General features: G+C 46.1%; 1 protein-coding gene across 3 annotated transcripts; it reads left to right on the forward strand.

Annotated features, from left to right (window-relative positions):
* The first annotated feature begins 2,841 nt into the window (after positions 1 to 2,841).
* LOC139273171 (ezrin-like) lies at positions 2,842 to 107,628 on the forward strand. Of its 3 annotated transcripts, none has more exons than XM_070889704.1 (14): positions 2,842 to 2,906; positions 6,868 to 6,956; positions 51,862 to 51,945; positions 55,760 to 55,855; positions 71,207 to 71,481; positions 73,653 to 73,736; positions 75,327 to 75,473; positions 79,621 to 79,717; positions 91,934 to 92,097; positions 93,433 to 93,563; positions 102,013 to 102,173; positions 102,822 to 102,914; positions 105,083 to 105,334; positions 106,136 to 107,628. In XM_070889704.1, exons 2-14 carry the CDS (start codon positions 6,945 to 6,947, stop codon positions 106,298 to 106,300), a joined length of 1,761 nt encoding a protein of 586 aa, XP_070745805.1. In that variant the 5' UTR covers positions 2,842 to 2,906; positions 6,868 to 6,944; the 3' UTR covers positions 106,301 to 107,628. The 3 variants fall into 3 exon arrangements, with proteins under 3 accessions (XP_070745805.1, XP_070745803.1, XP_070745804.1); XM_070889702.1 differs by having other exon boundaries at positions 2,861 to 2,998; XM_070889703.1 differs by lacking the exon at positions 2,842 to 2,906 and having other exon boundaries at positions 6,795 to 6,956.
* Positions 107,629 to 144,179: the final 36,551 nt, after the last annotated feature.

Here is a 144,179-nt window from a genome sequence, read left to right on the forward strand (position 1 = left end):
ATATATTGACCTTCATAGCTAGGGGATTTGAGTATAGGAGCAGGGAGATCTTACTGCAGTTGTATAGGGCCTTGGTAAGGCCTCACCTTGAATATTGTGTTCAGTTTTGATCTCCTAATCTGAGGAAGGACGTTCTTGCTATTGAGGGAGTGCAGTGAAGGTTCACCAGGCTGATACCCGGGATGGCAGGACTGACATATGTGGAGAGACTGGATCGACTGGGCCTGTATTCACTGGTGTTTAGAAGGATGAGGGGATCGCATAGAAACATATAAAATTCTGATGGGACTGGACAGATTAGATGCAGGAAAAATATTCCCGATGTTGGGGAAGTCCAGAACCAGAGGACACAGTCTAAGCATAATAGATAAGCCATTTAGGACTGAAATGAGGAGAAACTTCTTCACTCAGAGAGTTGTTAACCTGTGGAATTCCCTACCGCAGAGAGTCGTTAATGCCAGTTCATTGGCTATATTCAAGAGTGAGTTAGATATGGCACTTATGGCTAAAGGGATCAAGGGATATGGAGAGAAAGCAGGAAAGGGGTACTGAGGTGAATGATCAGCCATGATCTTATTGAATGGTGGTGCAGGCTCGAAGGGCCGAATGGCCTACTCCTGCACCTATTTTCTATGTTTCTATCATCACATAGGGATAGGAAGAAAGGTTTGGGGGCAGAGGTAGTAGATTGGGAGAAACCAAGGCTTCCATCTTCAATCATAACAGGCTGAACACCACAAAACAGGAGTAATGGAATAAATTAAGATAGAAATCTGTGAGCGATATCATGGTATTTCCACTACTGTGGTATAAGATTAATGGACTGTGCTCAATGCAACTTATTTCGTAGGAACATAGGAACAGGAGTAGGTGATTCAGACCCTCAAGCCTGCTCTATCATTCAGTTAGATCATGGCTGATCTGTATCTCAAATCCATTTACCCGTCACTGTTCTATATCCCATGTTACCCTTACCTAACAAAAATCTATCAATCTCAGTTTGGAAAGCTCCAACTATCCCAGCATCCACAGCCTTTTGGGGAGATAGCTACAGATTTCTACTATCCTTTGTGTGAAAAAGTGTGTCCTGATTTTGCTCCTGAATGGCTTGGCTCTAATTTCACGATCATGTCCCCAAGATCAAGATCAATAGTTTCTTCTTATAGACTCCATCAAACAATGTTAACATTTTAAACACCTTGATCAGATCCTGCCTCAATCTCCTACACAGGAGAATACAAGCCAGCTTTATGCAACCTGTCCTTTTAATTTAACTCTCTAAGCTCTGGTATAATTCTGGTGAATCTGCGCTGAACCTCGTCCTAGGCCAATATATCCTTCCTGAGGAGCAGTGCCCAAAAATGAATGCGGTACTCCAAATAGGGTCTGACCAAGGTGCTATACAACTGAAGCGTAACTTTGTATTCCAGCCTCCTTGAGATAAATGGCAACATTCCAGTCGCCTTTTTGATTGATTTTTGTACCTGTCTATTGGTGTTTAATGATTTATGTACTTGGACTCCCAAATCACTTTGTTCCTCTACAGTTCCTAGTTTTTCATCATTTAGAAAATACTCTGATTTATCTTTCTTGAGTCCAAAGTGGATGACTTCACACATTGAACTCCATCTGCCATAGTTTTGTCCTCTCACCTAATCTGTCTATGTCTCTGCAACTTCTTGCTCCCATGTGCAATACTTGCTGTCCCTCCTAACTTAGTGTCATCTGCAAATTTGGATATACAACTCTGTAGTCCTTCATCCAAATCATTAATAAATATGATGAAAAGTAGAGGCCCCAGAATGTATTTCTGGGGACATCACACCACTAGTAACATCTTGCCAATCCGAATACATCCTCGCTAACCTCACTCTGTCTCCTACCTCACAACCAATTTCCGACCCCAGTCAAAAGGCTGCCTCCAATTTTGCGCACTCATTTTTACTAATAATCTCTTTTAGCTTTTTGCTGCTAATCGGTCTAGATTATGAATGCGGCTTCACACACCAAGGTTCCAAAAGATCTCTGGCACATGTTCAAATACCACTTTTTTTACTTGAATTCTTTTCTTCTAGTTCAGATCTCAAAATTTTATGCATTTCTTTGTTGAATCTTTGGGGCAGAATTTCTGCAGAGATTCTCCCAATTTCCTGCTGTAACTTTGTCTGCACTGTTTCTCTGTGGGTGTCCCAGAGTTATGGTGGGAAATCAAAAGAACCACCTGTGGAAATTCTACCCCTTTTCTGTTCCATCACATTTAGGAATGTTGATGCTGCAGCAATGTAACACTTTTGCTCAGGCACCTAGCATCAACTATAGCAATGGGAAGAGTAGAGCGCCATTCTACCTTTGGACACACTGCACTACGAATACTTGGCTCAGGGATAGTACATCAGACAGGCCTCATTCCAGGCATTGAGTGCATGGTGACATTTTAGTCATCATCATAGGCAGTCCCTCGGGATCGAGGAAGACTTGCTTCCACTCTTAGTGTGAATTCTTAGGTGGCTGTACAGTCCAATACGAGAACCACAGTTTTTGTCACAGGTGGAACAGATAGTTGTTGAGGGTAAGGGAGGGTGGGACTGGTTTGCCGCACGCTCTTTCCGCTGCCTGCGCTTGATTTCTGCATGCTCTCGGCGATGAGACTCAAGGAGCTCAGTGCAGTAGTGAGGGAATACTGCAATGTCAGAGGTGTTCCTTTTTTCGATGAGACATTAAACGTCTGCCCTCTCAGCTGAACATAAAGACCCTAAAGGTGCTATATAAATGCAAGTTGGTTGTTACTTATTGCTGCAGTACTGTGGGCGGGTGGAAGGCAGCGCCACTGAGAGGTGAACGGCAGCTTTAAATGGGAGTGGCTGAAAAGAGAGGCAGGTAGGGACGGATCGAACCGGGGGAAGCAGGTAAGACAGGAACAGCCATATTGGAGAGGGCCGAGAGCGGGTAATCTGAGTGCAAGTGGAGAGCCGGGCCGGGGAGACACACTATTCAACAGGTAGGGAAGGCAGCGGCTCACTGAGTATTGGCGGAGCGGCGCTCTGCGCCGGGGAGACTCGCCTCGCAGTGCGGACTGTGATTGATGCGAGCCCGCTGTCCCTGCGGGCCGGGCCGGGCCGGGCCGGGCTCCCCTGGGACAGCGCGGCGTCTTTAAGCCGCTTTGCAGGGCGACTTCGGCGGCGGTGGAAAATGATGGGCATAACTTTCTGTTAACGATTATTTTTTTTCTTGATCGATTTTATTTAAATGTTTAAAAACGCATCTAAAATTAAAAAGTGTTCTACTTGCAGTTTAAAAATAACTTGAATTTAATTTTGAGCCAAGTATCTGAGTTAGTGGGACAAAGAGCCAGGGAAATCTACCTGAATAGAGCGACCGTAGTGGGAGCCGTGGCTGTAGTCGGGAGCTTCAGCGGGGTAGTTAGCCCTGAGCTCCAGGGTCTCACTTCACACCTTCCAGCACTGACCTCTGGCTGAGGTGTTAATGTCCCCACACTCTTTACTCCCTTCCCCTCCCTTGTGTCTCTTCCCCCACCTCCCGTGTGTGTGTCTCTTTCTTCCCCCCCCCCTCCTCCCGTGTGTGTGTCTCTTTACCCTCCCGTGTGTGTGGGGGTGTGTCTCTTCCCCCACCCCCTCCCCCCCCTCCTCCCCCCCCTCCTCCCGGGAGTGGGTGTGTCTCCTTCCCCCCCCCTTTGGTGTGTCTCCCCCCCCCCCCCCCTTTGGTGTGTCTCTCTCCCTCTCCCCCCCCCCCCCCCCCTCACCACCCTCCTTTGGTGTGTCTCCCTCCCCTGGTGTTGCCCACCCCCCTCTCCTCCCTTGGGGTGTGTGCCTTCCCCCCTGCCTCTCCTCCCTTGGGGTGTGTGCCTTCCCCCCTGCCTCTCCTCCCTTGGGGTGTGTGTCTTCTCCCCCCGCCTCTCCTCCCTTGGGGTGTGTGTCTTCTCCCCCCACCCCTTCCTCCCTTGGGGTGTGTGTCTTCTCTCCTCCCTTGGGGTGTGTGTCTTCTCTCCCCCCACTCCTCCCTTGGGGTGTGTGTCTTCTCTTCCCCCCCCCCCCCCACCCCTTCCTCCCTTGGGGTGTGTGTCTTCTCTCCCCCCCCCCCTCCCTTGGGGTGTGTCTTTGTCTTCTCCCCCCCACCCCCTCCTCCTCCCTTGGGGTGTGTGTCTTCTCTCCCCCCCCCCCCTCCTCCTCCTCCCTTGGGGTGTGTGTCTTCTCTTCCCCCCCCCCCTCCTCCTCCTCCCTTGGGGTGTGTGTCTTCTCCCCCCCCCCCCCCTCCTCCCTTGGGGTGTGTATCTTCCTCCCCCCCCCCCCTCCTCCTCCCTTGGGGTGTGTATCTTCCTCCCCCCCCCCTCCTCCTCCCTTGGGGTGTGTATCTTCCCCCCTCCTCCTCCTCCCTTGGGGTGTGTATCTTCCCCCCCTCCTCCTCCCTTGGGGTGTGTATCTTCCCCCCCCCCCCTCCTCCTCCCTTGGGGTGTGTATCTTCCCCCCCCCCCTCCTCCTCCCTTGGGGTGTGTATCTTTCCCCCCCCCCCCCCCCTCCTCCTCCCTTGGGGTGTGTATCTTCCCCCCCCCCCCCCTCCTCCTCCCTTGGGGTGTGTATCTTCCCCCCCCCCCCCTCCTCCTCCCTTGGGGTGTGTATCTTCCCCCCCCCCCCTCCCTCCTCCTCCCTTGGGGTGTGTATCTTCCCCCCCCCCCCCCCCTCCTCCTCCCTTGGGGTGTGTATCTTCCCCCCCCCCCCCTCCTCCTCCCTTGGGGTGTGTATCTTCCCCCCCCCCCCCCCCTCCTCCTCCCTTGGGGTGTGTATCTTCCCCCCCCCCCTCCTCCTCCCTTGGGGTGTGTATCTTCCCCCCCCCCCCCTCCTCCTCCCTTGGGGTGTGTATCTTCCCCCCCCCCCCTCCTCCTCCCTTGGGGTGTGTATCTTCCCCCCCCCCCTCCTCCTCCTCCCTTGGGGTGTGTATCTTCCCCCCCCCTCCTCCTCCCTTGGGGTGTGTATCTTCCCCCCCCCCCCCCCCTCCTCCCTTGGGGTGTGTATCTTCCCCCCCCCCCCCTCCTCCTCCCTTGGGGTGTGTATCTTCCCCCCCCCCCCTCCTCCTCCCTTGGGGTGTGTATCTTCCCCCCCCCCCCTCCTCCTCCCTTGGGGTGTGTATCTTCCGCCCCCCCCTCCTCCTCCCTTGGGGTGTGTATCTTCCGCCCCCCCCTCCTCCTCCCTTGGGGTGTGTATCTTCCGCCCCCCCCTCCTCCTCCCTTGGGGTGTGTATCTTCTCCCCCCCTCCTCCTCCTCCCTTGGGGTGTGTATCTTCTCCCCCCCTCCTCCTCCTCCCTTGGGGTGTGTATCTTCCCCCCCCCCCCTCCTCCTCCCTTGGGGTGTGTATCTTCCCCCCCCCCCCTCCTCCTCCCTTGGGGTGTGTATCTTCCCCCCCCCCCCTCCTCCTCCCTTGGGGTGTGTATCTTCCCCCCCCCCCCCTCCTCCTCCCTTGGGGTGTGTATCTTCCCCCCCCCCCCCTCCTCCCTTGGGGTGTGTATCTTCCCCCCCCCCCCCCCCCCTCCTCCCTTGGGGTGTGTATCTTCCCCCCCCCCCCTCCTCCCTTGGGGTGTGTATCTTCCCCCCCCCCCCCCCCCTCCTCCTCCCTTGGGGTGTGTATCTTCCCCCCCCCCCCCTCCTCCTCCCTTGGGGTGTGTATCTTCCCCCCCCCCCCCCCCCCCCCATCCTCCCTTGGGGTGTGTGTCTTCCCCCCCCCCCCCCCCATCCTCCCTTGGGGTGTGTGTCTTCCCCCCCCCCCCCCCTCCTCCCTTGGGGTGTGTGTCTTCCCCCCCCCCCCCCTCCTCCCTTGGGGTGTGTGTCTTCCCCCCCACCCCTCCTCCCTTGGGGTGTGTGTCTTCCCCCCCCCCCCCCCCCCTCCTCCCTTGGGGTGTGTGTCTTCCCCCCCACCCCTCCTCCCTTGGGGTGTGTGTCTTCCCCCCCCCCCCCCCCTCCTCCTCCCTTGGGGTGTGTATCTTCCCCCCCCCTCCTCCTCCCTTGGGGTGTGTATCTTCCCCCCCCCCCCCTCCTCCCTTGGGGTGTGTATCTTCCCCCCCCCCCCCCCTCCTCCCTTGGGGTGTGTATCTTCCCCCCCCCCCTCCTCCCTTGGGGTGTGTATCTTCCCCCCCCCCTCCTCCCTTGGGGTGTGTGTCTTCCCCCCCCCCCCCCCCCCCCATCCTCCCTTGGGGTGTGTGTCTTCCCCCCCCCCCCATCCTCCCTTGGGGTGTGTATCTTCCCCCCCCCCCCTCCTCCCTTGGGGTGTGTGTCTTCCCCCCCCCCTCCTCCCTTGGGGTGTGTGTCTTCCCCTCCCCTCCCCTCCCCTGGGGTGTGTGTCTCCCCCCCCCCCCATCTCCCCTCCCTTGGGGTGTGTGTCTCCCCCATCTCCCCTCCCTTGGGGTGTGTGTCTCCCCCCCTCCCCTCCCTTGGGGTGTGTGTCTCCCCCCCTCCCCTCCCTTGGGGTGTGTGTCTTTCTCTCCCCTTCCCCCCCCCCCCATCTCTCCTCTTCCCCCCCCCCCCCATCTCTCCCCCCCCCCCCATCCCTCCCTCCCTCCTCCCCCCCCCCCCCCAATCTCCCCTCCCTTGGGGTGTGTGTCTCCCCTTCCCCCCTCCCCTCCCTTGGGGTGTGTGTCTCTCTTTTTTCTCTTTCCCCCCCCCCCCCCCCCCGGTGTGTCTCCCTCCCCCTCCCTGTAGGTGTTTGCCGAGTGGGCGGCACTGGCTGCCCTTCAGCCGATTCAGTGGCTGCGCCCTGTTTCCCAGCCGCGATATCTGGCCGTGGATCAGGCCGAGTTGCAGCAGTGTGCAGCGGGAGAGGGAGGCACAGACCCAGCTTCTCACCCTGCCTTCACTTTGCCAGGTGACTGGACTTTACACCTCGGGCTCTGGGCGCTTCATCACTCCAGGGAGAGGCAGACGTTTGGAAAAGGACCGAAAATGCCGAAACCGGTAAGTAGTTAAATAGTTTTTTTAAAAAAACAAAGCGTTATAACACGTTTAGTAACTTGAGACGGCGCCTTGCGAAAGGTTCATTTCTCCTACCTGTAGAACTTGTTTTGACGCAGAGATCATTATGCAGCCGCGTCTGTTCCTGTCGCAGTGAACATTTCAAACCTTGTTAACGGCCGAGTAGGGAATGATCTACCATTCATTTGGATTTTTAAAATGTATATAATTTTGACTGGTGCAGCAGTTTTCAAAGTGTAGTGAGTGTTGGTATAGCTGAAATCTGATGTTGGCTTTGCAGTTTGTTCCAGCCGATGATCCATAGTTGGGCCTGGCATTGGGCTGTACTGTTGTCTTGAGTCTGGATTTGATCACTCCCCAGTTAGTTTTAAGCCATTGCCCTTCCACTTTTCAGAGGGGGCTCTGTTCGGTGAACAAAGCCCAGACTTGTAGCAGAGTTACGTTCTTCCAAAGTTTTGGAGCAGTCACTATGGAAACACTAGAGGGTACTATTTGGTTGGTGCAGCAAGTCCACTGAGTGAAAAAAGCAGGCTAGCTTTGCATTTGTGCAGGAATGTGGCGGCCACCGGCTTTGCTGGGTGTTCCTCATTCTTCAACCATGTAAATGTTACCATGCCATTTCTCAAAGCAGGGATCATTTATTTATCTGACTACATGAAAACTTCTAGTGATGCTTTTGGACTGATCAATTAGGTCACAGATTCTGTTCAAGGATAAGCTGAAATCATTGTTCCTATTGATAAATATTGTGCTCATATTTCAAAATCATGAGTACTTTGATTTTGGGTGAATACAATTGCTTTTCTTAACTGTCATCAGAGCTATAACTTGTTTTGTCAATTCTGGATTATATCCTATTTTGGCCATAAATAAAATAATTTGTGTGCAGTTTGATGGTTCAGTAAAAAAACATTGACCAGTAGTGACAAAGCTGAATTAGTTATATCTGGTTGGTCACAGAAGAATATCTGGCAAGACAGCTTCACCTCTTTATCTCAATAAGAAGGCTGGGGAGAAGGAGTCAGTACCTTTTTTTTGTCAGATTATGGATGGGGGAAAAAAAATGGCTTGGCATGTGGCCTCATTCCCATGACCCAAATTGTTGGCTAGTCATTGGAACAGTTTTTAGATTTTTCAAAAGTAATGATTAACATGTCATGAACTCTTGCATCTTGTACACTTTTTTTTTTGGGAATATATAACTTTGTTTTAGTCATCTGCAAGTCATCACTTAACTGAGCCACAATAATGGATTAAGGTTGCACGGATGTTCATTGAATGTGAAATGAAAGTAGTGTAGAGGGCATTAGTGTAATATTGAGACTGGGCAGGAGGTTGAATTGAACAAAGGTTCTCTAATATGGCTAAGATGGCTTTATATAAAATGTGGCATTCACTTTTTATTGTAACAAAGTTCCCTTTTTAAAAAAAAATTTATTAAAACATTAAGTATAATTTCACTAATGTTGCAATGTAATTAATGTAAGCAATTTAGTAAGGCCACAGTTGGAGTGCCGTGTGCAGTTTTGGGATCCACACTGTAGGAAGAATATTGAGGAAATAGTGCAGATTCACTAGGACCTGATGTCCAGACACACAAATACAAATTGTAAAATTGGGAATGTTTTCATTAGAACAGAAGAGATTTATAAGATGCTTGGAAAGAGATGCTTAAAATTATGAAGGAGTGAGGATGGATAGAAACAGTTTTCAGTTGACAGGACATTACAAGGTATAAATCTGCTTTAAAATTAAGACCAGGGCACTGCAGGGGAAAATTCTTTACATAGGATTGTGACTTTGGAATGCACTACCAGAGTTGGTAATTGATGTAGAAACCATGGCAACATTTAAGAATAGGTTAGATAGCTGTTTGAAGGATATGAGAATGGGCAGGTAAATGAGATTAGGACTAGCGCTGATGTGGAGCAAAGAAATATCAGTAGGGGTTAGCTGGGCTGAACAGTCTGTTTTGTCGCCTGTTACAGCAAGCTAAATGTGCAAGGGAAGGCTAGTCGTGTTTCTGCGATCTGATCTGCACAAAACAGTTGAGTCTTCATATCTCGCATTCGAGCCCAGCTGGCCTGCAATTATAAATGTGGCTGAGTGGGACATAGGCTGCTCGCCTGAGATGGGAACAACATTATGGCAAAGCAAAAACCTATGTCATACCCAATGCAAAAATATTTAAATTATTACCCTTGTGTTTGATTTTAATGTACCAACGTCTGATTTGTACATCTTAAATTGGTAGTAATGCTGGCCTTTAGGTTTGAGTCTGAATTATTTTGACTTGTAAAATACTTTCTTTTTATGTAGCACATTATGCAGGCAATTGTCAGTGTTTTTTTACCACCAACTTGCCACATACAGAATGACCAGTGAATCTGTTTTTCAGGTGTCATTCTTGGCTCAGTTGTTGGTACACTTGCCTCAGATGGCTTCAGGCCTCATGACAACAACTTGAGCACATAATCTAGACTGACACACCAATGCAGTACAGAGGGTGTGCTATGCTGTCTGGTGTGTTCTTTCAGAGATGAGATCTTAAAATGAGCCAGTTGGGTGGATGTAAAATATTTCATGACATTACTCAAAGAAGAGCAGGGGAATTTTGCCATAGCCAACATTTGTGCCTTAACCAATATCACAAACATATCTATTATCATTTACCGAGGGAACAGTAGCATAGTGGTAACGTTACTGGACTAGTAGTCCAGAGGCCTGGACTAATCTAGAGACATGGCAGCTGGGGAATTTAAATTAATTTAAATTAAATAAATCTGTAATTAAAAAGCTAGCATCAGTAATGATGGACCATGAAACTACTGATTTTTGTGGCTTTTAAAAACCCATCTGGTTCAGTAATATCATTTAGGGAAGGAATTCTGCCATCCTTATCTGGTCTGGCCTTTAAGTGACTCCAGACTCTCAACAATGTGGTTGACTCTTAACTGCCCTCTGAAATGGATAGCAAGTCACTCAAGGGCAACTAGGCAGTAAATGCTGGCCTTGCCAGCAACGCCCACATCCCGTGAATGAATTAAAAAAAAATATATTGCATTTGTGGGACCAATTGGCTGCTACGTTTTGCCATATTACTTGTGCTGTAAAGCACTTTTGGACGTCTTGGAAATACAAATCATTTCTTTCCTTTTGCTGGTGTTAGTAATGTTAGACAGGACACTGCAGGAGAAATCCCTGCTCTTTGAATGGGGTCTTGGATCATCCTTATGGACCATGAGAGCAGCCAAATGGGTCTGGTTTAATGTCCCCTCTAGAAGGCCTCAGTTTAACATCTCCTCTGAAAGACAGGCAATGCAACACTGCCTCAGTACTGCACAGTATCAGCCTGAATTATTACTGGAGTGAAGATGCAACACGAACTCTGACTTTGATGTGAGTGCTACCAACTGAACTAAACTGATCATAAATTCATGAGACTCCGAGTCTGTTTGAATTCTTCCTAGTTAAGGGTGTGACACTATTCAGATCGCTGTTCACTTAATATCAATTTAGTTGTTCAAGGTATCTGTTCAGTTGCGAGTTTGTCTTTAGAATATTTTAGAAAGGTGATCTCTTAAATTTCTGCTAAATTGCAAAAGGAAGTTGTGTTTCGTTGCAATTGCATTAGTTTCGAGGACTTGAAAGGAGTGCCTTGTTTAAATAAAATATAGAACACCAGTTAGATCTTGATTTGTGACTCATACATTGGGTGGGTTCCAGCAAGTTAATCACTGCCTTTCATCTCTTTTTTTTTAAAAAAAAAAAAATTTTTTTTTTAAAGTCTCATTTCATAAATCATAATGGATGAGAGATTGCTGTATATTTGAGAACACTGGAGCAAAGGCTACTTGACTCTTCAGTGGCCAAACACTCTCTCTAAAATGTCATCAGACAGCTTGAATTTGGTATCCATGAAGTCCTGTCCATGCCCTGTATTAAACCACTACAAGTCAATTAATGAAGTGAGGGCTCTGAGTTAGAAGTTGTAACATGAAACCAAATTGAAGCTCATTTGAATCCTGTTGGATTTCTCCAGTGAAGATTATAAATCAGATGCACAATCTTGAATGCTGTTTTGGCTGAATTATTCCTGTGAATGAGTACCTAGCTGACTGAGTCCCATTCTAAAATAACTGTTTTGTGGTGAGAAAGAAAAGAGACTTTATTTATATAATGCCTTTCAGGTTGTCCCATAGCGCATTATAGCCAATTAAGTACTTTTTTGGCGTGTAGTCACTGTGTAATGTAGGAAATGCAGCAGCCAATTCATGCACAGCAAGCTCCCTCAAACAGCAATGTGAACATGATCAAATAATCTGTTTGTGATGTTGATTTGAGGGAAGAATGTTGGCCAGGACACGAGGGATAACTCCCATGCTCTTCGAGATTGTGCCATTGGATCTTTTGTGTCCACTTGAGCTCAGACAGGGCCTCATCTGAAATACAGCACCTGAGTGCGACACTCCCTCAAATTTTGCCCTGGAGTATCGGCTTGGATTTTTGTGTACCAGTCTCTAGAATGCGGTTTGAAACCGCAACCTTCTGACTCGGGCGAGAGTGCTACCAACTGAGCCACGGTTGACACTGATCAATGAGTGAGATGATTGATTTGTCAGAGTATTTTTAACACCCCATAAAGCTGGTACAGCTTTGTCACGTGTATCAAATCATAACATGACTTTTTGATTTGAAATTCAAATTGGGAATAATGTTTGCTTTCACTTATCTTCTGCACCCTCTTCACTTAAACATCCATATTCTTGAGCATTGTTGAGTTTTTGGCACCTGTGCTTCCTCATCTCTCAAGTTTTTTTTTCCTGTGTTTAAAGCTGCTAAGCTGAAGGTTCTTTGATCTAAGCAATTTTTTCCAAGTTGTAATCGTGTAGTATTTTTGAGATTAAAGATGAAAGTATTTGGGGAGGGGATTGGTCAGCTCCTTGGGGTTGGTTTCACTTCATAGGCTAGGTGTTTTAAAGGGCTCAATTTTGGCCAGGAGTTGCTCTTTTTTTTTTTGGAGCAACTTGTTTTTTCTGGCATAACTTTAAAAATCCCCATTTTGCACATTCAATTTGCACCAGTGTAAGTGAGCTGGTTACAAATTTTTTTTCCTCAAAGGGGTTGTTACCAGCCACCTATGCCAGTTCTGCTCATTTAGGCCACTTTGGCCAGCTAATAGTTACTTAGGCCAGCGTATGTGGCCACTTCAGAAAACCCTTGGAGAGTTAAGAAATCAGTGCAGGTCGGTACATCGGAGGCCATTCGGCCTGGGATAGGGGCGGGAAGGGAAGTGGAGAGGACCTGCACCTAAACAATCAAGACTTACAAAGCACTAAACCTTGGAAACAAAAAGTAATCATTCGATAACAAACAAAAAATTGAAGTATGTCCTACATTATCCAATTTAATTAAAGGCTCCTTTTTTCAAGTTCGCTCTAATGGGGAAATCCAGGGAGGCATGTGTACACAATAATCCACACTGGCCAAAGACCGTTAGAAAGGACCTGGTGAAAGTAGAGGCTGATGGCATATGGCAAGTGGACAAGACCTAGTGGGCACTTTGGAAGCACTTGCGGTGGACTATGGAGGGCCTAGACTCCTCATATTCTTAAACTCAACCTGGGAAGGCAGCGGGCCATCCGGTGCAGGAGGCCACTCGTCCAGTGCTAGGGGTGAGCAGGCAGGAGAATTGATGGGTATCACCCAGGCAGGAGCACTTTCTATAAGTTCTCCTGCCTGCTCACCCCAGCACTGGACGAGTGGCCTCCCAGTGTGATTTTCTAAGATTAAAGTGATTGAAGCTTCAAATCAACTACCCCTACTCAAACAACATTTGGCCGGCATTGGGTCCCACATGGTGGCTGCAGCAAGACACAGAGGCTGGGAGCGAGGAGCTACTGCGTATGCACGGACATCACCAGCGGACTCCACTGCACATGTGCAGATGTCCCGGCATTGTTTTCTGCGCAGAACGCTGGCTCTACTCCCGACTCGACTGGCCACGCTGCGCGACCACATGGAGGAGGCCGGACAGCGGCCAAAGTAGGAAGGAAATTTTTCGCTGCACATCTTAACGGAGAAAAATAACGCATCTCCGGTAAGTGCGGTGAAAAACTGGCTGGGCCAAAATTGAGCCCATTGAGATGTTCTTTCTCACTGAAGCTGATGTTGCACATTGGGGTGTGTATGACTAGTGGCCATTTTGTTTTGTATACATTTTTAGTTTCAATAGACCGCCTGTCTACAGACTTGATCATTTACAGTCTTCTGCTGAGAAGAAGCCCAGTCTTGATTTAAATAGTGATATACTGGGGCGCTTGTACAATAAAAGGACACTTGCGACTATATAAATCATGTGCTTCCTGTTGTGACTGGTCATTTTCCATGTCAACATTTAATATTCAGACTGGATTTTGTAAGCCTTTAAAATGGAAATTCTACTTGCCAAGTGCTACCTGTCACAGGGAGGTTGTTGGCTAGTTGCTAGTAATTGATGCAGTGGACTGATTTTCTGACTTGAGTCCCTTTAATATGGAATTGGGGGGGGAAGAAAGTGGATGAGTCCTGGAGCCTTCCTGTTAGGATAGACCCACCCTAATAAAACCCATGTTTCAAGTTGCAAAATAACCTCCTGCCAGCTGCTGTTTTGAAGATGTATATTCAACTGACATTTGTGCATTTATAGCTCATTGTGTCATGGGATTTCCCAATATTCTTAACTGACAATGAATTACCTTGGAATGTAGGCAAATGCACAATTTACATACAACAGTGTTCTGCAAAGAGCAATGAGATGAATGACTGGTTAATCTATTTTAGTAGTGCTAATTGAATGAAAAATAATGGCCAGCATACTGGAGTTGTTTACCCAACTTTGCTCCATATCCTTAACTAGCAAAAATCTAACTTTATAATTATGCTCCCTTATTCTGTATTTCCCCCACCAGAGGAAATAGTTTCTGTTTCTACCTATCTAATCCCTTCTATCATTTTAAATACATCAATTAGATCACCCTTTAATTTTCAAAACTCTCGGGAATTTAAACCAAGTTTATGCAAATTGTCCTTATAATTTAATCTTTTAAGCCCCTGTATTATTGTGGTGAATCTGGGCTGTACCCTTTTCATGTGGTTCAGCATCCAAGACTGAATGCAGTACTCCAGATCTCATATATTTTTAAATAAGCAGATCGTGACTTCAATTGGCATGCAGTGCCTGATTTGATACCACGATTGCTAATTTGGATGTTTCCGCTCTCCATAATGCCATGTTCTGAAAATGTACGGAAGTATGCGTGAAGCAACCCTGCAGAGACACTGTTGGTGCTTCTTAAAATGGACACACATCTTTCAGGTAAGTTTGAATTTCAGCTTTTAGACTTTTACAAATATTTTATTGAAGTAATGGCTTGGTGCAATACAGTTTGAAAAGTTTAGTGTGCAGGGAGTCCTGCTGGATGCTTGCAAGGCTTTGGATGATGCAGAAGACCTCTGAGAAGACAACATGCTAGAAATTGTTTACAATATACATAGATGACCTGGAAGAGGGGACAGAGTGTAGTGTAACAAAATTTGCAGGTGACACAAAGATTAGTGGGAAAGCGGGTTGTGTAGAGGACACAGAGCTGCAAAGAGATTTGGATAGGTTAAGCGAATGGGCTAAGGTTTGGCAGATGGAATACAATGTCGCAAAGTGTGAGGTCATCCACCTTGGGGGGGGGGGGGGGGGGGGGGAAAACAGTAAAAGGGAATATTATTTGAATGGGGAGAAATTACAACATGCTGCGGTGCAGAGGGACCTGGGGGTCCTTGTGCATGAAACTCTTGAGTTTACCTGAAAATAACCATAAACATTAAACAGTGCCACCCGCCTGGGTGACACAGCAGACATTTTCAAGGCCCCTTTTTTTTGGGGCGCTAAAATCAAATTTTTTCCAGTGCCCCCTATAAAAGGGGAGGGGGACACTAAAAGCACCAGCAATTAAAACAAATTAAACTTTAAAACGTAAAATCAAATTAAAATTTGGTTGCCGGGCGTGATGATGCACTCCAGTCCCTCCGGTGCCCACCTCTCGCGGAAGGCTGCGAGCGTCCTTGTGCATGAAACTCTTTTGAGTTTACCTGCAAAACATAAAAACATTAAACGGTGCCACCCGACCTGGGTGACACTCCAGACATTTACAAGGCCTCCTTGTGCATGAATCCCAAAAAAAAGTTAGTTTGCAGGTGCAGCATGTAATCAAGAAGGCAAATGGAACGTTGGCCTTCATTGCGAGAGGGATGGAGTACAAAAGCAGGGAGGTCCTTCTGCAACTGTATAGGGTATTGGTGAGGCCGCACCTGGAGTACTGCGTGCAGTTTTGGTCACCTTGCTTTGGAGGGGGTACAGAGACGATTCAAGAGGCTGATTCTGGAGATGAGGGGGTTACCTTATGATGATGGATTGAGTAGACTGGGTCTTTGCTCGTTGGAGTTCAGAAGGATGAGGGGTGATCTTATAGAAACATTTAAAATAATGAAAGGGATAGACAAGATGGAGGCAGAGCGGTTGTTTCCACTGGTCGGGGAGACTAGAACTAGGGGGCACAACCTCAAAATACGGGGGAGCCAATTTAAAACCGAGCTGAGAAGAAATTTCTTCTCCCAGAGGGTTGTGAATCTGTGGAATTAACTGCCCAAGGAAGCAGTTGAGGCTAGCTCATTGAATGTATTCAAGTCACCAGATAGATTTTTAACCAATAAGGGAATTAAGGGTTATGGGGAGCTGGCGGGTAAGTGGAGCTGAGTCCACGGCCAGATCAGCCATGATCTTGTTGAATGGCAGAGCAGGCTCTAGGGGCTAGATGGCCTACTCCTGTTCCTAATTGTTATGTTCTTGTGTTCTTATAAATACTCTGGATCAGACAGCATTCATGGCAAGAGAAACATGATGTCTATGGTTGAGGTGCTGCCTGACCTAAAAATTGGCCAGAATGCTGAAATAAAAGCCGCCACAAAGCAAACTTTTCAATCCAACTTTATCCATATATGTATCTAATATGACATCGAGATCCAACTAATCACCCTTGTGCATTCCCTTCGTGACTGACTTGTGTGTGCCTTTGCCTATCCTACTGATATCACGCAGTGCTACCCCAGTGGCTGCAGCATGGCTGGTGGAAGGCTGTTGACTTTCAATGGGGGAGGCTGCAGGTTGCCTTGCAGGACAACCTCTGAGCTAGTGGCTGGGAGTGTCAAATTGAGTGATTCATCTTCACTTGCTTCTCCCTCTTGTCCAACCATTGGCTGGGCAGGCTGGAATTCTTGGGTGTCTGAAATGAGGCAGGCACAAGGGTCGGGTTGTGGTGAGAGGAGGGGGGAAGCAAGAGGTGAATGCTTACACCATGTGCAGCTTATAAATCCGAAGAGATTGTGGGATGAGGGGAAGTGGCATGTGAGAAGGATAATATACCAGCATCTTATTGGACCTCTCTTGTAGTGTTGACCCCCTGCACAAAGCTGGAGTGCCGTGTGCAAGAGCTTAGGTAACCTTTCTTTGGCTTGTTAAGCCATTTGTGTTACAGCTGAAACAATTTAACCATTTTTTTAATGTGCAGAAGAGGAGCTGAAGACTGCCATTTTGGAATTCTTAAAAAAAAAATTCAGAAGGCAGTTGAGCTCTAAGGGCTAAAGATTGCATGTTTTTAAATGATAGTTTTTTCATTTTAGAAGGCAGTGCCCCTTTGAGGGCTCAAGACTGCTTTCTAAAATGACAGGCTAGCTTTAAGGCAATGTTGCCTTGCTCCAGGGATGCTATGGCCATGCTGGCTTGGGCCTCCTGCTGAGTGTACTGCCTGAAACAGTGTGTTGTACTGTAGGTTCTGCACTCCAGTCATTCAAATCAGCAGGCAGTACCAAAATAACGGTGCTGACTGCACTCTTTTTGTGGTGGGAGTTAACCTCATCTCATAGCACCGGCTAGTTTTTGTTATCGGATTTTTAGGCCTAAATAGACACACCACCATGGCAGTAACCTGTTGAAAAAAATTCAACTTAATCCATCAGAAATCATGTATCCATCACATCCATGCTGACTTTGATCAGCTTATACTTGTTGTAGGTGCTCAGTGACTCTGGTGGATTCTAGTAACTATCCCACAACTTTAGTTGAAAATTTACGGGCAGTATATCATGTGGTTTTTGCTTAAGTTGCCTTGGGCAGAAGTTGGAACAGTTAATCCGTTACCACTTTTTTTGTTAAAGGCTAAAATACAAATTATATTTGGTCCTAAAGTTTCCATGGGCATTTTTTCATTCTCAGTAATTTTTCATTTGGAGGGATCTGAGCTTCAAACTGCATTCTCTGAATGCCAGCCTTGCCATTGATCATTGGTTGTAGGCACAGGTGCATGCTTGAAGGTGTGGTCTTCTGGCTTGAAAGTCTTAAGCCAACAATGAGTCTGGGAACCTGCATAGAATTCTCAGACACAGGCCTCCAATGTAAAACATTGTTGCTACCTTTTTCAAATGCAGAAGATTCTGATTGTATAGGTAACCTTTCTTTATCTGCATTATGTTGCAAGTCTTATTTTCAGCAGCAAGTGTTCAGGTTATAAAGAACCCAAGATAGCAGCCAAAAGACTTTAAAGGAATCTCTAGTGATTGGTGTTTTCGCCCCCTCCTTTGTCTTGGTAGATTTTGCTGTCTGCTGGGGTTTGTTTTTATGTACACTTGGGTGAACTTCCAGTGAACTACTATCTGCTTTCATTTTTTTTGATTTGTAAATATCCTAATTCTTTGATTAATTTCTTAAGTCAACTACAAGAAAGATGTATCTGATGGACAGATTGTACCATGTGCGTTATTTGTATGTGTACATACAGCAGTAATTCTAACCAAGGACAAGATACTTTTACCTTGCAGATTCATTCTATTCTCGGGATGGAAGAAAATCTTATGCTCTCCCAACTTATTGGCCATCTTGAGTTTAAGAGGGGAGTGTTGCATCAGATTGAAAGAATAAAAAAAATCATATCCATTTTTCTTGAGCAAATGAAACAAACCTGTTAGATTAAAGAAACAATGTTCAACAAACCAATCTGATCTAAATCAAAGGCAGTATTATGAATGTTGACGTCAAGGAGCCAAACAATTCAGACTGTCACAAGATTCTGTCAGCCTCTCGCACGTTCTGTACTACCCGACTGTGTGGAACTTGTGTTCCAGACTGTCGCAGTGAGATGCCTGACTGCTCTACTTCAAAAACAAGTGCTTTTCTTCTGATTTGTCCTAAAGTCCTCTGTTCAAATCAGAATTGGTCATGACTTGGAATTAATGATGGAACAGTTACAGAATTTAATACAACCTGAATGCATGCAGCATTTGTAACAAGGTAAACAAGTTGATAGCTCAAATAGAAATAAATGGGTATGATCTGATAACCATTAGAGATGTGATTGCAAGGTGACCAAGGCTGGGAACTGAATATTCAGGGGTATTTTACATTTCAGAAGGATAGGCAGAAAAGAAAGAGGGGTAGCTCTAATTAATAAAGGATGAGATCAGTGCAGTAGTGAGAAAAGATATTGGCTCAAGATGTAGAATCAGTTTGGGTGGAGATAAGAAATGAGGGACAGAAGTCACTAGTGGGAGTGGTCTACAGGCCCCCAAACAGTAGCTACACTGTAGGACGGAGTATAAATCAAGAAATAATGGAGACTTGCAAGAAAGGTGTGGCAATAATCATGGGTGATTTTTAATCTTCTTATAGATTAGACAAATCAAATTGGCCAAGGTAGCCTTGAGGGTGAATTCAGAGTGTATTTGGGATGGTTTCTTGGAACAATATGTTGTGGAACCAACCAATCAGCAGGCTATCTTGGATACTGTGTAATGAGACTGGATTAATCGTAGTAAAGGATCCTCTTGGGAAGAGTGATCATCACATGGTAGAATTTCAAATTCAGTTTGAGGGTGAGAAAGTTGTATTTCAAACCAGTGTCCTGAACCTAAATAAAGGCAATTACAAAGGTATGAAGGCAGAGTTGGCTAAAGTGGACTGAGAAAATAGATTAAAGGGTAAGACGGTTGATAAGCAGTGGCAGACATTTAAGGAGATATTTCATAACGCTCAGCAAAGATGAATTCCAGTTAGAAGGGAAGACTCTTGAGAAGGGAGAACCATCTGTGGCGAACGAAGTAAATGAAGCAAATTGAAAACCAAGGGATACAATGTTGTGAAGATTAGCAGAAAGAAACATATAAGCAAACAGTAAGAGCTTCTATAGTTATATAAAAAGGAAGAGTAGCTAAAGGGAATGTTTATCACTTAGGATGAAACTGGGGAATTAATAATGGGAAATGGCAGATACTTTGAACAAATATTTTGTATCTGTCTTCATGGTAGACACTAAAAGCATCCCAATAATAATCAAGGGGCTATTGGAGGGGGGAACTTAAAACTATCACTAGAGGAAAAAGTACTAGACAAACTAATGGGATGAAAGGTGGACACGTCCCCTGGACCTGAGAGCCTGCATCCTAAGGTCTTAAGAAGTGGATGATTGGTTGCAATTAACCAAAATTTCCTGGATTCTGGAGAGGTCCCAGTGGATTGGAAAACTGCAAATGTAATGCCCCTATTTAAGAAAGAAAGGAAGGAGATAGAAAGCAGGAATCTATAGACTAGTTGTTGGGGGAAAATGCTGGAGTCCATTATTGAGGAAATAGCAGGACATTTAGAAAATCATAATAGTCAAGCAGAGTCAGCATGGTTTTATGAACGGAAAATCTGTTTGACAAATTTGCTGGCGTTCTTTGATGTAATTAGCAGGGTGGATAAAGGGGAACCAGTAGATATATAGTGTATTTGGATTTCCAGAAGCCATTTGATAAGGTGCCACATAAAAGGTTACTGCACAAGATGAGAGCTCACAGGGTTGGGGGTAATATATTAGCGTGGATAGAGGATTGGTTAACTAACGAGTTTGGATAAATGGGTCATTTTTAGGTTGGTAAACTATAACTAGTGGGGTGCCACAGGGATCCGTGCTCGGGCCTCAACTATTTACAATTTATATTAATGACTTGGATGATGGGACCAAGTGTAATGTAGCCAAGTTTGCTGATACAAAGCGAAAGCAAGTTGTGCAGAGGACACACACAATCTGCAAAGGGATATAGCAAGGCTAAGTGAGTGGGCAAATATTTGGCAGATGGAGTATAATGTGGGAAAATGAGGTTATCCACTTTAGTAGGAAAAATAAAAAAGCAAATTATTTTAACTGGAGATTACAAAATGCTGCGGTACGGGGGGGGGGGGGGGCGGAAATCGTACATGAAACACAATTAGCATGCAGGTACAGCAATTAATTAGGCAGGCTAATGAAATGTTGGCCTTTATTACAAGGGGAATGGAGTATAAAAGTAGGGCAGTCCTACAACTACAGGATATTGATGAAGCTACATCTAGAGTACTGTATACTGTTTTAGTCTCCTTTATTTAAGGAGGGATATAATTGCATTGGAGGCAGTTCAGAGAAGGTTAACTTGGTTGATTCCTGAGATGAAGGGGTTGTCATCTGAAGAAAGGTTGGGCCTATAGTCATTGGAGTTTAGAAGACTGAGAGGTGACCTTATTAAAACCTATAAGGTTCTGATGGGGCTCGACCAGGTAGATGTAGAGGATATTTCCCGTCATGGGGGAATCAAGAACTAGAGGGCATTGTTTCAGAATAAGGGGTCTCATTTAAAACAGATGAGGAATTTCTTAAGATTGTGAATCTGTGGCATTCTCTACCTCCCCCAGAGAGCTGTGGAGGCTGGGTCATTGAAAATGTTTACGATGGAGACAGACAGATAAGGAAGTCGAGGGATATGGGGAGTGGTCAGGGAAGTGGAGTTGAGGCCAAGATCAGATCAGCCATGATCTTGCTGAATGGTAGAGCAGGCTCGAGGGGCCAATTGGCCTACTCCTGCTATTATGTTGTGCTCTGATGTGTTTAACCAAACCTCCTCTCCATCTGTCCTGAAAGTACTGATTTGTGGCAGGCTGCAGTTGATCTGGCCCTGGCAACTCTTCAGTTCTTTGTACATCGCCTTCAAACAGTGGCAACAAGTTGCTGATAATTGAAGCATCACAGCTGGGCCGAATCTTGTCCACCCTGCTGCTTCCAGAAGGGGGTTACTGACCAGCAATCGGGAGTGGAAAATCTGTGACTGCACTTGGAGTCTGAATCCCTGCTAGCCTGGCCAAGATACTGGGCTCTACAGACTGAGAATTAATCCTCGAACTTTCTGGAATGACTCTGCCATTACTGAGGCGAGATAACTGGTAAATGTGCTATCTGGGAGGTCTTGTTTCAACTACATGGAGTGCACCAACCATGCAAGTGCCCAAAGATCTCTACAGCTTTTTGTTTTGCAATAGTATAATTCTTGTCAGGTGATTTATCAGCGAAGCTATGCAGTGTGTCATCTGACACACCCATCTCCGATAAGGTTGCTGCCACGTCACCCCTGTATTCGAGTTAACATGAATTAATTTACTAGAACAAGTAAAATCAGTTTTCTTCTCAACTCCGTCTGAAATGTTGGCTAACTCTCTTTCTTTTGAATATTTGACCAGTTGTGTAATTTTTGAATTGCCATGGCTTGGTTTTACCCTCTTTTTGCCTTAATGTGTCCTTCAAAAACATTTTGGTTGAGAAATTGACACCTCTATCCTCTCCACTCAATTTTTTTCCTGTTGTATGATTCTCTATGTCCTGGGAGCCTGTCAGCTCCCAGGACATGAAGAGTAAGTGACCATGCTTCATGTGTGAGCCAAGAAGAGTTGCTGCACACAGCAGGAATTGTGCTAAAATTGTGCATGGCTGTGCTTCAGTAGGAGTCAATCGACCAGATAATGTTTTTGAGCAAGGGTCTCTCTTTTCCCCCCTCTTTCAGAAGGAGACCCCCCTCAAAAATGTCACTATCTTTTTTACCTTTTGCAGACTGGCCGTTTCCAACATGTTGCAACTAATGGGATTAGTGCATACCATTTCTGCAAAAGGAGCACTCCTTTTAGTACAGGAATGTGATGCATACTTTCAGGAAAAACTTATTTCCTGCTATAGCAGAGACCAGGAAGCAGGATACCTGTCCAGCATAGCAAAAAGGTGAGTAATGGGGGCAGCAGATGCAAAAGGAAATTCTGGACATTCTTCCTTTTTTGCATCCTCACAATCTTGAGGCTGGTGCATAAAATGCATGCCCCTGCCACACCCCCTCCATTCATGCCACCAGTCACTGGCTGAACTTGATTGATTTTAGCATAAAGCAGGCAACAAACTGGCCACCTTTTTGGTCTATATATGACTGGCTCAGCACTACACCCTATGAACTTTGTAACTTGATTCTGGGACTCTGTTCCTGCCATTGACTGCTTCAATCAGTTTACTGGCAGCAGATTATTGGGTCTAAATCTATCGCTGGGCTGCAGAAAAATGATTCAGATGCCAATCTCTTGGTTTCGGCGGGGGGCTTAAACTAGCTTGGCAGGGGGATGGGAACCTGAGAATAGATTTCAGTAGGGAAGGGAGTAAAGCTGGAATTGGAAAGTGAAAATGTAGGAAGTGAATTTGAAGGACTGAGAAAACGAGGGTTAGGAGGTCTGGCTGTACTAAATGGGATATACTTCAATGCAAGGAGTATAACAAATAAGGCAAATGAGCTGAGAGCACAGACACTTGGGAGTATGATAAAGCTATTACAGGGACGTGGCTAAAAGAGGGGCCGATATGGCAGCTCAACATTCCTGGTTCCAGGATCTTCAGACTGGATAGGGAGGGGAGGGTCACGGAATTGATTAAAGAAACTATTACAGCTGTGAGGAGGGATGATCTACTGGAAGGATCGTCAAATGAGGCCATAAGCATTGAATTGGAAGAACAAAAAACAGGCGATCGCACTACTGGGCTAGTATTATAGACCCCCATATGGTGAGGGAGAGATAGAAGAGCAAATATGTAAGCAAATTTCTGAAGTGCAAAAACTATAGGGCAGTAATAGGGGATTTCAACTATCATCATAATAACTGGGACACAATTGGTGTGAAGGGTATAGAGGGTGCGGAATTCCTAAAATGCATTCGAGAACTTTTTTAGCCAATATGTAGCAAGCCCAACACTGGAGGGGACAGTTCTGGATTTAATTTTAGGGCATGAAGCTGGGCAGGTGGAAAGGCATTTAGGTGTTAGTGATCATAATTCAGTTAGATTTAAGGTAGCTATGGAAAAGAACAAGGTTAGAGCAGGAACAAAAATTCTCAATTGGGGGGGGGGGGGAGGAGGAAAGGGAAAAGCCAACTTTGCTAAGCTGAGGTGATTTGGCCATTGTGAACTGGAAACTGCTACTTGAAGGTAACTCAGTGCTGGAGCAGTGGGAGGCATTCAAAGAGGCGATCCGCAGGGTTTGGGCCAAATATGTATCGTTAAAGAAAACGGATGGGACTAACACATCTAGAGCCCCCTGGGTGTCAAGGGACCTACAGGGTAGGATATAGGGGGAAAAAAGGGAGGCTCACGACAAGATACTGAGGGCTCAATACTGCAGAAACTCGGTGTATAGAAAGTGCAGGAATGCAATTAAAAAGGATATTGGGGAAAGCAAAGAGCATGAAAACTTCTTGTCAAGAAATACTGAGTACAGTTGGTTTCCATAATTACAAAAGGATATACTTGCTTTGGAGGCAGTTCAGAAAAGGTTCACTAGGTTGATTCCAGAGATGAGGGGGTTGACTTATGAGGAAAGGATGAGTAGGTTGGGCCTCTACCCATTGGAATTCAGAAGATTAAGTGATCTTATTGAAATGTATAAGATTATGAGGAGGCTTGACAAGGTGGATGCAGAGAAAATGTTTCCACTGATGGAGACTAGAACTAGGGGACATAATAGTTTTAAATGGGAGGACCTTTATTCTGAGACGAGGAGAAATGTCTTTTCTCAGTGTTGTAAATCTATGGAATTTGATGCCTCAGAGCTGTGGAAACTGGGACATTGAATAAATTTAAGACAGAAATAGACAGTTTCTTAAACGATAAAACGTTATGGGGAATGGGCAGGGAAGTGGACCTGAATCCATGATCGGATCAGCCAAGATCATATAAAATGGCGAGCAGGCTCAAGGGGCCATATGGCCTACTGCTCCTATTATTATGTTGTGTAAAATCAAGGAAAACCCAAAGATGTTAAATATATTAAGAGCAAGAGGATAACTATAAATAAAGGGCAGGGCCTATTGGAGACCATGAGGGTAATGTGTGTGGAGGCGGAAGATGTGGGCCTGGTTCTTAATGAATACTTTGTGTCTTTTTCCACAAAGGAAAAGGGCAATGCAGGCACTACGATCAAGAAGTGCGAAATATTAGATCAAATCAATGTCGTGAGATGGGAGGTATTAAGGGGTCTAAGAGCTTTCAAAGTGAGTAGGTCCTCTGACCTGGATGAAACACATCCCAGGCTGTTAAGTGAAGCAAAGAAGGAAATAGTCAAAGCCTCTGCTATCATTTTACAATCCTCTCTGGCTTCAGGTATGGTGCCAGAGGATTGGAGGACTGCTAATGTGGTACCTTTGTTTAAAAAGGGAGAAGTGGATAGACTAAGTAATTATAGGCCAGTCACCCTAACCTCAGTGGTGGGAAAATTATTGGAAAAAGATCCTGAAGGACAGGATAAATCTTCACCTTGGAAAGACACGGATTAATCAAGGACAATCAGCATGGATTTGTTAAAGGAAGGTAGTGTCTGATTAACTTGATTGAATTTTTTGAGATCAACAAGAGGGTCGATGAGGGCAGTGCGTATGATGTAGTGTATATGAATTTTAGCAAAGCTTTTGATAAGGTTCCACATGGCAGACTGGTCACAAAAGTAAAAGCCCATGGGATCCAGGGCAAAGTGGCAAGTTGGAGACAAAATTGGCTGCGGAGGGTAATGGTTGATGGGTGTTTTTGCGACTGGAAGGATGTTTCTAGTGGGATTCTGCAGGGTTCAGTACTAGGTCCCTTGCTTTTTGTGATATACATCAATGATCTAGACTTGTATGAAGGGGGTAAAAACCCATGACCTAAAGAATAGATGGTGGGTGGAGACAGCACAGGAGATTCAGCAGCTGGCTGACAGCCATGATGTGTGAGGATTCTTTACTGCAGTCAAGACCACCTACGGCCCAAGGCCCCACCCCACTGCTGGCCAAGAACTGGGAGACACTCATCAAGGACACCGAGGCAGTCAGGACCCGCTAGAAGGAGCACTTCAAAGATCTCCTTAACTGAGACTCTGCCTTTGACTCGAGTGTCCTCCACTCCATCCTGCAGCATTCTACCCGCCACCACCTCAGCAAAACCCCAGCCTGCACGAGTAGAAAAGGTCGCCCATCAGCTCAAGAACAACAAGGCAATGAGAGCGGATGGAATCCCCGCTGAGGCACTAAGTATGGCGGAGGGGGACTACTGGCACAAATGCAGGACCTCGTCTCTCATCTGGAAGGAGGAGAGCATACCAGGATATCTGAGATGCAACAATTGTGTTCTTTTTTTAAAAAAAAAGGGGGACCAGTCCGACTGCGACAATTACAGAAGAATCTCCATAATCAGCCACTGGGAAAGTCATCGCTAGAATCCTCCTCAACCATCTTCTCCCTGTGGCTGAGGAGCTCCTCCTGGAGTCAGTGTGGATTTCGTCCACTACAGGGTACAACGGACATAACCTTCACAGCGCGACAGCTGCAAGAAAAATGCAGGGAACAGCACCAACCCTTATGGCCGCCTTTGACCTTACAAAGACCTTTGACACTGTTAACCGCAAGGAACTATGGAGCGTCCTCTTCCGTTTCGGCTGTCCCCCAAAAGTTTGTCACCTTGCTCTGCCTACTCCACGATGACATGCAAGTCATGATCCTGACCAATGGATCCATTACAGACCCAATCCACGTCCAAACCGGAGTCGAGCAGGGTTGCGTCATCGCGCCAGCCCTCTTCCCTTCTCTTCCTCGCTGCAATGCTCCACCTAACACACAAGTTCTCCACTGGAGTGGAACTAAACTACAGAACCAGTGGGAACCTGTTCAACCTACGATGTCTCCAGGCCACCCCAACCTCTGTCATCGAGCTACAATACGTGGGCGATGCTTGCATCTGTGCACCTTCAGAAACTGAACTTCAAGTCATAGTCGACATCTTCACCCTGAGGCAGACAAAAGCACGGGCCTTACACTAAACATCTAAGATAAAGATCCTCCACTATCCTGACCCCGCCACACAGCACTACCCTCTTTCCACCCACCCCCCCCCCCAACCCCCAAAAGTCAAGATCCACGGCTCCGCCCTGGACAATGTGGACCATTTCCCGTACCTCGGGAGCCTATTATCAGCAAGGGCAGACATTGACGACGAGGTTCAACATCACCTCCTGTGTGCCAGTGCAGCCTTCAGTTGCCTGAGAGAGAGTGTTTGAAGATCAGGCCTTCAAATCTGCCACCAAGCTCATGGTCTACAGGGCTGTAGTAATACCTGCCCTCCTGTGTGGCTCAGAAACATGAACTATGTACAGTAGACACCTCAAATTGCTGGAGAAATACCACCAACTATGTCTCCACAAGATCCTGCAAATCCTCTGCGGACAGACGCACCAAAGTTAGTGTCAATCAAGCCAGCATCGAAGCACTGACCACACTCTTCCAGTTCGGTTAGACGGGCCACATTGTTCGCATGCCTAACACAAGACTCCCAAAGCAAGCGCTCTACGCGGAACTCCTACACGGCAAGCAAGCCCAAGGTGGGCAGAGGAAATGTTTCAAGGACACCCTCAGCCTCCTTGATAAAATGCAACATCCCCACCAACACCTGGGAGTCCCTGGCCAAAGAACGCCCGAAGTGGAGGAGGTGCATCCAGGAGGGCATTGAACACCTTGTGTCTCATTGCTGAGAGCATGCAGAAAACTGGCACGGGCAGCGGAAGGAGCGTGTAGCAAACCAGTCCCACCCACCCTTTCCCTCAACGACTGTCCCACCTGTGACAGGGACTGAGGTGACTGAACAGTCTAATACAGGAACAAAAGAACTTTCGTTTAGAGTGCAAGCAAGTCTTTCTCTATTTCGAGGGACTGCCTATGAGCTAGACTTGAATGTAGGGGGTATGATTAAGAAGTTTGCAGATGATACTAAAATCGGCTGTGTGGTTGATGAAGAAAGCAGCTGCGGACTGCAGGAAGATATGTCAACTGATCAGGTGAGCAGAACAGTGGCAAATGGAATTTAATCTAGACAAGTGTGAGGTAATTCATTTGGGGAGGGCTAACAAGGAAAGGGAATGCACATTAAATGGTAGGATACTGAGGTATAAAGGAACAAAAGGACCTTTGAGTGCATGTCCACAGATCCCTGAAAGTAGCAGGCCAGGTAGATAAGGTGGTTAAGAAGGCATACAGAATGCTTGCCTTTATTAGCCGCAGCATAGAATACAAGAGCGGGGGGTGGGGTTGTTAAGCTTGAACTGTATAAAACACTGGTTAGGCCACAGCTGGAGTACTGCGTGCAGTTCTGGTGGTCACATTACAGGAAGGGTGTGATTGCACTGGAGAAGGTACAGAGGAGATTTTGAGTATGTTGCTGGGAATGGAGAATCTTCAGCTGAGGACTGATTTTAGATAGGCTGGATTTGTTTTCTTTGGAACAGAGGAGGCTGAGAGATCTTCTTGAGGTGTATAAAATTGAGGGGCCTAGATATAGTGGATAGAAAGGGCCTATTTCCCTTCGAGAGGGGTCAACAACGAGGGGGCATCCATTTAAAGCAATTGGTACAAGGTTTGGATGGGATTTGAGGGCAACTTTCTCCACACCGAGGGTGGTGACAGTCTGGTACTCGCTGCCTGAAAGGGTGGTAGAGGCAGAAACCCTCTCCACATTTAACCTGCTGGGTTACAGACCTAGAGCTGGCAAGTGGGATTAGGCTGGATAGCCTCTTGTTGGCCGGCATGGAAACGATGGGCTGATATCGTTGGATATATTCAAGAGGGAGTTAGATGTGGCCCTTGTAGCTAAAGGGATCAAGGGGTATGGTGAGAAAGCAGGAAAGGGATACTGAGGTGAATGATCGGCCATGATCATCTTGAATGGTGGTGTGGGCTCGAATGGCCTACTCCTGCACCTATTTTCTATGTTTCTATAGCCCCTTTCCGTGCTGTAAATTTCTATTCTATGATTTTTTTTTTAAGTAGCTGTGTTCCTTTCTAGAAATGCAATGTCTACAACAGCCTCATCAAATAGAGTTTGCATCTTGGACTCTATCAAATCAGTTTAAAATTTCCTTTTACTATGAGTTTAAAGCAGCTAGAGAGGAGGTTTTCATTTTTTTTTTTCAATGCTGTGATCCAAGTTTAGTGTGTGTCTCAACTTTGCTAAGGAATTTTGTCCTAAGATTTAATGAAATGACTGTTCATTGATTCCTATATTAGATGCAATCTCATACCATCAGCAAGTTTATTTCTGCCCCACGTTGGAAGTGTGACTTTTACTGAGCAATACCCCTTTTAAAATGAGAATGTTTCAGTCATCTCCAGAACATTGTCACAAGTTCACATGTCCAGGACACACACTTTCCTACTTATTTGGTTCTTTGCTGCATGGGTTTACTGTTGCTGTTGTCCATTACATCAAGGACGGCCAGTGGAAAAGTAAGTGGGGTTTTCAGGAAAATGCTGGTGATTTGCAGGCCATGTTCTCAGTACCTGTCTGTCTTTGATTTAAAAGCCCCAGCATGCTAGTAAATGTTCAACTACCACAGCGGAGGGGTGAGTAGTATTCCACTCCCCCTTCTGAGCGTTGAATTGTGTTCATGATACTTCTGCAGTTCTTGATCTGTTCAACCATTATTGCGTGTCTGCCTTTGATACCCTTGTCCCCAATAAAACCTTTTTTTACTCTGTTCCATCCTGGTGGTTATTCTGACACAGGCCTCATCTTTCTTCCCCACCCCCCCCAAGTTTAAGGGGTGCCGACTTGAACATATTTGACACACAGCTGGTTAGCCATCCATCACCAGATTTGGCTGGACCACAACAAGAACTATTGATTCCTGCTGTCCTCTGCTTGTAGAAAAAGAGAACCCCTGTCTGCTTAAACCCCTCTCTTCTGCCCCCTCTACTTTTGGCTCCAACAAGTATGAGGAACTACTGGATGACTTTATCACTCCAAGATTGAGGCTATCTGTTCAGTTGCCTCTGCTGATTTCATCCACCCATTTCCTTGCCCACTAAACCAAGGCTCTCACTTGACACAGCATTGTTCCCACATCTTTCTTTAGTTTCTCTCCTATTTTCCATATACCATTTTTAAGCTCTTGTCAATGAGACCGAATTTCTGGCTGTTGAATAATAAGCCGAATAGCCTCCTTCTATGCTATGACTCGTAACACAGTAAATGTGTTCCCCCTCCTCGGGTACTGTTTCTCCCTCCCTTTCAAACCTGCCATCTCCAAAAAACACACCACCAACCCCTGTCTTTTGAAAACTACCTCCTTTTTCCTCAAGTCCTCCTTGTTCTCGCCTCCTAAATCTGTGCTCACCTTTTCCCACAACTGCATGTTTTGAATCACTCCACCTCCAGTGAGACGACCTTCACGTGGTTTCATTCTTGTCTGTCTATTCTTAACCAGAGCATCTTCAGCAATGGGTTTGCTTCCTGCTTCAGCATCACCTCGCGTCCCCACAGAATCTACCCTTTGGCCTCTTCCTCATCTACTGCTACTTGGTGATAGCAGCTGCATACATGGGGTCAGATTCCGAGCATACATTAACTACATCCAGCTCTACCTCCAGCGCCTCTCGACACCTCTACTGCTTCTGTTGTCAAACTGCTTATCCAATGACTGCAATTTCCTCCAATTAAACATTGGGAAGACTAAGGCCATTATCTTCAGCCCCTGCCACAAACACTCTCCTCCTTGGCACTGTCTCCAGTTCAACCAGGCTGTTTGCAACACCTCTCGACCAATTCAACGTTGCGTTGAGCAATTAGTCCTACATCCTCCATCTCAAAAACTGCTTAGTTCTATCTCTGTCCATCTCGTGAAACCTCCATCCATATCACCTCCTGACCTGACTGTTCAATATGTCCTTGGCTGGCTGCCCATCCTCTAAACTTCAGCTTATCAAAATCTCTGCTGCCTGTATCTTTTCCTGCTCAATAACCACTTGCATTTATATAGCGTCTTTAACATAGTAAAACATCCCAAGGCACTTCACAGTAGTGTGATCAGACAAGTTGACACCAAGCTACATGACTCTCTCCTTTTTAAAATCTATCTTTGATCTGCCTTAAGAGGAGAGGGAGGGAGTTTGAGCTTGGGCCTAGGCAGCGGACAGCACGGCCACCAATGGGGGTGAAGGGAATAGAGGGTGGACTAGAGGCCAGAATTGGAGGAACATGTTCAGAGTTCGAAGGCTGGAGGAGGTTGGAGATCTCCTCAGATTGGGAAGGGTGAAGCCAAAGAGGGATTAGAATTAAAATTTTGAGATGTTACTGGACCGGGAGTCAATGTACATCAGCAAGCACGGGTAGTGGGTGAATGGGACTTGATCTGATTTAGGATATGGGTAGCAGAGTTTTGGATGAGCTCCAGTTTAGAGGATGCAAGGTGGGATGCCAGCCAGGAGAGCATTGGAATAGACGAGTCTAGAGGTAACAAGAATGGATGAGGGTTACAGCAACATTTGGGTTGAGGCAGGGGTGGAGATGGGCGATACCGCGGACGTGGATGTCGAGTGTCTTGGTAATGGAATGAATTATGGGGCCGCGAGCTCATTCTGTCAAATAGGGTGCCAGTGTTTTGAATAGCCTGGTTCAGCCTCTGAGGCCAGATAGAAGAATGGAATCGGTGGCTAGGGAACAGAGTTTGTGGCAGGCTGAAAACTACGGCTTTGTTCTCCAATATTTAAGTGGAGGAAACATCCGCTCATCCAATATTGGATGTCAGACTGGCAGTGTGACACATCCGAGGCAGTGGAAGCCTCGGTTTAACATCTCATCCGAAAGGAGGCACCTCCAACACTGCAGCGCTCCCTCAGCACTGCACTGGAGTGTCGGCCTAGATTTTTATAATTATTTTTTTGTGCTCAAGTCCCTGGAATGGGATTTGAATTCTCAACCTTCTGACTGAGGTGAAAGTGCTACCCACTCAGCTACAGCTGACATTGTGGCTCAGTGAATCAGGCCGAGAGCAAGATGTGGGTCTCCTGGACAAAATGAGCTCTGAGAAGGCATGATGGGAGAAAAACTAGAGCAAGATGTCTGAAACTCACTGAAAGGGTGGCAGTAGAGGCAGAAACCCTCAACGCATTTAAAAAGTACTTGAAGTGCCGTAACTTGCAATGCTTGGTGGGTGGGGGGGGGGGGGATCGTTCCGATATCCGGAAATACCCAAAACTGGGCTCGGGTGTTTCCGGATTCATGACTTCATAAAAATGATCAAAAACCTTGAACGTTCCAGACTCTGGTCATCAGTGGTAGGGTCGTCTGGAATCCGTAAAATGTTCCAGATTCCGGATCTGCCGTCCGTCTTGAAGGTTCTGGATTCTCGATGCTGCAACTGTGTAGCTTTTTTTTAAGACCCGATGGACCAAATGGCCTCATTCTGTGCTGTAAATTTCTGATTCTTTTGTGGGGGGGGGGGGGGCGAGCGAGAGAGTTGGGCATGGTGGGCTAGGGGAAGGGAGGGAAATGGCAGCTGAACAAATGGTTTTGATCTTGCTGACAAAGTCCATTAGCTCCCTATACTTGTTGGAAGGTGAAGTGGGCAGGTTAGACAGGTTTAAGATGATGGGAAATAGTGGAGGAGAAGCCAGGGTTACCTTTGCATTCTGGGATGATCCTGGAGTAGAGAGCAGTTTTGGCAGCGGGTGCAGGACCTTGTGGTGCATTGTGGTCTGGCCAGATCTGGCGATGAATGGCTAAACCAATTGTCCTCCATAAATGTTCCAGTCTGTGTACTTTGGACTTGAGAGTGTAGAGATGGGGGCCATACCAGGGGGAATAACCAGGGTGGGGGAGAGTAATGTGTTTTCTGGGGGCGAGGGTCTCAAATTTGGAAGTGAGGTTATAATTGAGCAGCTGCTGAAATACTGGAAGTGAATGGAGGGTAAAAGGCAAGACAGTTGGGAATTTGTAAGTGACTTGAGCTTTTTTTTTCCAGGGGCAGGCACAGACGGAGGTGGGGTTGGAAGGGTGATGTGTCGTGACGGATACAAGAAGTGATCAAAGATGCTATGTGAGCTGGCATGATCAAGGGGGTGGCTGAATATATCTAGGCAAGTTTATAGGTAGGGCAAGGTTCAGAGATGTCAGTGAACTCTGGAGAGAGGGCAAGGCACTTTTGTGATGAAGATTGAAAGCACTGAGGATAAGAAGTCACGGTGCAAAGGCTGAGGGAGGAAAGCAGTGAGGATATTTCGGTGAGAAACTTAAACAGCAGAGAATGAGGATTTAAAAGGAGACTAGGGATGGAACAAGATGAGTTGTTCAATAGAGGAGAATGTGCCAGAGGATGAAGGTGAGATTTAGTGATGAGGACCACACTGCCACAGCAGAGCCATGGGCGGGGCAGGTGGTGAAGGGTATAGTTGGGTGGGGAGCTTTCAGTAAGAGGCAGTGTCATCTGTGAGCCAAGTTTTGGTTAAGACTATGATGATGCAATCATCCACAATAAAGTCATGGATGACAAGCGCCTTGTTGACAAGTGAGTTGACATTCTGGGGAGAGATGGTTGATTTGCTGGCAGTCCAGTAGTTGGAGATGTAAATGGGAAGAGAAGGAATTTGGCAATATTAGCCCCCAGCAGGTGTACAGGGCATGTAGGATGGGGCAATTAGGGTTGCTGCTTGTAAGGAGGAAACTGAATTTTATTCCTAAGGCGGCAGTGACCACCGCCTTGATGGTGCTGAAAGAGGCATCGAGGTAAGCTATGGGCTCTCCCATTTCTCCTGTCCTTGCTGACCTACATTGGTTCCTGGTCCCCACTTGCCTCAAGTTTAAAATTCTCATGTTTAAATTCCTTTTGTTTTACCCTTGCCTAACTCTAACCTCTTCCAGTGCTACAGTCGGTCCTCTGACTCTGACCACTTGTGCCTTTCCCCCAGCATTCAACCCAGCATTGTTGGCCATGTCTTCTGCTGCCTCGGTCCCATTCTGAAATCCCCTCCCTAAAACCGATATGCCTCTCCACCTCCTTCTCTTCCTTTTAAGACCCTCTTTGATCAAGCTCCTCGTCACCCATCTTGTGTCTCCTTTGTCTGATTTCACCTGTGCAGCACCTTTGGATGCTTTCTACATTAAAGGTGCTATATAAAAGGCAAGTTTTTGTTGACGTTACTGATACTTGTGGTACAGGTAACAATTTATAAATGGATTTTCTGCCCTTGTAACAGAAGTGCTCGTTTTGCTCCTGCACTTGCAAGGAGACCAATTCTCTTTCAGAAGAGAGACTATGATTGGCTAGTTATTGGGCTTCATTAGCATCCGATAATTCTGCTTTTGAGACAATGTTGATGTGGAATGTAGTATATGTCCTAAATCGCGTATAGCTGCAGTTGAGTGGTGGCATTGAACAGGGTCTCCACATACACCTGGTGTGCTGCACTTACTTAACTTGTTGAGTTTCAACCAAAGCTGAAGTATGGAGTGGGAGGTGGCACATTGAAATATCAATTGTCTTGTTGACAATCTACTGAGTGGGGTTTAGACTTGTGCCCATGACCAGCTCCAGTGTAGTGTCAACTCCCGCAATTGTATTGGAACTGATACAACGGCCCAGACATTGTGATCGGAGGCTTCCTTCTGGCGGACGCCTCCAACCGAAATGTTTTAACTAAAGTACCTGGTGCTGGAGGACCTGCAGTCCGAGGCCTCCATTCGCTGTTCAGCGTAGGGGCTCACTTATTTCAGGAGCCTATGTGCAGCCTTGGATCACGTGGGCCAGACCAACCATTAAATTGGAGTACCCCCTTCACAGTAATGGTGAATTCCGTTTGTACAGTGATCACCATTACTGTGAATGGGGATATCCCCAAAATCACACACTTTTTAAATAAGAAAAACACATTTAAAATTAATTGAATTTAATGTTTTAGACTTTAACTGTATTAATGGGAGTAAAAATATACTTGCCTTAATGGACAGGGTTTTTAATAGAAAAATTATTTTATTTTTCTATCTTTTAGAACTTTTGCGCTGGTGAAAGCAGGCCATACTCCTGCTTTTACTAGGCGTAAGAGTTTGAAGGACATTCGCTGGGCAGGAGTTGGGCAAATAGCCCAAATTTGTGTCCGTGAATGTCCTTCCCTGGGGATGTGTTGGAACAGTCAAAGAAATGGGTATGCCGAGAACGGGCCTCTTGGGCGAGGCTGCAATTTACGGCCCAATGTAAAACTCTGCTCTGACAGTTTTACCAGAGGCTGTTTTATATGCATTGTTAAATTTGTAATTCTATCTTGTATGTCTAACTTTCTAAAGATTGTGGCCCTGAAATTCCGGTCGGAGGCTTTCCACAGGCAATTGCTTCCAACCGGTGAATTTTTCCGAAAGTATCTGCTGGTCCCAGAGGCACCTTTGATTCCATTGGGGAAGCCTTCTCTTCCCGTGCTGTGAAGCGCGCTCCCGTCCTCAAGCATCCCACACAGAAGTTGCAGTGACGTATGACTGTTCAACCAATCGGGTACAATATTCTCAATTAATAGCAATGGGAACTCTGTGTATCTACGAGTTCTCATTGCTATTAATTGAGGAAAAAAAACAAACCCAATAACACCAATTTAAAAAAAATAAACACTTTTTAACTTTAATTTAAATTGATTATTGGAAAAAATGTTGAGTTTTTACAAAGTTTTTTAAATTATGGTTTAAAATTAATTTAACGTAGTGGGAAAAGGTTTTAAAAAATAAAATGTGTTTTTATTATGGTTTAAGACTCTTACGCCTGTAAAAGTAGGCTATGCACCTGCTTTTATCAGGCGCAAGAGTTTTGAGGACATTTGCTGGGCAAGATATGGGTAAATACAGCAACCTTGCCCTTGCAAATGTCCTCGCTCCCGATATGCGGACGATCTGTCAAGCTGAAACTTGACAGATTGGAAAAGCCGGTTTTCAGCTCGTGCGCTGAAAACTGGCTTTTCCGATGCCTTCCTGGGTCCATAGACACTCTACAGACCTGGGGAGGCTGGAATTTCTGAGCCTATAATTTGGAATGGTATCTACAATGGCTGTTCGACCATTACTGATCTCCCGCTACCATAATGGGCAGTTTTGCTTGCCTCCTCCCCTTTGGCATTATCAGTACCAGCTAACTAATTTTAATTAAAATTAAACAGGCATTGTTCTTATTGGAAGCCACTAGGAATAGGTAATATCAAAATACTGTGGATGCTGGAAATACTCAGCAGACCAGGCAGCATCCATGGTGAGAGAAACTGTTGGCGTTTCAGGTCGGAGACCTTGCGTCTCTCTCCACAGATGCTGCCTGTCCTGCTTAGTGTTTCCAGGAATAGGTAAGTACTGGGAATACAATGCACACTTGTTTTTAAAACCTTATATCCAGGCAGAGCTGTTTATCCAGTAGACTATAAGCAAGATGTCTGTGCTTTTAGCCTGTGAAGTGTTTTCCGAGCTGAGGGCTAGTGGAAACTGGATTCCTCTTGCACAAAGCAATTTGTCGTATTGCTTTCATGAATGCAGAGAGATGAGTTGAAGACATCTTTAGAAACACTGCTGCCATGCATGCTAATGACCCCCCCTTTGTGTATTGATTTTCACTGATTCTCCTTGCCCACCTTTCCCATAATGTGACATGGCAAGTCCAGGGCAAAGTGTGCAAATCTGCACCGGGCAGCAATGTGACACTCCAGAACACTCTTGGGTCTGGAAGCTAATTCCTACCATCACTTCTAGCTGGGGGTGGTTTCAACGCTTAATCTTTATGGATGAATATGTTCTATGGAGCTTTGCGATCAGAGGTTAAATCCATAATCCCAGATCTTTGGTGTTCTGATTATGGGTTATCCAGACTATAAAATTCAAACAGGAGCCTATGAGTGAGATATCAAAGTTGAAGTAGAGCTGTATTGTTGGAACTCTGGCCTGCAGTTGGAGAAGGTCCTTTACACTCCTCCACCAATAACCTTTTTATAAACTTTTCCTCTTCAGTTTTTTGTATTTCCAATTCTTGTGTGATTAGTGAACAGATGCTTATTCTCATCTTTTTACATATGTAAACTTCTCAAATGGTGAACATTGTCTGAGCCCACAAGACCATGCCCCCTTTTTTTTTTTTAAGTCTCCTGTGAGAACATAACTAAACATCTGTCCAAACAGATTTGCATATAGGCATGGAGGCACAATCTCCTCTGTTCCTGCTTCTAATGGGCCCAAATTTCCCCATGAGTTGCATTGTTTTTTTGGTGTAACTTGATTTTTCTGGTATCTTTTTAGGTACAAAAATGGGCATTTAATTTGCGCCAGTGTAAGTGAGTTAAGTTTTTTTTTTGGTTAGGTCAATTTGTTTTCAAAAGGGGGTGTTCCCAGCCACTTATACCATTTATGTCAATACTAAACTAACTTAGGGCAGTGTATGTGTCCACTTTTGTCCATACAGAAGGACCTTACTTACAGTTAAGGAATCAGCACAAGTAACTACATTTTAAAGCACCAAACAAAGCACAAAGTAATGAGCAATTAATTAACAAATAAAATGGAAGGAACCCTGCACCAAAATCAATCAGCAAATAACAAATTTGAAAAAAAACCTACCTTGGGGAACGCAGCAGGCCGCCGATGAGAGCGCCCATTCGGCCAGGGCTAGGGACAGCGTACTTCAGCCCCTCCCACACAGCCTGCAGCGTGCGTTTGCAGAAACAGCCTGCTAGGAGTTGCTGCTCATGGGCGCAGACTCTAGCACACATGTGCTGAGGTCCCGATACTGTTTTCAGTGCCGGGACCGAGCTCCGTCCCTCTTTGTTCTGTGCCATGCCAGCTCCACAGACGGCCCAAGAATCAGCCATGATCAAGTGTTTTTTTGGCGCTGCTTCTGAACTAAAATGTCCGGGGGGGGGGAGGTGCGTTGAAAAAAAACCAGAGGGCCAAATTTGAGCCCATACTCCCTACCTATATGTCCCCTCAAGCTTAATATTTAAGGATTATAATTTTTCCACTCTTGTAATCACAATGTTGATTGGCTAACTTTTCTTATTGAGGGGTTTAAAGTAACAACTACAAATGCACTCTATTTTAAGAAAATGTCTGAGGTAGGCACCAAGCAGGAAGATATTGGCAAAGTTATGATTTTTCTGCATGGCTTGTGAAAGCAAAGTATATTTGGAGCAGAGTTTGAGAGCAGCAATGTAATGCTTGAAGGATAGGGAGGGCTCGGGGGGGGGGGGGGGGGGGGGGGGAGGAGGAGGGACAAGAAGTAATGTGCAGCCTGAGTAAAGGACCAATCCAGGCGCGCACACTTTCTCAAATGAGGGTGGAGTGAAGACATCTTGGGCTTAAAACAGGATTCCTGTGAATCTGACTCTACTGCTCACCATTTGGAGCAGGGGTGTTTTTCTACCTCTTCCCACGTTTAATTCATTCTCGCTGCTACGTGTTACAGTCTAGGGCTGATTTAAGTCAAGCGACCTGCATGGATCACGACAAAGTGGATTTTGATTTCCTGTTGGTGTATACAGTAGAAATACTACACTAAATATTGGAGCGATTTAATGTAATGTCCCAGTTCCTATATTTTGACATTGATTGCATTTCAATTATCATTCTGGCATCAAAGGTTTGTATTCTAATTCTTCATGAATTAAATGTCAGCAACATTGTCTGTTAATTATGAATTTCTTTTGAAAAGAAAGAACAGTGAATTTTGAAGTTGCAGTATAGGGAAACACAGCAGTTAATTTTCACACTGCAAGGTCTCAAATGCAATTTGATCAAGGACCAGTAAATCTTTAGTGAAGTTTGTTGAGGGATAAATGTTGACCAGGACACTGGGAGAACTTCTCTGCACCTCTTCAAATAGTAGCCCTAGGACAGATCAGACCTCGGTTTAATGACGGCACTTCCGACTCGCGCGCTCTTTGCCCCCCCGCCCCTGTTAAGACAAATTGGACTCGTATTAAGGTGGTTTGTGATTTTTTTTTTAAAGCAGGAGCATTAAGTTTTTATTTTAACTTGGTTGAAGAGGGTTTTGTTTCAGAAGAATGAAAGGAAATAACTTGAGGTTTTAATATAGAGGAACATTTCCGCCTGTAACAGAACTCCGCACTCTGATAGCATTCAGATAGGGGCTGCTATGTACCTAGTGCATTTGCCATGGCCCAACACACACTGCATGAAAACTCAGTCACACCAGCATTAGCCCTTCCCTTTTTTAAGGGAGTGAAGGAGCCTGTACAAATGGCAGCGCTGCACCTGAGCATTGCTCAGTGTTCTGCTGATACCACTCCCGCCCCCACCTCACTCCCTTTAGCGCTCTACGGGAAATTGTAGTGCTTGATTTTGCGTTCCACTTCCCTCTGGGAGCACTAAAGCGGAAGCTCCCATCAGCTGCAAATTCTTTTCGCCCGGCAATACTTTTATGCTCCCTGAAAAGTTATCGCCCCAAGTGGGGCGCTATGCAATTTCTAGCTCTATCTTTCAAATGAGCTGTTGAACCTGAAGCCCTGTCTGGTGGATATTAAAATCTCAGCGCTATGTGAAGAGTGGTGGGGAGCTCTCCCAATACTTTGGTCAATATTCTTCCTCCAAACAATAGCATGAAAACAAACAGATTGCCTAACTGGTCCTTCACCACATATACTTGTTTCCTCACCTGTACGTGGTTTTTAAGTAGCTGATTAACCGACTGAGTTCCTGAATTGTTCCCAACTGCTGAGCTGGAACAAGCAATAAGTTGAACTCTCCCACAGCTGTTGGACTTGGTTGTGAATTATTCTGCAGGGTGAAAGGTAGTTGGTCACAAGGCCTCTGAAATTGTTAAAGTTGCAAAGCTCAATTTTTTTTTTTTGATGCAGTCGGAAATTTCTTTCTGATCTCCACCCAACATGCATGATCGAGTGGTCAGAACACAGCTGTTTAGAGCACAGGAGGAGGCCATTTGGTGGTTCTTGTTTGTGCTGGCAGTTCGCTAGAGCAATCCAAACTAATCTTGCTCGCTCTCTCTCTCGCTCCTTGTGTTTTACTCTGCTTCAAAATATTTATCAAATCTTTCAAAAGATTCTACTTCAAGTATTTTGTGCTGCAACAACTGTGCAAAAGTCACTTATTGTCTTTCTCTTCCACCCCGCCCGAACCTTTCTTACTGACGGTTCTAAATTGCTGATCCCTTGTCACTTACTCCCAACTGGAGGACGACGAAATCGATTATACTTTTCATGCAGTGTCTTCTCCACTCTGAGCACAGGAGCCATTTTCTGCTTTGGTAACCTTACTGGCCATCAGTTGTTGAGCTTTTTCAGACTGAAAATGCATGAATGAAAATGTAGGTCCTTGTTTCATTCTCCCTCTCCCTGGACTATATGGGAGGGGGGTCAATTAACTAGAGCAGCCCCCCCCCCCCCCCCCGAATCTTTGGTATGTTTTGGATATGGAATATTCTGAATGCAATGCTTCATAACCAAATAATACAAGAATATTTGCAGACTATCACCATTTTGAGGCAGAAGCAGTTGAGTCCAAGTTGCCTCTTAAAGCAGTAAAATATATCCATTTGTTTTTACTTTTTAGAAACTTTTATAATGGCCTAGTGGGTAAATGTACCATCTGATATGGTTCTAAGCCATGAACAAGATAGATTGTAAGTTCTTCTCCTGGACAAGGGCTGAGTTAGTTGCATTATAGTTTCTGTTCCCTGGGCTGAGGAAATTGGGGGAGGGGGGGTGGGGGAAGGAAGAAGAATAGAGAGAGAGAGGGCAAACAAGGCAGTGTTCCTGATTCTGACTGCTATCTTTGCTAGAAAGTCTAGCCACCAGTCGAAGATTGGATCGACCATGACTCTTGCGACTAAATAGCCTGCCAACATTTGCTGTCGAGTCACTTGTAGAATGGCTCCTTGGGAATGTAGCACCTGAGACTAGCTGGCACTGTAAACCCAATCCCAGCAATAGGTGACACCTTCAAGGGAGATGGGTTGGAACACTGCTCTCTACTTAAAGTAGAATCCAAGCTTGTCTGCAGTCGAATGCTGCTCTTCTGTATTGTCAGGATTTAGTTAGCAATTTGAAGTCTGTGTACACAGACTAATTTGTTGCCCTTACCACCTTCCTGAGTAGGTATATTATTCACCCTTATTTATACCCTCTACTAATTTGTGTCATTTCCACCTGACTTGTTTTACCCAGCTCACTTGTCAATTGCAGCAGAAATGTCACATTAGTCTTTTGTGGGCTGTCTGGGTGTTTATCATGGGTCCTCTAGGGACTGCATGTGGAGCTCAAATTCATAAAGGGCTTGGATCTGTGTGTTGGCTGATTTCTGGTCTTCCACAGATGCTGCCCAACCTAATGAGTATTTCCAGCTTTTTTTTTAGTTTTTGCTTAAAGATAGAACTTGCATTCGATGTTCTCGTGGCATCCAATAGTGCAATTTGTTGTTTTTGAAGTGTGGTTGCTGTTGTTTGTAGGCAAATGTTCTTGTTTGTATAATATCTCAAAATACTGATGAAATTTAGATGACTTGAAGTTCATCCATCGATACCAGTGCCACGTGCTAGTCAGAGTAGGAATGGCAGGATAGCTCCGATGAATACGTGGCTTGAGGAGTGGTGTAGCAGGGAGGGATTCAAATTCCTGGGACATTGGAACTGGTTCTGGGGGAGGTGGGACCAGTACAAACTGGACGGTCTGCACCTGGATAGGACTGGAACCAATGTCCTGGGGGGAGTGTTTGCTAGTGCTGTTGGGAAGGGGTTAAACTAATATGGCAGGAGGATGGGAACCTATGCAGGGAGACAGAGGGAAGTAAAATGGGGGCAAAAGTAAAAGTGGAGGGCAGAGAAACCCAAGGCAAAAATCAAAGGGCCACATTACAGCAAAATTCTAAAAGGACAATGTGTTCAAAAGACAAGACTGAAGGCTCTGCCTCAATGTGAGGAGTATTCGGCATAAGGTGGACGAATTAACTGCGCAGATAGCTGTTAACAGATATGATGTAATTGGGATTACGGAGACGTGGCTCCAGGGTGATCAAGGCTGGGAACTCAACATCCAGGGGTATTCAACACTCAGGAAGGATAGACAGAAAGGAAAAGGAGGTTGGGTGGCATTGCTGGTTAAAGAGGAAATTAATGCAATAGTAATGAAGGACATTAGCTTGGATGATATGGAATCTGTGGGTAGAGCTGCGGAATACCAAAGGGCAGAAAACGCTAGTGGGAGTTGTGTACAGACCACCAAACAGTAGTAGTGAGGTTGGGGACAGCATCAAACAAGAAATTGGGGATACATGCAATAAAGGTACAGCAGTTATCATGGGTGACTTTAATCTACATATAGATTGAGCTAACCAAACTGGTAGCAATATGGTGGAGGAGGATTTCCTGGAGTGTATTAGGAATGGTTTTCTAGACCAAATGTCGAGGAACCAATTAGAGGGCTGACCATCCTAGACTAGGTGATGTGTAATGAGAAAGGACTGATTAGCAATCTTGTTGTGCGAGGCCCCTTGGGGAAGAGTGACCATAATATGGTAGAATTCTTTATTAAGATGGAGTGTGACACAGTTAATTCAGAGACTAGGGTCCTGAAATTAAGGAAAGGTAACTTTGATGTTGAGATGTGAATTGGCTAAAGTAAGTATCACTTGCCAGTCTAAAGGGTTGACGGTGGATAGGCAATGGCAAACCTTTAAAGATCACATGGATGAACTTCAACAATTGAACATTCCTGTCTGGGGTAAAAATCAAATGGGGAAGGTGGCTCAACCGTGGCTGACAAGGGAAATTAGGGAGAGTGTTAAATCCAAGGGAGAGACATATAAATTGGCCAGAAAAAGCAGCAAACCTGAGGACTGGGAGAAATTTAAAATTCAGCAGAGGAGGACAAAGGGTTTAATTAGGAGGGGGAAAATAGAGTATGAGAGGAAGCTTGCTGGGAACATAAAAACTGACTGCAAAAGCTTCTATAGATATGTGAAGAGAAAAAGATTAGTGAAAACAAACTTGGGTCCCTTGCAGTCTGAAATCAGGTGAATTTATAATGGGGCACAAAGAAATAGCAAACCAATTGAACAAATACTTTGGTTCTGCCTTCACGAAGGGAAACACATATAACCTTCTGGAAATACTAGAGGACCGAGGGTCTAACAAAGAGGAGGAACTGAAGGAAATCCTTATTGATCAGGAAATTGTGTTAGGGAAATTGAAGGCCGATAGTCTGCACCCCAGAGTACTTAAGGAAGTTGCCCTAGAAATAGTGGATGCATTGGTGATCATTTTCCAACAGTCTATCGACTCTGGATCAGTTCCTGTGGACTGGAGGGTAACTAATGTAACTCCCCTTTTTAAGAAAGGAGGGAGAGAAAACTAGTAATTATAGACTGGTTAGCCTGCTGTCAGGAGTGAGGCAAATGTTGGAATCAATTATTAAAGATGAAAGAGCAGCGCATTTAGAAAGCAGTGACAGGATTGGTGCAAGTCAGCATGGATTTAGGAAGGGGAAATCATGCTTGACAAATCTTCTAGAATTTTTTGAGGATGTAACTAGTAGAGTAGACAAGGGAGAACCAGTGGATGTGGTGTATTTGGACTTTCAAAAGGCTTTTGACAAGATCCCTCAAGAGATTGGTGTGCAAATTAAAGCACATGGTATTGGGGGTAATGTATTGGCGTGGGTCGAGAACTGGTTGGCAGACAGGAAACAGAGTAAGGATAAACGGGTCCTTCTCAGAATGGCAGGCCGTGACTAGTTGGGTGCCGCAGGGCTCAGTGCTGGGACCCCAGCTATTTACAATATACATCAATGATTTTAGATGAAGGAAGTGAGTGTAATATCTCCAAGTTTGCAGATGACACTAAGCTGGGAGGCGGTGAGGGGTGGATGCTTAGAAACTGCAGCATGCCTTGGACAGGTTAGGTGAGTTGGCAAATGCATGGCAGATGCAGTATAATGTGGATAAATGTGAGTTTATCCATTTTGGGGGCAAAAACATGAAGGCAGAATATTATCTGAATGGCAGCAGATTAGGAAAAGGGGAGGTGCTATGAGACCTGGGTGTCATGGTACATCAGTCATTGAAAGTTGGCATGCAGGTACAGCAGGTGGTGAAGGCAAATGGCATGCTGGCCTTCATAGTTAGGGGATTTGAGTATAGCAGCAGGGAATGTCCTAATGCACTTGTACTGTGCCTTGGTGAGGCCTCACCTGGAATATTCAGTTTTGGTCTCCTAATCTGAAGGACATTCTTGCTTTTGAGGGCGTGCAGTGAAGGTTCACCAGACTGATTCCTGGGATGGCAGGACTGACATGAGGAGAGACTGGATCGACTGGGCCTGTATTCACTGGAGTTTAGAAGAATGAGAGGGGATCTCATAGAAACACAATTCTGATACGACTAGACAGGTTAGATGCAGGTAGAATGTTCCTGATACTGGGGAAGTCCAGAACCAGGGGTCAGTCTAAGGATAAGGGGTAAGCCATTTAGGACCGAGATGAAAAACAACTTCACTCAGTTGTTAACCTGTGGCATTCTCTACCGCAGAGTGTTGTTGATGCCAGTTCGTTAGATATATTCAAGAGGGAGTTAGATGTGGCCCTGACTGCCAAAGGGATCAAGGGGTATGGAGAGAAAGCAGGAAAAGGGTACTGAGGTGAATGATCAGCCATGATCTTATTGAATGGAGGTGCAGGCTCGCATGGCTTACTCCTGCACCTATTTTCTATGTTTCTATGATAACTAATCATTCTTGAGGCTATTGTGCTAGGAACAGGCCTCTCCACATTTCCATGCCCACAAAATTCAAACTAACTAGTGCACTAAGTGCTGACTTGTCTGAGCTTCATGACTGGACAGCCCCTTATTCTATAGAATCATGAACACCTTTGGTCACTGGTCCCTTGGTGATTCTGACTCCACATCTGAATGATCTCTTAATCCCATTTCCTTACTTTCTACATTCTCTTATATTTTTCTTCTTGTTTCAATTCATTGTTAAATGTAATTATTGATGACTTCAGCCAATTGTCTATCAACCTCCTGAAAATGTTTCTGGCCTCTCCCATTACACTTCAAAATACCACTCCTTTTTGTTTCTGCTCCATTGTTCATTTTCACTGACCAGTGGAAATAATCTTTCACTCCTGCATTACATCTTCCCCCTTCCCCCATCTCCAGTCTGTCTTTGGTTTTATCCAGGCTATTTTATATGAATCTAGAAAACAATCAGCAGGCTTTGGCTGAACCTGTGTTTTTCTTTGTTTGGCTCCCAATCATTTCTTTATAAAATTCTAGGCACTCTTCTTCTTGTTGTAAGTGTTGCTAGGTTCAAGGATTATCCTAAAAATTACGCAAGCTATATTCCATGGACTTCTCTCAACATTCAGCTGGGGGGGCCAAGTCCACACACTTGTTGCCTTTAGCTCTGTTTCCAAAATCTTTATTTTATAACCACTAGTTTTTGTATGTGTGATCCATGTGATCTCCTGGACTGGCATCAATTGCCTGAAGGGGTCTAAAGAATTTCCAAATTATTTTTTACCCTTTATTGGCCCTAGGTTTTTCTCTTGATTTGTTGCCCCTCTTGTGGGTTTATGCGGCTGCGAGGGGTGGGGGACTGGTGGTAGTAACAATGTTCCCCATAAAGTACGCGGCCGCACACCAATCGTGAGGTCCCGTGCAGGCTGCCCATCAGCGCTGCCACTGGAAGAGATGCTGTGCATGCGCAGCAAGTTGAACGGGCCCGTGCAGGGGAAGGACAAATTAGAGGGAGCATTGGGTCATAAGTGTCTGGGCATGATGGTCGAGCCATTGAGAGTGGAGCAGGCTTGATGGACCAGTTGGTCTTTTCCTGCCTGCCATTTTTCTATCTTTGTCTGTAACAATATAGCTTTGTTCTCTAACTCCATCTTGGTTGCCCAACCCCCAAGTGCAATGCCAGCACAAGATTTCATCAGCAACCTTTTCTGTTGTGGAATCGGCCCCGCTCCCCACCAGAGAAAATTGGGGATAAAATTATTTTTGTGAAAGACAAAAGAATGCCTGTGGTTTTTCTTCCATAATTCATCAATCTCCAATTAAACAGTGGGATTAATCAGCTTTCAAATATGCAATATCTGAACATGAAACTTTGAGTTATTTTTTTTTTGGAGAACAAACTGCAATTTCCTGTTTGTTTTATTGAAGCGATTCACCCCAACAACTCGAGCAAAGAATAGTCAAATCAATGCGTTGGTAGTCAGAATAAAAACTGATAACTCTGGCAGGGTGGAATGAGACGCTTCACTTTTTGTACTGTGTCTTCATGTGCATCTTGGTGCATACAATGACTTGTATTGGAAAACCAATTGGATTAAGACTGTGACTGAACATTGTGGCAGCCATGAGACTTTTCCAGGAATGTTTTAATAGATCAGATAAGTGCTCCTCTAACTCATCAAAAGTATTTTGGGATGTTGAAAAGGGTAGAATGTGGCTCACTGCTTGAAGAGGAAATGTTTAAGAAACTTCATATTTGCTAAAGAAGTTTGAAGGAGTGAAAATTATGAAGGGAAGAGTTTTGATGGGAGCAGATTCATGAATTTCTCAATGAGGAGAGAAGAACAGATCATGTGGCAGTAGATTCATTGACATTCTATTCTGGATGAGCCACATTTCCCTCTATTGGGGGCATTGTCTGCAGCCCAAGTCTCAAACTTTGTACCTTCACCACCAATTCCATCCCCTTCCCCAACCACCATCTGTCTAGAACAAATTGCAGTCTCTTGTCAAATTGACCTTGAGCTGAGCTTCCACCCACATCTCATCTCCTCTCCCATCACAAAGACCACATATTTCCACTCCAATAACATTGCCCATCTCTGCCCCTACCTGAACCCATTTGCTGCCAAAACCCATCTATGCCTTTGTCAATTCCAGACTCGACTATTCCAATGTTCTCCTGGCTGGTGTTTCATCCTCCACCCTCCCATTAACTTAAGCTCATCCAAAAATGTTCTGCTCACTCATCACCCTTGTGCTCAATGACTTACATTGGCTCCCGGTCATCCAGAGCCACAAGTTTAAAATTCTCATCTGGGTGTTTATAACCCTTCATAACATCGGCCTTCCCTTCCCTATGTGTCTAGCCCTACAATCATCCGAACTCTGCTTTCCTGTACATACCGCACTCTCTCTTCGCCCCATCAATAGTGGGTGTTTCTTCATCTGTTCAGCCCTACTCTTGCATCCTCTCCTTAAACCTTTCCACCACCCCCTCTAAGTTCTTCCTTTAAAATCCTTCTTTTGATCCAGCTTTTAGTTGGCCTCCTAATATATCTGTCCTTGTGTCAACGTTGATTTTTGTCTGATTACACATCTGTGAAGCGCCTTGGGATTATTTTCTACATTAAAGGTGTTTTATAAATGGTTTTTTGCCATCTCCATCCACAAGCTGGGAAGGGAATGGGTCAGGTAGGAGTGGATTCATGGACTAACCCCATGAGATGGGAAAGGATTTCTCCACCCTTTAGAACTCTGTCTTCAAGTGCAGTCAAATGCAGTATTTTAGTTCAAGAAACTATTTGGACTGGAAGTTGGTCATAGAGATGTATAGGCCTGGAGCAAGATTGAGATCATCTGCAAACATTCACTCTCTGAATTTATACTGGAAACTGATTTCTCTCAACGATTGCACAATTCAAATTGTTAAAATGAGCCTTTGTTCAGACCCCGCATAGTGGAAAAAGCAAGGACTGAGCCTTAAGCAATGCAATAATCTGTTTTAATGCCATTTGAAAGTGTCTACTGCTCTATTTAAAACTTTTTATTTTCAAAAAAGCCAAACCTGGCTGACTTTGTAGCATAAAACATATCCAACCTCCATCAGACTGGCACCAAAGTGCTGCATGGTAACCAACTTGGTTCTGTCAATGTCAACATAATTCTTTTTATAGGAAATGGAAAGAGTAGCAAGCCATTTGGCCTGTCGAACCATTCAATAAGATCATGGCTGATCTGGTCTTGGGCTCAGCTCCCATATCTTTCAAAAATCTGTTTACCTCCACCTTTGAATATATTCAATGACCCAGCTCTCTGGGGCAGAGAATTCCACAGATTTACAACCCTCAGGAAATTCCTCTTCATCTCAGTTCTAAATGGGTGACCCCTTGTCCTTAAACTTTGCCCCCAAGTTCTAGATTCCCCCATGAGGGGAAACACCCTCCCTGCATCTACCTTGTCGAGCCCCCTCAGTATCTTGTGTTTCAATAAGATCCCCTCCTGAGTATATAGGTCCAACCTACTCAACCTTTCTTCATAAGTCACCCACCTCATCTCAGGAATCAACCTAGTGGTTCATATGTAACCTCCAGGGCTGCTGACTGAGGGCCATGTGGCTCTTTGTTGGCCAGTGAAGACACACTGGGCCGAAATGGCGGCCTCCTGCGCTATAGATTTCTATGTTTCTATGAACCTTCTCTGACCTATAAGTATATCCCTCCTTAAATGAGACCAAAACTGTATGCTGTACTCCAGGTGTGGTCTCACCAATACCCTGTACAGTTGTAGCAGGACTTTCCTGCTTTTATACTTCCCCCCCCCCCCCCCCCCTTTGCAATAGCCAACATTCCATTTGCCTTCCTGATTACTTGCAGTACTGTACCTGCTTACTCATATTTTGTGTTTCATGCACAAGGACCCCCAGGTCCCTCTGTACCTCAGCATTTTGTAATCTCTCTCCACTTAAATAATTTTGTGCTTTTTTATTTTTCCTGCCAAAGTGGATAACCTCATACATTCCCACATTTATACTCCATCTGCCAAATGTTTGCCCACTCACTTAGCCTATCTATATCCATTTGTAGATTCTTTGTGTCCACGCAACTTGCTTTCCCCACCCATCTTTATCAGCAAACTTGGTTACATTTCACTCGGTCCCTTCATCCAAGTCATTAATATAGACTGTAAATAGTTGAGGCACCAGCACCAATCCCTATGGCACCCCACTAGTTACTGTTTGCCAACTGAAAAATGATCCATTTATCGCGACTCTGTTTTCTATTAGTTAGCCAATCCTCTCTCCATGCTAATATTACTCCCAACCCCGTGAGCTCTTCTCTTGTGCAGTAACCTTTTATTTGGCAGCTTATCAAATGCCTTCAGGAAATCCAAATGGACCACATCCACTGGTTTCCCCTTATCCACTCTGCTCGTTACATCTTCAAAGAACTCCAGCAAATTTGTCAAACATGATTTCCCTTTCATACAATCAAGCAGTGTCAGCATGGTTTTATCATGCTTTTCCAAATGTCCCGCTACTGCTTCCTTAATAATGGACTCCAACACTTTCCCGACAACAGATGTTCAACTAACTGGTCTATAATTTCCTGCTTTCTGTCTGCCTCCTTTTTTAAATAGTGTTACATTTGCAGTTTTCTAATCTGCTGGAACCTCCAGAATCCAGTGGACTTGTCCACCTTTAGTCCCATTATTTTACTGAGTACTTTTTCTTTAGTGATCGTGATCCCTATAGACTCTTGATTATCCATTATTGGATGTTTTAGTGTCTTCTACCATGAAGACTGATAAATATTCAAAGTCTCATCCATTTTCATGTTCCCCATTATTAATGCCCCAGTCTCATCCTCTAAGGGACCAATGTTTACTTTTTTTTTATATACCTGTAGAAGCACTTACTATCTTATGTCTTGCTAGTTTACTCTCATCTATCTTTTTTTTTTGGTCATCCTTTGCTAGTTTTCTTAAAATGTCCCAATCCTCTGGCTTCTCACTAATCTTGGCTACTTTGTATGCCATTGTTTTCAGTTTGATACCATCCTTTGCTTCTTTAGCCACTGATGGTATTCTGTTCTTAGTCTTTCCTTCTCACTGGAATATATTAAGTTATGAAATATCTCAAATGTCTGCCACTGCTTATCAACCATCTTACACTTTTTAATCTATTTTTCCGGTCCACTTTAGCCAACTCTGCCTTCATACCTTTTGTAATCACCTTTTTTTTTTAAATTTAAGATCAGGACACTGGTTTGAGATCCGACTTTCTCACCCTCCAACTGAATTTCTCCTCCTTCCCCTGATCACCCCCATGATTGAAAAGTTGTAAATGGATTTGGATTATTTTGCATATATTGAGAAACCTTGCCCTATTGGACCAGTATAGTTCAGCAAGGTTTGAACAGTGGATTGACTGTCATAAGAATGTAGAAGAGGTCTGTTGAAACACCTAGAATTGATGTGAAGAGATTGAAGTTTAGCCCTGGATTGCTGCTCACATTTGAGTGGAATAGGTTGTGTAAGCACACATACATGGACTGCTTCAGTAAGTTACATTAGTTGCCACTTAAGACACTATGGGCCCAAGTTTCCACATGATTTGCGCCTGATTTTTAGGAGCAACTGGTGGAGAACGGACTATCTTAGAAATCGCAATTCTCCATTTTTTTTTTTTTTTCTGCAGTTCTAGTCAGGTAGAACAGTTCTAGTTTGGAACAGAATTTTTTTCTTCAAAAGGGGGCGTGTCCGGCCACTGACGCCTGATTTGAAAGTTTCCACAGTGAAAATGTACTCCAAATTAAAGTAGAATGGAGCAAGTGAAGATTTTTGTAGAACTGAAAAAACCTGTTCTACACTAAAAAATCAGGCGTCCAGAACGAGGTGGGGGGGAGGGGAAGTCATTAAATTCTACAATAAATCCTTATTTATACTTATACAATTATTATACAAGTAAATCCAACCTGAATAAACATTTATAAGCAAAGAAAAGATTAAATAAACCATCTTCCTACCTGTGCGAAAGTGCTTCAGCCAGGAAGAATGCTGCAGCAAGCGTCACAAAACGAGGCAGCCGTTACCGAACGCGGGCGGGAGGGAGGGGAGGAGGGAGCCGACCGAACGCGGGAGGGAGAGAGTCGACCAACCGCGGGGGGGGGGGGGGAGCCGACCGGGGGTGGGAGGGAAGGAGCCGACCGAACACGGGGGGGGGGGGGGGGGGGGGAAGAAAAGAGAGAAGGCTGCAGGAAGCCTCAAAAATTGAAGAGCCATTTCCCGTCGGGAAACGGCTGGCTCAACTTTGAGGCTTCCTGCACCCTCTCTCTGCTACAAGAAGCCTCAGTGCTGATGGCAATGTACTTTTATAAAAAAATGTTCAAAAACTAAACAGCTACAAAGAACTACAAAAATGGCCGAGTGCCAATGTTTTTTTCTCACTGCGCGAACGCTCCAACGCGCACGCGCAGCGTTGTCGGCAGGAAAAAACTAATTTAAATAGTACCCGCCCCCTCCCACTTACAAAATCGGCGCGAGTGTAGGCTCCGCCCCCGGCAGACAAGGAGCTGCAAAGCGCTCGAGAATCGAGTTTTTTTTCGTGTGGAAACTTGGGCCCTTTTTGGGGGAAAAATTCAGTTGTGCATCAGTTGGGGCGGTAAACAAGGCAGTGATAATTTTAGCGTATTGAAAAAGTTTAACCCTCTGCACAGAAATTCATCAATCAGTTGAAGAGCTGACGGGTGCTAAATCAATCGTTTGTGTGTGTGTGTGTGACACGAATGTTTGGTCAGTAAATTTGATGGACCCATTGCACATACACCGAACTCCAAATCAGATCCCAAGAACAGCCGACTCTTAGAGGTGCAGGCGAACTAGTACTGTCCCCATTAAAGTTTTAGAAATAAGTTTCTCGAGTTCAACTGGTATGTCTGTGCCGCTGCAAACTGAGGCTCGCCACTGTGCTGTGTGTAAATGTTGCACTGACTGACCTCCGAGGGAAGCATTTCCTCATCCCTTTAGGTAGCCACCAGTCAACGACTCTGCAAGCCTGTACCGACTTTTTTTTCCAGACGTTCTTGGCGGTTGCTAAATGAGGCAGCCGCACCTAATTTACCGACCGAGGCGCATGCATGGTCGTTGCACCAGGACTGACGTCAGGATCACACTAATCGCCAGGCGTCCCCGGTGAACCTCTAATGAATTTTCATTCGGGGAACTAAAGGCTGGGCTTCTGGTCAGTAACCTCTTGCGTTCCAATTAACGCCCCCTCTGGGTGCTAACTGAGGCATTGGACGACCAAAAATCCAGCCCTTTATGTAGGTGTGAAAAGTGAATGTTCTGCTGAATTAAATTCTAAATCATTGTTGATGGCCGAGGAGTCTCGGTTAAAGTCGTGTTAAATATGCTGTGACTCAAAGGGAAAATGATATAGAAACTGAAAACTTGATTGGGTTTCCCTGAACGTTTTGACTTTGGACTGATGCCTGTTTTTACTGGAATAATTGAAGGTTAAGACATTTAACAGTGGCAAGTGAGAAATGCAGAGCAATATTGCCAGGGAAACAGTTTTAACTGAAAAGTACAACAGCTGTATTACGTTCAAGTGCACACCATCCTGCTATCACATTTTTCCTGACCAGTAACATGGGATGTTGATGTGTTTCAGAGCTAATTATGCCAGAAAGTGGGCTTTGCTTAAAAAATCCCCAGTAGGAGTTCTACCTCTTGTAAAACTGTACAAACCTTGCTCCATTCTACTGTACTCAACCCAGTATCTACATATTATGACTTAAAGGTCAAATAAAACACGTACTATGTGTTTCAATGCAAAGGAGAAACCTTGCACTTGGTAATGTAAAATTATTGTAGCTGTTGCTTTCCACCCCCAACAATTTTTTTTTTCCTGTTTTTTTTTTCAGATCAATGTCCGTGTTACCACCATGGATGCTGAGCTGGAGTTTGCCATCCAGCCCAGCACCACCGGCAAGCAGCTCTTCGACCAGGTAGGTCTACAGCTTTCTATTGCACGCATGATATTGTATGTCCATAATCTGCACCACACATGTCCAGAAATTACAATCTTGTACAGTGGTAAGTGACAACTACTGCAGGTCATGGGTTGTGAGGAGATCGAAGCTGCACTTTAGTTCAAATTTAGATCAAATAAATTGGGTGGGAGAGGGGAGGAGGTGAACATTTTTCATCAGATGATGGTGGGGCCAACAAAAAATTGGGGCAGGAAGCCAAGTAACTAATGAGGGAAAGTGAGTGGGCGTCTATGGAAAGAATGTGGAGTCAAACTGTATATTGTGTGTATACGATACTCGCTGTTCCACTGTAGTATCTTCTATTCTTCCACGTGATCAGTTTCAGTTCTAGAAACAAGCAGGATTAAAATGAGTCTAAAGCCGGTCTGTTAGGTGGGAAAATAAACCTGAGGAGCACACGCAGAGGCTGCAAAGGGATATAGACAGGCGAACTGAGTGGGCAAGAACATGGTAGATGGAATATAGTGTGGATAAATGTGAAGTTATCCACTTGTAGGAAAAATAGAAAAGCAGAATTTTTTTTAAATGGTGAAAGATTGGGAAATGGTGGTATTCAGAGGAACCTGGGTGTCCTTGCACATGAATCTCAAAGTTAACCTGCAGGTACATTAAACTATTAGGAAGGCAAATGGTATGTTGGCCTTTGTTAAAAGGGATTGGAGTATGAGTAAAGAAGTCTTATTACTATTTATATAGGGCCTTGTTGAGACCACATCTGGAGTACTGTGTATAGTTTTGATGATCTTGCCCAAGAAGGATATACTTGCCTTAGAGGGAGTGCAACAAAGGCTCACTAGATTGATTCCTGGGGTGACTGGATTGCCCTATGAGGAGAGATTGAGTAGACTAAGCCTATATTCCCTAGAGTTTAGAAGAATGCGAGGTGATCTTCTTGAAACATATAAAATTCTTAAGTGGCTTTACAGGGTAGATGCTGGGAGGATGTTTCTAATGGTTGGGGAGTATAGAACTAGGGGTCACAGTCTCGGAATAAGTGGCCGGCCATTTAGGACTGCGAGGAGGAGAAATGTCTTCACCCAAAGGGTTGTGAATCTATGGAATTGTTTACCCCAGAGAGCTCCTGGGTGCTCAGTCGAGTATATTCAAGACAGTGATCGATAGATTTTTGGATGCTACGGGAATCGAGGGATATGGAGAGAGTGCGGTAAGTTGGAATTGAGTTAGAAGATTAACTTATTGAATGGTGGCACAGGCTCGAAGGCCTGAAAGGCCCCTCGTGTCAATTTTTTTTCATTGAAGATAATGCAACATCTGTAACAATTAAAATATAAAGATCAAATGAAGAATATAGTGATCTGAAGGAGCTGAGTTGGGTTTCTGCAATAGTGGTAGTGTACACTCAAACTCATGCCAAGTGATTGGCAAATGTTACAAGTTCTAATTCATTCTGTCTGTCATCGCTTGTACAGCCATATGCAAGCCCAATTGTTGTCTTGTGAAGCTGTAGTGCATTCACACACGTGTGGGATATTTTTGGATTTAATTGGACCTGGGAATGAAATTTGTGAAACCCATTACTGTTTTGGGGTTTGTACTTCTGATTTTGTTCAGTTTCTACAATGATGAGACCCTCTAGTTCAGTGCTCCCAGATTATAGATACAACTGGTGGAAAAGGCATTGACTGAAGCAGTTTTAATCATGTATGGTAGCCAAATCCTGATTTATCTTGTAAAAGACTGGCTGGAGAATCCCAGAACAAAGCAAGCGGTTCCCTCCTCTCCCTTTACCACCCCTGCCCCCCTCCCCCATTTAGAAGACGGTAATATGAGATGGGTAGGAGCAAGCTTTCTTGTAAAATGTATTCCCCAATGTATACAAATTCAACTTTAAACGGTGTACACACTGCAGTTTTAAAGTTGGTTGTTACATTTTTCTGATGAGGGTAGAGGAGATTTTTACCCTCCCATTTGTGGTTTTCTACCTTTTTTGTTAATTTTAAAATGCGATGTCTTGTGATCTGCACTATTTTTTGTTTCATTCCATGCTCCTTTTACTTAAGAAAATCTACTAGAAGGAGGGGGGAGTTTACAAAGTATATGGCTTCCAGCAAAAGATAGGTTAAATCCAAGCTTAGGTGGCTGCATTTAAGAATGCAGCAAGTTTAATTAGAACCTGAATATCAAAGGCGACAAAATTGGAGGGTTTTCTTCCTGCAATTTTAAAATTGCCCCAGTGCACATTTATTCCACTTGTAAATTATGCTGGTTCCATTTTGAATGTTTAATCAATGAGCTGCATCTCTAGGGAATCCCAAATGGGTGGATCAGTACTTAAGTTTTCCTTGTGTTCATTTTTAATAATCTTGGTGCCTCTGTCTGAGGACCTTGATCTGGGAAAACCCTTTTTTTAACAAAGGATCTATCCTGATTTAGTGGTCTATGGTCAAAGTCCTTTTTGATACTTGTATGGTTGACCTATGGGTGGGACGGTATAAATAGACCTTATCACCTAGGTTTATTCTATTGCTCCTTGTCAGTTTAAAGAATGTAGCTATAAAATTGTTGAATGGCAACACTTGTCACACAATCGGATTATTTATTTTACTTAACGAAGGCACTTTATGAATTCTAGTTGATTTCCCAACTGATTTTAGATATCCATAGTGATCTGATTTTCTTTGCATCTTGGGATGGTGGGGGGGCCGGGTCAGGAGAAAGAGGTGAATTCAAATCCCCCCCGCCCCCATAGAAATAGTGGATGTTACAATTGCAGTGTTTTATTGCAAAGTATGACTATTAGAGTGGCTCATTGTGGATGTGAATTTGCAACTGTGTCCAAAGTAACCAGATGTAATGAATGTTTTTCTTTTTATAGTGCTTGTGATAAACTGAATTATACAACCTGCAGGAAACTGGCTCGACACCCTCTGTATTTAAGCATAACTAGATATAGACCATTAAACCCAAGAGCAAAACTTGTATATGTATTATATGTCTGTAGCCACGTACACAGACCTTTTTAACATTTAAAACCGTATACTTCTACCATTTTTGTGCCACGAGCTTGTGATTTTTTTAAAAAACTTGCCCTCCACAATCTATCCCATTTTTTGATATTTGCATCGTCCAAGTACCCTGTGGAAAGGCCCTTTGTCCCAGCTGGCAATCATTTCATTCATTAGATTTTAACTTGTCTTATGAGTTGTGCGATCTGCCTCCCTTTTGCAGACCAGTCGATGTTCTCATTTTTAACTTGTTTAGGCCCCTTATAATAATGCAAGGTTGAATGAAAAGGAACAGGATTTAAAATATTTCCTGCAGCAGTACAGCCTTTGCTAACCACTCCAGTGTTCTTACTGGGAACAGTCACTGCCAAACCGGTTAGTTCATTGACCTGTTTCTCAGTTACTGATTGAATGCTTCCAATTCCCCTACTCAAACCAATGTAACATTGATGTTTACTAAAATAAAGGAACCTTTAGTAAATGCTGTTGCTACTCCATTACATAGTTGTGATTTTTTTTTTTTTCTCTAGAAACAGCAGTGTTTTGGTGTTCTTAGTCAGTAAACTTGTTCATTTGTTTCGGAATTGGCTAATTTCAGTTTGTAAAGCTTCAGTGTCAACTCTTGCACACCATTTGGTGAGTTTTCCCCACACTGGCCGATGGAAAGGTCAAATCTCAAGACAAGTTTCCCCCCCCCCCCCCCCAAACACAGACGGCCATTATTTGCACATCAGGAGGAATCCTATTGGTGGCTGAAATAGTTTGCTGATTTTAAAGTGAGAATTTATACACTTTTTCCACAGGTGGTCAAAACAGTTGGCCTACGAGAAGTTTGGTATTTTGGACTCCAATATATTGACACCAAGGCATATCCAAACTGGCTGAAGCTGGATAAAAAGGTAAATGCACTTTGATACCTGATTACAATCAGACCCAATTGCTTCATATTTTTCTCCTCCTTTACTCAAAGCTCCACATTTTGTGTTTCTTTTGAAGTTAAAGTAGTTACATTGTCTGGATTTTCTAGATTCCACTTTGGTGATATTCCAATGAAACATGGTTGCTGATTGAGAGGTAGAGCCATGAAAACTTACAGCACAGGAGGTCGTCATTTGGGCCATCCTGTGTGTTGGCTCTTTGCTAGAGCAATCCAAAACGAAACCCACTGCCCTGTTCTCTGCCTATCTCTGTATCACCTGCTGTTTCAAATAGTTATCCAATGGTTTCTGCCACAGATACTCCGTGGCAATGTTTTGCATACTCCAGTAACCCTCTACTACTTTTCATAGAATTTTCCAGCATACAAGGAGGTTATTCAGCACACCGTGGCCCTTTGGTAGCTGTCCAATTAGTCCCACTCTCCTGCTTCCAACACTTTCAGGTAGTGCATTCCAGATCACAACTCATTGTTTAAAAAATGTTACCTCGTGTCACCTCTGGTTCTTTTGCCAGTCACCTTCAATCTGTCCTTTGGTTACCAACCCTTCTATCACTGGAAACAGTTTTTTTTTCTTCATTACTCTATCAAACCAAACCATTTGAGATTTTGAACACCTATCAAGTCTCCTCTTGACCTTCTCTGCTCCTAAAGAAGGTGGTTGAATATCTTCCAACAGTGGATAGTGAGGGGGGAGGGGAATTATTGCAATCACTAAGGAGGTGGACTAAAGGCGGATCAATCCCCTGGACCTGATGGCTTGCATCCTAGGGTCTTAAAAGAAGTAGCGGCAGGGATAGTGGATGCATTGGTTGTAATTTACCAACATTCCTTTGATTCTGGGGAGGTCCCAGCAGATTGGAAAACTGCAAAAGTAATGCCCTTTTATTTTTTTAAAAAAGGAAGCTGGAAATTATAGACCAGTTAGCCTAACATCTGTGGTTGGAAAAATGTTGGCGTCCATTTATTAAAGAAGCAGTTGCAGGACATTTTGGGGGGGCGGGGGGGAAAGCATAATTCAGGCAGAGTCAGCATGGATTTATGAAGGAGAAGTAATGTTTGACAAATTTGCTGGAATTCTTTGAGAATGTAACGAACAGGATGGATAAAGGAACCAGTGGATGTGGTGTATTTGGACTTCCAGAAGGCATTTGACAAGGTGCCACAAGTTTACTGCACACGATAAAAGTTCATGGGGTTGGGGTCAATATATTAGCATGGTTAGAGGATTGGCTAACGAACAGAAAACAGAGTCTGAATAAATGGGTCATTCTCGGGTTGGCAATCAGTAACTAGTGGGGTGCTGCAGGGATCAGTGCTGGGACCCCAACTATTTACAATCTATATATTAACGACTTGGAAGAAGGGACTGTGTAATGTAGCCAACTTTGCTGACAATACAAAGATGGGTGGAAAAACAATGTGAGGAGGGCACACAACCTGCAAAAGGACATGGGCTAAGTGAGTGGGCAAAAATTTGGCAGATGGCATATGTTGGAAAGTGAGGTTGTGCACTTTGGCTGAAAAAAATCAAAATTATTATTTAAATGGAGAAAAATTGCAAAGTGCTGCAGTACAGTGGGACCTTGGGTACTTGTGCATGAAACACAAAAGGTTAGTATGCAGGATCAAGAAGGACAATGAAATCTTCCCCTTTATTGCAAAGGGGATGGAGTATAAAAGCAGGGAAGTCTTGCTACTGTTGTACTGGGTATTGGTGAGGCCACACCTGAATACTGCATGCAGTTTTGGTTTCCATATTTAAGATATACTTTCTTTGAGGCAGTTCAGAGAAGTTTGCTAGGTTGATTCTGGAGATTAGGGGGTTGATTTATGAGGAAAGGTTGAGTAGGTTGGGCCTCTACTCATTGGAATTCAACAGAATGAAAGGTGATCTTATCAAAATGTATAAGATTGAGAATGCTTGACAAGGTGGATGCAGAAAGGATGTTTGCACTGATGGGGGAGACTAGAACTAGGGAGCATAATCTTAGAATAAGGGACCACCCATTTAAAACAGATGAGGAGGAATTTCTTCTGAGGGTTGTAAATCTCTGGAATTTGCTGCCTCAGAGCTGTGGAAGCTGAGTCATTGAATAAATTTAAGACAGATATAGTTTCTTAACCGACAAGGGAATAAGAGGTTATGGATAGTGGGCAGGGAAGTGGAGCAGAGTCCATAATCGGATCAGCCATGATCGTATTAAATGGCAGAGCAGGCTCGAGGGGCCGTATGGCCTACTCCTATTATGTTAAGAACAACACCAACTTCTTCAGTGTCTCCATGTAACTGAAGTCCCTCGTCCCTGGTATAATTCTAGTAAATCTCTTCTGCATCCTCCCTACAGCCTTGACATCCTTCCTAAAGTGAGGTACCCAGAATTGAACACATTACTCCAGCTGGGGCCTAACCAATGTTTTTTGAACGTTTAGCACAATGTCCTTTTTGTACACTGCCTCTACTATAAAGCCCAGGAAGCCATGTGCTTTTTTTTAAACTGCTACCTCAACTTGTCCTGCCACCTTTTTAAAGAATTGTGTACCTACACCCCCAGGTCTCTTACTGCTCCCTTTAAAATTGTACCATTTTAGTTCATATTGCCTCCTTTCTTGCTACCAAAATGCATCACTTCACACTTCTGTGTTAAATTTTATCTACCATGTACCTGCCCATTTCAAAAATCTGTGTCCTCCAGTCTGTTGCTATCTTCCTCACTGTTTACTTCATTTGAGTTTTGTCTCATCCTAGAATTCTAAACCTGCAGCACCGAAGGAGGCCATTCGGCCCATCATGCCACAGCTGGGTTTTAGAAAGAACACACTTGCTTAATCCCACATCCCTGCTTTTTGTCTAACCCTGTAAGTTCCTTATCTCAATTACATGCCCAACTCTTTTAATTATTTATGGAATCCGCTTCCACCTCCTTTTTTGAGATCGAACGTTCCAGTTTCCAGCAACTAGAGTTTAAAAAAAGTCATCTCCCCTCTATCTTTTGCCAATGATAAATCTTTAACTCTAGTTATTGACCCACTCGCCAAAGGGAATAATTTTGTGCTTTCTACTTTATCAAAACCTTTCATTGTCTTGAAAACCTCAAGTCACCTCTTAACCTTCTCGGTTCCAAGGACAAGTCCAAACTTTACAAATGTCTCCTCTTAACTGAAGTCCCTCATCCCTGGTAACATCCTGGCAAACCTCCTCTCTACCCCTTCTAAAGCCTTCCTGAAATGTGGTGCCCAGAATTGTCCATACTACTCTAGCTGAGGCCTAACCAATTATTTATAAAATTCTCGTTATCTCTTTGCTTTTATATTTCATGTCTCTCTATAAACCCAAGTAGCCCATATGCTTTTTTTTAACTACCTTATCAACTTGCTGTGCCACCTTTTTAAAGATTTGTGTATATGGACACCAGGGTCTCTGCTCAACCACACTTCAGAATCGTGCCATTTATAGTATACTGCCCTTCCATATTGCACCTCCCAAAGTGCATCACTTCACACTTCTCCACATTGAACTCCATCTGCCATGCTTCTGCCCACTTCACCATCCTGTGGTATTACTATCTACTACTTTGCCAAGTTTTGTATCGTCTGGAAACTTTAATGCTGCTCCCTACACCCGGGTCTAAGTCATTTATAAAAATTGAAGAGTAATCAACCCAAAACTGACCGTTGGGGAACACCATTTGCAGTCACCTCCCAATCTGGAAAAACATTCATCCACTACCACACTTCCTCCTGTCACTGAGCCAATTTCCTGTCCATACCACACTTTCCCCTTTCATTCTATGACTGTTGAATTCCTTAACACCACTACATTTCTACACTTTGAGCCCACCTGGATAGTAATTTGTCCCATATTCCTGTGGATGTGCTGTAGGCTGCAATCTGAGGATTCCTGCACTGCCTGCGTCTTCCTACCCTGCTGGATGGCCACCCACTTGCTGTTCTCCTGATCTCTAGTTGCGGGGTGATCTGTCCTAGAATGTGCGCTCCAGGTAATTCTCATCTCCCTGTAAGCCCTGCAGTGACTCCAGCTGCTGAGCTAGAGCAAATGTCCCTTCTGCACACATGGTTATCCAATACACAAAGTGACCTGGCGTTTCAACATGGCACAGGAATTGCAGACAACAGGTATACACTAAATCACTGGGACTAGTCTTGGTTTAATCAGCTCTTAATCCAAAATTGTTAATAAATGAGGATTTGGTGGGTACTAGTCAATTTTTCTAAAGCAAATCTTCCATCTCAGCAACATCACTTGGATGTATGATATAAAATTGCAAATTCTTCCTCATTGGTTCCCCTTCTGTTTAAAGTTTATAATCATGGAGTTGAAAGTTGGGAAAAATACTTGTTTTATATAGCATCTTTGACATCCTCCGGATGTTGCAAGTGCTTCAGAGCCAATGAATCACCTTTTTTTTGAAGTGTAGACACTATTGTGGAGGCAAACATGCCAGCTAATTTGCACAAGGCATGGTCAGACACACAGCAAATGAGAAAAGACCAGTTAATCTGTTTTTTATGGCTTTGGTTGAAGGATGAATGTTGACAACAACACAGCAAGAAGTCATTCCTGCCCCAAAGCAATAGTTGGGCTCCTGAACTTCTGACACTACTAGGAATGCTGCTGAATAAGATGCAAGATGCTATTGCCCTTTCATTGAGCACAGAAGGCTCTTTGCAGATGAAGCTTCATTGCATACCTGACATCATATGCAGGTTCTATTGGTGCACTTTGAACGATTCCTGGTCTCTGTCTGTTCCACAGGGAAATGGGCGTGCCTAATCCCAGCAGTGATTTGAAGACTGAAATTTGGCAAAAGAACTCTATTTGAGGATGAGTAGTCTCTCCAGCAAATGCATTGAGCAACCTGTTGCAAACCTTTGTATACGTAAGGTTTTGTTCGAGGTTTGTTCCGTACTACACACCCCTGGGACGATTGTCTTTGTTCTCTCAGGAAGTCCAGTGGAGACAAATGGAACACATCCATGAGGCTTTTTTGGAGTGAAAACATAGATTGTCCTTCAGTAGGACAGAGCATCTATGAAGTGGAGTCAAAGTGCAAATGGATGTCCGTGCAGCAGAGCTGGTCTCCAGTTGTCTTGGTTAATCCTTGCCACTGGGCCAAGACCTAGCTCTGTCAAACCCATGTGGTGGCTGGTGTGCAACGGCCACCATAAGTTTTTTTTTTTTTAATTCATGCACTGGCATTTTCCACCCTTCAAGATGTAGTTTGGGATCTGGAATATTAGGTCCTTAATTGAAACACCTGTGAACTCATCCCTTTTTTGACATGGAGGCAAGTCATCTTCGATTTGAGATGATGATGGATGTTCTACTCTGAACTCCTAAACTGCAAGCGAGCCCCAGGTGGGCAGAGGAAACGTTTCGAGGACACCCTCAAAGCCTCCTTGGAAAAAGTGCAACATCCCCACTGGTATCTTGGAATCCCTGGCCCAAGACCGCCCAAAGTTGAGGAAGAGCATCTGGGAGGGCGCTGAGCACCTCGAGTCTCATCACCGAGAGCTTGCAGAAAACAAGCACAGGCAGCGGAAGGAGCGTATGGCAAACCAGTCCCACCCACCCTTCCTTCAACCACTGTCTGTCCCACCTGTTGGGGACTGTAATTCCCGCATTGGACTGTACAGCCACCGGAGAACTCGGTGGCAGTAAGCCTTCCTCGATTTCGAGGGACGGCCTATGATGATGGATGTGCCCAATTGTCAACCTGAAATGACAACTTGTCTACTGACTGAAGCAGATCTAACTCGAGAGACTAACCATTCCCTGTCAGACTTGGGTAAATATACACTTTAAAAGGGTTCACTGACACCCCATGTATTTGGCATTATTACTAGTGCCATTTATTTAATTGCCCAATAATGTAAACTGACCCTAGCAAATTCATTCTGCAGTATTTTTCCTGAACTTGATTATTAATTGTGTGCATCTTGTAAGTACTTGGCACAGGTATCCTTCTTAGGCAGTCCCTCTGAGTCAAAGATGACTTGTTTCCACACTGAATTCTCAGGTGACTGAGTCCAATGTGGTACCTACAGTCTCTGTCACAGGTAGGGCAGACAGTGGTTAAAAGGACGGGTGGGTGAGGTGCTTGGGTTGTCGTGAGCTCCTTCCGCTGTTTACGCTTGGCTTCTGCTTGCACCCATCAGAGACTGTGTTCGGCGCCTTCCCGGATGCTTCTCCACTTTGAGCGGTCTTGGGTCAGGGATTCCCAGGTGTCGGTGGGGATGTTGTACTTTTTCAAGAAGGCTTTGAGGGTGTCGTTGAAGCCTTTCCTCTGCCCACCTGGGATTCACTTGCCGTGTTGGAGCTCTGAGTAGAGAACTTGTTTTGGGAGTCTCGTATCGGGCATGCAGACGATGTGGCCTGTTCATCTGACCACGCTTGATCAGCTTTATGTTTCAATGCTGGGGATGTTGGCCTGAGCAAGAACACTGACGTTCCGGTCGATGGATTTGCAGGATCTGGAAGACACAGCGTTAGTGATACTTATCCAGTGCTTTGTACAGCAGGCACCTCATAGTCACAGGTATCCACAGGCGAGCAAGAGGGAATTTCTGGGCGATTCCATCTGAATTCTGCAAAGTATATATTCTTTGCACATGCCACCTATAATTCTCCATTGTCGAAAAGATCAAGTGATCTATTTTTTTTGGCTGAGATGCAGGACATTGGTTGATTTAGTAAGGTTCCCATCCCTGCCACCCTCCCAATTCTGGCAATGGGTCACTTCGAAGAGCTGCCCTTGTGACCTCTTGATTGCCAATCCTGTTCTGAATTCAGAACTGGTTGCCCCATTGCCCAGCCACAAGTAGACATGGAGTCCCAAGACAAGGTAAGATGCACAAGCATTTGGACAGTTTCCATGATTTAATGAGTTTTGAACATGGCATTGGCATTCCCCAGTTCCCTGCTTTTAAGCCACTGCTAGATTTGATAATGGAAAAATAACCTGTTGCATCAGAATTATGGCATGTGTGTATAATCAACATTCTTGCGTAACAATAGATTGCACTGTAGAATTTGATAACCCCTAGTACAATCTCTTCAATGATGCATTGTTACTAGTCACTGATCTCCATGAGCCAGACATCATCTATGATCGATGGCAAGTTTCTCCCAGGCTTCTGCCAATGCTTTTCTAATCTCGCTACTCTTGTGCATTGCAAAATAGCCTGACAGAGGTGGGGAGTGGGTTGGTGGCTCTTGCGGGGGGGGGGGGGGACGTGCACGTGCCTGCCCTTTATCTCTACAACAACAGCTGAGATGGGAGCATGGAACAATGTTCCTGCTGAGGTGCATGGCTGTGCACTAATCTCAAAGCTCCCATGCAGGCCGCTCACCAGCTGTTGCATTGTAAATACCGTGCATGCGCAGAAAGGGACCGTGCATTAAAAGAAATAGGCCCCACACAACAAAGCACCGCTTACAGGGGACATTGGCATGGAGTGGTGTTTGTTTTTTGTTCTTTGGTGGTGGCAAGACTGTTGCCCATCCACAAGGGCATTAAGAGTCAACCATGTAATATGGGACTGATGTTGTACGTAGGCCAGATTAAGGAAATTAGTAAACCAGTTATGTTTTTACAACAATCCAGCAGCTTTTCAAGGTCGTGTTTCTGATGCCAGCCCACATGTGACCAGATTTATTGAATTCCATTTCACAATTTGCTATAGGGAGTTTGTACTCTGCTTCTATGTAGTCCCGTACCATAAACACCAGCCTACTATATTCATATCCCAGTAGTGTGTGGTGTTGTGCATTGCTACTGCTTATGCTGCCTAACTTGTGGTGCTTTGTATGCCTTGTCTTGCAGTTCAAGCACAAGCTCACTCATTAACAACTTGATCCATTCCATAGTCCATTCAATTCAGATATGTGCAAATCGATATAACTTGCCAACACAAACTTTTTCTTGGGCTGTTTTCATTGCAACAAAGCAGATGAAGTGGTGATTTGATAGGTGTTTTAAAATAGTGAATCGATGGGACAGATAGAAACAGACTGATTACAGTAGTCTAGAATGAAGGGACTTGGGCATAAAATGCAAGATGTTTGGGACAGAGCTGGAGAAACTATCTTACACAGGGTTGTGGAATGTTTTACCAGAGTTGGTGATTGAAGCAGAGACTGTCAACATTTAGATGGTTGAAGGAAAGGAGAATGAAGGGATATGGGAAGAGGGTGAGAGCACTACTGCTCATAAGAACATAAGTAATAGGAATAGGAGTAGGCCATACGGCCCCTCGAGCCTGCTCTGCGATTCAGTAAGATCATGGCTGTTCTGATCATGGACTCCGCTCCACTTCCCCACCCGCTCCCCATAACCCCCTATCCCCTTGTCGCTTAAGAAACTGTCTATTTCTGTCTTAAATTTATTCAATGTCCCAGCTCTCCGAGGCAGCAAATTCCGCAGACTTACAACCCTCTGAGAAGAAAAGCGCCCTCGTCTGTTTTAAATGGGCGGCCCCATTATTGTAAGATCATGCTCTCTCGTTCTAGTCTTCCCCCATCAGTGGAAACATCCTCTCTGCATCCACCTTATCAAGCTCTCTCATAATCTTATACATTTCGATAAGATCACCTCTCATTCATCTGAATTCCAGTGAGTAGAGGCCCAACCTACTCAACCTTTCCTCATAACTCAACCCCCTCATTCCCCTAATCAACCTAGTGAACCTTTGCTGAACTGCCTCAAGAAAGTATATCCTTTCGTGAGTATTGGAAACCAAAACTACATGCAGTATTCCAGGTGTGGCCTTACCAATACCTTGCAGCTGTAGCAAGACTTCCCTGCTTTTATACTCCATCCCCTTTGCAATAAAGGCCAAGATACCACTGGCCTTCCTGATCACTTGCTGTACCTGCATACTAACCTTTTGTGTTTCATTCACAAGTACCCCCAGGTTTTGCTGTACTGTGGCACTTTGCATTAAATAATAACTTGCTCTTTGATTTTTTTTTTCTGCCAAAGTGCATGACCTCACACTTTCCAACATTATACTCCATCTGCCAAATTTTTGCCCACTCACTTAGCCTGTCTGTCCTTTTGCAGATTTTTTTGTGTACTCCTCACACATTGCTTTTCTTCCCATCTTTGTATCATCAGCGAACTTGGCTACGTTACTCAGTCCCTTCCAAGTCGTTAATATAGATTGTCAATAGTTGGGGTCCCAGCAGCACCCAACTAGTTACTGGTTGCCAACCTGAGAATGAACCATTTATCCCGACTCTCTGTTCGGTTAGCCAATCCTCTCTCCATGCTGATATATTATCCCCAACCCTGTGAACTTTTATCTTGTGCAGTAACCTTTTATGTGACACCTTGTCAAATGCCTTCTAGAAGTCCAAATACACTATCCACTGGTTCCCCTTTATCCACCCTGTTTGATACATCCTCAGAGCTCCAGCAAATTTGTCAAACATGACTTGCCCTTCATAAATCCATGCTGACTTTGCCTGACTGAATTTGGCTTATCCAAATGTCCTGCTACTGCTTCTTTAATAATGGACTCCCAATATTTTGCCAACCACAGATATTAGGCTAACTGGTCTATAGTTTCCTGCTTTTTGTCTGCCTCCCTTTTTTAAATAGAGATGTTACATTTTCAGTTTTCCAATCTGCTGGGACCTCTGCAGAATCTAGGGAATGTTGGTAAATTACAACCAATGCATCCACAATCCCTGCTGCTACTTCTCATGACCCTAGGATGCAAGCCATCAGGTCCAGGGGATTTATCTGCCTTTAGTCCCATTTATCTTACGGAGTACCACCTCCATTGTGATTGTGTTAAGTTCCTCGTGCCTCCTCCCCCCCCTCACTATAGCCCCTTGACTATCCACTGTTGGAATATTGTTAGTGTCCTCCACCGTAAAGACTGATACAAAATATTTGTTCAGAGTTTCTGCCATCTCCATGTTTCCCCATTACTAGTGCCTCGTCCTGAGGGGCCAGCATTTACTTCAGCCACTTTTTTCCCCTCTTTTTATAAACCTGTAGAAACTCTTGCTATCTGTTATATTTCGTGCTATTTTGCTTTCAGTCTATCTTCCCTTAATCCATTTTTTTTTTTTTAGTCATTCTTTGACTTTTAAAAGCTTCCCAGTCTTCCGTGTAATGTAGATAAATGAGAGGTTATCCACTTTGGTGGCAAAAACAGGGAGGCAGAATATTATCTGGTCATTATTAAAGAAGCAGTAGCAGGACATTTGGGAAAAGCAAAATTTGGTCAGGCAGTCAGCATGGATTTATGAAGGGCAAGTCAAGTTTGACAAATTTGCTAGAATTCTTTTTGAGGATGTAAAGAACAGGGTGGATAAAGGAGAACCAGTGGATGTGGTGTATTTGGACTTCCAGAAGGCATTCGACAAAGTGCCACATAAGATTACTGCCCAAGATAAAAGTTCACGGGGTTGGGGGTAATATATTACCATGGCTAGAGGATTGGCTAACTAACAGGAAACAGATAAATGGTTAATTCTTGGGTTGGCAATCAGTAACCAGTGGGGTGCCACAACCCCGACTATTTACGATCTATATTACACTTGGTCCCTTCCTCCAAGTTGTTAACATAGCCAAGTTTGCCGACGATACAAAAATAAGAGGAAAAGCAATGTGAGGAGGGGAGACAAAATCTGCAAAAGGACATACAGACTAAGTGAGTAGGCAAAAATTTGGCAGATGGAGTATAATGTTGGAAAGTGTGAGGTCATGCAGTTTGGCAGAAAAAAATCAAAGAGCAAGTTATTTAAATGGAGAACGATTGCAAAGTGCTGCAGTACAGCAGGACCAGGGGGTACTTGTGCATGAAACAAAAGGTTAGTATGCAGGTACAGCGAGTGATCAGGAAGGCCAATGGAATCTTGGCTTTTTTGCAAAGGGCGTGGAGTATAAAAGCAGGGAAGTTTTGCTACAGTTGTACAGGATATTGGAGAGGCCAAACCTGGAATACTGCATGCAGTTTTGGTTTCCATATTTACGAAAGGATATACTTGGATTGGAGGCAGTTCAGAGAAGGTTCACCAAGTTGATTTCAGAGATGAGGGGGTTGACTTAAGGATAGGTTGGGCCTCTACTCATTGGAATTCAGAAGAATGAGAGATGATCTTTATCAAAGTATAAGATTGAGGGGGCTTGACCAGGTGGATGCAGAGAGGATGTTTCCACTGTTGGAGACTAGAACTAGAGGGCAAAATCTTAGAATAATCTGAGGGTTGTGGATCTGTGGAATTTGCTGCCTCAAAGAGCTGTGGAAGCCGGGACATTGAATAAATTTAAGACAGAAATACAGTTTCTTAAACGATAAGGGAATAAAGGGTTATAGGGAGCGGGCAGAGAAGTGGACCTGATCGTTTTAAATGGCGGAGCAGGCCTACTCCTGCTCCTATTTCTTATGATCTTAAAACCCTTCATGATTTTGAACACTTATCAAATCTCCCCATGACTTTCTCTAAGAACAACACCAGTTTCTCTAGTTCTTCCACGTAACTGAAGCCTTTAGCTCTGTTACCATTCTAGTAAATCTCCTCTGCACCCTCTCCAAGGCCTTAACATCCTTCCTAACGTGTGGTGCCCAGAATTGAACAGGATACTCCAGCCGAGGCCTAACCAGTGTTTTATATAGGTTTAGCATAACATTCTTGCGTTCGTAATCTCTGCCTCGAAAGGGTTCCAAATGCATTTTCAAGCAGCCTTCTCAGCTTGTTCTGCCATCTTTGAAGACTTGTGTACGTACACCTCCAGATGTCTTTTTTTTTTCCTGCACCCCCTTTAAAATTGTAGCGTTTAGTTTTTATAAACCACTCTCTTCATTCTTCCTACCAAAATGTATCACTTCACATTTCACTGCGTTAAAGTTTATCTGCCATGTGTCTACTCATTTCAGTATTCTGTTGCGATCCTCCACACTTTATTACATTGGAGTTTTGTGTAATCTACAGACTTTGAAATTATACCCAAGTCCAGGTCATTAATATATATCAAAGAGCAGTGGTGCCAACACTGACCCCTGGAGGGACACCACTGTACACTTCACTCCAGGCTGAAAACCAACTGTTCACCACTACTTTGTCATTTAGCCAATTTCATATCCATGTAGCCACTGCCACTTTAATCCTATGTGCTCCAATTTTGCTAACATGTTTGAGTATCTGGTATTTTTCAAATGCCTTTTCAAAGTCAATATACACATCAACCGCACTATTCTCAACCCTCTCCCAAAGAACTCAATCAAGTTGGTCCAATGCGAGTAGCTTTAACACATCTGTTCTGGTTTTGATTTGTTAACCCATATTTTTGCAAGTGCCAAATTATTTTGTCCTTGGATATTATCTCTAAAACACAGGTTCCCAAACTTTACTTATTGCGTACCCTCTTCCAGATCTGTCAGCTACCATCATACAGGTTTACTATTTTTTAATCCCTTTAATGCCAAAGCAGTGTACAAAATATACAAATTATAATACATATATACAACTTAAAATCCACCATGAGACAATTTCTCCTGCGTGCCCCCTGGAGATATCTCGAGTACCCCAGTTTGGAAACCCCTGCTCTAAACGTTTCCCCACCACCGAAGTTGGGCTGATTGGTGTGTAATTGTTAAGTTGATGGAAGGCTGCTGACTTTCTGTGGGGGAGACTGCAGATGACCTCAAGCAGCTCTTGACCCAGAAGCCTGGCCAGAGACTTCACCACTTCAGCATGCCCAACAACTGTCTGGGCTGGCTGACCAGCAGCAGCAAGGGCACTAGTGGAGCGGCAGTCAGAATGCTGTCCTCCTGAGAACAGCAAGTTCTTGCTCCACGGAGCTACTGCCGCTCCCCTGGGGACGGCACCTCAGCAATCCTAACCATCTGCTGGGGGACCGATTGCTTGGCTGCTGTGAGGCTCTTCAAGCCCCTTTCCACATTTGTAAACTCCGCCATGATGGCATCAGTCTGCGTTTGTGTGACAGCAAGCTGAGACTGCAGGAGAGCAGTCTGAGCTTCCGCTGCAGCACTCTGACGTTGGGCCGCTTCCGCCTGTGCTGCAGTGGAAGCTGCGACATCTATGGGCCCACAAGGTCTTGTAGAGATTTCCATCCTGGAAATGATGGGTTCCGAGCTCCATACAGAACCCCGTCTAACGTCCGAGCTGGACTCCTCCATGCTCCTTGACCCTGACTAGGCTCTCTCTGGCAGGCTTGCTGTGGCACCTAGCATTTCTGTGTGCATGCCCATCATCTTTCTGAAGGCCACCCCATCAAGGTCATCATCGGAGTCCTGTGGAGCAGAACTCGTACTCAAACATTCCCTCCAGGGAGCTGGCCCCCGAACTACCCTATTCCCCCTGGCCTGGTTGCAGCCCACTCATGCCTGGTGACTCACTACATGCAGATACCGCCTCTACTACCCTCTGACGTCCATGCAGTGCCATTTTCTGAGCTGGTGCCTGGGAGTGTCAGATTGAGTGATGTGCCTCTTCTCCATTTGGCGACCGGCTAGGCTGGAATTCTTTGGTATCTGAAGGGAGAAAGACACAGGGTTGGGTTGTGGTGGGAGGATGAGATGGGGCATACACCACCATCAGCTTGTAACTGCAAGATTGTCGATGAGGGGAAAGTGGGATGTGAGAAGGAGGATTGGGTATGAACATACTGTCATCAGCAATGCTTTCAACTTCACCATTTGCCACAGACTTTCGGCCTCTGCATTCATCTCCAGCACTGATTCCCTCCGGCTCTGAGGTTCTGCAATCGGGCTTCCCCTCCGGCCGTCTGCTGCTGCTCTCTGCGGTTACGTGCCACCTTTGCCTGCAAGAGAAAGGGAACTGTCAGTGAATGTGGTGCAATGTGTTTGGGTGATGTGACTGTCATGGTTGAATAGCTGAGTGTGAGAAAGGTGAGAGTCTTGAAGCAGTGGTAAGTGTGTGAGGGTGAGGTGAAGCTGGGAGTGTGGTGCATTGTGCAGTGCGTGAGGCTAGGAGTGCAGATGGTGGGATATGGCATTTGAAGATGCAATGTACTCGGTGACCATTTATCCAGTTTCTCAGCCATGCACTCTGACGTTCTTTACCCTGACATAAGGGAGGTAACACACCATGTGAAACTCACGTCAATGGTTGCAGAAACACCTGACCATCTCTCTGACTATCGAATCCCTGATGACCACTGCATTTCGACACTCTGCTCTGCTCCCCTGTGCAGTCATTTGCGCCTCCATGCTGTGGATGTTCTCTAGAATGCTGTTCTTTCTCTTTCCTTCCCCTCCCCCCCCCCCCCCCCTCCCTAAGGTGGCCTTGTCCTCATCAGTATTCAGCACTGAAAACTAGGTTGAGTGCCTGCTCCCAGATGATTCCTGCACTGCCTGCCTCTTTCTTCCCTGTCAGAAGGACCTCCATTGACTATCCTCCTGAACTCTACTTGTGGGATGACCACCTCCTGGAATGTGCACTCTAAGAAATTCTCAGCCTCCGATATGCCATGCAGTCCCTTCCTCCGTCTCTAAAGCCCTGAGCAACTGAAGACGCTTGCTGCATACACTGTTATACACAGCGCGTGAAGGGTCCTGGAGTTCCCACGTGGCACAGGGAATGCCGGCTATGGGTCGCCAATGTCCATCTTGTTTAAATTGCAACTGGCAAGGAGTTAGTCCAGAACCAGCCATTAACACAAGGTTCCATAGATATCCAAACAGCTCATACATTTCCCACTGAGTGAAGTAGTTCTGAATCATGTGACTAGAACTGTAATGTAAAAAAAAAGTAATCTCAAACAGTGCTAATTTAGCACTAAAAAGGATTATACTCTCGTGTTTAAATTAATTAGCACCTACTTCCCACTCTGCACCAGATTCCCACTCTCTCCAAAAACCCTTCGTCACTCCATTTAGCAGGTTTGCTCATCTCCCTGTGCTAACTGATTTCTGCTAACTCCGCACTAGTTAGGCTCGAGTCCAGCTGCTTCTTGCCTTTATGGGGTTCACAGACTGGGATCTCAGCAAATGGCACTTCAGGATTAGAACCGGTTCTATTGTTAGTGATTACAAATGTTGGATGAGTATTTGGGTTACATTTCGCTCTTGCAATTGTCTTATTTAACAATAGTTTTCATGTACAATTTTTTTTAAGTGAAAATATCAGCTAAAGAGGTTTATTTCAAGAGCAATGAAACCTTCACTGATGAGCATCCTCTAATGTAAATTAGGTTTTTGATTTCTATTGAAAGTGATACTGCCATTTTAATTGTGGAATGCCATTTTATTTTTTGATTTGCAAAATGATCAGTCTCCGTTTTCCTGATAGGTATCCCACCAGGATTTAAAGAAAGAAAATCCTGTTCAGTTCAAGTTTCGTAGCAAGTTCTTCCCAGAGGATGTGTCTGAGGAGCTAATCCAGGAGATCACCCAGAAGCTCTTCTTCCTTCAGGTCAAGGAAGGCATCCTTTCTGACGAAACTTACTGCCCTCCTGAAACCGCCGTGCTGCTTGCTTCCTACGCAGTCCAGGCAAAATTTGGAGACTTCAGCATGGAAACGCACAAGACTGGCTACCTTACATCTGACCGCCTGCTCCCACAGCGGTAGGTACAAGTACAGAACTTGTGCAGGAACCCGAGTGATGTCTGGTTTAGGTTGGACCAAGTTCCAAAAGAAGGGCAACAAACTCCCAACTTCTACACAGTTCAGCCTTGAACGCTGCTTTTAAAAAAAAAAATCTAATGCCGGAGGTACAGTCCCTTCATTTCTGCAGGTATTGTAACTTCAACAGCTGATTGGAAGAATTCCTTTGCAGAATGGCTGTTCATGCAGTTTCTTGTGGAAAGAGGATAGTTCTGATCTTTTGCCAAAGTTACATAATGGGCAATCAGATTCTGCTCCCATCACTTTCTGGTGGGTATTGTTCTCTCAACAATTCTCCCAGCCCTCCTCTCTGTTCCTGCTTAGTCTTGAGGCACTAATCGTTCATTCTTGTATCTTCAACTAGTTTTGTATTCATAATTGAATGCCCCTTATAGAATATAATTAACTAAACTACTGTAAAATATGATGCAGAAAAGTTAATGTCACAAATGCGCTCATTACAAATCCAAGGAACAAAAATGAGCTGGAGTTGCAGAGCATGATTTTGGTCCTATGCACTGATTGGTGTTTGTTCAGGCAAAAGTTCCAGGGTGTGTGCTTTTTTTTTCCCCTATTTTTATACAGTGCATGATTGTCCTGGTTTTCTGGGAAACTCTGCTGGAGATGAGTTAACTGCAGGCATGCTGAACTTGTGGTTATGTGCAGCTGGTCAGGACAGAGCTGTACATTGTTTCACTTCACAGTACCGATGGATTATAAATAATGAAAAAGGAGACTGGACTGGTGTTTAGTCAATACTTAAATATTCTTTTGCCCTGTGCTGATCTGGTTCAATTCTTTGTTACTAAGTTCTGCCAAGTGAGATTTACAGAAACTACAACATTTCTTAAACATACTGGCGGCTTTCATGTTTTTAAGTATTTAACTTTTTTTGATTTAAATCTACAGCATTTATGTAGAGTCTACAGCACCGAAACGGGTCATATGGCCCAACTGGTCTGTGCTGGCATTTATGCTCCAGACGAGCCTCCTCCTGCCCCTCTTCATAACTTTTATCAGCCACTTGCAGCCCTCCCAAGCCATGGCAATGGAGCCTTTGAAGCCCAGGCTCCTCTGTTGCTTTATGCTTGTTGGTTGTCCTGTTTACATTTGGCCTAGAGGTTTGCAGAGGGCTGTTCTTGGTGCTGCTGTCTGATTTGGTGACTAAATCCTAAATCCAAACAAAGATCTATTGATATCAGCAAATTAAAGAGCAGGGATTTAAACTTCATATGGGTACCACTGAGCTCCTGGGGCCACACCTATGATGACAAAGGTCAGATGCCCCTGGTTTGAGCAATATGCTACAATCTCGACCTGTTGTTTTCCATCTCACTGTTGCATTGCACTATTGACCTTTCTCCCCAAGTTGCTCTTGTAGATGTAATCCTGATAATGTCTGTGTCTCTGCAGCAGTATGTCTGTTGAAATGTCCTTTGCAATACCTCTACAAAATGTCTGACTCCCAAGTAGTGTTACAAAATATGTATTTGAGGTTGAGCACCCCTGTTATACTGGGACTTTAGATTCAGAGAAAATGTCATCCTGATGCCAGCTGGGTGTTTCTTGCCCTCTTTTTTTTTTCCTTCCTCAAATTGGATGCAAAACTAACTTTTTTTTTTTGTCTTTTTTTTTAAATGAAAAAACCTGGACCACAGCCAATAGCATAATTCCATGGTTGTGGGGACTGATCCAGGGTCCTACTGCTGTGGAGGGGCCAGGACCCGCAGTCCAGGGTACCCTAACTGTTGAAGTCTGCGAAATTGAGATGTGGCAAAACTAATTGGGTACAAGGAGGGTATTTTGCTTCTTTGAGATTTAAAATTTAAATTGACTCGTATTTTTGGATCCTAACGAGTTAGGACCAGTTGCATTTTGCCAGTCAAATCTTGTAAAAGTGGGTATGTCATGTCAGTACACAATTTGCTACCTTTTCCCAGAAATGCTGTGAATCCTCTGATGTTTGCCTTGTGGCTCTCAATGATTTGGGCCCAATGCAGAGAGGATCTAAATACTAGATGTTTGTTTTTAAATTTGAAGAGCATCTTCTCTATGTACTGTTTTTTTTTAAACAAGTGTTGAACTGAATAAATCTCATTCTAGAATTGTGAAATGTTTTCTTTCTATCTAGTGTTGTGGACCAGCATAAACTTAGCAGGGAGCAGTGGGAGGAGAGAATCCAGGTTTGGCATGAGGAGCACCGTGGAATGCTCAAGTAAGTTTGGCCTAACCAAAGTGGTCAATGGGAAGCAGTTTACTTCAAGATTGTGAAAAATGTATATAAAGTGTGCCTTCAGTATCTAATCTTAAATGTTGGGTGTTTGGAGACTGGATGTACTTTCACATCCAAGGTCAAAGATTCAAATCCAACCCAGACTAATGGGATCCTTTGCTGCCAGCGGGTATTAAACCAACCCCATTTTGGGGCCTTAGCCCCACTGCATCTCTGCAATCTCCTCAAGCTACCTTTGCCCTCCAGTCCCTTTAATTCTGACCTTTTTTGTTTTTCCTTCTTTCACTGGCTCCACTATTGAAGATGCTAGCCATTCTGTGCTTGGGGCCTTCTGATTTGAGAGATACTGTCATTGGCTGCTTGTCACAGAAATTCACAATTCCTCAGTTGGGGAGGGAAGAGAGGACAGTTTCATACTTTCTAATTGGAGTTACTTGGATATTGTTCCAAGGAGCTAAACTCCATTCCCCTTGTGTTAGTAATATTTAATTATTTGGCAGGTTTCTCAGAAGATCCTTCATATTAAGCCACTCTAATTGCAATGGTACCTCCTTACCTACTTTAGACCAAGTGTTGGCAATAGCCATGAGGGAACTGGATGATGGGATGGAGTAGCACACCATTTCACCTCCTGGGTTTGAATCTAGCCCAAATCAGTGGGATAAAGGCCCTCCTCTTCACTAGCTATATGGAAATATGCTAAAATAGTTATACATCCATGTGTATAGCAAGATCCTGCAAATCCCCTGGGAGGACAGGCGGTAGCTTCCTCGGTCAGGCCAGCATTGAAGCACTGCCCACACTTGACCAGCTCTGTTGGGCGGGCCACATTGTTCGCATGCCTGACACAAGACTCCCAAAGCAAACGCTCTACTCGGAACTCCTTCAGGTGGGCAGAGGAAACATTTCAAGGGCACCCTCAAAGCCTCCTTGATAAACTGCAACATCCCCACTGACACCTGGGAGTCCCTGGCCAAAAACTGCCCTAAGTGGAGGAAGTGCACCTGGAGAGTCTCGTCGCCGAGAGCATGCAGAAACCAAGCGCAGGCAGCGGAAGGAACATGTGGCAAACCAGCCCCACCCACCCTTTCTTTTAACTCTGTCCCACCTGTAACACAGATTGTAATTCCCATATTGGACTGTTCAGTCACTGTGAAGATCGCTCTCGCTCTTGTCTTGCTCCTTTTAGAGTGGAAGCAAATCTTCCTTGATTTTGAGGGACTGCCTATGATGATCCAGTTTCTGATGGCCACAAATGTGAAACGTAAACAATGATTAGCCAATCATCCATGGGCCATAGGTTGCTGATATAGAAAATCAAAAGATGTCCATGTTTAGTGTGCTCTGATGGTGGGGTAAAGTTAAATGAGCTTCATTTGACATCTAATCTATTTGATGCAAATTGTGTAAAATGCTTAATTCTCTGCACAAGAGTCACAAACAAAAATAACAAAGCGTAGGTAATAAATTATGCAGAAGATTCTCCCATTTTTTTTTTGGAGAACTTCTCAGCCAATGCTAATTTATGTCTGGTTATTTATGGGCCTGTATTTAAATTCATCTTATTAACAGAGAAGATGCCATGTTGGAGTACCTGAAGATTGCGCAGGATCTAGAGATGTATGGAGTCAACTACTTCGATATCAAAAATAAGAAGGGGACAGACTTATGGCTGGGCGTTGATGCTCTGGGTCTCAATATCTATGAAAAAGAAGACAAGTAAGTTTTTTTTTTTCCCCTCAACACACTACCATGCTTGTTTGGAAGGAGTCGACTTTGTTGCCTGGATCAATACCTGCTCCGAGTTGGACCTGTACAGAACACACTTGGAGTAGCAGCAGATTTTGATCATGCTTTTGTTTTCTAGTGAAGGGTGGGGCAGCTATGGTATTCAGCTGGTAGAAAATGTTTCCCTTCATTGAGTCACTGTCTTCCAATGTGTAACCATAGCTACATGGACCGGTTTTTCAAGCTACAACATGTCATATAATGTGAGCTCACTCCAGGAAGTATACAACTTGGTTTTTGCTGCAACTGCTGATGAAGTTTAATATAAAGTGTACATTCATCAGGGAGTGATCAAACATGCCACCTCTCCATACTACTCTCCAGCTGTATTGTGCTTGGAAGGGATTTGGCTTGTCTTGCTTTCCAACCTCACCATTAAACAGAGACTTGTTTAGCCTCATTTCCCTCCTATGGGTAACAAGGCTTCATAAGTAAATCTAAAATAATGGAGAAGTGGGACCTCATGGGGCTGTCTGAGGAATTGAGTTATCAAACTGAAAATGAAGCTACAATTACAAACATGGACTAGATTATAACTCCGGTCAAGCCATTCTATAGAGGACTTGACTTTGATTCAAATGCTGTCTTCAGTAAAATGTCATTTCTGTATTTGATTGTACAAGTTTTTAAAAAAAACAAGTATCCTTTGTATTTATTTCCTTGTAGAATATGAAAATCCCTTTTAAAGTAGTGTGCTCATAATGTTATGAATGGAATTAAATATCACCCCTTCAGAAACCTGACAATTGGGTCAATTTCCTCCTTTTTTCCCCCCCCCCCCCCCCCCACTATTTTCAGTGTTCCGAAAACTGGTTAGTAAAGCTGAGCATTCTAGAAATATGAGTAGTACTGTTCTAGTGAGGGCTGTGCATCTAAACCCTGACCTAAAACTGTAGGTATTTAGATATTGCTGCATTAGTCCTGATACAATTTACTGATCCAGCAGGTGGTAGTGACTTTGGACCTTTTTCTGTCAGGTGGTGTGTGGAAAGCCCCTCCCAACAACAAACTGTATTTGTATAGTACCTTTCACATAGTAAAAGTTCCATGGCACTTCACAGGAGCATTATCAAATAAAACTTGACACCAGGCCACAAGATGTGGGGGCAGATGACCAAATATTTGGTCAAAAAAGTAGGTTTTAAGGAGGAGCGAGAAGTAGGGAGACTGAGGTTTAGGGGGGAAATTAGAGAGCTTATGGTCGAGGCAGTAGAGATCGCGGGTTTGGGAGGTGCTGCCGAGGAAGCCTTGGTGAGGTGGTGGAGGGAGTGAATGTTTAAGGTGGTGGATGGGGTGCCAAGTAAGCAGGCTGCTTTGTTCTGGATGGTATCGAGCTTCTCGTGGTATTGGAGCGGCACTCATCCAGGCAAGTGGAGAGTATTTGATCACATTCCTCGCTTGTGTCTTGTAGATGTTGGAAAGGCTTTAGGGAGTCGGGAGGTGAGTCACGCAGCAGAATACTCGGTCTCTGACCTGCTCTATTAGCCGCAGTATTTGTGGTGGGGGGGGATGATTGACTTCCAGCAACCACAACCATCTTCCTTTGTGCTAGGTATGACTCCAGCCAGTGGAGAGTTTTTCCCCGGATCCCCATTGACTTCAATTTTACTCTGGCTCCTTGATGCCAGACTTGGTCAAATGCTGCCTTGATGTCAAGGGCAGTCACTCTCACCTCACCTCTGGAATTCAGCTCTTGCCCATGTTTGGACAAAGGCTGTAATGAGGTCTGGAGCCAAGTGGTCCTGCTGGAACCCAAACTGAGCATCAGTGAGCAGGTTATTGCTGAGTAAGTGCCACATGATAGCATGTCTCCTTCCATCACTTTGCTGATGAATGAGAGTAGGCTGATGGGATGGTAATTGACCAGATTGGATTTGTCCTGCTTTTTCTGGACTGGGCAATTTTCCACTTTGTTGGGTAAATGCCAATGCTGTAGCTGTACAGGAAAAGTTTGGCTTATGGCAGGACTAGTTCTTGAGCACCAGGATGTTGTAGGGGCCTTTGCTGTATCCAGTGCGCTCAGCCATTTCTTGATGTCACATTGAGTGAATCGAATTGGCTGAAGACTGGCTTCTGTGATGTGGGGGGTGGGGGGGGAAAGAAGAGAGACACCCCGGAAAGAAACAGATGAGTCATTCACTCTGCTTCTGGCTGAAGATGGTTGTGAGTGCTTCAGCCTTGTCTTTTGCACTCTCTTGCTCGGCCATCATTGAAGATGGGGGTGTTCGTGGAGCCTCTGCCTCCTGTTAGTTAATTGTCCACCCCCATTCACAACTGGATGTGGCAGGACTGCAGAACTTTGATCTGATCCATTAGTTGTGGGATTGTTTAGCTCTGTCTATCATGTTGTTGTTTAGCATGTATGTAGTTCTGTGTTGTAGCTTCACCAGGTTGGCACCTCATTTTTAGGAGTGCTCTTCTGCACTCCTCATTGAACCAGGGTGTGTCTCCTGGCTTGATGCCTTCTGAAAGTCCATATATGCAATATCTCTTGCATTACCTTGATCAACCTTCTGTTACCTCATCAAATAATTCAATCAAGTTTGTCAAACATGATTTGCCTTTAACATCCATGGTGGCTCCTCTTGATTAACCATGCCTTGCCAAATGAAAGGCCCTATATAAATGCAAGTTTTTCTATTGTGACCACTGGATGCCCCAAAGTGCTTTACAGCCAATAAAGTACTTTTTGAAGTGCAGTCACTTGTAGGAAACAGGGCAGCCAAATTGCGCACAGCAAGCTCCCACAAACAGCAATGTGATAATGACCAGATAATATGTTTGATGTTGATTTGAGGGATAAATATTGGCCAGAATACCAGCGATAACTCCCCTGCTCTTCTTTGAAATAGTGCCATGGGATCTTTTACATCCACCTGAGTAAACAGAGCCTCAGTTTAACGTCTCATCCAAAAGACGGCACTTCCAACAGTACAGCACTCCCTCAGTTCTGCATTAGTGTGTCGATCTAGATTTTTGTGCTCATGTCTCTGGAATGGGACTTGATCCCACATCCTTCAAACTCAGAAGTGAGAATGAAAGTTTATTTTGTCCCTGATAATTGTTTCCAATAACCATGTCTTCTGCCTCCACCAATTGATTCCCATATGGGTTCCGAATCCGCCCCACCGCTTCTCTGCCAAGCCTTTCACAGTTGATGAGCGGATACTTGCCGAACAAAAATATATCTCTGTTTTGAACATTTTCAATTGATCATGCCTCAACAGCTTTCTGGGGAGTTCTAGATCCCCACTACCCTTTGTGAAGAAGTGCATCCTGGCATCACACCCAAATGGCCTAGCTCTAATTTTAAAGTTATGCCCCCCCCTTGTCTGGACTGTCCCACAGAAGAAATAGTTGCTCTCTTTCTATCAATTCCTTTAATTATAAACGCCTCAATTAGATTATCTTACACCAGGGAATACAAGCCTTGTCTATGTAACCTGTACTCCATAATTTAACCTTTTTTTAGCCTGTCATATGTATCCAGTGAAGAAAGCTGCAAAATGAGTTAATTAACTAACTATGATGCACAGATTTGTTGAGCTGGAAATAACTTCTCATCAGTGCAGAGACTTTGATGGGATGCAAAGACACCAGTGGGTATATAATGTGTTTTTTTTTAAAGTAGTCCAGCAATGGAATATTGAGTAAAGGAACCAAAAATGGGTTCAATTGTATAATTAAGATCAGTTATTCCCAATGAGGGTTTTTAAGCCCAATCTTTGTGCAAGACTTGTATGGTTAGTCTCGTGTCCTTGTATGCTACTTTTTCTAATTTGGGTTCTGTGACCTAACTTGGTAATCATGAATCTTGGAATTTAACATTAAAAATTTTAAATATAACAATCCTGAGATAAATATAGCATGTTTCTAATAGCATAAATTAGAGTAATTACTATTTGTTTAATTTGCTCCCATTTTCCTCCAATGTTGTGTACCAAAGATGTGCCTCCAATATATAATGGGTGTAGGCACAAAGTAATGAGTGGGCAGTTGTTGATTATATATGTATGGAATGAAATTATCATTTTAGCTCAAGCCAGGCTGGGAATTAAAGTCGTCTTTTAAATCTTAGACTAACGCCCAAGATTGGTTTCCCGTGGAGTGAAATCCGCAATATCTCCTTCAATGACAAGAAATTTGTCATCAAACCCATTGACAAGAAGGCACCGGTGAGTCCATCAACTTGGGATTTATCTTTCTGATCCATTTTAAAAGGCATTTTTTTTCCTAAATGTGTAGAGCTATGTTTTTATGTAGCAGCACTTGGATTTCATTAGTTTACAGCTGAATGTCACTGTTTTGTTCTATGTTGGCACTTCAAAGGCAGCACCACCTTGGCATTCTATTCATTTTGCAGCAATCCTAATTAAATGTGTCTTGCTCTTTGCATGCTGTGGGTAAACATCCTATAATAAAATGTAAGTGAGTTTTCAGTGACCTGGGAATCCAGTGCACAGTTCGATCAAATAGAACATGCATTTCACATTTGTCAATGGCTAGATTGCAGCGCTAAACTAATCCAGATTACTCCATGGCTGCTTTTGAAATAATCTGTAAAGCAGCTCCATGAAGGGTGATCTGGCCTGAGTATAAAGCTTCTGATGCCCTATTTGCACTACGTTTGCCCATGCAGCATAGGGCCTTTCACGATCTCTGGACGTCCCAAAGCAATGAAGGAAATGCAGCAGCCAATTTGTACACGGTAACATCCCACGAACAGAAATGAAATAAATGACGAGATCGTTTGTTTGTGATATTGGTTGGGCACAAAACCATCACCCCCTGCACTTCTACAAATAGTACCATTGGATCTTTTACATCCACCTAAGGGGTCAGATGGGGCTTTGGTCAAACCTCTCGTATGAAGAACGGCACCTCACTTCAGTGCTGCACTGAAGTATCAGCCTAAATTATAAGGACATAAGAAGCAGGAGCAGGAGTAGGCCATACGGCCCCTCGAGCCTGCTCTGCTGTTTAATACGATCATGGCTGATCTGATCATGGACTTGGGTCCACCCCCCGCCTGCTCCCCATAACCCTGTAATCACTTATCGTTAAACTGTTTCTTTCTGTCTTAACTCTATTCAATGTCCCAACTTCCACAGCTCTCAAGCAGTCAGTTCAACAGATCCACAACCCTCAAGAAATTTCTCATCTCAGTTTTAAATGGGCAGCCGCTTATTCTAAGATTTTGCCCTCTAGTTCTAGTCTTCCCTATCAGTGGAAACATCCTTTCTGCATCCACCTTTTCAAGCCCGTCATAATCTTATACATTTTGATAAGATCACCTCTCATTCTTCTGAATTCCAATGAATAGAGGCCCAACCTATTCAACCTTTTCTCATAACTCAACCCCCTCATCTCCGGAATCAACCTAGTGAACCTTCTCGGAACTGCCTCCAAAGCAAGTATATCCTTTTGTAAATATGGAAACCAAAATTTCACGCAGTATTCCAGGTGTGGCCTCACCAATACCCTGTATAACTGTAGCAAGATTTCCCTGCTTTTATACTCCATCCCCTTTGCAATAAAGGCCAAGATTCCATTGGCCTTCCTGATCACTTGCTGTACCTGCATACTAACATTTTGTTTCTTGCACAAGTACACTCAGGTCCTGCTGTACTGCAGCACTTTGCAATCTCTTGCCATTTAAATAATAACTTTCTCTTTGGCAGAGAAAAAACAAAGTGCATGACCTCACACTTTGCAACATTATACTCCATCTGCCAAATTTTTGCCCACTCACTTAGCCTGTCTGTCCTTTTGCAGATTTTGTGTCGTCCTCCCATCTTTGTATTGTCAGCAAACTTGGCTATGTTACACTCTGTCCTTCCAAGTTAATATAGATTGTAAATAGTTTGGGTCCCAGCACTGATCCCTGTGGAACCCCACTAGTTACTGATTGCCAACCCGAGAATGAACCATTTATCCCGACTGTTAGCCAACCCTCTATCCATTCTAATATATTGCCCCCAACCCATGAACTTTTATCTTGTGCCGTAACCTTTTATATGGCATCTTGTCATACCTTCTGGAAGTCCAAATACACCACATCCACTGGTTCCCCTTTATCCACCCTGCTTGTTACATCCTCAAAATTGTAGCAAATTTGTCAACCATGACTTCCCCTTCATAAATCCATGCTGACTCTGCCTGACCGAATTTTGCTTTTACTAATGGACTCCAACATTTTCCCAACCACAGATGTTAAGCTAACTGGTCTAAAGTTTTTTGCTTTTTGTCTGCCTCATTTTGTTTTATTAAATAGGGGCGTTACATTTGCAGTTTTCCAATCTGCTGGGACCTTCCCAGAATCCAGCAGTTTTGGTAAATTACAACCAATGCATCCACAATCCCAGCCGCTACTTCTCAAGACCCTAGGCTGCAAGCCATCCGGTCCAGGGGATTTATCTGCCTTTAGTCCCATTATCTTACTGAGTACCACCTCCTTAGTGATTGTCAAGTTCCACTGTTGGCATATTGTTAGTGTCCTCTACCGTAAAGACTGATGCAAAATATTTGTTCAGAGTTTCTGCCATCTCCTTGTTCTCCATTACTAAATCCCTGGTCTTGTACTCTAAGGGACCAACATTTACTCTAGCCACTCTTTTCCTTTTTATATACCTATTTAAAAACAGATAGTAAGAGTTTTTATATTTTGTGCTAGTTTACTTTCATAGCCTATCTTCCCTTAATCAATTTTTTTAGTCATTCTTTGCTGGCTTTTAAATGCCTCCCAATCTTCTGTCGTCCCACTTTGTATGCCCTTGTTTTTAATTGGATACTGTCCTTTTGTTTCTTAGCCATGGATGGCTATCTCTTCTCACACCCTTTCCTCCTCACTGGAATATATTTTTCTTGAGTTGTGAAATGTCTCCTTAAATGTACACCACTGTTCATCAACCGTCCTACACTTTAATCTAGTCTATTTTCCCAGTCCACTTTTAGCCAACTCTGCCTTCATACCTTCATCATCTCCTTTTTATTTAAGCTTGGTATGCTGGGTAGAAATCCAACTTTCTCACCCTCCATCTAAATTTGAAATTCAACCATGCTATGATCACTCATTCCAAGGAGAGCCTTTACTAGAAGACTGTTTATTAATCCTGTCTCATTACACAGGACCAGATCCAAGATAGCCTGCCCCCTGGTTGGTTTTGTTACATACTGCTCAAGGAACCTGTCCTTTATGGACTCTATGAACTCTTCCCCAAGGCTACCCTGACCAATGTGATTTGTCCAACCAATGTGATTTGTCCAATCAATGTGGAGGTTAAAATCACCCATGATTATTGCTGTTCCCTTTTTTAAACAAGCCCCCCACTGTTTCCTGGTTTATGCTCCGACCAACAGAGTTGCTACTGTTAGGGGGCCTATAGACTACACCCAGTGACTTTTTCCCCTTTATTATTCCTTATCTCTACCCAAACTATTTCAACATCCTGATCATTTGAGCCAATATTGTTTCTCTCTATTGCAGTGATTCCCTCTATCAGTAGAGCTACTGCACCTCCTTTTCCTTTCTTTCCATCCTTCTGGATTGTCAAATACCCCTGAATATTTAATTCCCGGTCACCTTGCAACCACGTCTCTGTAATGGCTCCGATTGTACCCATTTGTCTCAATTTGTGTCGTCAACACATCTCTTTGTTACAAATACTACTTGCATTTAGACAAAGTGCCTTTAAATTTGTTTTTGTACCCTTTTTTCCTGTTTGTTTCCTTTCTCCTTCAAACTCAACTTTCTTTCTTTTTGCTTTCTAATTCCAGCTTTACCCCCCTTCCTACTGAATCTATTTTCGGGTTCCCATCCCCCTGCCAAGCTGTTTTAAACCCCCCCCGCCCCCACGGGGATTTTGGTCCCGGCTCTGTCGAGGTGCGACACATCAGGCTTGTACAGGTCCCACCTCTCCCAGAAATGGTCCCAATGCCTCAAGAAACTAAAGCCCTCCCGCCTGCATCATCTCTCCAGCCACGTATTCATCTGCTTTATCCTCCTATTTCTGTACTCTAGCTCGTGGCACTGAGAGTAATCTGGAGATTACTACCTTCTTTTGAGGTTCTGCTTTTTAATCTCTCTCCTAGCTCCTTAAACTCTGCTTGCAGGGTCTCCATCCTCCTTCCTACCTGTCATTGGTACCGATGTGGACCACGACCTCTGGCTGTTCACTTTTTTTTCCCCTCCCCCAGAATGCCCTGCAGCTGTTCCATGACATCCTTGACCCTGGCACCAGGGAGGCAACATACCATCCTGGAGTCAGTTTGTGGCTACCTAAAGGCCTCTCTGCTCCCCTGACTATTGAATCCCCTACCACTATAGCTCTTCCATTCTTCTTCCTTGTCTCCCACCTGCCCATGCAGCTGAGCCACCTGTGGTGCAGTGGACTTGGCTCTGGCTGCACTCCCCGGAGCCACTATCATCCCCACTAGTACTCAGAACAGAGTACCGGTTGGAGAGCAAGATGGACTCCGAGGACTCCTGCACTTTCTGTCTGGCGGTCACCCACTCCCTATCCATCTGCACACTCTTAAGCTGTGGGGTGACCGCCTCTAGAAACGTGCTATCCACGTTGCTCTGTCTTGCAGATGCACTGCAGGGACCCCAGCTGCCATTCAAGCTCCAAAACACGGAGCTCGAGTTGGTGCAGCTGGAGACACCACCTGCACATGGTCGTCCCGGCTGCGTGAGGCATCCAGGATTTCCCACATGTACAATCCACGGGACTAAGCTGCACTGCCATCCCTCTAGTTAAACTCAACTATAAGAGTAGAACTAAACTCTAAACCTTAGCACAACACACCCAGCTGCTACTCAGCAATCAGTTGATTTAGTTAACTGGTTCTCCTTTTGATGAAGATCACGTGTTTAATTGTAGTTCCTAACTTGCAACAATGCCCAAGGTTTCTTAAAGAAAAGAAAAATGCTCACCAATCCACCAGCCAATCACTTACCTTGGCTGTGATGTCACACTTTGATTTTTTTTTTACTTTTGACTGCTCCAGATCTGCCGCTGCTCCAAACTGCTGCCACCCTTTGTACTCCTGGGCCTGCTCGGGTCTCACTATGCTGGCTGCTCCAAACTGCTGCCGCCCTTTGTACTCCTGGGCCAGCTCGGGTCTCACGATGCTGGCCGCTGCTCCAAACTGCTGCCGCCCTTTGTACTCCCGGGTCTCGCGATCTGCCGCTGCTCCAAACTGCTGCCGCCCTTTGTACTCCTGGGCCTGCTTGAGTCTCGCTATGCTGGCTGCTCCAAACTGCTGCCGCCCTTTGTACTCCTGGGCCCGCTCGGGTCTCGCTATGCTGGCCGCTGCTCCTGATTTATGTGCTCAAATGTCTGGAATGGGGCTGGAGTCCACAACCTTCTGACCTGAGGAGAGTGCTACCACTGAGCCACTGCTTCTCTCTTAGTTCACTCTTGGATCCAAGTGAATCCCAAAATTCTCAACACTAAAATCTGTTGGTGTGGCAGCTTGAAATGGCCCCAATGATGTTTGTGCTCGCTCTCCCAACATCCCTCCATCCCCAAACCAGGTTTTTTTTTTAAGTTCAGGAGCTTTCAATACCCGCAAGTCATTTTCCCTTTTTTGGATACAATAACAATTGAAGCCTGAGAAGATAAATATTTAATACCTCTATTTTCTGCTGTTTTTTTTTTTAAAAAAAAAAGGGGCCTGTTAAATGGACAATTCTATCAAAGCTACCTGTAGATCAGTGCAGTGCATACTCCTTAGTTACCAAACATTGCTTCCAACCAGTACACATGACTCTCTCTCTAGATTGTTAACCTTTGCAGTGAGTCACACCTCTATGACTTTAGTCATCGCCTATGGAGTTTGCAGTATGTAAATCAATATTGGATTATGTTGTCGAGTGAAAAGGTCTTTTAAGTGCATTGAACTGAATTTGTTCCTCAAAAGGAAAAAATGTTTTTACAACATGCATTCTGTTTTTTGGATTATTTGTCTCTTCTTTCCTGGAATTGGTTCTAGATTGCTCTAGCACAGGCAGAATGGGTTCCTCCTTTCATGTTTTAATACCGATTCTAATGTCTTCTGAACTGCATAGAGGCTTAATGTTTTTTGAGTATGAGGCCAGAGGTTGTATCCAAGGTGTTTGCTTTAATGATGCAATAGTGCTATGTGAATGCTGTGCAATATTTAACTTTACAACACCATTTTTATATAATGTGTATAATGGAAAAGATGCTGCTTCTTGGCAACCAGTAAAGCATCTTCTGCCCTCCAGTGTTGAGTTTGTATACACGCCAGCAGATAGACCCCCAAATAGTGTCGGAGCTAGAGGATTAAATCTGTAGGCAAATTTCAGAGAAATGTAAAAATAATTGATTAATAATAATAGGGGACCTCAATTACCCATATATTATCGGGGGGTGGGGTGGGGGAAGAGACAAAGGGGAATAATTCCTAAAATGTGTACGGGGAATTGTCTTAATCAGTGTTTCTATCCCAACAAAGGAGGAAGCTGGATCTAGTTCTGGGGAATGCAGTAGGGCAAGTGGAGTGTGTTGCAGTGGGAGAACATCTGGGTAATAGTGATCATATTGGGTTTAAAGTCGTTGGAGAAAGGGACAAGAAAAATCAACGGTGAAAATGCCCAATTGGAAGAGCGTTTCAGTGGACTGGAAACCAACATTGGCCAGGAAAACAGTACATGATAATGGCAGGCCTTCAAGGTGGAGATAATTTGGATACAAACCAAGCATATTCCCGTAAGGAGGAAAGATGGGGCATCCAAAGCTAGAGCTTCCTGATGACAAAGGAAAGAGAGATTAAAATAAAACAGAAAAAGGAGGTTTATGATGCATGTCAGGTGCAGAATATAATCACAAACCAGGCAGAATAGAGAGGGCAGGGGGAAATACAAGGAGGACAAAGGGAGAGGATGAGAGAAAATTAGTGGGTAACAAAAGTGAACCCCAAAATCTTCTATAAACATAAAGTAAATGGAATGGTGGGGCCGGTTGGGCACAAAAAAGGAAATTTTCTTGTGGAGGCGGAGGGCATGACTTAAGGTACTAAATGAGTATTTTGAATCTGTCCACAAAAGGTGAAGTTTATGTTGCAGAAGAGGGGGGTGGAAGAGTAGAGATATTGGATAGGATGGAAATAGATAGAAAGGAGGTTCTAAATAGTATTGCTTAAAGTTAAGACACCTGGTCCAGATGGGATGAATGAGGGAAGCCAGGGTGGAGATGGCAAAAGCTCTGACAATCTTTCAATCCTCCTTGGATCAGGGAATGGTGCCAAAGGACTGGAGGATTGCAAATGTTACACCCCTGTTCAAAAAAAAAAGATAGAAAGGGGATAAACAAGCCAATCAGTTTGTGGTGGGAAAACTACTAGAGATCGATGCTTGCTGTAAGATGTGCAGCTCACTGGTCCTGCGCAGCCCGGGACCGGCTCTTTCAATGTTAAATTCCGCAAGTGGGTGAAACTGTGAATGGGCCGCACATACCCTTAAAAGAGCCACGCACCCAAAATAATGGGGGGGACATTGCTAGTGACTGTTGTCAACACTTGGGAGTAGGCCATTTGGCCCCTCAAGCCTGCTCCCCCATTCAATAAGATCATGGCTGATCTGATCATGGACTCAGCTCTACTTCCCTGCCTGCTCCCCATAACCCTTTATTCCTTTATCACTCAAAAATCTGTATCTCTGCCTTTTAATATATTCAATGACCCAGCCTCCACTGCTCTGAGGCAGAGAATTCCACAGATTTATGACCCTCTGAGAAGAGATTCCTTATTCTGAGACTATGTCCCCTAACTTTAGTTTTCCCCATGAGTGGAAATATACTCTCTGCATCCAACTTGTCCAGCCCTCATTATCTTGTATGTTTCAATAAGATCACCTGTCATTCTTACCCTACTCAACCTATCTTCATAAGTCAATCCCCTCATCTCCAGAATCAACCTAGTGAACCTTCTCTGAACTGCCTCCAATGCAAGTATATCCTTCCTTTAAATACGGAGACCAAAACTGTACGCAGTACTCGGGTGTGGCCTCACCAATACTCTGTACAGTTGTAGCAGGACTTCTGCATTTATCCTCCATCCCCCTTGCAATAAAGACCAACATTCCATTTGCCTTCCTAATTACTTGCTGTACCTGCATACTAACTTTGTGTTTTTATGCACAAGGACCCCCAGGTCCCTCTGTACTGCAGTACTTGCAATTTTTTTCCATTTAAATTATAATCGGCTTTTTTATTTTCTGCCAAAGTGGATAACCTCCCATTTTCCCACATTGTACTGCATCTGCCAAATTTTTGCCCACTCACTTAGCCTGTCTATATCCCTTTTGCAGATTTTTTTTGCTTTCCCCACCCATCTTTGTATCCTCAGCAAACTTGGCTACATTACACACGGTTCCTTCATCCAAGTCATTAATGTAGATTGGAAATAGTTGAGGCCCCAGCACTGATCCATGCAGCATACCACTAGTTACTGTTTGCCAACTGGAAAATGATCCATTTATCCCAACTCTGTTTTCTGTTAGCATGGATAGAGGATTGGCTAACTAATATTACCCCCAACCCCGTGAACTTTTATCTTGTGCTGTAACGTCTTGTGTGGCACCTTTTATCGAATGCCTTCTGGAAATCCAAATACACCACATCCACTGGTTCCCCCTATCCACCCTGCTCGTTACATCCTCTAAGAACTCCAGCAAATTTGTCGAACATGATTTCCCTTTCATTAACCATGCTGACTCTGCTTGATTGAATTATGCTTTTCCAAATATCCTGCTACTGCTTCCTTAACAATGGACTCTAGCATTCCAGTCAAGGACAAAATTAATTCTGAGACAAATGGGTTAATGAGAGATGCCACTGCCAAGTTTTTCTGATGAAGTAACAGTTGATATATACATACATACTTTCAAAAGGCATTTGACAAAAATCTATTATGTAATACTTTATAACATGAAAGCATTTATGGTATTTGAGATGGTGGAAACTATTAAAAGGGGATGTACTTTTTTGTATTGCCAAAATGGCTGCCATGCTCTGCCCTTTCCTCCCCTTGGAGGATAAGCCACACCCTGAAGTTTCACAGGAATGTGCAACTAGAACCGCCCATCCCAAGATCTCTCTGATTTTGCAAATTGTAACTTGATCCACTTTGACTTCCTGAAGCAACAGAGGACAGAGCTCTCCAGAAGCCAGCAAGGGCCAGCCAAAATGCCTTACCCCAGTCCAAGTACATCCCTCCCCCAGCAGAAGCTCCTTAACCCCAGTGCAAGTGCATCCTTTCCTCTCCTCCTTTCCCCCCCCCCCCCCCCATAGATGGGGCAAGTATTGAACATGGATTATTAACAGGTTTATTGGGTATGAAGTGAATAATAACTGTTGTGACTTCTGGATTTCATCCTTTCATCCACTCCAACGATGTCCCTTGTAGGGGGTTGGAAGAGTTACATAATTAAAAGGACAGTGGTAACTTGCATACGTAGTTTGCTACAGGATAGGTGGCAGAGAGTAGTGGTGAATGGGTGTTTTTCTGATTGGAGAAGTATGCAGTGAGTTCCCCCAGAGGTCAGCATTAGGACCATTGCTTTTCTAGTGTATAGAGTGTATAATTTTGAAGTTTACAGATAATACAAAATGTAGTCAGCAGGATCGTAGCAGACTTCAGGAGGACATAAACTGGTGAAATGGGCAGACACGTGGCAGATGTAATTTTAATGCAAAGAAGTGATGCACTTTGGGGGAAAAACAAAATTGAGCAGCAGTACAATCTAAATGGTCCTATTTTGGGGGGTGCAGGAGCAGTGGGACCCAGAGGTGCACATTCACAAATCCTGTGAAAGTGGCAAGGCAAGTTGATGAGGCAGTTAAGTGTCTGGGATATTTGGCTTTGTGTAAAGGGGGAATTGAATACAAAACAAGGAAGTTATGATGAACCTTCCCAAATCTCTGGCTAGGCCCCAGCTTGGAGTATTGTGTACAATTCTGGGCACCATACTTTTAGGAAGGATGTCCATCATCATCATAGGTAGTCCCTCGAATCGAGGATGACTTGCTTCCACGTTAAAAATTCACAGGTGTTTCAAGAAAGGACCTAAAATTCCAGGTCCCGAACTAAATCTTGAAGGGTGGAAGATGTCTGTGCGTGGATTTTCTTTTAATGTGTGGTGGCCATTGCACATCAGCCACCACACAGGCTTGACAGAGCTAGGTCTTGGTCCAGTGGCAAGGATTAACCAAGACGACTGAAGACCTGCTCTGCTGCACTGACCTAGGGCCCAAGTTTCCACATGATTTGCACCTGATTTTTAGGAGCAACTGGTGGAGAACGGACTATCTTAGAAATCGCAATTCTCCCCTTTTTTTTCTGCCGTTCTAGTCAGTTAGAACAGTTTCACTTTGGAACAGAATTTTTTCTTCAAAAGGGGGCGTGTACGGCCACTGACGCCTGATTTCAAAGTTTCCACAGTGAAAACTTACTCCAAACTAACTTGGAATGGAGCAAGTGAAGATTTTTGTAGAACTGAAAAAACCTGTTCTACACATTAAAAAAATCAGGTGCAGGTTACACATTAGGCGTCCAGAATGAGGTGGAGGTGGGGGGGGGGGGGGGAAGGGAAGTTATTAAATTCTATAATAAATCCTTATTTATACTTATACAAATATTATACAAATAAATCCAACCTGAATAAAAATTTATAAGCAAAGAAAAGATTAAATAAATGGGGGGGGAGAAGGAGGAAGCTGTTCCTGACGGTGGGGGGGGGGAGGGAAAACAGCTGCCTCAACTTTGAGGCTTCCTGCAGCCTTCTCTCTGCTGCAAGAAGCCTCAGTGCTGATGGCAATGTGCTTTTATTAAAAAAATGTTCAAAAATTAAACAGCTACAAAGAACTACAAAAATGGCCGAGTGCCAATGTTTCCTTCACACTGCGCGTGCGCGAACGCTCGCACGCGCAGGGTTGCCAGCAGGGGGAAAAAACTAATTTAAATGGTACCCGCCCCCTCCCACTTATAAAATCGGCGCGAGTGGTAGGCTCCGCCCCCCTGGGCGCCGCGCCAAGCAGACATGGAGCTGCCGGGCGCTCCAGAATCGCGTGTTTTTTTTGGCGCGAAAAACGGACGCCCAGCTCGGAGGGATACCTTGCAGTCATTACAATGTGGTAATCAAACTTAATGGTTCAACTGGTATACTAAGTAAAGCTTGTGCATTTCATAATCGTCAAATGGAATTCAACTTGAATACTTCTTTTTTTTTAAAAAGCAGAATACCACGGATGCCGGAAATCTGAAATAAAAGCGCAAAATGCTGGAAAACTCAGATCAGGCAGCATCTGTGGAGAGAGAAACAAAGCCAGTGTTCCATGTCTTTGACCTTTCAAATGGTCTTTGACCTGAAATGTTGGGCTGGACTTTACAAACCTCAGCAGGTCTGTGGCCGGCGATGTCGGTGGCTGGTTCTGAGCCTGCTGCTGGCTCCAGCCTGGCTTCTGCAATGAATTTCCCCTGATTAGGCTTGTTAAGCCTGCCAAACGCATTTCCTGGACAATTGGAGGAAGCCAGTCTGGTGATGTCATTTGATGTGTCATCAGCCGGTTTCCTTAAAGGACCATGGTCAACTTTCTTTTGACATTTGTGATGTCCGTGTTCGACAGCACTGAGGTGCTGCAAACACTGATGAGCGCTGCACCCAGGCTCACCCATGACTCTCACCATATGCTTATGGAGGGAGTCATAGCACACAAGGAGTGCCTCTTCCCTTCCCATGGGTGGAAGAGACCTCCCAAGGAGATCAACGCAGGAAGGATGTCCAGGCCTTTGAGTGCACAGGAGGTTTACCAGGATCATGCGCCGGATGAGGGACTTCAGTTATAAGGGGAGATTGGAGAAGCTGGGATTGTTCTTCTTGGAGTAGAGAAGGTTAAGTGAGAGCTAATTGAGGTATTCAAAATTGAGGGGTTTTGCTAGAGCAAGTAGGGAGAAACTATTTCTTTGCAACCAGAGTGCTCAGATTTAAAATCAATAAAAGAACTAGAAGGGAAATGAGAATTGTTTTCACGAGAAGAGTTAAATTCTGGAATATGCTACCTAGATAACTCGTTTGGGCGTTGCCTATTTGTCCTTGTATTTCTTATTCATTTGTTTGAATTTTGTGGTATCAGATTCCATAACTTCCAAAAGGCAATTGGACATGTAGTTGAAGAGAACTAATTTGCAGGGTTATGGGGGAAATGCTAGGATGTTATCATCGTCATAGGACAGCTCTTTCAAAGAGCTGGTACACGCAGATTGGGCTGAATGACCTGTGCTGTAAGAATCTTGCAATTCTACCCAAATAATGATGCAAGGAAGCATTTCATGTAGTTATATATTCAAATATACTGTCTGTTCTACAGGATTTTATTTTCTATGCTCCTCGACTGAGAATAAACAAGCGAATCTTGCAGCTGTGTATGGGCAATCATGAGCTATACATGAGGCGCCGGAAACCTGACACCATCGAAGTACAGCAGATGAAGGCCCAGGCTCGAGAGGAGAAGCACAAGAAACAGCTAGAGAGGTATGGAGTCCAATCTCATGTTTTCTCCCATACTTGCTGCACATACTGAAAATGAAGTGAATTCACTTCACCCTTGACTCAGATAGCACTCTTACCTGAGTCAGAAGGTTGGGTTCAAGACCCACTCTAGAAACTTGACCACATAATTTAGGCTGAGCGAGTGCTGCGCTGTCTTGAAGTGTTGTGTTGTATTTTGATGAGACATTAAACAGAGGCCCCATCTACCTGTTCACCTGGACATAAGATATACCATGGCACTGTTTAAAAAGCGAAGTGTCCTGGCCAACAATTAACCCTCAGTGAATACCAGCAAATGCAGAGTCTTTGATCATTTAGCTCCTTGCTGTTTGTGGGCCCTGACTTTGTAAATTGACTGTTGTGTTTCCTACATTACAACAATGACTATTTCAGAAGTAATACAGAAATAATCCATTAGCTGTGAAATGTTTTGGGGAATCCTGAAGGTCTGTCTTCACCTCAGGTCACTTTCTTCCACTGCTCCTTTTCCTTCAGGACCAACTCTGCTCTTAAGTTCATTTTTAAATGCTGTGCAATATTTAGCTTTACAGCACTTTAATTGGTTTATATACAAGATGCCCATCCTCCAACATTCTGTTGTGTTCTCGATGGGTAAGATTAGCTCCCATTGTGCACTGTGGCCTGGTTTATTAACCATGTTGAAGATAAGTGCAATGAACTCAAACAAGGGAGGTCGTGAGTCGAGTTAGAGTGTAACCCTATTAAGGCACTTTAAATTCATAATCATTTAGATTTCAATAAAGAATTTTAAAGTTTGATTATTTGACACTCCATGCTCACTATTTCCTGAACATGCTACAATTCTGCCCTGTAATCAGTAGGGGCATTGATGTGAAGGAATTGCATCTTGCATTTAATGCTTTCTGGCATCAGGAAAGTGGAGGTTAATTTATATTGACTATGGAGTGAAACCCCTTTTTTTATCAATTGGAAAATATTTGAGCCGTTTCCATGTGCAAGAAGAAATCACTTAAGTGAGCCACATTAGTCGCCATTGAATGCTCCCATGCTGCCTTGCTTCGTGTACACAAACTGGTACAAACAAAAGCAATCATTTAATCTCAACCCAAAGTCAACAAATGCTGGTGAAAGATATGGGGGAGGAGAGTGGAAAATTAATACAGAATTGGAGGGAGATACCAGCAGAGATGGTTATAAGTTGTCTATTGTAGGTACACTTTGATTTAATCCTTGTAGTCATTTGTGCTTCCCCCCCCCTCTTTCTGGGTACAAGAGGAAATGTATTGTGTGGCTGTCATCTAGAGAACAATACACAGTTAACCTTTCTATGTGCAGGGCACAGTTGGAGCAAGAGAAGCAAAAGAGAGAGACAATAGAGAAAGAGAAAGAGCAGATGGAGAAGGAAACTCGAGATCTGATGTTGAAGCTGAAACAGTATGAGGATCAGACAAAGAAAGCTGAAAAGGGTAAATTCACAGCACTCTACCTGCTACTGTATCCAGTCTCCAGAGAATGGGCATGTGCAAAAATTGGGACGGTCTCTGTCTGGTTCTTTACTGGATTTTGTGGTTGAGTCACTACACCTAACCTATATGATTGTGTGTGTCATGTTTTATAAATTATATCTAAATGCTATTTTGTAATATATTCCGATTTGGGTTATTTCTGATTAGGTATTTGTATGAATTTCAGAATGAATTGTTTTACATGCTATAACCAGCTTTTAGTACTTATGGTTTTTGCTTTATATTCTGCTAGTGTGGAATGTGCAATGTAGGTGTCATTTTGAGGGGGGGAAATTAAATGCTCCTGCGATTTTAGAAGAAGGAACATTTCATTATACTTGCAAGTCACCTCTTGAATTTGGTTATTTTTAATTGCTTTAATCAGCTAATTTCCAGCCTTTAATTTGGATGCTGCTGTTTTAAGGTATTGTCAGTCTAAGTAAAACCTACATCTAGTGTAAACTGGCCCTGCTCTTAAAATTATGATTGGACTTGAGACCTATAGTTTTATCTGTTGGTGCCACCCTGCAGTGCTGTTCCATGGCTTCTAATGGGCATGCTTATTTTTCCCATTTCTTGCTGAAACCTGATTTTTATATTAATAGATTCAACCTTCTCCTCTTCACTCTCATTCCCCACCCCCCAAAAAATGTACTTCAGAAATAATTGTGCTGGAACTTTGGTCAGGTAACCATTGTATTTAAAGCCTTTCTTGGAGTGCGCTTCCACTTCTGTGAACTGCTACCTTCACTATTGCCTCTATACAAATATATTGTTTCACCATTGTGTAGACTTGTAAATCAGTATAATTCTAGTAATGGCCCTGTAATTGCCCTGCATTAAGGAGGGGTGTTACATGCACCTGATGAGTGACTGCCCTTGACATCAAGGCAGAATTTGACTAATTGCGGCACAAAGGAGCCCTAAGTTAATGGAGATCAGGGGGAAACCTCTAGTGGTTGGAGTCATACCTAACTTAAAGGAAGTTGATTATGGTTTTTGGGGGCCAGTTATCTCAGCCTGAGGACATCACTTCTGGAGTTGTTCAGGGCAGCATCCTAGGCTGAACTATCTTCAGCTATTTCATTAATGACCTACCCTCCAACATAAGGTCAGAAGGGGGCGTGGGAGGATTCAGGAAAGGGTCAATTCAAAAGCAGTAAGAGAAATGTCAAGGGTGTAGAGCAGAGTAATGATCTGGGTAAAGATAAACCGAGTGGGTCAGGAAGGGACAAAGATTAATAGGGCGTTAGTGAGTAAAGTGATATCAGGGAAAAATAGAAAAAAGCTAAAGGTACTGTATCTGAATGCACTAAGCATTTGCAACAAAATAGTTGAGTTGATGGCAATAAATGGGTTTGATTTTAATGGCCATTAGAGACATGGTTGCAGAGTGACCAAAGTTGGGAACTAAATATTCCAGGATATTTGACTTTTTTAGAAAGGACAGGCAGAATGGAAAAGAAGGAAGAGTTGCCCTGATAAGGAGGGAATAAAGGCAGTAGAGAGAAAGGCTAGGAAAACCCAAATGTAGAATCTGCTTGGGTGGAGCTAGAAAACAAGGGGCAGAAAAAAGTGGGAGTAGTTTATAGGCCCCTTTAAAAGTGGTTGTAGTGTTGGGCATAATATAAATTAGGGATGCATGTAATGAGGGTAATGCAGTAATCGTGGGGGACTTCAATTTCCATAGACTAGGGAAACCAAATTTGCAGAATGAGTTCATGGAATGCATTCAAGATGTTTTCTCGATCAGCAAGTCAAGGAACCTATGAAGGAATTGGCTATTTTAGATCTAGTACTGTGCAATGAGAGGGTTAATAACCTTGTAGTAAAGGAGCCTCTGGGAGCAGTGATCATATGATAGAATTTTATGTTGTTTGAAAGTGATTTAGTTAAGTCTGAACTAGGGTCCTAAACCTGAATAAAGCAAACTATGTAGGTAGGAGAGGCGAGTTGGCTAAGGTAGGTTGGGGAAACTAGATTAAAAGATATGACCGTAGAAAAGCAATAGCACACATTTAAAGAAAATTCTTAATTCACAACGAATATGCATTCACTTAGGAATAAAAACACCCCAGGAAAAATGGTCCAAGCATGGCTAACAAGAGAAATTAAAGATAGTATTAGATTAAAGGATGAGGCTTATAATGTTGCCAAAAAGAGTAGTAAGCCTGAGGATTGGGAAGATTTTAGAATTCAGCAAAGGAGGACCGAGAAAATAGAATGAGTAAACTAGCAAGATCTAAAATCAGAAAGGCTTTTATAGGTATGTAAAAAGGAAAAGATTAGCAAAAGTAAACATGGGTCCATTATGGGCTGAGACAGGAGAAATTATAATGGGGAATAAAGAAATGGTAGATAAATTAAACACATACTTTGTCGGAAGAAGACACAAAACCTCCCGAAAAAATAGTGGAGTACCAAGGGTCTGGTGAGAATAAGGAACTGGAAGGATAATGAATAGTAAAAAAAAAATACTGGAGAAATTAATGGGACTGAAAACTGATAAAACCCTAGGATGTAGGCCACCAGGTCCAGGGGATTTATAAAGAGGTGACTATAGAGATAGTGGATGCATTGGTTGTCGTCGTCCAAAATTCGAGTGATTCCTGCAGATTAGAGGATAGCAAATGTACACCACTATTTAAGAAAGGTTGGAGAAGGGAACTATAGACCAGTTAGCCTGACATCAGTAGTAGGGAACATGCTAGAATCTATTGGATGTGGTAACAGGGCACTTAGAAAATAATAGGATTGGGCAGAGATAACACTGATTTATGAAAGGGAAATCATGTTTGACATTTGTTTGAGGTTGTATCTAGCAGAATAGACAAAGGGGAACCAGTGGTTGTGGTGTATTTAGATTTTCAGAAGACATTTGATAAAGTGCCACAAAAGAGGTTATTAAACAAAATTTGGGCTCATGGGATTGGAGGTGATATACTAGCATGCATTAAGGATTGGTTAATGGACAGAAAACAAAGTAGGAATAAACGGGTCATTTTCGGGTTGGCATGCTGGATCAGGCTTGGGCCTCAGCTATTCACAATCTATCAATGATTTGGATGCGGGGACCAAATGTAATGTATCAAGTTTGCTGATACATTCCCACCTAGCTTTAAGTTGTGAGGGAGATGCAAAGAGGCTTCAAGGGGATAGAGATAGGCTAAGTGAGAGGGCAAGAGCATGGCAAATGGAATATAATGTGGAGAAATGTGAAATTATTTCCTTTTGGTAGGAAAAATAGAAAAGCAGAGTTTTTTAAATGGTGTGCTTGGGAAATGTTGGTGTTCAGAGGGACCTGGGTGTCCTTGTACACATCACTGAAAGTTAACATGCAGGTACAGCAAGCAATTAGGAAAGCAAATATTATGCTGGCCTTTATTTCAAGAGGATTTGCGTACAAGAGTAAAGACGTCTTGCTGCAATTATACAAGGCCCTGATGAGACCACACCCGGAGTATTGTGTACAGTTTTGGTCTCCTTACCTAGGGAAAGATATACTTGCCATCATAGAGGGAGTGCAACAAAGGTTCACCAGACTGATTCCTGGGATGGGGAGATTGTCCTACGAAATTGAGTAGATTAGGCCTATATTCCCCAGAGTTTAGAAGAATGAAAGGTGATCGCATTGAAACATACTAAATTCTAACATGGCTTTAGAGGATAGATGCAGGGAAGTTGTTTCCTCTGGCTCGGGAGGCTAGAACCAGAGTCACTGAGTACAGGGTCAGCCATTTAGGACTGATGAGGAGAAATTTCTTTGTGTGGTGAATCTTTGACATTCCCTACCCCAGAGAACTGTAGAGGCTCAATCTTTGAGTATATTCAAGACACAGATTGATAGATTTTTGGACAGATTAGGTGAGTGGGCAAATGCATGGCAGATGCAGTATAATGTGGATAAATGTGAGGTTATCCACTTTGGTGACAAAAAGAGGAAGGCAGAATATTATCTGAATGTTGACATTAGGAAAAGGGGAGGTGCAACGAGACCTGGGTGTCATGGTACATCAGTCATTGAAAGTTGGCATGCAGGTACAGCAGGCAGTGAAGAAGGCAAATGGTATGTTGGCCTTCACAGCAAGAGGATTTGAGTATAGAGGCAGGGAGATCTTACTGCAGTTGTACAGGGCCTTGGTGAGGCCACACCTTGAATACTGTGTACAATTTTGGTCTCCTAATCTGAGGAAGGACATTCTTGCTATTGAGGGATTGCAGCGAAAGTTCACCAGACTGATTCCTGGGATGGCAGGACTGACGTATGAGACTGGATTGACTAGGCTTATATTCACTGGAATTTAGAAGAATGAGAGGGGATCTCAAACACAAAATTGTGACTGGATTGGACTGGTTAAATGCAGGAAGAATGTTCCCAATGTTGGAAGTCCAGAAACAGGGGTCACAGTCTAAGGATAAGGGATGGGCCATTTAGGACTGAGATGAGGAGAAACTTCTTCACTCAGAATTGTGAACCTGTGGAATTCTCTACCACAAAGTTGTTGAGAATCAGTTCGTTAGATATATTCAAAAGGGAGTTAGATGTGGCCCTTACGGCTAAAAGGATCAAAGGGTATGGCGAGAAAGCAGGAAAGGGGTACGGAAGTTGCATGATCAGCCATGATATTGAATGGTGGTACAGGCTGAATGGCCTACTCCTGCACCTATTTTGTTTCTATATGAAGGGATATGGAGATGGGTCAGCCATGGTATTGAATGAGAGAGCAGGCTCGAGGGGTCAAATGGCCTACTCCTGCTATTATGTTCTTGTGTTAAGTGGGACTGTTCGCTGATTGCACAGGGTTTAGCTCCATTCACAATTCATCAGATAATGAAACAGTCCTTGCCCGCATGCAGTAACACCTGGATGGCATCCAGCTTGGGCTGAATAGTGGCAAGGAACTTTCATGCCACACAAATGCAAGCAATGGCAATATCAGTGTGTGCAACTGCCTCCCCATGACATGGGGTATTGGATTATGATAATTACACAATCAATATCCTGGGGTCACCATTGACCCAAGGCTTAACCAGCCACATCAATACTATGGCTACTGAGCAAGGCAGAGGCTGGGTATTCTGTGCTTGAGTGGCTTATCTCCTGACTTTCACCAATACACTCCTCCACCTACAAGACACAACTCCAGAGTGTGCTAGAATACTCTCCACTTGCCTGGATGGGTACAGCTGCAACAACTCTCTTCCCTTCTCCCTCCTCCCTCCTTCCCCCCCCCCCCTTCCAGGGCGAACAGTCCACTTGATCGTCAAACATCCACCCCCTCCACCACCAGCACACCATGACTAGAATTTCCACTGCATTGCCACCTGGTTTCTCGGCAGTTTTGGGCGAGAACCAGTCGACAGATTTCCCCATACGGGCCCAGTCGATCCAGTCTCTCCTCATACAGCAGTCCTGCCATCCCAGGAATCAGTCCGGTGAACCTTTGCTACACTCCCTCAATAGCAAGAGTGTCCTTCCTCAGATTAGGAGACCAAAACTGAACACAATATTCCAGGTGAGGCCTCACCAAGGCCCTGTACAACTGCAGTAAGACCTCCCTGCTCCTATACTCAAATCCCCTAGCTATGAAGGCCAATGTGCCATTTGTCGCCTTCACCGCCTGCTGTACCTGCATGCCAACTTTCAATGACTGATGTACCATGACACCCAGATCTCGGTGCACCTCCCCTTTTTCCTAATCTCTCAACATTCAGATAATATTCTGCCTTTCTGTTTTTGCCACCAAAGTGGATAACCTCACATTTATCCACATTATACTGCATCTGCCATGCATTTGCCCACTCACCTAACCTGTCCAAGTCACCCTGCAGCCTCTTGGCATCCTCCTCACAGCTCACACTGCCACCCAGCTTAGTGTTGTTTGCAAACTTGGAGATATTACACTCAATTCCTTCATCTAAATCATTGATGCATATTGTAAATAGCTGGGATCCCAGCACTGAACCCTGCGGCACCCCACTATGATTCTGAAAAGGGACCCGTTTATCCCAACTCTTTGCTTCCTGTCTGCCAACCAGTTCTCTATCCACGTCAATACATTACCCCCAATACCATGTGCTTTAATTTTGCACATTAATCTCTTGAAAGCCTTTTGAAAGTCCAAATACACCATATCCACTGGTTCTCCCTTGTCCACTCTACTAGTTACATCCTCACAAAAATTCTAGAAGATTTGTCAAGCATGATTTCCCTTTCATAAATCCATGCTGAATTGGACCGATCCTGTCACTGCTCTAAATGCACTGCTTTTTCATCTTTAGCAATTGATTCCAATATTTTCCCCACTAATGTCAGGTAATTCCTGCTTTCTCTCTTTTTTAAAAAAAAAAAAAGTGGTGGTACATTAGCTACCCTCCAGTCAATAGGAACGAATCCAGAGTCGATATACTGTTGGAAAATGATCACCAATGCATCCACTATTTCTAGGGCCACTTCCTTAAGTACTCTGGGATGCAGACCATCGGGCCCTGGGGATTTACCGGCCTTCAATCCCATCAATTTCCCGAACACAATTTCCTGACTAATAAGGATTTCCTTCAGTTCTTCCTCCTCGCTAGTCCCTCTGTCCCCTAGTATTTCCGAAAGGTTATTTGTGTCTTCCTTTGTGAAGATAGAACCAAAGTATTTGTTCAGTTGGTCTGCCATTTCTTTGTTCCCCATTATAAATTCACCTGATTCTGACTGCAAGAGACCTATCTTTGTCTTCACTAATCTTTTTCTCTTCACACATCTGTAGAAGCTTTTGCAGTCAGTTTTTATGTTCCCAGCAAGCTTCCCCTCATGCTCTATTTTCCCCCTCTTAATTAAACCCTTTGTCCTCCTCTGCTGAATTCTAACTTTTTCCCAGTCCTTGGGTTTGCTGCTTTTTCTGGCCAATTTATATGCCTCTTCCTTGGATTTAACACTCCCTAATTTCCCTTGTTAGCCACAGTTGAGCCACCTTCCCCATTTTATTTTTACTCCAGACAGGGTTGTACAATTGTTGATGTTCATCCATGTGATCTTTAAATGTTTGCCATTGCCTATCCACCATCAACCCTTTAAGTATCATTCGCCAGTCTATTCTAGCCAATTCACGTCTCATACCATCCTTAAGTTCAGGACCCTAGTCTCTGAATTAACTGTCACTCTCGATCTTAATACAGAATTCTACCATATTATAGTCACACTTCCCCCAAGGGGCCTCGCACAACAAGATTGCTAATTAGTCCCTTCTCATTACACATCACCCAGTCTAGGATGGCCAGATCTCTAGTTGGTTCCTCGACATATTGGTCTAGAAAACCATCCCTAATACACTCCAGGAAATCCTCCTCTACCGTATTGCTACCAGTTAGGTTAGCCCAATTTATATGTAGATTAAAGTCGCCCATGGTAACTGATGTATCTTTATTGCACGCATCCCTAATTTCTTCTTTGATGCTGTCCACAACCTCCCACTAGTGTTTTCAAACAGCACCTCCCAAACCCAGCACTGAACGTAGTCTGAGCAGAGGTCTATCTTTGAAAAAATGTAATATCCCCACTGACTTGGGAATCCCTGGCTCAAAGTGGAGAAGACTCATTCATTCGGGAAGGCACTGAACTCTTCAAGTCTCCATCAGGAGCATGCGGAAGTAGCACACGACAAACCCAAGCACCCCACCCACCCGTCCCTTCAACCACAACCTGCCCCACCTGTGACAGAATTTGTAGATCCCGCATTGGACTCATCAACTACCTTTTAGAACTCTTATTGGTGTGGCAGGAAATCATCCTCGACTCCGAGGGACTGTCGAAGAGAAGAGATACAACTGTAGCATAACTTTCCCCCCTCCCCTTTGTAGTCCAGCTCCCTTGAGATGAAGGCCAGCATTCCATTAGCCCTTTGAATTAATGTTTATAGCTATCGACTAGCTTTGTGATTTCTGTACTTGGACTCCTAAACCGCTCTGCTCCTCTACAGTTTTTAGATTTTCGCCATTAAGAAAATAAATGGGTGAGAAACCACATGCTTTGGTTCACATCCTTGAATTATCCCACTAAAGCCTAACTGGGTCATTTCAGTTCCAGTCCAATCCTCCTTGGCTACCTGTTGACCTCCCCTTCCAGTTTTAAAGCGAGCATTGGTTGTTGTGGATTCACCCCAGCAACTGATGCCTGTGCCATCTCTCTGATGTTTCCTGACCCTGGAAAAACTTGCATTGACTGTATGTGAAGCAGTTTGCTTTGATGCTGGAGTTGGTGAAATGCATTCTGGAACTGGAACTGGGGCCTGATCCGATCGGCTTGCTGGAGGAGGCAGTCTCGGTGCTATTTTCGATATGTTAATCCAGAGCTGGTTGTGTCATCCTTAGTATGTTTGTAGTGACCGATGATTGATTGTGCCCTATTTATTTTGGATCCTAGACCTGGCTGAGCAGATGCAGCGAGCTTCTCAACTGGAAGAAGAGAGGAAAAGAGCCCAACAAGAGGCTGAGCGTCTGGAGGCTGAACGCTTGGATGCCCTCCAAGCTAAGGAGGAGTTGCAGAGACAAGCTGAAGATCAAATGAAGAGCCAGGAGCAATTGGTGAGAACTGGCTTGCCCTACCTTTTCATTTGAGGCAATGGGGCTTGCAACACATTGTTGGTGTAAATAAAACTTTCTGCTGCACAAGATGTTGGTTTATTAACAATTCTTGTATCCCATTAGTACCTGTGTAATTTTTACTGTGTTGGCAGTGTAGTGCCTAACCTAAAGGAGTGTAGTGGAATTGCCTGGGTTTGAGACATTTAGTAGTGAGTGTTGATGAGCCTCTACATGGCTTTCATTTAAAAGTTTACTTAACTTTTTGTATAAAGAATGCCTTGCATTATGTTAAATCTTTAGCTATTCGAAAATAGTTGATTGTATTTCAAGTGTGGTGTTCAGAATTCTCTTCAAAAATGGGCAAGCACAAGAATTTAAAAGAGGAAAACCAAATGGGCAAAGCCTAGCTGTTCTGGGTCAAACTCCAATAATGCTTTAAGTTGTTAAATACCTTGGCCTTCAAATATAAAAACTTCTTCAAATATGCATAGAACATTTGGAATTTTCCTTCGTTATGAGGCTAGATTATACTGTAACTATATGCACGGAGCCCTTCACCAATTACATTTTATGCAACTTCCAGAATGGATGGGTTGTTTATCTGTGTAGTGTAATTCTCTATGTACTTGCTTTTCTATTCTGTAACAGGCTTCAGAATTATCAGAATATACAGCCAGGATTGTGGAACTTGAGGATGCCAGGAGAATCAAGGAGGAAGAAGCGTATGAATGGCAGAACCGGGTGAGGTCCTATTGGCTGATGTGAAAGACCTGCTTGGAAATAAGGAAGCAATTATTTTAATCTGACTCGTCCAATCTGTGGGATTAGTTCATTGCAGCAGTACTATCTTAAGCTGCTATTAGGCTTGCGTGACCTCTCTGCTACTCTGTTGTACTGCTGCCTTCTGAGTCTCTGCCAGAGAGTGGTTGAGGAGGCAGGCCGCAGAGTGTTGCATTCAACAGAGAGAGGTTGATGTAAGACCCACCAAAAAGTATGTGTGTTGCTGCGGGCTATGTGGAGTTTGGATGGATGATGCTCGAGTGCCGCTGAGAGTCTTGCACACCTGCAGGTGATCTGTCAGCATACAGAGGTCATCCTCCATTGTAAGTGCACTGGGGTTTATGGTCCAGCTCACAACTTGTTGCAGGTAGACCAGGATCCATCTGCAAGATTTTTTTTAATGAGGCCATCCCAAACCAACCTGCAACATCTAATTGTGCATCTGTGTCCTTTACCAATTAATTAAACTCAATGTTTTAGTTTTCCCTTGGACCTACTTTTCAAACTAGATCATTCACTAGTGTTTTTGAATAAGCGAGCTGGATCCCACACCTGTAAAATATGTCCTTGAGCAATTGGGGCTAGAGTTTGTGCTTTGGGTGCAATTGGCAATCTGGGCAGTGTGCTGAACGTTGCACTAGTTTTTCCCCAATTGATTTTATAGTTCAAGTTTTCACTCTGGGAAACTTACTTGCATAATTACAAATAGACAATTTTACATGTCCAATCAGGCAGCATTTTAGAATGTAGTTTTTAAATTTTTAAAAATATATTCCTTGATGTTTTTCAGAGCTAAACTTTTGCAATTTTAATAATGCAACTGGTGGGTTTATCTCTCTCTCTCTCATTTTTAATCAGTGTCTAATCCACCACCTGTGAATAATGTGATTTTAAATCATTGGAAATTACTTTTTTAAAACAGAGCCATTTACTAGTGCTTTGTATACAACTGTCAGTTTCTCGGTATATTTTTTTGAATAGGTGCCTAATGGTGCCCTTGCACCTAAATAAATAAAATAAAAAAGCAGCTTAATTTGAAGGCCTGCAAACAGGTACACAGTGGAAACTCTCCAGGGTGACTCGTTCAATCTAGGGGCGGGGCCAGTTTGCAGTGCACTTTTTTTAAACCAATACAAAAGATTATTTGAATGCCTGGAAGAGCCCATTGTATATTTGTCACCAGAAACTGACTTCAGATCAAACCCAATATAATGAAATACTCATCTGGCACTGAATTAATTTTCAAAACCTTTGGTTTTTAATATATTCTACCTATTCACGGCCAGGGTTTGGGGTCTAGTGGTGAACCGATTCAGTCCAGGGTTTTCCAAGCTAACCATATTTTTGCAGTGGACCAATCACTTGACCCATATGTAGAGGCTGTCAATGGATCCTGATTTTGCAGTCAGGGGAACTATTTTTCCCCGTCATGCTGTTTGCCTAAGAATGGAAGCGAATACTTGGATGGTGAGTATTACAGCTTCTATATTGCTTGGAGTGGCACTATGATCTGAGATAGTCCTGTCTCTAGCATTTGTTTGCATCCTCCCCATAATACAGCATTGAATGCTGGCATGAGCAGAAGGCACAATTGTGTATTAATTTTATCCTGCTATATCCAATACTTGTTCAATGGGAGTTACACGCTCTCACTGGCTTGAATGACCCCATGCACCATATCTGCCACTTCCTCAAGGGTCAGGAGGAGTAGCAGTGGAGGGGTGTGGTGAGTACCATTGCATTCCAGTACAAAGCTGCAGAATTGATACTGGGGCCGATTCTGTGATCTGGCACTTGCAGGGCGACGTATCTTGGAAAATCGGGCTGCGTGTCTGCTATTATCCTGAGGCACGGACATTGTAAGTACTGTTTTTTTTTTTTTTTTTTTTTTCCCCCCCCCCCCCCCCCCCCCCCCTACACCACACTTACCAGGGACATCTTCGCCACCATGGGTTGCACTGCATTTGGGAGAGTGCCTCATGAGCTAAGGTTGGAACTTAGCCCTGTGGAGAATTATTGGCTTCTATTCCATTGAACCATTATGCTATGTTTTATAAGATTAATTGAATCTAACTTTTTATGCATTTTATCAATGTCTAAATACTAAGCCTTCATATTAATCACTTCAGGCAAGGGTGGTCCAGGATGATTTGGAGAAAACAAAGGAGGAGCTGCACATGGTATTATCTGCCCCTTCCCCCCCTCCTCCACCCCCTCCACCAGTCTATGAGCATCTAGAAGAGAATGAGCACGACGATGTTGAAGAGAATCATACCATGTACAGTGCTGATCTCGCAACTGAAGGCATCTTGGATCACAGAAATGAAGAAGATCGTGTGACGGAAGCGGAGAAGAATGAACGGGTGCAGCAGCAACTGATGGTAAGGAGTTGTATTGGCTGTGGTGGAAAATCTGGCAGCATGCAGTGTGGAATGTTTGTGCATTGGGCTGTGTTTTAGGGCTGATGCACATAACTGGTTAAATAACTGGCTAAGTATAGGACTGAAGGTCAGACTTGTAGTAAATGCTCCATTATTCTATGTAGTATTGTTGGTTCTTGTGTTGCTCGGACTGTGGAACTGTAATTGTGCAGCACTGGTCAAGATAGAATAATGCACACTCTTGAATAGAGAGAAATTTCAGTTTTATTTTGGAAGGTTTACCACTGGTGATTCACCTCTTGTAGGGCTCTAACCTTTGTAGAGTCCTTGTTGTACAAAATCCTAGTGAAAGAAAGAAGTTTGGCATTCTGAACTTCCCATTTCATACTTCTGGGCTTCAGAGTCTTGAGCTTCAATATGAGCCAGATAGAATATCTAGGCTAGTAATATGACAGGGGTTGACTTGTCTGGGCTAAATTAGAAGTTCTGGTTTATAGGCAAAAGAAGAAAATTGAAGGAGATGGGGTGGGGCCTTCTCGGAGGTATCCAAAATACTAAATGGGATGGATAGAAAAATAGTTGATTACTTCAAATTGAAGCCAGAAGATTGGTGAAAAGAACATTTTAAACCATTGGAAACAATTTAAGCATTCTGATAAATTGGAAGCTGAGAGAGCAACTAGTTGAAGTAGTAACATTTGGGATCAAATGCAATGATCGCTTTATTTGCCATGGATTTATTTTGTGAAGTTTGACTGTCTATTCTTTCTCTTCCTTTCCTCCCTCCCCATTAAAATGCAGTTATTGAGCACTGAGCTCGCGCAAGCCAGAGATGAAACCAAGAAAACTTCCAATGACATCATCCACTTGGAAAATGTCCGAAAAGGACAAGACAAATATAAGACGCTCCGTCAGATCCGGCGAGGGAACACCAAGCAGAGAGTGGATGAGTTTGAATCTATGTAAAATTTCACTGACCGCAGTACTTGTGCATTGCTCTACACAGGATGATAAACAATCTGAAGTATTTTACTTTCTCAGTGATCACTGGAGCAACCAGCTTGGAATGTAGAATAAAGAGGCTGGGTAGGCCCACAGCCTAAAGTCTCCATTTTTTTTTTCCTTCACTTTGGTTCTGCCAAGTCTAAATTTTATATAAAAAGTGTCCAAATTTTGAATAGTTTTATTTTGAATATCTTCATTCTTGAGCAATGAACCAGATTGTTGGTCACATTTGTGCTAAAGCATTTTTGTAAACTTTTCAGTGCTTGAAGAAAACCCTCTTCAGTTTGCAATAATGTGCTGCAGTGCATAAATGATTTTTTTCGTGCCAAAAATAGTTAATAAACAAGTGTTTTTTGGAAAAGAAAGGAAACTAGCCTATGCCCTAACATTATAGCTGAGATGGTCAAGACCATGAATTGAAGAACAGGATTTTCATTGAAAGCAAATTGCTCCTTTGCATCACTTTGTGCCACAAGCCATAGTCACCTATGTGAAAAGATGATTTTGAATAGTGCTTGCCACTCTGCAGATGAGGATTCATATTTGATGTAGCAACTATTAGTGGGCATGTGCAGACTGTCCCACGATGACCCAGAAATTATCAATGGCACACACATGATTGAAACACTTAAGACACTATTACCTTTCTCTCTGAACCTTGTTGAAGGTTACCTCCAATTATGAACTTCCATAGGTTTTAATATAATATCTCAATTTATCAATGACCGCCTAGTACAGTTCACTTTAAAAATAACTTGTGGGGAAATGGTTCCTGCTTTGTATATTTTTGCTATTACAAGATTTGTGCTTCAACACTTAAAGATGTCAAAAAGTTACTATCTATAACTGAATAAAAGCTAGTTTTGTGTGGTACTGAAGCAAATCTGATTTATTATTTTGTAGAACTGAATCTATTTGTAAAGATTTTTTTTATTTTAGACCAAATGAGCAATAAAGCATGTTTGTAAAAATTCAGTGGCAAGAGCAAAATCTCATGCTGTATTTAATCTGATCAACTAACAAAGACAATTATTGCAACTTAATATGCCAATCTTTAATTTAGACATTGTGAATCCTCATGTAAAGGGTTTGTAATTTAATATTGTATGTTCTCCATACCTTGAGCAATGCAGAACTGTCACACTGTATTATCACTACACTCTCATAATGTGCTTATCAAAATGACCAGCTCTGCTCTTCTAATCTATACTCTGCACTTTGTACTTGCAAGTCTTGTACTAATGTTTTTTGCAATGTTGAATTGCATCTAATAAAGATTTTGGCAATGATTTTGGGCTTTAGGGCATTTACTCACTTGACCGTGCTCCTGCCATCAGTCATCCATTTATGTTCTGGGAAAGAGTGCATGTTGTAAACATTGCCATGTATTGCACGGTACTTTTGCTCTACACCATTTGTTTTAGGTTGAGGTCAGGTTAAGTACCCGTACTACATCAAGATATGGCTAACCTTTTAAAGCTGGCAAGTCTGATCTGACTATTGTGCTGTAGGCCATTACTGCAGAGGTGGCTATTCTATAACTGCTGTAAAGTTGGTGCATTTGGTCATTATCTCCATAACACCCCTAAATTGGAGAGGATGGAATCTTTGCACTGACTCACTTGTTACACAGGGTTAGGCCAGATAGAGAAATTGGCCTTGAAATCAAAGGCTTGAAAACGGACGAGCCCATAAAATCGCAGGCAGCACTGTTAATTTGGTGCTAGCTGCTGATTTGAATGATTGGAGAGCACAGCCGAGCATGGAACGTGCTGCTTCAGGCAGTGCGCTCAGCAGGAGGCCCAATATAGCATCCCTGGAGTGAGGCAGCCTTTTCTTAAAGCAAGGCTGTAATTTTTTTTTAAAAAGTAGTCACGAACCCTTAAAGGGGAACTGCTTTCTAAAATAAAAACTATTTAGAGCTCAAATGCATTCTGGAAAAAAAAAATTAAAAGTAATTCCAAAATGGAATTCAGCACGCCTTCCCGACCTGACCTGTGAGGGAGCACCACACCAGTGGGGATAAAAGCAGCCAGCCACCACGGAGCAGCGTGAGTAGGTCAGAGGGCGACAGGAGAACAGGGTGACTACATTCAATGTCACAGGAAGGCAGGGAAGTGATTGGTGAGTTTTTCTCTTTTTAAAATAATGGCCTTAAATTAGGGGCCGGGGTTGAAAACTAAATCTAATTAATTAAATACATTATCGATGGCAGGGCAGGCAATGTGTCACTGCTGCAATATATGGAAGTTGGTGGACACCATTGAGGTCCACGGCGACCACATCTGCAGCAAGTGTCTGCAGCTCGAAACATTGGCTCTGCGTTGAGCTGCAATCTAAGCTACAGACACTACGACACATCAGGGAGGGGGAGAGTTACCTAGATGCTGCAATCCAGGAGCTAGTCACACCAACTAGATTAATTAATTCAAATTCGATTGTGGTCAGGGACAGGAAGGTGTAACTACGTGTGAGGAAGGTATGGGGATCCAGAATGTAGTGATGGAGTCTCAGCCCTTGCTCTTGTCCAACAGGTTCGAGGCTCTTACTCCCTGTGTGGACGAGAGCTGGGACTGCCGGGAGGTTAAGAAAACTGACCACAGCACTGTAGAGAGGGGAGGGAGTAAAAAGAAATGTAGCGGTAGGGGATAGTACATTTAGGGGGATGGATACTGTTCTCTGCAGCTGAGAGCATGAGGCCCAAAGGGTGCGTTGCCTACCCAGTGCCAGGATTAAGGATATCTCCTCTGGGGCTGGAGAGGAACGTGGAATGGGAGGGGGAAGATCCAGTTGTCGTGGCCATGTGATGGATACCAACGACAGGTAGGACAAAGAAAAAGGTTCTGCTGAGGGATTATGAGCAGCTAGGGGCCAAATTTAAAAAGCAGAACCACAAAGGTGGTAATCTCTGGATTACTACCTGAGTCACGAGCAAATTTGCATAGGGTAAATGAGAGTTAAACACGTGGCTCAAAGACTGGTGTGGGATTTGGTTTGGGGGACACTGGCACTAGTACTGGGCTAAGGGGGAGATGTTCAGTTCGGATGGGCTCCACTTAGACTGTGCTGGGACTAGGGTAGCACTGGGGGGGAAATAAAAACTAGTGTGTGCCAGGAAGGGACAATGTATAAATGTGAATCAAAGTGGGGTCAAAACACAAAATAATGGTGAAACAAACTTAAAAGCTCTGAATGCACGCAGCATTCGTAACACAATAGATGAGTTGATGGCACAAATATATACAAATGCGTATGATCTGATAACCATTAGAGACGTGGTTGCAAGGTGATCAGAACTGGGAACTAAATATTTAAGAGTATTTGACAATTCGGAAGGACAGACAAAGGAAAAGCAGGTGGGGTAGCACTTAAAGGATGAGATTAGTGTGTTAGAGGATATTGGCTCAGATCAAGATGTTGAATCAGTTTGGATGGAGATAAAGGAATAAGGGGGAAAAGTCACTGGTTGGTGTAGTCTATAGGCACCCTAACATTACCTACACTGTTGGATGGAGTATAAATCAAGAAATATGGAGGCTTTTTTTTTTTAAAAAAGGCAATCAAGGGTGACTTTAATATGATTGGACAAAGTAAATTGGCCAGGGTAGCCTTGAAGAGTTGAGTGTATCTGGGATAGTTTCCTTGAGCAGTACATTGTGGAACCAACCAGGGAGCAGGCTATCTTAGATCTGGTAATGTGTAATAAGACAGGATTAATAAACGATCTCCTAGTAAAGGGTCCTCTACGAATCAGTGACTTCAAAATTCAACCATGTTATATTCAGTTGGAGGGTGAGAAAGTTGGATGTCAAACCAGTTTATATAAAGGAGACTACAAAGGCAAAGTTGGCTAAAGTGGACTGGAAAAATAGATTAAATATGGAATGGTTGATGAGCAATGGCAGACATTTAAGGACATATTTCATAACTCAATAAAAATGTCCCAATGAGGAGGAAAGACTGAGAAGGGATAACCATCTGTGGCTAACTAAGGAAATAAGGGATGGTATCAAATTGAAAACAAGGGCATACAATGTGGCCAAGACTAGTGGGAGGCCAGAGGATTGGGAAACTTTTAAAAGCCAGCAAGGAATGACTTTAAAAAAAAATGATAGAGGGGGGAGATAGATTATGAAAATAAACTGGCACGAAATATAAAAAGTGTATCTGCAGGTACATAGAGTGGCTAAAGTAAATGTTGGACCCCTTGAGGAGACATGGGAATTAATCTTGGAGAACGGGGAAATGGCAGAGGCATTGAACAAATATTTTGTATCAGTCTTCATGGTAGAAGACACTCAAAACATCCCAATAGTGGATAATCAAGGGGCTATAGGGAGAGAAGAACTTAGTGGTTGTATTATCACTAAAGAAGTAGTACTCAGTAAAATAATGGGATTAAAGGCGGACAAGTCCCCTGGACCTGCTGGCTTACATCCTAGGGTCTTAAAAGAAGGAGCCAAGTTTGCTGATGATACAAAGATGGGTGGGAAAGCAAATTGTGAGGAGGATACAAAAAATCTGCAAAGGGGTATAACCAGGCTAAGTGAGTGAGCAAAAATTTGGCAGATGGAATATAATGTGGGAAAATGTGAGGTTATCCACTTTGGCAGAAAAAATAGAAAAGCAAATTATAATTTAAATGGAGAAAAATTGCAAAGTGCTGCAGTACAGAGGGGCCTGGGTGTCCTTGTGCATGAAACACAAAAAGTGAGTGCAGGTACAGCAAGTAATCAGGAAGGCAAATGGAATGTTGGTCTTTATTGCAAGGGGGATAGAGTATAAAACTAGGGAAGTCCTACTGTGCAGGGCATTGGTGAGGCCATACCTAGAGTACTGTGTACAGTTTTGGTCTCCGTATTTAAGAAAGGATATACTTGCATTGGATGCTGTTCAGAGAAGGTTCACTAGGTTGATTCTGGAGATGAGGGGGTTGACTTATGAAGATAGGTTGAGTAGGTTGGGCCTATACTCATTGGAGTTCAGAAGAATGCGAGGTGATCTTATCGAAACATATATGATAATGAGGGGGCTCAGCAAGGTGGATGCAGAGAGGATATTTCCACTCATAGGAGAAACTAAAATTAGGGGACAGTCTCAGAATAAGGGGCTACCCATTTAAAACTGAGATGAGGAGGAATTTCTTCTCTCAGAAGGTTGTAAATCTATGGAATTCCCTGCCCCAGAGAGCTGTGGAGGCTGGGTCATTGAATATATTTAAGGCGGAGGTAGACAGATTGTTGAGCGATAAGGGAATAAAGGGTTACGGGGAGTGGGCAGGGAAGTGGAGCTGAGTTCGTGATCAGATCAGACATGATCTTATTCAATGGTGGAGCAGGCTCGAGGGACCAAATGGCCTACTCCTGCTCCTATTTCTTGCGTTAAAGCTGAACTGCCTTCTACACGCAAATAAATGGTTAAAAAAATGCTTCAGCACTAATGCAAACAGCCATTGGTTGACCAAGAAGAGGGAGAGGAGAGTGAAGAAGAAACACAAGTCACTCGCTATCACAGTTCAGTCACCGTCTCATCAAGGTCACCTGCAGTGTCCCCCACTGAAAGTGAGCAGCCTTCCACCAGCCATGCTGCAACCACTGGGGTAGCATTGCCTGGCATCACTAGGTTAGGCAAAGGCAGGCACAAGACTAAGGGAATGCATACGGGTGATTGGTTGATTTTTGGATGGATAGATGTATAAACTTGGATTGGAAAGTTTGCTTTATGCTGGCTTTTATTTCAGCATTGTGGCAATGAGCACATTGTGATGGTCAGTAACGAAGGGAAGGCAAGGTGTGGGACAAATGTTGAAAGGTGAATTGGAGTTGTGGTCACTGGTACTGCAGGCGGATCATTCTATCCCAGATATCCCAACCGGAAAGGGGCTGTCTGGGTTGCATCCTTTCTGCTTCCTCCTTCCTCCTTGTCCTTTTGCGATTAGTTTGTCCCTTTTTCTGCCTCTGCTTCATCTCCAAAGGTGTAATCTTCATATTACTGCTGGTGTCACGTGCTAGTGAGTACAGAAATAGGTGGATAGAGCAGATGAATGTGTGGCTGGAGAGATGGTGCAGGAGGGAGGGCTTTAGATTCCTGAGGCATTGGGACTGGTTCTGGGGGAGGTGGGACCTGTACAAACTGGATGGATTGCACCTTAACAGAGCCAGGACCAATATCCTCGCGGGAGGCTTTGCTAGTGTTGTTGGGGAAGGTTTAAACTAGCGTGGCAGGGGGATGGGAACCTGAGAATAGATTCAGTGGGGAGAGAAGCAAAGGTGAAATTGAGCAGCAGAGAAATAGAAGTAGAAAGTGTATTTGGAAGACTGAGGCAACCACGGCTGGAAAATAGACAATAGGGGAGTTTGGCGATACTAAATGGTATATACTTGAATGCAAGGAGTATAGGAAATAAGGCAGATGAGCTGAGAGCACAGATAGACACTTGGGAGTATGATATAGCTATTATAGAGACATGGCTGAAAGACGGGCAGGAATGGCAGCTCAACATTCCTGGTTTGCACTGGAAAGGGTGCAGAGGAGATTTACAACAATGTTGCCTGGACCGGAGAATTTTAGCTATGAGGAAAGATTGGGAATGCTGGGTCTGTTTTCTTTGGAACAGAGGGGGCTGAGGGGAGACCTGATTGAGGTGTATAAAATGATGAGGGGCCTGGATAGAGTGGATAGGAAGGACCTGTTTCCCTTGGCAGAGGGGTCAACAACCAGGGGCCAAAGATTTAAAATAATTGGGGGGAGGTTTCGAGGGGATTGAGGGGAAATTTCTTTACCCAGACGGTGGTGGGGGTCTGGACCTCACTGCCTGAAAGGATGGTAGAGCCAGAAAACCTCACCACATTTTAAAAATTCTTGGATGTGCACTTAAAGTGCCGTAACCTACAGGGCTACGGACCAAGAGCTGGAAAGTAGGATTAGGCTGGATAGTCCTTGGTCGGCTGGCGTGGACACGATGGGCCAAAATGGCCTCCTTCCGTGCTGTAAATTTATATGATTCTATGTGCTCCCCAGGACTGTGAGCAAGTGGTCTTCTCAGAAGCAAAATACTATGGATGCGGGAAATGTGAAATAAAAATAGAAAATGCTGGATATATTTGGCAGATCAGGCAGCACCTCGACCTGAGCCATTCACTCTGTTTCTCTCTCCATGAACGATGTCTGACCTAAGTATTTCCAGCATTTTCTGTCTTCTCCGAGGCTTTCCTTTACCATCCAAAATCTTGCAAGAGTCCTGCACACTAACAACTTTTAAAATGTATTGCACCAAGTCACTACTTCAATAAAAATATTTTTAAAAAACACTCCAAAAGCTGAAATCCAAACTTACCTGAAAGATATGTATCCCTGTTAAGAAGTGCTGATGGCATCTCTGCAACATGCACATTCTTCCTTGTGTGTTTTAAAGAGGCGTTTTGGTGGCTGCCAAGTCGAAAATAGCAATCGTGCGTCAAATCAGGTGTTGGACACTGACTGATGACACGATCTGATCATTTAAATTTGAGAGTCCAGCGCTGGTAACGGCAGCACTATGGACCTCATCAAAAGAGCAGCAACCGTGTCCTATACCGGGAGCAAGGCCGTCGCCATTTTTTGTAGAAATCCTGTGTAAACATACAGCAGTAAGGTCGTGAATTTCTCCCCCATTGCATTAAATTACTTTTAAACTTTTAATAACTCAGATTCCTGTGGTGATTTAATGAGTTTATCCAATGAGTGCCTGAGTCTTACAGATCAGAAAGGACCCAGGTTTGTTTCCTAGATTGCGCTAACTTAGTCCATCACACCCCGGGGTGGCAGCAGCAGCACAATGATTAATCCCGTGCTCTTAACATAGAAACATAGAAATTTACAGCGGAGAAGGAGGCCATTTTGGCCCATCGTGTCCGCACCGGCCAACAAAGGGCCACACAGCCCTCGGTCTGCAGTCCTGAAGGTTACATATAAACCTATGAACAATGACGGAAAGACAAAGAGCACCCGGACCAACCAGTCCACCTCACACAACTGCGACACCCCTTATACTGAAACATTCTTGACAAAGGCTCTGTGCCTCCTACTAATATATGAACATTTAGTGAAGGATTGGGTTCAGTTGTAATGTGTCCCACGTTTGAGTAGTCTGTGGCACACACTGTTGCACGAATAATGGCGATGTTACAGAGGACATCTGGCACTCCGTGCCCCAGCAAAAAGTCAATGCTTTTAGAGGAGGGAAAATTGGTCTAAAATATTTAGCACTGCCAATACCGAGGCAAGCTTCCAAGCCATCCTGTCACCTGTTTAGAGAAGGAAAAATTGGGCCATCAGCCATGCAGTCAGTGTAGTATTAAGTTTTTTTGCCTCACTTGTACATGAGATTAAGGGAAGCATTTGGTTATATTGATGTAGTCGAGAAGTGCTGGGTACTCCCACTGCACGCTGTCGAGGAGGTATATTCCACCTCTCAGCCCTTACTATTTCTGTACTCAGGTCCTTTGAAAGACCTATTAGGAAGGAGTCTTGCATTTTACACTGTTTCAAAGATTGCATTACCCTGGTAACCTGCTAGTAAAGAAAAACCAAGAGAGCAAAATCATGGGTCTCTACTTCAATGCTCCAACATAAACTTAAAATAGTATTGGTCTACTTCTGGTAGGACACAACTTGTCTCACAAATGTTAATTAGCTAAATATGAACAAAATCAATGTGGCCTTAGCTTTGCTTATGATTCATTTGGAAGTTTTAAGGCTTCATCATTCCCATTTGCCGCATTTAACCACTCCTGCCTTCCATCCTATCATAAACCGTTCTTTTTGTTCTTTCCTCCCCTTCCCTTTCCCTGTCTCTGCACCTCTTTTTCAAGTTCTGACGAAAGGTCACAGACCTGAAATGTTAACTATGATTCTCTCTTCACAGATGCTTCCTGTACTGCTGAGTATTTCCAGCTTTTTCTGTTTTTATTCAAGTATCGGAGAGATGCATTGAATTACGATTTAATCTACAATTTATTTATCATTTGTATAATGTGATATTTTGCACAAAGGTTTAGGTCACGGGAGGCATAGGTCTGCTGATTGATGCTGTCTTTATGGCGAGAACAAGTTAAATTGTTGGGAGAGGGCCTGAATTGTAATTTTATGCTTATTGAAAGAGTTGGGATAACCTGCATGACCTATATCTCTCCTTGTGCTTCTAATATTGTGCAAAATATCAAAAATCCAAACATAAAATATTATAAATTTAAACTATGTACCTATGCACGTATTTCATGGCATAATTCTGGGTATTTCCTGTATTTAATTACTTAGCATTTTTCCCTCTGCCCCCCCGCCCCCCCCCCTCCCCCCCCCAAACGCCATGTTTTGTGATGGTGTAATTACATCAATAAATAAAAACAACAGCTTGCCTCTATTCAACAACTTTAATGTAGAAAAACATCCCACGGCATTTCACAGGGGCAGAATTTGAGAAAAATTGACAACAAGCCAAGGAAGGAGATATTTGGAGGGGTGACTAAAAGCTTGGTCAAATAAATGGGCTTCAAGGATGGCCTTAAAGGAGGAGGGAGAGTTGGAGAGGTTTAGGGAGGAAATTGTAAAGCTTAGTACCTAGACAGCTGAAGGCACAGCGGCCAATGTTGAGGCAAAGTGAGTGGTGGATGCACAAGAGGCCAGAATTGGAGGAACTGAGTTCTCAGTGGTTTGTAGGGCTGGAGGAGATTACAGAGATAAAGGGAGTGGCGAGGGATTTAAACTCAAGGAAGAGAATTTTAAATAGGAGGCACTGGGGGACCAGGAGCCAATGTAAATCATTGAGTATAGAGAAAGAAAGAAAGTCTTGCATTTATATAGCCCCTTTCACTACCACCGGATGTCTCAAAGCACTTTGCAGCCAATGAAGTACTTTTGAAGTGCAGTCACTGTTGTAATGCAAGAAATGTGACAGCCAATTTGCATACAGCAAGCTCCTATAAACAGCAATGTGACAATGACCAGATAATTTGTTTTAGTAATGTTGATTGAGGGATAAATATTGCCCAGGACACCAGGGATAACTCCCCTGCTCGTCTTCAAAATAGTGTCATGAGATCTTTTACGTTCACCTGAGAGAGCAGATGGAGCCTCGGTTTAATGTCTCATCCGAATGACTGCACCTCTGACAGTGCAGCACTCTTTCAGTACTGCACTGGAATGTCAGTCTAGATTTTTGTGCTCAAGTCTCTGGAGTGGGACGTGAGCACAAAAGGTGGTAGATCAGCAGGACTTGTTAAAGTTTATGGAGGGTTAAGGTTAGGAGGTCGGCCAGGAGAGCATTGCAATAGGGGGTGGAGATGGGCAATGTTGCAAAAGTGGAAATAGATGGTCTTCGTGATGGAGAGCACTTAGTTTGGGGTAAAATAAGACATCAAAATTGTGAACAGTTGACTTCAACCTGAGGCATGGCCATGAAGGGGGATAGAGTTGTTGGTGAGGGTACAGAGCTTGTGGCTGGTGCCAAAGACTGTGGCTTTGGTCTTCCCAATGTTTAACTGGAGGAAATTGTGGCTCATCCAGGACTGGATGTTGGATAGACAGTCAGCCAACACAGTGGCAGTGGAGGGAATCAAGAGAGGTTGTGGAGAGAGAGAGCAAAGTATCGTCAGCATACATGTGAAAACTGATATCATGTCTGAAGGTGATGTCGCATGTAGATAAGGAAGTGTGGAGGGAACCAAGGAAAGATTCCTGGGAGACTCCAAAGGTAACAGTGTGGGTAGAGAAGCTATTGTTGGAGATGCTCTAGCATAATTCGATTAGTAAGAGTGGAACCAAGGAAGGGCAGTCCCACTCAGCTGGGCAAGGAAGGAGAGGCATTGGAGGAGGATGGCGTAGTTGACTGTGTCAAAGGCTGCAGAGAGGTCAAGACTGACGACCAAAGGTACGACACCTTGGTCACAGTCACAGGATGTAATTTGTAATTTTCAAAAAGGAGTTAGATGTAGTCCTTACTACTTGGGGGATCAAGGGGTATGGCGAGAAAGCAGGAATGGGGTACTGAAGTTGCATGTTCAGCCATGAACTCATTGAATGGCGGTGCAGGCTTGAAGGGCCGAATAGCCTACTCCTGCACCTATTTTCTATGTTTCTATCTCCCAACCATCAACACCTATTCAATGGTTTGATGTTACTCTGTTACTCGGTGGCTATTGACTGCAGATCTATAGGTCTTTTTATCTTTCAGTTGAGGTTGGTGTGTTGGGGACAGTAAATTATATATATTCTACTCTTTACTAGTTATAAATCAAGCGTTCCTGGCCTCTGTGTAGTCTGGTTCTCATAAAACCCACTGTTTGAATATAGCCAATTCCTTTGTGTTGGCTGTTGATATTTCTGTGTCGCACCCGAGAAAGAATGGGACAGACTGAGCCTGCTTGTGGTTTGACTTATTTGCACAACTGCCTCGTGTGTTTGGAAAGCTAATGGGGCATTATAATACAGACAGAAGATCGGGAAATGTGTGGATACTGGTGAATTTATGTTCCCATATATGGCCGTTGACAGCACAGGAGCACTATTCTTTCAGTATGCCTTGGAAGTGAGGTAAGTGTAATCTCCGTATGTGGTCAAGTTGCAGTTAGAATTTTCCAATCAACCTAAACCTTGCATTTTCAAGGTGCAGAATACTGAAGCAGTCAGCTAATGTTTGAGCCAGCACACTGTCCGCCAGTCATTTTCTAGCCTCTTGGCTTTCACATGACCTGACTGGTGAACTTTCACTTCTTTCCAGTAATTCTAAAAAATATATAAATCTGTAGCCTATCTTTATACTAATAATTGCCGCTCCTGACTTTTTAATATTTGTTCTCTGGATGTGGATGGTATGAGCAAGGCCCCATTTATTGTCTATCACTAGTTGCTCGAAGATGATGGAAGGCCACCTCCATGAACTGCTGTAGCCATTATGATGATCCCATCACGGTACATGGGGAATGTGGTGCAGGAACAGCATAGGAAGTGAATTTAGGGAAGATGCTGCTCCCACAACATTGCTACTCTTGGTCATCTTAGTGATAGAGGGCACAAGGGATGGAGATACTGTTGAAATAAACTTGGTGAGTTGCTGCAGCGTATCCTATAAATGGGTGTCAGCCATGGCTGTGTCAGCAAGTTGTGGATTTAAGTCCTACCCCAGACACTTGAGCACAAAATCTAGGCTGACACTTCTGTGCAGTACTGGCAAAGGTGCCGTCTTTCAGATGGCACATTAAACTGAGACCCCGGCTGTCCTCTCAGATGGATGTAAAGATCCCATGGCACTATTCAAAGAAGAGTGTCCTGGCCAATATTTATCCCTCAACTAGCACCACTAAAAAGAGTTAATCATATTATTGTTTGTGGGACCTTACTGTGTGCAAATTGGGTGCTGTGTTTCCTGTGTTACAACAGTGCTGCACATCAAAAAGTACTTCATTGGCTGTAAAATGCTTTGGGACATCCTGAGGGTGTGAAAGGGGCTATAGAATTGCAAGTTTTTATTTTTTTTACATACTTCAGCCACAGGGTGGCGATAGTGGAGGGGTTGGACATTGAGCCCAGTGGGAGGGGTGGTGATCTGTCCTGGCTCAATCCAGATCTGCTGTTCTCTCTTTGGAAAGCCTTGCATTGCAAAAATAGTGTATATTATGGGACACTTTCATTTTCACAGACTAGGAGAAGCCAAACAACTCGAGTCCCAAAGGTAGCAAAAGGTGTATACGAGACAGTTTTCTGAAACAGTATGTTCTTGAACCAACAAGAGAACAGGCCATATTAGATTTAGTGATGAATAATGAGCCAGAGTTAGTCAATAATCTAAGGGTACAGGAACACCTGGCTAACAGTAATAATAACATGATTAAATTCAATATTAGATTTGAGAGGGAGAAGGGTGAATCATGAACTAAGGTTTGAAATTTAGGTAAGGCAGACTTTGAAGGGATGAGGCATAAATTGACCACAGTAGACTGGGCAGAACTATTAACAGATAAAACTACGGATGAACAGTGGGTGGTGGTCAAAGGAGTATTTGGTACAATATAAGCCCTACACATACTCCAAGAGGGCATGAGCTTCACTTGTGTAATTAAACAACCTTGACCAACAAAAGAAGTGAGAGGTAATACAAAGCTGAAAGAACATAAGAAATAGGAGCAGGAGTAGGCCATACGGCCCCTCGAGCCTGCTCCGCCATTTAATACGATCATGGCTGATCCGATCATGGACTCAGGTCCACTTACCTGCTCGCTCCCCATAACCCCTTATTCCCTTATCGGTTAAGAAATTGTCTATTTCTGTCTTAAATTTATTCAATGTCCCAGCTTCCACATCTCTCTGAGGAAGCGAATTCCACAGATTTACAATCCTCAGAGAGAAGAAATTTCTCCTCATCTCAGTTTTAAATGGACGGCCCCTTATTCTAAGATCATGCCCTCTAGTTCTAGTCTCCCCCATCAGTGGAAACATTCTCTCTGCATCTATCCCTTCAAGCCCCCTCATAATCTTATACGTTTCGATAAGATCACCTCTCATTCTTCTGAATTCCAATGAGTAGAGGCCCAACCTACTCAACCTTTCCTCATAAGTCAACCCCCTCATCTCCAGAATCAACCTAGTGAACCTTCTCTGAACTGCCTCCAAAGCAAGTATATCCTTTCGTAAATATGGAAACCAAAATTTCACATAGTATTCCAGGTGTGGCCTCATCAAAACCTTGTATAGCTGCAGCAAGACTTCCCTGCTTTTATACTCCATCCCCTTTGCAATAAAGGCCAAGATTCCATTGGCCTTCCTGATCACTTGCTGTACCTGCATACTATCCTTTTGTGTTTCATGCACAAGTACCCCCAGGTTCCGCTGTACTGCAGCACTTTGCAATCTTTCTCCATTTAAATAATAACTTGCTCTTTGATTTTTTTCTGCCAAAGTGCATGACCTCACACTTTGCAACATTATACTCCATCTTCCAAATTTTTGCCCACTCATTTAGCCTGTCTATGTCCTTTTGCAGATTTTTTGTGTCCTCACACATTGCTTTTCCTCCTATCTTTGTATCGTCAGCAAACCTGGCTACGTTACACTCGGTCCCTTCCTCCAAGTCGTTAATATAGATTGTAAATAGTTGGGGTGCCAGCATTGATCCCTGCGGCACCCTACTAGTTACTGATTGCCGATCCAAGAATGAACCATTTATCCCGATTCTCTGTTTTCTGTTCGTTTGCCAATCCTCTATCCATGCTAATATATTACCCCCAACCCCGTGAACTTTTATCTTGTGCAGTAACCTTTTATGTGGCACCTTGTCAAATACTTTCTGGAAATCCAAATATACCTTTAGAAGGGGCTTATACAAATGCAAAGAACAGTAGTGATCACGCAGACAGGGAGAGATAGAAAGAACAGCAAAGGGATACAAAGAAAGTTTAGAGCTGCAAAAGGGGAATATGAGAAAAAAACTTGATAGGGATATTAAAGACAACACTTAAAGGTTTTGCAAGTGTATTAAAAGTAATGCGGGCCCCTTAAAGACAGATGCAGGTCAAATCGTAATTCAAAATCAGGACTTGCTAAATACTTTGTATCGGTCTTCACAGTAGAGGATAAGGATAACACACCAGAGAGATGAGAAAATTAAAAATAAATCAAGGGGATTAACAAAATGGTAATGGAGAAAATAATGAGATTAAAGATAGACAAATCTCCAGTACCTGATGGTTTCCACCCCAGCATATTAAAAGTAGTTGAGGAAATTGTAGATGCTCTACTCACGATCTTCTAAAACTCTCTTCTTTTAGGAGTTGCCGCCTTGGATTGGAAATTTGCCAATGTCTGTCCATTATTTAAGAAGGGTAGGAGAGATAAACTAGGAAATTATAGGCCTACTCGTTTAATGTCTGTTGTGAAGAAGTTAAACATTTATTATTAGGGACAGAGTGACCGAGTGCTGGGACAAACATGAACTGTTCAGACAGAGGGGATACATGGATTTGTAAAGGGTAAATCATGTCTTTTTTGAGGAGGTGACTGCTGCGGTAGATAAGAGAGTGTCTATGGATATTTATATGAATGTCCAGAAAGCATATAATAAGGTTCCACACAAGAGACTGTTAACAAAAATGAGAGCACATGGAATTGGAGGCAAACTATTGATATGGGTAGGAAATTGGTTAATAGGTAGTAGACAGAGAGTACGGTTAATGGGTATTTACTCCAATTGGCAGGATGTAACTAGCAGTACCGGGGCCTTAGCTTTCCACTATGTTTAAAAATGAGTTGGATGAAGGAATAGAGAGCCATAATATTCAAGTTTGCTGACGATACCAAGTTAGGTGCACAGTAAGTTGTGTAGATACGATCAGAAAGTTACAAAAGATTAAGTGAGCGGGCAAAACTGTGGCAGATGGTGTTCAATGTGAGGAATCATAGAATAGTACAGCACAGAGGAGGCTATTCGGCCCATCGAGTCTGCGCCGGCTCTTTCGAAGAACAATTAATTCAGTTAGGTTCACTGCCCCGCTCGTATCCCATATCCCTGCAAATTTTTCTCCTCCAAATATTTATCCAATTCGCTTTTGAAGGCTACTATTCAATCTGTATCCACCACACAATTGGGCAGTGCATTCCAAATCCTAACCACTCATTGCGTAAAAATGTTTTTCCTCATGTCCTTAAATCCGTGCCCTCTGGTTATCGGCAACAGTTTCTCTTTATTTACTCTGTCTAAGCCGATTGGCGGCCACAAGTTTTTCCCCCAATGTCAGGAAGCACTTCATCACACAAAGGGTAGTGAAGATCTGGAACTCTCTCCCCTAAAAAGCTGTTGAGGAAGATCAATTGAAAATGTCAAAATTGAGAAGGATAGATTTTTGCTGGGCAAGAATATTAAGGGTTATAGAACCAAAGCGGAGAGATTGAGTTAAGATACAGATCAGCCATGATCTAATTGAATGGCAGGACAGGCTTGATGGACTGAATAACATACTCCTGTTCCTATGTTCCTACAACAGCACTCCCCACTTAATTCAACAACCAGAACAACTTGCATTTATATACCGCCTTTAACATAGCAAAATGTCCCAAGGTGCTTCACAGGAGCTACAAACAAAGATTGACACCGAGCAAAGAAAGAGATATTCCAATGGCTGATGAACAGCTTGGTCAAAGAGGTACATTTTAAGGAACATCTTAAAGGAGGAAAGAGATGGCGAGATGGAGAAGAAAGGACTTGCATTTATACAGCACTATTCACGGCCTCAGGGTGTCCCAAAGCGCTTTACAGCCAAATAAGTACATTTTTGAGGTGTAGTCACTGTTGTAATGTAGAAAACGTGGCAGCCAATTTGCACACTGCAAGCTCCCACAAACAACAATGTGATACTGACCAGATAATCTGTTCTTGTTATGTTGATTGAGGGATAAATATTGACCAGGACACAAGGGATAATTCCCCTGCTCTTCTTCAAAATAGTGTCATGGGATCTTTTATATTCACCTGAGAGCAGACAGGGCCTCAGTTTAACATCCTCATCTGAAGACAGCAGCTCTGTTAGTGCAGCACTGCACTGGAGTGTCAGCTTAGATTGTTGTGCTCAAGTTTCTGGAGTGGGACTTGAACCCATAGCTTCTGACTTAGAGGTAAGGGTGCTACCCACTGAGCCACAGCTGATACCAGGAGGTTGAGGGAGGGGAATCCAGAGTTTAGGGCCTGGGGCAACTGAAGACACAGCCGCCAATAGTGGGGTGATTAAAATCAGGGATGCACAAGAAGCCAGAGTTGAAGGAACGCAGAGATCCCAGAGGGTTTTAGAGCTGGAGGAAGTTATAGAGATATGAAGGGGTGAGGCCATGGAGGGATTTGAACAAATGGATGAGAATTTTAAAATTGAGGCATTAGTGAACCAAGAGCCAATGTAGGCCAGCAAGCACTGAGGTTATAGGTGATGGGACTTGGTGCGATTGGGGTCCCTGGAACATACCAAGAACATTTGTAGCGCACATCTTTAATATTTATAATTTGAGATTGGGGGCAACAGGAGGAGAAGGCAGGCAAGCACCAGCCATGACCGACCCCAAAATCCTGGCTCCTTACTCAATTATCTCCCATTCTAAAGGAAAAAGTAGGCGTGTCCATCCACAAGGGATTGGACTAGCAACAAATTATAGAGAGGGTGACACGGGCTTGGGATCGTACGGTAGATGAGTGAGTTAGAGCAGCAGAGACTCAGATAAGGCAGGCATCAGCTGTCGAAGGGTCTTGTCGCACACGAGACAGAGGCTGGTGCAGACTGATTACACAAGGGAGCCGAGGTCTGAATTGCTGTAACTCTGGCAAACCAGGGCATATGGACAGGGATTGTCGATCTGGGAGCCCGAGGGTCCACCCTTTGGAAAAGCTCCTCGAGGAGGAGATGGAGGAGAAAGTGATGAAATTCAATGGTTGCGACAAAGGAATGAGCCATTAGAAGCTCATGTGTGCTGGGTTAGTCACCGTGGTAAGCCCTACAGTTGAGTTCGGCACAAGGGGGCATGGCCAGCGTGCATCTGCAATAGAGGCGTGTGGCCTCCCAGCAGTCGGTAGTGAGGTTCCGACGTGATGGGGTAGGGCCCGGATGGCATAAATGGAGGCCGCAGGCAGGATTTATTGGTAGATACCGGATCATCCACCACCATCAGACATACCTCGCAGCCCTGAGCCCTGAGTAAAGCACACTTACTTCACTTCCAAGCTTTAATGGACAGGCTGCCCATGCATATGAGACTCGACCATGTTACATAGAAACTGAAGGTGACATACGGGTGTGGGTACGGGAACCCCCCTGATGGCTATGCCAGAGAAGCAGGGTTTAATGGGTTCTGATGTGTTGTCCATGGCAGGGATGTGTATAGATTATGTTATGGATTACTACATCCATATGTTGCGCAGGGAAGGTATGTTGAACTGTCAGATGTGTACACAATATGTCCTATTAAGCAACCTGCTGCCAATACATGGAGATAAAGAGATGTGTGAGATTATTTAAAATACGCTGTAGGGTTTGCTAAAAACAATCATGACCGAAGACAATGGGAGTAGCATACATAACAGAACCCACTCACCAACCCCAAAAACAAACGCCTATACCAGAGGAGAATAAGGGGGAGAAATTGGGTGCATTTGCAGCTCCTGTTAATGCCCCTGGGAGAGCAAATGCCTTTGCGACCGGGCGCAGCACTGACATCAACTCCCACCATATTGAGCGGGAGTTTAGCGGTGGTGCTACAGCGTTACGCCCCGATCTCCTGCGCCCGGAGACTGTGATGTCATCAGCGTGCGCATCGCCCTATTAGTGCCCCGTACCTAAAATTCACTTCCACCCCCTGAGCAGCGGCAGGCGAAAACAACAGCACCTGCAGTAGGCGAGGTGGCCAAGGTAAGTAAAAAAAAATCTTAACTTTGTTGTTGCCATTTTCTTTGCAGGTTCCTGCCACGATCGTTCAGCCTGGCACCCTGTTTGAATGCCGGTCTGATCCTAATGATCGCACGGGATCGCCGCGGTCTTGGTGGTCCAGGTAGGTGACTTTTAAATTGCAGAGCCTGTAAGGGAGGGAAGGGCCCTTTGAACACAGCAGTGCAGCATGGCCCAGTGTGCAGCGCCGACGGCACAGTGTGCAGCGCCGACGGCCCAGTGTGCAGCGCCGACGGCCCAGTGTGCAGCATGGCCCAGTGTGCAGCGCCGCACGGCCCAGTGTGCAGCGCCGACGGCCCAGTGTGCAGCACAGCACGGCCCAGTGTGGCACGGCCCAGTGTGCAGCGCCGACGGCCCAGTGTGCAGCATGGCCCAGTGTGCAGCATGGCCCAGTGTGCAGCGCCGACGGCCCAGTGTGCAGCATGGCCCAGTGTGCAGCATGGCCCAGTGTGCAGCGCCGACGGCCCAGTGTGCAGCACGGCCCAGTGTATGGCGCCGCACGGCCCAGTGTGCAGCGCCGATGGCCCAGTGTGCAGCGCCGACGGCCCAGTGTATGGCGCCGACGGCCCAGTGTGCAGCGCCGCACGGCCCAGTGTGCAGCACCGACGGCTCAGTGTGCAGCACAGCATGGCCCAGTGTGCAGCACAGCATGGCCCAGTGTGCAGCACCGACGGCCCAGTGTGCAGCACCGACGGCCCAGTGTGCGGCGCCGACGGCCCAGTGTGCAGCGCCGACGGCCCAGTGTGCAGCACCGACGGCTCAGTGTGCAGCGCCGACGGCCCAGTGTGCAGCACCGACGGCTCAGTGTGCAGCGCCGACGGCCCAGTGTGCAGCGCCGACGGCCCAGTGTGCAGCACCGACGGCCCAGTGTGCAGCGCCGACGGCTCAGTGTGCGGCGCCGACGGCCCAGTGTATGGCGCCGACGGCCCAGTGTATGGCGCCGACGGCCCAGTGTGCAGCACCGACGGCCCAGTGTATGGCGCCGACGGCCCAGTGTGCAGCGCCGACGGCCCAGTGTATGGCGCCGACGGCCCAGTGTGCAGCGCCGACGGCTCAGTGTGCAGCGCCGACGGCCCAGTGTATGGCGCCGACGGCCCAGTGTGCAGCACAGCACGGCCCAGTGTGCAGCGCCGACGGCCCAGTGTACGGCGCTGACGGCCCAGTGTGCAGCACAGCATGGCCCAGTGTGCAGCATGGCCCAGTGTGCAGCATGGCCCAGTGTACGGCGCCGACGGCCCAGTGTACGGCGCCGACGGCCCAGTGTGCGGCGCCGACGGCCCAGTGTGCAGCACAGCATGGCCCAGTGTGCAGCATGGCCCAGTGTGCAGCATGGCCCAGTGTACGGCGCCGACGGCCCAGTGTATGGCGCCGACGGCCCAGTGTGCAGCGCCGACGGCCCAGTGTGCAGCACAGCATGGCCCAGTGTGCAGCATGGCCCAGTGTACGGCACCGACGGCCCAGTGTATGGCGCCGACGGCCCAGTGTGCAGCGCCGATGGCCCAGTGTGCAGCACAGCACGGCCCAGTGTGCAGCATGGCCCAGTGTGCAGCATGGCCCAGTGTACGGCGCCGACGGCCCAGTGTGCAGCACAGCATGGCCCAGTGTGCAGCGCCGACGGCCCAGTGTGCAGCACAGCATGGCCCAGTGTGCAGCGCCGACGGCCCAGTGTGCAGCACAGCATGGCCCAGTGTGCAGCGCCGACGGCCCAGTGTGCAGCACAGCACGGCCCAGTGTGGCACGGCCCAGTGTGCGGCGCCGACGGCCCAGTGTGCAGCACAGCACGGCCCAGTGTGGCACGGCCCAGTGTGCAGCGCTGACGGCCCAGTGTGCGGCGCCGCACGGCCCAGTGTGGCACGGCCCAGTGTGCAGCGCCGACGGCCCAGTGTGCGGCGCCGACGGCCCAGTGTGCAGCACAGCACGGCCCAGTGTGGCACGGCCCAGTGTGCAGCGCCGACGGCCCAGTGTGCGGCGCCGACGGCCCAGTGTGCAGCGCTGACGGCCCAGTGTGCGGCGCCGCACGGCCCAGTGTGGCACGGCCCAGTGTGCGGCGCCGACGGCCCAGTGTGCGGCGCCGACGGCCCAGTGTGCGGCGCCGACGGCCCAGTGTGCAGCGCCGACGGCCCAGTGTGCGGCGCCGACGGCCCAGTGTGCAGCGCTGACGGCCCAGTGTGCGGCGCTGACGGCCCAGTGTGCGGCGCCGACGGCCCAGTGTGCGGCGCCGACGGCCCAGTGTGCGGCGCCGACGGCCCAGTGTACGGCGCCGGCGCTGACGGCCCAGTGTGCGGCGCCGACGGCCCAGTGTACGGCGCCGACGGCCCAGTGTGCAGCGCTGACGGCCCAGTGTACGGCGCCGACGGCCCAGTGTGCAGCGCTGACGGCCCAGTGTGCGGCGCTGACGGCCCAGTGTGCGGCGCCGACGGCCCAGTGTGCGGCGCCGACGGCCCAGTGTGCAGCACAGCACGGCCCAGTGTGGCACGGCCCAGTGTGCAGCGCCGACGGCCCAGTGTGCAGCATGGCCCAGTGTGCAGCATGGCCCAGTGTGCAGCGCCGACGGCCCAGTGTGCAGCATGGCCCAGTGTGCAGCATGGCCCAGTGTGCAGCGCCGACGGCCCAGTGTGCAGCACGGCCCAGTGTATGGCGCCGCACGGCCCAGTGTGCAGCGCCGATGGCCCAGTGTGCAGCGCCGACGGCCCAGTGTATGGCGCCGACGGCCCAGTGTGCAGCGCCGCACGGCCCAGTGTGCAGCACCGACGGCTCAGTGTGCAGCACAGCATGGCCCAGTGTGCAGCACAGCATGGCCCAGTGTGCAGCACCGACGGCCCAGTGTGCAGCACCGACGGCCCAGTGTGCGGCGCCGACGGCCCAGTGTGCAGCGCCGACGGCCCAGTGTGCAGCACCGACGGCTCAGTGTGCAGCGCCGACGGCCCAGTGTGCAGCACCGACGGCTCAGTGTGCAGCGCCGACGGCCCAGTGTGCAGCGCCGACGGCCCAGTGTGCAGCACCGACGGCCCAGTGTGCAGCGCCGACGGCTCAGTGTGCGGCGCCGACGGCCCAGTGTATGGCGCCGACGGCCCAGTGTGCAGCGCCGACGGCCCAGTGTATGGCGCCGACGGCCCAGTGTGCAGCACCGACGGCCCAGTGTATGGCGCCGACGGCCCAGTGTGCAGCGCCGACGGCCCAGTGTATGGCGCCGACGGCCCAGTGTGCAGCGCCGACGGCTCAGTGTGCAGCGCCGACGGCCCAGTGTGCAGCGCCGACGGCTCAGTGTGCAGCGCCGACGGCTCAGTGTGCAGCGCCGACGGCCCAGTGTATGGCGCCGACGGCCCAGTGTGCAGCACAGCACGGCCCAGTGTGCAGCGCCGACGGCCCAGTGTACGGCGCTGACGGCCCAGTGTGCAGCACAGCATGGCCCAGTGTGCAGCATGGCCCAGTGTGCAGCATGGCCCAGTGTACGGCGCCGACGGCCCAGTGTACGGCGCCGACGGCCCAGTGTGCGGCGCCGACGGCCCAGTGTGCAGCACAGCATGGCCCAGTGTGCAGCATGGCCCAGTGTGCAGCATGGCCCAGTGTACGGCGCCGACGGCCCAGTGTATGGCGCCGACGGCCCAGTGTGCAGCGCCGACGGCCCAGTGTGCAGCACAGCATGGCCCAGTGTGCAGCATGGCCCAGTGTACGGCACCGACGGCCCAGTGTATGGCGCCGACGGCCCAGTGTGCAGCGCCGATGGCCCAGTGTGCAGCACAGCACGGCCCAGTGTGCAGCATGGCCCAGTGTGCAGCATGGCCCAGTGTACGGCGCCGACGGCCCAGTGTGCAGCACAGCATGGCCCAGTGTGCAGCGCCGACGGCCCAGTGTGCAGCACAGCATGGCCCAGTGTGCAGCGCCGACGGCCCAGTGTGCAGCACAGCATGGCCCAGTGTGCAGCGCCGACGGCCCAGTGTGCAGCACAGCACGGCCCAGTGTGGCACGGCCCAGTGTGCGGCGCCGACGGCCCAGTGTGCGGCGCCGCACGGCCCAGTGTGGCACGGCCCAGTGTGCAGCGCCGACGGCCCAGTGTGCGGCGCCGACGGCCCAGTGTGCAGCACAGCACGGCCCAGTGTGGCACGGCCCAGTGTGCAGCGCCGACGGCCCAGTGTGCGGCGCCGACGGCCCAGTGTGCGGCGCCGACGGCCCAGTGTGCGGCGCCGACGGCCCAGTGTGCAGCGCTGACGGCCCAGTGTGCGGCGCCGACGGCCCAGTGTGCAGCGCCGACGGCCCAGTGTGCGGCGCCGACGGCCCAGTGTGCAGCGCTGACGGCCCAGTGTGCGGCGCTGACGGCCCAGTGTGCGGCGCCGACGGCCCAGTGTGCGGCGCCGACGGCCCAGTGTGCGGCGCCGACGGCCCAGTGTACGGCGCCGGCGCTGACGGCCCAGTGTGCGGCGCCGACGGCCCAGTGTACGGCGCCGACGGCCCAGTGTGCAGCGCTGACGGCCCAGTGTACGGCGCCGACGGCCCAGTGTGCAGCGCTGACGGCCCAGTGTGCGGCGCTGACGGCCCAGTGTGCGGCGCCGACGGCCCAGTGTGCGGCGCCGACGGCCCAGTGTGCAGCACAGCACGGCCCAGTGTGGCACGGCCCAGTGTGCAGCGCCGACGGCCCAGTGTGCGGCGCCGACGGCCCAGTGTGCAGCGCTGACGGCCCAGTGCGCGGCGCCGCACGGCCCAGTGTACGGCGCTGACGGCCCAGTGTGCAGCACAGCATGGCCCAGTGTGCAGCATGGCCCAGTGTGCAGCATGGCCCAGTGTACGGCGCCGACGGCCCAGTGTATGGCGCCGACGGCCCAGTGTGCAGCGCCGACGGCCCAGTGTGCAGCACAGCATGGCCCAGTGTGCAGCACAGCATGGCCCAGTGTGCAGCATGGCCCAGTGTGCAGCATGGCCCAGTGTACGGCGCCGACGGCCCAGTGTACGGCGCCGACGGCCCAGTGTGCGGCGCCGACGGCCCAGTGTGCAGCACAGCATGGCCCAGTGTGCAGCATGGCCCAGTGTGCAGCATGGCCCAGTGTACGGCGCCGACGGCCCAGTGTATGGCGCCGACGGCCCAGTGTGCAGCGCCGACGGCCCAGTGTGCAGCACAGCATGGCCCAGTGTGCAGCGCCGACGGCCCAGTGTGCAGCGCCGACGGCCCAGTGTATGGCGCCGACGGCCCAGTGTGCAGCGCCGATGGCCCAGTGTGCAGCACAGCACGGCCCAGTGTGCAGTGCCGCACGGCCCAGTGTACGGCGCCGACGGCCCAGTGTGCAGCACAGCATGGCCCAGTGTGCAGCGCCGACGGCCCAGTGTGCAGCACAGCATGGCCCAGTGTGCAGCGCCGACGGCCCAGTGTGCAGCACAGCATGGCCCAGTGTGCAGCGCCGACGGCCCAGTGTGCAGCACAGCACGGCCCAGTGTGGCACGGCCCAGTGTGCGGCGCCGACGGCCCAGTGTGCAGCACAGCACGGCCCAGTGTGGCACGGCCCAGTGTGCAGCGCTGACGGCCCAGTGTGCGGCGCCGCACGGCCCAGTGTGGCACGGCCCAGTGTGCAGCGCCGACGGCCCAGTGTGCGGCGCCGACGGCCCAGTGTGCAGCACAGCACGGCCCAGTGTGGCACGGCCCAGTGTGCAGCGCCGACGGCCCAGTGTGCGGCGCCGACGGCCCAGTGTGCAGCGCTGACGGCCCAGTGTGCGGCGCCGCACGGCCCAGTGTGGCACGGCCCAGTGTGCGGCGCCGACGGCCCAGTGTGCGGCGCCGACGGCCCAGTGTGCAGCGCCGACGGCCCAGTGTGCGGCGCCGACGGCCCAGTGTGCAGCGCCGACAGCCCAGTGTGCGGCGCCGACGGCCCAGTGTGCAGCGCTGACGGCCCAGTGTGCGGCGCAGACGGCCCAGTGTGCGGCGCCGACGGCCCAGTGTGCGGCGCCGACGGCCCAGTGTGCGGCGCCGACGGCCCAGTGTACGGCGCCGGCGCTGACGGCCCAGTGTGCGGCGCCGACGGCCCAGTGTACGGCGCCGACGGCCCAGTGTGCAGCGCTGACGGCCCAGTGTACGGCGCCGACGGCCCAGTGTGCAGCGCTGACGGCCCAGTGTGCGGCGCTGACGGCCCAGTGTGCGGCGCCGACGGCCCAGTGTGCGGCGCCGACGGCCCAGTGTGCAGCACAGCACGGCCCAGTGTGGCACGGCCCAGTGTGCAGCGCCGACGGCCCAGTGTGCAGCATGGCCCAGTGTGCAGCATGGCCCAGTGTGCAGCGCTGACGGCCCAGTGTGCGGCGCTGACGGCCCAGTGTGCGGCGCCGACGGCCCAGTGTGCGGCGCCGACGGCCCAGTGTGCAGCACGGCCCAGTGTATGGCGCCGCACGGCCCAGTGTGCAGCGCCGATGGCCCAGTGTGCAGCGCCGACGGCCCAGTGTATGGCGCCGACGGCCCAGTGTGCAGCGCCGCACGGCCCAGTGTGCAGCACCGACGGCTCAGTGTGCAGCACAGCATGGCCCAGTGTGCAGCACAGCATGGCCCAGTGTGCAGCACCGACGGCCCAGTGTGCAGCACCGACGGCCCAGTGTGCGGCGCCGACGGCCCAGTGTGCAGCGCCGACGGCCCAGTGTGCAGCACCGACGGCTCAGTGTGCAGCGCCGACGGCCCAGTGTGCAGCACCGACGGCTCAGTGTGCAGCGCCGACGGCCCAGTGTGCAGCGCCGACGGCCCAGTGTGCAGCACCGACGGCCCAGTGTGCAGCGCCGACGGCTCAGTGTGCGGCGCCGACGGCCCAGTGTATGGCGCCGACGGCCCAGTGTGCAGCGCCGACGGCCCAGTGTATGGCGCCGACGGCCCAGTGTGCAGCACCGACGGCCCAGTGTATGGCGCCGACGGCCCAGTGTGCAGCGCCGACGGCCCAGTGTATGGCGCCGACGGCCCAGTGTGCAGCGCCGACGGCTCAGTGTGCAGCGCCGACGGCCCAGTGTATGGCGCCGACGGCCCAGTGTGCAGCACAGCACGGCCCAGTGTGCAGCGCCGACGGCCCAGTGTACGGCGCTGACGGCCCAGTGTGCAGCACAGCATGGCCCAGTGTGCAGCATGGCCCAGTGTGCAGCATGGCCCAGTGTACGGCGCCGACGGCCCAGTGTACGGCGCCGACGGCCCAGTGTGCGGCGCCGACGGCCCAGTGTGCAGCACAGCATGGCCCAGTGTGCAGCATGGCCCAGTGTGCAGCATGGCCCAGTGTACGGCGCCGACGGCCCAGTGTATGGCGCCGACGGCCCAGTGTGCAGCGCCGACGGCCCAGTGTGCAGCACAGCATGGCCCAGTGTGCAGCATGGCCCAGTGTACGGCACCGACGGCCCAGTGTATGGCGCCGACGGCCCAGTGTGCAGCGCCGATGGCCCAGTGTGCAGCACAGCACGGCCCAGTGTGCAGTGCCGCACGGCCCAGTGTACGGCGCCGACGGCCCAGTGTGCAGCACAGCATGGCCCAGTGTGCAGCGCCGACGGCCCAGTGTGCAGCACAGCATGGCCCAGTGTGCAGCGCCGACGGCCCAGTGTGCAGCACAGCATGGCCCAGTGTGCAGCGCCGACGGCCCAGTGTGCAGCACAGCACGGCCCAGTGTGGCACGGCCCAGTGTGCGGCGCCGACGGCCCAGTGTGCAGCACAGCACGGCCCAGTGTGGCACGGCCCAGTGTGCAGCGCTGACGGCCCAGTGTGCGGCGCCGCACGGCCCAGTGTGGCACGGCCCAGTGTGCAGCGCCGACGGCCCAGTGTGCGGCGCCGACGGCCCAGTGTGCAGCACAGCACGGCCCAGTGTGGCACGGCCCAGTGTGCAGCGCCGACGGCCCAGTGTGCGGCGCCGACGGCCCAGTGTGCGGCGCCGACGGCCCAGTGTGCGGCGCTGACGGCCCAGTGTGCGGCGCCGACGGCCCAGTGTGCGGCGCCGACGGCCCAGTGTGCAGCGCCGACGGCCCAGTGTGCGGCGCCGACGGCCCAGTGTGCAGCGCTGACGGCCCAGTGTGCGGCGCTGACGGCCCAGTGTGCGGCGCCGACGGCCCAGTGTGCGGCGCCGACGGCCCAGTGTGCGGCGCCGACGGCCCAGTGTACGGCGCCGGCGCTGACGGCCCAGTGTGCGGCGCCGACGGCCCAGTGTGCGGCGCCGACGGCCCAGTGTGCGGCGCCGACGGCCCAGTGTGCGGCGCCGACGGCCCAGTGTGCGGCGCCGACGGCCCAGTGTGCGGCGCCGACGGCCCAGTGTGCGGCGCCGACGGCCCAGTGTGCGGCGCTGACGGCCCAGTGTGCGGCGCTGACGGCCCAGTGTGCGGCGCCGACGGCCCAGTGTGCGGCGCCGACGGCCCAGTGTGCGGCGCCGACGGCCCAGTGTACGGCGCCGGCGCTGACGGCCCAGTGTGCGGCGCCGACGGCCCAGTGTACGGCGCCGACGGCCCAGTGTGCAGCACAGCATGGCCCAGTGTGCAGCGCCGACGGCCCAGTGTGCAGCACAGCATGGCCCAGTGTGCAGCGCCGACGGCCCAGTGTGCAGCACAGCATGGCCCAGTGTGCAGCGCCGACGGCCCAGTGTGCAGCACAGCACGGCCCAGTGTGGCACGGCCCAGTGTGCGGCGCCGACGGCCCAGTGTGCAGCACAGCACGGCCCAGTGTGGCACGGCCCAGTGTGCAGCGCTGACGGCCCAGTGTGCGGCGCCGCACGGCCCAGTGTGGCACGGCCCAGTGTGCAGCGCTGACGGCCCAGTGTGCGGCGCCGCACGGCCCAGTGTGGCACGGCCCAGTGTGCAGCGCCGACGGCCCAGTGTGCGGCGCCGACGGCCCAGTGTGCAGCACAGCACGGCCCAGTGTGGCACGGCCCAGTGTGCAGCGCCGACGGCCCAGTGTGCGGCGCCGACGGCCCAGTGTGCAGCGACGACGGCCCAGTGTGCGGCGCCGCACGGCCCAGTGTGGCACGGCCCAGTGTGCGGCGCCGACGGCCCAGTGTGCGGCGCCGACGGCCCAGTGTGCGGCGCCGACGGCCCAGTGTGCGGCGCCGACGGCCCAGTGTGCTGCGCCGACGGCCCAGTGTGCGGCGCCGACGGCCCAGTGTGCAGCGCTGACGGCCCAGTGTGCGGCGCTGACAGCCCAGTGTGCGGCGCCGACGGCCCAGTGTGCGGCGCCGACGGCCCAGTGTGCGGCGCCGACGGCCCAGTGTACGGCGCCGGCGCTGACGGCCCAGTGTGCGGCGCCGACGGCCCAGTGTACGGCGCCGACGGCCCAGTGTGCAGCGCTGACGGCCCAGTGTACGGCGCCGACGGCCCAGTGTGCAGCGCTGACGGCCCAGTGTGCGGCGCTGACGGCCCAGTGTGCGGCGCCGACGGCCCAGTGTGCGGCGCCGACGGCCCAGTGTGCAGCACAGCACGGCCCAGTGTGGCACGGCCCAGTGTGCAGCGCCGACGGCCCAGTGTGCGGCGCCGACGGCCCAGTGTGCAGCGCTGACGGCCCAGTGTGCGGCGCCGCACGGCCCAGTGTGGCACGGCCCAGTGTGCGGCGCCGACGGCCCAGTGTGCGGCGCCGACGGCCCAGTGTGCGGCGCCGACGGCCCAGTGTGCGGCGCCGACGGCCCAGTGTGCGGCGCCGACGGCCCAGTGTGCGGCGCTGACGGCCCAGTGTGCGGCGCCGACGGCCCAGTGTACGGCGCCGGCGCTGACGGCCCAGTGTGCGGCGCCGACGGCCCAGTGTACGGCGCCGACGGCCCAGTGTGCAGCGCTGACGGCCCAGTGTACGGCGCCGACGGCCCAGTGTGCAGCGCTGACGGCCCAGTGTGCGGCGCTGACGGCCCAGTGTGCGGCGCCGACGGCCCAGTGTGCGGCGCCGACGGCCCAGTGTGCAGCACCGCACGGCCCAGTGTGCAGCGCTGACGGCCCAGTGTGCAGCACTGGACAATGCAGGTCTCCGCTCCGCCTGCGTCCTTTAGCGCTCCAAGAAGGAAGTGGAGCGCTTGATTTCTAATTGCGCAGTAGACAGGGATGCTAAAAAGGCTGTACGTGAGGGTACGATGTGGGAGGCTTCATTCCCAGCTGTTTCTGCAGCCACCACTGTGGTTAATCAGTTAACTGTTAATCAGTTACAGGAATATCCATCATATGAAATCGTCATTCCGTGGCAGTTACCGCCTCCCACTGTGTGGGCCACGAGGCATAACTCACTACTGATTCAACTCCAATCCTAATGATCCAGAATGAGGGGCAATATTACGTTGCTTGTGTCACCCATCATTGGGCTGACAACTTCTTCCACCTGTTCCACTCACACCCAATAGGAGGTCACTATTCAGCAGAGAAGTGATCCTCGGTGTCCTGGCCAATATTTATCCCTCAATCAATATAACAAAAACAGATGTGCGCAATTGAGTGCTGCATTTCCTACCTTGCAACAGTGACTACACTTCAAAAGTACTTCATTGGTTGGAAAATGCTTTGTGATGTCCTGAGGTTGTGAAAGGTGCTGTACTAATGCAAGTCTTTCTTTCTTTCTACCTATGACAAAATTATAACAGTTGCTTGATGGCCCACAGTGAAACAGGATTTTGCTCAATTCTGGCAAGCATTCTTACTGGACCTATCAACCATTCGTGCCTGTCTCAAATCTGCTCTCCCACCGGAAGGAACATGGACGCACATCCAGATTTTATCAGTCCCCTGCCAAGAACTGGTGCAGGCTACCAATATTGCCTCGTGATATTGGATAGGTTTACTAAGTGGCTAGAAGCTTTCCCAAGCCGCAGCAATATAGCCATTGCGGCCGCCAGGATTCTCCTGTGCGACCTAATGTCCAGGTGGAGACTCCCTTTGGAAATAGATAGTGACCAAGGTTCCCATTTTACTAGATAACTTTTAAGGAAGTCCAAAAGGCAATGGGAATAACACAAAAACTGCACATTACGCAGCCCCCACAATCATCCAGTATTATTGAAAGGGGCAATAGAATGTTAAAAATGATGCTGGGAAAGTTTTGTGCAGAAAATCCTACTAGATGGGCCAGTATATTACTGATGTGCTTAATGACTATTCAATTCATTCCTCATTCCACCACCAAGGTTTCTCCAGATCAGGCGATGTCAGGACGATTAATACTTATCCCAGCTCACCTGCTAACCCCACAGTCTCTGATAACAACTATTTTGCAGGGAACAATGGGAGAGGTATGGTGGGAGAGCGAAGATGGTTAATCACAAACAACAAACTAACTGGTTTGTGGATTGAGAACTGGGCAAGTCAAAAGAACAGATAAAAAATACTTTGACAAAAAAGTTAAGCCCTTGGAGTACAAGATAGAGGACACTGTAATGGTGCTAGAATGTGGAACTAAAACACATGCTTTTGTTCCCAAATGGAAAGGACCTTTTCCCATTGTGAATAATCCACGTTCTGCTGTTTATTTGTTACAATATCCAGGCAAGAAAGCTAAAAAGATTACCAGATGGCAGCATAGTAATCAGTTCAAAAGCAGTCACCAGTATTAGAAACTAAACTGATACAGGTGCAGTGCCCCGAATCCGGAACGCTCGGGACCGAGGCCGTTCCGGATTTAGCATTTTGCCGGATTTTGGAACGTCGTTCTGACGTCACGAATCCGGAAACACCCGAGCCCAGGTTCGGGTATTTCTGGATTTCGGAGTGTCAGAGGGGTTGGGGGGGTATGTCGATGAGTTATTCGAGTGTTCGGGTAGGGCCTCGCCGCCATGGAGTTGTTCGCGCGGGGCCCGCTGCCGTGGAGAAGTCCCTTATCTGGCCCAAGGTAGGTGGAGTCGGGCAGCCGAGGTGGGTGGGAGGGAGGCCGGGCCGCGTGAAGTCGGGCCGGGGCGAGGTTGGGCCGCGCGAAGTCGAGCCGGGCTGGGCCGGGAACGAGGTCAAGTAGGGCGAAGTCGTGACAAAGTCGGGCCGGGCCGAGGTCGAGCCGCGCTAAGTCGGTCCGGGCCGGGCCGAGGTCGGTCCACGCGAAGTCGTGCCGGGCCGAGGTCGAGCCGCGCGAAGTCGTGCCGGGCCGGGCCGAGGTCGAGCCGCGCTAAGTCGAGTCGGGCCGGAACGAGGTCGGTCCACGCTAAGTCGTGCCGGGCCGGGCCGAGGTCGAGCCGCGCTAAGTCGAGTCGGGCCGGAACGAGGTCGGTCCACGCTAAGTCGTGCCGGGCCGGGCCGAGGTCGGGCCGCGCTAAGTCGGGCCGGGGCGAGGTCGGTCCACGCGAAATCGTGCCGGGCCGGGCCGAGGTCGGGCCGCGCTAAGTCGGGCCGGGGCGAGGTCGGTCCACGCGAAATCGTGCCGGGCCGGGCCGAGGTCGGGCCGGGGCGGGGCGAGGTTGGTCCACGCGAAGTTGTGGCATAGTCGGGGCGGGTGAAGTCGCGGCAGGTAAAGTCGGGCCGGGGCGAAGTCGGTTCACCGAGGCGGGGGAGTCCGGATATCGGAACATTTTCTAGTTTCCGGACAGCCCCGCCACGGATCGACTCGGTGTCCGGATTCCGGAACATTCTGGATTCCGGAACTCCGGATTTTGGACATCGAACCTGTACGGACTTGATGTTAGGAAAGGCCACCATGGAAAAGGAAAAGGCTGCTGGATTTTGTTTTCAGTCTCCGAAAGTGTGAAAGTTTGCTGCTGGCTACAGGATCTTGAAAGTTAATGGTGATGTTATCAACTGTTAACCTGTTGATACTAAGTCGCTGCTGTTTTCTGTTTTTGGTTTTGAACTGATTTGGAGTAATTGACAGACTGAGGACTGGATTTTCGGCTTTTAGGATTTCGGGGCATTAATGACGGTGGGGCGGTCCTGATACCGCCTAGAAAAAGTTTGCGCCTCAGTCAGCAAAATTGGGCAGCTGGGCCGAGTGTGGGTCGGAGCTTGCAGGGAGGCGTTGCACATCTCTCTTAAGGCGCTCGGCTGGCTGAGCATGCGAAAATCCCGAACTAAACAGCCTGCCTCAGAGCGCTCTGAGAGGTCTGGGGAGAAAAAAAAACCCCTCAAAAACATTCCCAATACATAGCCCATGTCATCACAACATAAATCGCAAAAAAAAACAATCACACTGACCTGAGGTCGGCATTACTTACTGCAGCCGCTACAGCTTGGAACATCTGCTTTCACAAGCGTTCCCACAAGAGCGGCGCTACAGGAGTCAAAAATCGAGCCGGGGTCGCAACCAGGGTGTTGCATACCAGCTCGCCTATTCCAGGCGTAATGCTCCGCGTCCTGCCGAAACAGGCCCCGAAAACCCCGGCGGGGTGCTGGAAGATGGCGGTCCGCCCAGAAGAGCTCACTGCTGCCATTGCTGCCCCTCTGGGGCGAAAACAGAGGTGGACAACAGCAGAAAATCCAGCCCTGAGTGTTTAATTAAATTATTACATTATGAAACCAGTTTTTTGTGGATGGCCACTACAGACGGCTAGTAATGCAAATTATGTGAACAGTCCCGAGGTGCGCAACTTGGGATTATCAAAGTTCATAATCCATGACAGGAATCAATATTTTTAAGATGCATGAAAGCGTGACCAGTTGTAGAGTGTTCATTTCAATTGAAGATTGTACCCGAGAATGGGAGAGTTAAGGTAGCGATGCTAGGAAAATGTGTTTGAAAATTGGCTTTATACATTTTAGTTAAAGATGCGAGGTGTGGATTTATTTTGACTGAAATACAACTGTGAAATATACAAAGAGGTTACAAAAAAATACATGCAAAAAGCAGCTTTGGAGAATCAAGTCTGGAAACTGCAATTGCCTGATGGACTCTGCTTCCACTTGCGGTTTTCACAAGCAAGAACCTTACTTTTAGTTGCCAAATTGCATTGCTGAAATTAATTACTTGCTGTACTAGTTTCTTAAGAAATTGGTCACACCTTTCGAGCTTCCAGCACTCCAATCTACTGAGTCACAGCTTTCTCTGTGGAAAGAGCAGTCACTGTACAAACAGTTCCATTGTTAAAATTGTTTTTATTAAGGGACATTCATGATGGACCTCTGATTTTTATAGTTCCTACAGTCCTGCGCCGCAAACTCATTCAGACAGTCCATGATATTATTAGACAATAGCAAGGCGGGCATTGTTAATTATCCCTTAGTGTTTGACAGTATTTCATAGAATCATAGAAATTTACAGCACAGAAGAAGGCCATTTTGGCCCATCGTGTCAGTGATGGCCGACCAAGAACTATCCAGTCTAATCCCACATTCCAGCTCTTGGTCCGCAGCCCTGTAGGTTACGACACTTTAAGTGCACATCCAAATATCTTTTAAATGTGCCTCGACCACCCTTTCAGGCAGTGAGTTCCAGACCCCCACCATCCTCTAGTGAAGAACTTTCCCCTTATATCTCCTCTAAACCTACCCCCAATTACTTTAAATCTATGCCCCCTGGTTGTTGACCCCTCTGCCAAGGGAAACAGATCCTTCCTATCCACTCTATCCAGGCTCCTCATAATTTTATACACCTCACTCAGGTCTCCCCTCAGCATCCAAAGAAAACAGACCCAGCATCTCCAATCTTTCCTCATAGCCAACATTCTCCAGTCCAGGCAACATTCTTGTACATCTCCTCTGCACCCTTTCCAGTTCAATCACATCTTTCCTGTAATGTGGTGACCAGAACTGCACACAGTACTCCAGCTGCGGCCTAACCAGTGTTTTATACAGTTCAAGCATAACCTCCTTGCTCTTGTATTCCATGCTTTGACTTATAAAGGCAAGTATTCCATATGCCTTCTTAACCACCTTATCTACCTGGCCTGCTACCTTCAGGGATCTGTGGACCTGTACTCCAAGGTCCCTTTGTTCCACTACACTTTTTAGTGTTGTACCATTTAATGTGTATTCCCTTGCCTTGTTAGACCTCCCCAAATGCATTACCTCATATGTATCCGGATTAAATTACATTTGCCACTGTTCTGCAAACCTGACCAGTACATTAATATCTTCCTGCAGCCCGCAGCTATCAACCACACAGCCTATTTTAGTGTCATCTGCAAACTTCTTAATCGTACCCCCAATATTTAAGTCCAAGTCATTAATATATACCACAAAAAGCAAGGGACCCAGCACTGAGCCTTGCGGAACCCCACTGTAGACAGCCTTCCAGTATCAAAAACACCCATCAACCAGTACCCTTTGCTTCCTGCCTCTGAGCCAATTTTGGATCCAACTTGCCACTTTGCCCTGGATCCCATGGGCTATTACTTTCATGACTAGTCTGCCATATGGGACCTTATCACAAGCTTTGCTAAAATGCATATACACTACATCATACACACTACCCTCATCGACCCTCCTGGTTACCTCCTCAAAAAATTTAATCAAGTTAGTCAGACACGATCTTCCCTTGACAAATCCATGCTGACTGTCCTTGATTAATCCATGTCTTTCCAAATGAAATTTATCCTGTCCCTCAGGACTTTTTCCAATAATTTTCCCACCACTGAAGTTAGGCTGACTGGCCTGTAATTAATCGGTCTATCCCTTTCTCTTTTTTAAAAAAAAGGTCATCATCATAGGTAGTCCCTTGGGATCGAGGAAGACTTGCTTCCAATCTTAAAATGAGTCCTTAGGTGGCTGAACAGTCCAATACGAGAACCACAGTGCCTGTCACAAGTGGGACAGATAGTCATTGAGGGTAAGGGAGGGTGGGACAGGTTTGCCGCATGCACTTTCCGCTGCCTGTGCTTGATTTCTGCATGCTCTTGGCGACGAGACTTGAGGTGCTCAGGACCCTCCCGGATGCACTTCCTCCACTTAGGGCGGTCTTTGGCCAGGGACTCCCAGGTGTCAGTGGGGATGTTGCACTTTATCAGGAAGGCTTTGAGGATGTCCTTGTTAAGTTTCCTCTGCCCACCTTTGGCTTGTTTGCTGTGAAGGAGTTCTGAGTAGAGCGCTTGCTTTGGGAGTCTCGTATTTGGCATGTGGACAATATGGCCTGCCCAACGGAGCTGATCAAGTGTGGTCAGTGCTTCAATGTTGGGGACAAAGGTACAACATTAGCAGTCATCTGGCATCACGCCTGTAGCCAGAGAGGATTGGAAAATGATGGTCACAGCCTCTGTTATTTCCTCTTTTGCTTCTCTTAACAGCCTCGGATACATTTCATCTGGGCCTGGGGATTTATCCACTTTCAAAGCTGCTAAGCCCCTTAATATTTCTTCTCTCACTATATTTATCTTGTCCAATATTTCATACTCCTCCTCCCTCATTGCAAAGTCTGCATCACCCCTCTCTTTTAAAGTTACTCTTGACTAAATTCATCAGGGGTTCCTAGAACTGTCTGTTCTGTTTTCACAGGTGTGGTACTTCTAAGCCTAATAGTGGGTGCAGGCTGTGTCCAGAAGTGGCAGGCATCTATGCATGTAAAGAATGAGGAAGTCCTGAACATTGTTTATAATGTAGTGGAGACCAGTTGGTTCTTGTCTATATTATCTCTGATCAAGAGCTGCAGGCATATCTGGATATGGCATTCTTTAAGAAAGACTGTGAAAAGAAAACAATACTATTGACACCTTGGATGGCAAAACAGTGACAAAATGAGGATTCCTTATGAGGAGGATACGCTTAAGGAGCAATAGGGTGCAAGGACTTTTGAACTTTCCATTTTTCTGCACAGACATGTGGGTACGATGGATGTTTCCTTGCATGCATGCCTCAGTGTAGACATGATCTAAAAACTGACACTACTGCAATTAATACTTTCAAATGGGAGCTGCAGGAAAATATGCAAACCATGTTTATGAAGCACCTGTGAACGAACCTAGTGACGTGAACACATGAAGCTTTTTATCATTACAATCATTCCTACGCTAATTAAACCACGTTAAATTTTTCCTTTTGTATATTTTGTCATCTGAATGAAGTAAATGTATGTAGGGTTTTACCATACAGTGCTCAGAGAAATTGTACTCTTTTACTGAGCATAATTTTGGAAAAAATTAGGTGAATTCACATAGAGATAATGGGGACATGATAAAACAATGCAAAACCAATTAGGATGATTAATTAAAGGAATGAATAGGCAGACAGGGCATGTCATATTTAAACAAGGAGAGTCCCTGGCTTTAATAAAAAGAAAATGCAGAAAGACAAGGAAAGGTTAGAGATATCGGCAATCATTCAGATCAAAAAAGACTATTAAGAACAACTGTTCTCAAAGACGATTATGTATGGAGGGTTTCTACTTAAATTACATTCAAACAGGGGTTAAATGGTATTGTAACCAATTGGATCCCAAATGTTACATTAGACAAACAAATGACAATCTGGATATCAGATGGGAATATGGTTTGGTGTAAGGTGCCAAGATTTGGATTAGTGTGTCATGCCAGGAAGCCTATCGAGCAAAGTCGCATTGTTTTAAGGCTTATTCCTGTTACAGTGGCAATGCTATTTTTTTTAATTTGTTCTAGGATTTGGGTGTCGCTGGCAAGGCCAGCATTTATTGCCCATCCCTAATTAAGGAAGGTGGTGGTGAGCCTTCTTGAACTGCTGTAGTCCCTGTGGTGAAGGTAATCCCACAGTGCTGTTAGGGAGCGGGTTCCAGAATTTAGATCCAGCGACGATGAAGGAATGGCGATGATCCATATCAGCTTCCTCCTGAGGTCCCACCATCACAGAAGCCAGACTTCAGCCAATTCGATTCACTCCATATGATATCAAGAAGTGGTTGAGCGCACTGGATACAACAAAGGCTATTTGCCCTGACAACATTCTGGCTGTCGTGCTGAAGACTTGTGCTCCAGAACTAGCCATGCCTCTAGCCAAGCTGTTCCAGTACAGTTGCAACACTGGCATCTACCCGACATTGTGTAAAACTGCCCAGGTATGTCCTGTCCACAAAAAGCAGGACAAATACAATCTGCCTAATTACCACCCATCAGTCCACTCTCAATCATCATCAAAGTGATGGAAGGTGTCGTCGACAGTGCAATCAGTACTTACCAATAACCTGCTCACCGATGCTCAGTTTGGTTTCCGCCAGGACCACTCAGCTCCAGATCTCATTGCAGCCTTGGTCCAAACATGGACCAAAGAGCTCAATTCCAGAGGTGAGGCGAGAGTGACTGCCCTTGACATCAAGGCAGCATTTGACCGAGTGTGGCGTCAAGGAGCCCGAGTAAAATTGAAGTCAATGGGAATCAGGGGGAAAACACTTCACAGGCTGGAGTCATATCGAGCACAAAGGAAGAAGGTTGTGGTTGTTGGTGGTCAATCATCTCAGCCCCAGGACATCGCTGCAGGTGTTCCTCAGGGCAGTGTCCGATACCCAAACATCTTCAGTTGCTTTATCAATGATCTTCCCTCCATCATAAGGTCAGAAGTGGGGATGTTCGCTGATGATTGCACAGTGTTCAGTGCCATTCGCAACTCCTCAGAAAATGAAGCAGTCCATGCCTGCATTCAGCAAGACCTGGACGACATTTAGGCTTGGGCTGTTAAGTGGCAACTAACAGTCGCACCACACAAGTGCCAGGCAATGACAATCTCCAACAAGCGAGAGTCTAACCACCGCCCCTTGACCAGAAACTTAATTGGAACAGCCACATAAATACTGTGGCAACAAGAGCAGGTCAGAGGCTGGGTATTCTGTAGCGAGTGTCTCACCTCCTGACTCCCCAAAGCCTTGCCACCATCTATAAAGCACAAGTCAGGAGTGTGATGGAATACTCTCCACTTGCCTGGATGAGTGCAGCTTCAATAACACTCAAGAAGCTCGATATCATCCAGGACAAAGCAGCACACTTGATTGGCACCCCGTCCTCCACCTTCAACAGTAACTCCCTCCACGGCTGGTGCACCGTGGCTGCAGTGTGTACCATCTACAAGATGCACTGCAGCAACTCACGAAAGCTTCTTCAGCAGCTCCTCCCAAACTCGCGACTTCTGCCACCTAGAAGGCCAAGGGCAGCAGGCGCATGGGACACGGGAACACCATCATCTGCAAGTTTCTCTCCAAGTTACACATCATCCTGACTTGGAAATATATCGCCGTTCCTTCATCGTTGCTTGGTTAAAATCCTGGAACTCCCTCCCTAACAGCACTGTGGGAGTACCTTCACCACAAGGACGGCAGCTCACCACCACTTCAAGGACAATAAAGGATGGGCAATAAATGCCGGCCTTTCCAGCGATGCCCACATCCCGGAACGAATAAAACAAAATTCATTCACAGTTAACTTTCTAAACTGAAATAGCTCGCTAAACCAAACATTTGTGGGAGAAAGAGCTACATTGTAAGTATCATTCCTGATATGATTAAAATACCGCCATTATCAGCGCCCCACTTGCTGCATTAATGCAATCAGTTAAGAGCTTGCAAAGTACATTGTATGCTGCCATGTTAAATCAATTACACGTTTGTAGCCAACAAGTTTAAATTCCACCCTTTGAAT

The sequence above is a fragment of the Pristiophorus japonicus genome, chromosome 9, assembly GCF_044704955.1.
Source record: "Pristiophorus japonicus isolate sPriJap1 chromosome 9, sPriJap1.hap1, whole genome shotgun sequence".
NCBI lineage: Eukaryota > Metazoa > Chordata > Chondrichthyes > Pristiophoridae > Pristiophorus > Pristiophorus japonicus.

Bases quoted from the DNA above. Each gene is read 5' to 3' on its own strand.
- LOC139273171 (XM_070889704.1), top strand. The intron at 51,946-55,759 runs GTAGGTCTACAG...CTTTTTCCACAG, and splicing joins GCAAGCAGCTCTTCGACCAG to GTGGTCAAAACAGTTGGCCT. The intron at 75,474-79,620 runs GTAAGTTTTTTT...TTTAAATCTTAG, and splicing joins ATCTATGAAAAAGAAGACAA to ACTAACGCCCAAGATTGGTT.